The 144,179-nt window shown below is 36.2% G+C and overlaps 2 protein-coding genes across 2 annotated transcripts; one reads left to right on the top strand and one right to left on the bottom strand.

Annotated features, from left to right (window-relative positions):
- The first annotated feature begins 44,603 nt into the window (after nt 1-44,603).
- On the top strand, nt 44,604-117,703 carry LOC121321546 (acid-sensing ion channel 4-A-like). The gene is made up of 10 exons (XM_041260545.1): nt 44,604-45,340; nt 107,691-107,838; nt 109,484-109,611; nt 110,256-110,406; nt 110,803-110,859; nt 111,723-111,882; nt 112,169-112,260; nt 112,643-112,722; nt 113,543-113,647; nt 114,475-117,703. Exons 1-10 carry the CDS (start codon nt 44,765-44,767, stop codon nt 114,583-114,585), a joined length of 1,608 nt encoding a protein of 535 aa, XP_041116479.1. The 5' UTR covers nt 44,604-44,764; the 3' UTR covers nt 114,586-117,703.
- Nucleotides 117,704-126,787: 9,084 nt separating this feature from the next.
- Nucleotides 126,788-142,422, bottom strand: LOC121322307 (chondroitin sulfate synthase 2-like). Its single transcript, XM_041262093.1, has 4 exons — nt 141,992-142,422; nt 136,266-136,830; nt 129,763-129,945; nt 126,788-128,515 (listed from the first exon to the last, which is right to left on the bottom strand). The coding sequence occupies exons 1-4, from the start codon at nt 142,273-142,275 to the stop codon at nt 127,253-127,255; spliced, it is 2,295 nt and encodes a 764-aa protein (XP_041118027.1). The 5' UTR covers nt 142,276-142,422; the 3' UTR covers nt 126,788-127,252.
- Between the last annotated feature and the right edge of the window lie 1,757 nt (nt 142,423-144,179).

The raw sequence follows: 144,179 nt of genomic DNA, 5'->3' as shown, positions 1-144,179 counted from the left end.
CCTCTCTGGCTCTGGGAGCGACAGCAGATCCTCCTCCCTCTCTGGCTCTGGGAGCGACAGCAGATCCTCCTCCCTCTCTGGCTCTGGGAGCGACAGCAGATCCTCCTCCCTCTCTGGCTCTGGGAGCGACAGCAGATCCTCCTCCCTCTCTGGCTCTGGGAGCGACAGCAGATCCTCCTCCCTCTCTGGCTCTGGGAGCGACAGCAGATCCTCCTCCCTCTCTGGCTCTGGGAGCGACAGCAGATCCTCACCCCTCTCTGGCTCTGGGAGCGACGGCAGATCCTCACCCCTCTCTGGCTCTGGGAGCGACGGCAGATCCTCACCCCTCTCTGGCTCTGGGAGCGACGGCAGCTCCTCACCCCTCTCTGGCTCTGGGAGCGACGGCAGCTCCTCACCCCTCTCTGGCTCTGGGAGCGACGGCAGCTCCTCACCCCTCTCTGGCTCTGGGAGCGACGGCAGCTCCTCACCCCTCTCTGGCTCTGGGGACGACGGAGGCTCCTCACCCCTCTCTGGCTCTGGGGGCGACGGCAGATCCTCCTCCCTCTCTGGCTCTGGGAGCGACGGCAGCTCCTCACCCCTCTCTGGCTCTGGGAGCGACGGCAGCTCCTCACCCCTCTCTGGCTCTGGGAGCGACGGCAGCTCCTCCTCCCTCTCTGGCTCTGGGAGCGACGGCAGCTCCTCACCCCTCTCTGGCTCTGGGAGCGACGGCAGCTCCTCACCCCTCTCTGGCTCTGGGAGCGACGGCAGCTCCTCACCCCTCTCTGGCTCTGGGAGCGACGGCTGCTCCTCACCCCTCTCTGGCTCTGGGAGCGACGGCAGCTCCTCCCCCTCTCTGGCTCTCGGGAAGGCGGCTCACCTCTCTTTATTGGAGTGACCGGTGGATCTCCCATGTCTACCGCCAGGTAATTAACCACCATGAGGGCAACCTCTGGGAAGGATATTGGGTGGTGTTGTTCCTCCCACTGTTCCCACCTCTCCCCATCTCGACGCCACAGTGTGTTGATAACTATGGGGAGATCGTGGACGAGGTCTGCCTCAGGGTGCATCAACCAGTCCCAGATCTCCTGGGACGGTGGTGAAGGTGGTGGTGCTGGAGGTAGTGGGGTGGCCCCTGATGCCCGGGGTGAACAAGGCACCTCTTCCTGGGCCTGGTTGTAGGGGCATCCTGCCCAGTTGTGGCCGTCCTCCTCACACCGGCCACACCAGTTTGCCGGTGGCACGTCTGGGCAGGACCGCCAACGATGGTCCTCCTTCCCGCACCAGGAACACCAGGGGAAGAGACTGGCCAGGTCCTCCAGTGGTGGCTGCAGCAGCTTACATTTCTTCAGCTGCTGCTTTTCCTGCCTTTGCCGCTGTCTGCTCTTCTTTCCCATTTTTTTTTTTTTTTCAAAAAAAAAAAAAAAAAAAAAAAAAAATTATCCCAAAAATTCCACAAAACAAAACAAAAATACTGCTCTGAGCCTCTAGGTGGCGCTATCCCACTTCTGACACCAAATGTGGCAGGCTGGCGAGTGGATAGAGGCCCAGAGACAGACTGCAGTTCAAAAAAAATAACTATTTTATTATAAATAAACAAAAATAAAGTGCACAAGGGCAAAATAACAGATACTCAAACACAAATAAAGCAATACAAAAAAACAAAACTTACAAAATTAAGGTTTCCAGCCTAGGCACTGCCTTCACTGGATTTAGAAAATTCAAAAAACCACAAAACAAACACCAACCTGCTTCCTCAGCTCCCTCCTCCCAAATGAGAAGCTGAGGCCTCCTTTTATATCAGGTGGCTGGGCGCTGATTGATCGTTAATCAACCTAATCAACTAATCAACCCCAGCCACCTGAACATAATAAACCCAGGCAGGTAGGGGAAATTAACCCCATCCCTGCCAATTTAAAAAGGGCAGAGCTTTGCTCTGCCACACACACACATACAAGTTAACCAGAAGTTGAATTCCAGTTGTTGTCAAAAAAGAACAATATTGTAAATTTAAATTGCATATGTGTGAACTGATATTAAAATATCTCTTAAACTGATATTGAAAAATGATCTACATTATATTATTTAACATTGCTTGAAGTACTGCAGAATAGCCCTGCTGTGTATTGTAACTACCTTTACAGTATAGTGGGGTAATCTTCATAAGCAATGCAGATTGTAAAGGCATGTTCTGCAGCTACAAGTATAGTAAATCTGCATATCATTATTCATCAGAATGTTATGAACCTTCAATACATTTGAATGTCACTAGTTTAATATAAATTTACATTTTTTTCATATGACATAAAATATACACATTGGACTGTCCAACTTGATGATATGGGAGCATATAATATATCTGTTTAAACAGTGTGTAGCTAGATAGATAGTTTATGAGGAGAATACATTTGTCAGTTACTGAGCTGGGACCCAAATCTAATATCTACTAGCTTGTTGTTCTTTGCTCAAATAAGAGACCACACTGCTTCCTATTCCAAGCTAAAATCCACAAGTTAGAGATTTCTTGCAGGGTTTATCTTTAGATCAGACATCTTTTGAGTTCATTTTGGAAGGTTGCAGCAGCTCACAATGCAGCAGCTTAACATCAAGCGTCCTGTTTCATAACCTGCTTTCACGCTGATGTGCATATTGACACAGCAGCAATATTAATATACACAAGGGTATTTTAATTTAAAACCAAAAAAGCTGTTATGAATGTGTCATAGATTTGTGATTTCACACAGTCAGGGCTTCTGGCTAAGTAGATTTGATTTGTCAAATATTAAAATTAATTTTGGATTGAGCAGCTGGATTGTGTATTCCCCCTCCCTCATGCATCATTCTCTCCACGGGACACAATCCGTTAAATACATGAGAACCCCAATCTAGGCATGAAAGTAAGAATAAATCATCCTGCCAGCTCTGCTTAAAGAGGAACTGATTATTCCTCTGCGTGACTGGAAGCAGTGACATTATTTAAAGGCACGCACTGGGGAATTCAATCCTACTGTGCAATTGATAAATGGAGATTTATTTTATCAAACATTTGCAAATTATTTTATATTAACCAGGCATCTTCAGTCTAGAATGTACCCACACATTACATTCTAAGGTGTTTCTTTATTTTTCTTCTTGGAAAATGTGAACATTTCTATTATTATTATTATTATTATTCATTAATATTAAAAGATGTCTCAGCGGCGTGTTTAGTTAAAAGACATTTTATTTACACTTTTAGGACGATGTATTGATTTTATTCAGACTGTTTTACTTGAACACATGCAAGAGACAACCTCCATTCCAATTCCATTTACACTTGCTTGTGTCCTGAGGTGGACATTGATATTGCACTAAAGCAGGAAAGGTAATAAATGTTCAAATTAAAAATTAAAAACATTTAAAATCTTTTAACCATATAGCAAAACAAAATATCCCTGCCCGTTCTTTTAAAAACAGCAGAGTGTAGATGGCCTATTAAAACTATTTTAGTTCAATGAGCTGCATGAATGTGTATGCGTCTTTAGCACATACTGTTTTTTGTAAATCCACTCCATATTGATCTTACACTTTTTATCATGCACTTGAATAAGCAAGAAAACGCATGGGAAGAAAACATACTGCCTAGCTTGGTAAAAGTCATTGATGTCATTATATGGTCATTCTCAATTGTATTCCTATTGAAATCATTTAGGAGTTACTTTACAGTTAGAGTTAATCAGAATTGAAGCTACCAGTGCAAGGCATGTGTGACTGAAGTTCTGAAAGTTTTGCTGTTTTGCCCATGCATTGCAGCTAAGCAACGTGTAAGAGAGTGTAAATAAGTAATTTGCATGATTTTAACTGAGGCCCATGCCCCGGGTGCCTCATAGCTGGCTATGGCCTTGAAGTAAATTGCTCACATAATAACAGCTGAAGATTCATGTGTCAATGGAAACTATAAAATGTCTCCACACAGTATTATACTGGCACTGATGTTGAGTATTATTGTTATGCGTATTTTGGATATGGTGATATATTACTGATTAAAACAGTGTGCACTTCAAGTCCTTCTCTAAAAAGTTTCACAGCTTGATAGTTACTAATGTCTATCTTCAGTTTTATAAAAAGGTTGTGAAAGGTTCAGATAACATGAACTGGTAATTTTGTCTTTTGAGTTTTCTACAGTGCACTGCATATTTAGTCTGTCATTACAAGCAAATGGGCTCTTTTGTTGACATTGTTGTATGCAGTATGTGTGTGCTAGGATTTACAGCTTTACACTGAACTATAGCAATCCATTATTATGAACCCACAAATAAATAAAGAGTGACATTTTAGAAATGCAGTGAATGGTAATGAATGGAAAGGAATGTTTGAAAAGGACTACTATTGTTGAAAATATTGTCAAGTGGATAAATATAGACTCAAACTTATTGTGCTTTTTTTTTTTTTTAATTTTTTTTTTTTTTTTTACTGTGCTCCAGCGGCTAATTTAATCATCAGCCAGTTGTTGGCTGAAAACAATAGAGAACCGCAAACTGAAGTAACCTTGGAAACCATAGATCTGAAAGTGAGAACAAGTGAGCACTGCTAGGGTTAAACTTGTGGTTATGCAGTGTGAGTCATGACACCGGTAAATAAAATGTACATTTTAATGTTTTGCACAACAAATAACACCTAAATGATTGAACATACAACACACCTGAAAACACTGTTGCTGTCTATAAGCTACTTACTGGATTACCTTATCTATACATGCAGCTGTCAGGTTCTCTGGTGAGAAGGAAGCATCTTCAGAATATAACAAATAATAGAGGAATTTAATTTAAGTTGACCTAGGGGTTGAGAAACTCATCCCCATCTGAAAAAATGTAGTTTTCAAAATTAATTTCAGTTAATTTCAATTTACAGTCATTAGGAACTGTAGCGTTATACAGTATATATCTGTTTTTTTTTTTTTCCCACAGAAAATGACAAATTAAGGTGTGGTGGTGGTGGTGGTGGGGTACTTTTACATTTTGGGTTTAACTGTACAAGTACAAGCTGTTTTTGAAGTTTACATCATGTACTATTTTCCCACTTTGTAATTAGTTTTACAGTTATGTATCTAAAATGTGGTGTCTAGTATTCATTAGCATCACAAACACCTGCTTATCAATGTGTTTATTGTTATCTCCACAATTTGTTCACTCAGCCTAACAAAATTAAACATGCTTTTTTCAAGAGGGTATTAATTTAAAGGTAACAAGTAACACATGAAGTGTCTCTAAAGGTACTGTATATTTACAAAGTACCTAATTAGTAAATACATGGGTACTTACACAAAAATGACAGTGTTATTATGCACAGTTACAATGTACTTCATGTAAGTACGCAATTGTATCAGAAAATGATTTGGATTATATTGTGTACAAATATTCCCACATTTACATTGTAACTATGTATAATAAAATTGCGATTATGCATACGTACACACATGTACTTACTAAGAAACTACTACATGAATACACAGTAAGTAGAGACACATAATGTAAAGTGTTGGGAACATATAATATTATTTTTCAGAGAATATATATATATTCATATTATTTTACCATCGCTGTCCTGTTTTTTTTTTTTTTTTTTTACTTTAGTGAGCTCAACAAAAAATGCTGTTTGTTCCCCTTAGACAAACATTCCAGGGGTTGGTGCCAATCAAACAAGCATATAATTGATCCACATCAGTCATCTTGTCAATCAAAGATTGACAGATGCAAGCCATTAAACTATTTCTCTCAGTAAATTGTATGTTGAATATGTCAGTGATTTGTCATCTGTGTTATTAAATATGTGACACATACTTTATTAGGTTTCTTGCTAGTGCTTTAAACATACTACTGTCTCTGGCTTTGATAATGACTAACACTGTAATCCTACCTTAATCCCCACTTAAAGCAATGTCTTTTTTTCCCTGAGTGATTTAATGGATCAACTAATGTAGCCATATTGTATTTTTTTTCGTAAAATGAAGCCAAATGTGAGAAGCTTTGACGTGTCCTATATCTGCTCTTTGATGTATATTTTGGTGATGCATTGAAATTGTCCACTTACTGTGTAGAAATTGCTCTGTTTTTAAACTCTTTGAAGGATTCTATAGAAGACTGGATGAAATGGTATTTTCAAACAGTGATGTTTTTGAAACTTTTTGTATGGAGTAGGTTTACCATGCAATTGGTGTTTTTCCAGACCACCATAAATGCTTTTGCTGTTTTTCAACAGAAGACAAATTCATTAAACTATAACACAACTTTATTGCATTTTTTTATTTATTTAATTAATTATTTAATTTATTTACTGAGAATTCTGCAATAAAGACACATACCACCACGAGAGGTCTGGTTTAATCTGTGCTGATGTTTTGCTACTATGCCCTATTATTATTTTCATAAGGCTTCAATGTTCACATGTTATAACTTTATCAATTAACCATGAATAATGTCTCAGCAGTTGATTGTGATCTATATGCCACAGATATAGAGGTGTGTGTCCTTTGAGGTTCATTGATTTTGGTTCAGCAAAGTCAGGGTCATTCTTCTATAAATTACATGCTTTAAAAAAAAAAAAACATATCATGAGTAAAATAAAATCATTGTGAGTTCACACAAACTAAACATGATTATTCTAATTATTATTAGTGGTAGTGGTCACAGTAGACATTTACATCGGTATTAACTAAATGAGTTAGCTTACAGTTTCTGTTGATTCACTGGTATGGTTTATTTTGTCACTAAGACCCTAAAGCATATCTTAGGCCTTTCATCTAAAGTAATTGTTTATTGAAAGACACAGCACTGTAACATTGTCTGGTTGGAAAAGTTAATTTTGAATATATATATATATATATATATATATATTATATATATATATATATATATATATATATATATATATATATTAATATATTGAATCAAATATTAATCTGGAAACTTAATCCGGTCATAGTCAGTATCAGAGACATTTGAATTAGGCCAGTATCAGCCCAGGATTAAGCACTGATTGAAATCAGTCTTCCTAAATCGCTTTAATGGGAGAAGTGGTCTAGTCAGCATCCATTTTGAAAAGCTGTATGACAGTAGGTGTCAAAAAATGGCAAGGTTCATTTTGCAGGAACCTTATATACACATATTGCCACTGGAGGCCAGTGGAGATACCATGTCAGTTTATATACTGTACTTTACTCTTTGCAGGGCAATCAAACCACTATCATTAATTTGCAGCTGAATTAGTTACTTATTTAACAGTGTTTATTAGCATTGTTGTTAATGATTATTGCCCATGTCTGTATTATCATTTAAGTGATGTACCTCTCTGCTCATATTAGAAAAATGAAGCAGTGGAGAATCAATTATATTTGGCTCAAGAATCTTGTACTGTTGACATTATTAACCGCACATGTGTTAGTATGGATTACTTTAGCTGAAACATAAATGAAAAGGGAATATAGAATGCACTCAGTAAGCGTGGCTTATGAAATATGTTATTAATGCTACCTTAAATCAATGTCATTCTTTTTAAATTAATAAGGGATTACATAGTAACATTGGATCATTCATGTTCACAGCAAACTGAACCTTTCTCTAACGTCGTATTCAATGTAGTACCACAACACAGTTCTTCTTAACATTTTACTGCTGCATTTTTTCTACCCCAGAAAGACGTGCCCCACTTCTGAGTCATCACCAGCACGTTCTACAGCCTCTTTGGTTCCTTGGAGGTCACCAATCCATATATTGAACAGAATCAATTCTTAACTTCTGAAGCCCCATGAGTCCAAAGTCTAGCTTGGTATAAATACAGTTTGTGTTTCTATCTAAATGACATTAATGATTTGTTTATCAATAATTAGGGCACACTGGGAACACGCTTGAGGCATTATCTGCACTGTATAACGTGGAGAAGAAAGACTGTTCCACTGTTTTCCAAAGTGAAACATTAAAACGTATCGATACACCATAATTAAAGTTTATACCTGCAGGCTTCCTTACTTTAGTTAGCAAATTCATTCTTGTATTATTACGTTTTAGTTTTGTACAAATTAAGACATAGGTGTTTTAAAAGAGGCGACCATTTTAATGCATTTAGGACTGGATTTGTAAATTCCTTATCTTTCTATATTGATAATTAATTATAAATATAATAATAATTGCATTCATTGTATTTTTGATGAAAAGCATTTTATTTGGTTTTAAAATTCACAAACCTACAGGAACAACAAGCAGTTATGGTAAGACATAGCTAACTGCCTGTATATTTACATTATTTACATTCTCCATGTTTTATTTTGAATCATGATTCAAAAGTAGAAGGCAAACAAGTAGAACTGTACTGCAGTTAGATTAGAACTTTACTGCAGTGAGATCATAACTTTACTTACTGCAGTTAGATTAGCACTTTACTGCAGTTAGATTATAATTTGACTGCAATTAGATTAGAACTTTAATGCAGTTAGATCAGAACTTTACTGCAGTTAGATCAGAACTTTACTTACTGCAGTTAGATTAGAATTTTACTGCAGTTAGATTAGAACTTTACTGCAGTTAGATTATAATTTTTCTGTAGTTAGATTAGAACTTTACTGCAGTTAGATTAAAACTTGACTGCAGTTTCTTCAACCTTGGGTCCTTTGTTGGCTTTTGCATTTCTGTATTCACTGTACTTTACGAAAGGGAAAAATGAAAACTGCATAAACTGCGTCTTTAACAAAGCTTCTGTGGATCTGCGTTGTGTCTGCTAAAACTGATAACCTTTCCACTGTGTACTGGAATCAGGTACAGACCGTCTTTCATCTTTTGTCTGCATTAAGCCCAGTCCACTAGTGAATTGAATGGATGTGAGAGAGAAGTGACATGAGATAGTTTAATTTTGTAACTGGGGAAAGGCTATCCAAGCATTCAGAAGTTTCCCTTATTCAGTTGTGACTGTAGTACATTGAACCCAATCTGGTTAAAGGTAACAGAAATATGCTAGCTGGGAGTAAATCATTTTAGTTGGTGATACACTTTTTGTTACCAAATGGCTGAAAAAAAACATTATCTTTTTAAATTATATTATTATTATTATTATTATTATTATTATTATTATTATTATTATTATTATTATTATTATTATTATTATTATTATTATTTACAATAAATATTACATTTCAAATCAGTGATTCCAAAGCGTTATTTAAGCGACACAGGATTTTGAACGTGTCCGTTCTTTAAATGCACAGTGCCCAAAATCCATAATACTGTGTAAGCAAACTAATTTCCCTGGCAACATCTTCTATATTATTTTTTTGTAGTGCTTACGTTCAAAGAAAAAAAAGTTGTATCAGTAATAAAAATGCAGTGGTTCTTATTTAATTTACTAACATTCTGAAATGCTAAAAAAACAAACAAACAAACAAACAAAAAAAACAATTGTTTGTTACAACATTTGACCTTTAATTAGTGAACTTTCAGCACCTGCAATAAAGCTTTTTCTCATGCTGACATTTTCAAATATATTTTTACGAATTGCCTTTTGTAGTGGTTGATTAGTTTGTGAAGGTAGATATTATCAGGGCTCTATATCTATGTAAGCATGCTGTATGCGTGAGAACTCTTATGAGATACAATGGTGCAGTTTTAATAGCCATTTATTTATGTAAAGGACAGAAAATCAGGGCAATGGGTCTTCTGTAGCCTTGCCTATCAGTCACATTAGTGATAGAAAGTAGAGATGGTACTCTCTCCTGTTCCTGTGTTTATGTTACGCCCGACAAGAAATCGATAGGCGAGGATGCAGGGACTGTTTTACAGTCAAGGCACCTCGCTGCTTAAATGTTTGTCTGTTTTAGTCAATGGCACTTCTCAGCAAACTATTACCCACCGGGAATGGAGAACAAACGTGAAATAAATAAACTAGATGCTGGCCTATCCTGGCATTGCTTACACGCGCAGCTGGAATTCGGATGGTGCGGAAATTTCCTTTTCCCAGCATCAAAGTGAACTCTATCTCCACCTGATCCAGGCTATTATACTTCAGGCTCCAAGGAAATATTACTTATCTAAGGCGTGTTTTATCCTTAATCTTTTTGTCCACTCATCACCAGTGGAAGCTGCTGCTGGCATGGAGAATTGTATGCAAACAGTACACAAGAGTAAAACCACATACATGGAGAATATAAGCTTGCTATGCCTTTAGAGGTTATCATGACTGAAATAATACTTTCTATAATATTTATACTGCCCTCCCTACCCACTCCCCAATCACACACAATGTACTATAATGTTAAGAAATAGTCACTCATAACATCTCAGGTTTGTCTCTTTAAACCACCCTTACATAGTCTTTCCAAATCAATACACACTGGTGGTCCAGACTATTGAGAAACAACATTCAAAGAGCACTATTAAGCAAACTTTTTATACTAAAAGAAAGAACCTGATGCAATATTTTGGGATTATGTTAGTATACATATGTACAAAATGTACAGTATACATACCCCTTCTATCAATCTCACCATTCTTGGTTTTCCACGTTGATAAGTCTTTGTTGTACAAAGTAATTGTTATTTTGCTGCCCGAAGAAATCCCTTTGAATTCTGCAGCTGAAAGCACCTGTGATCCTCATTCATTTTAGTAGCAAGAAAGGGGTTCAGAAATTGTGAAGTTAAGAGACTTGTAGTTTTTTCTTTTATTTTCCACATCATTTTTTTTTTTTTTTAAATGACTGTTTTGGGGAAAAAAAGAATTGTAATGTGTCAGGCTTGGTTAAAATTTGATGACTGGCATGAGAGCTTGTGCCACAGCAATGTGGAAATAAGACCCTGGAACAGCTATTGGAGATATAAAGACTCTGAACCACTTGGTATGCTCTACATTTTTCAGTGAAATCATGTGGAATGGGAGAAAAATGTTATGTATGATTTATCCTGCATATTATACTGTACATATAAAATGAGTTGTTACACACACGTTTTAAACTGATCCAAAGACATAAAATACAAGCAAAAGTCTAAGTTTAATTCATTTTAGGTTTGACTTGCTTACAAAGTATAGACTTCAAGTTACTTCACCATTGTAATTGAGCCAGAGAATTTTAGTTTAGTTTTTTTGTTCTTTTGTTTTGAAATAATTAATATTACATGCAAGCAGTTGACATTACAACAGTTGTTCACTTTTTAAATAAAAATAAAAGAGTTATGCTGATCAGTAAATACTGTATAGTGTTTTTTTTTGTTTTGTTTTTTTCTGTGCAGTACATTTGTGTTGGTAAAGTGGCCTAATTTAGTTCTATAAGAAAAGGAAGCTTATTTGGAAGTTATACAGTACATCAGATCTCAGAAACTAAATGCGAGCCTCATATTAAACTGCCTCTCATCTCTATGTACAGGGCGGCTTTAAATTCTCTTGGGCACTTGCTGCTGCATTCACAGCCGAATTGCACTGTGGAAATGTTGCACACATTGACCAGTTCATGCAAAACACCTCAAGCCTCAAACCATTGGTGACTGCTCAGTGGTGAAAAGTTCAAAGTGGTCAAGATAAATATTTCACGTCTTTCATTTGTTCCTGAAGATGTAATTATAACTTTAGGGCATCCTTTTATTGATACTGATTTACCAATACAATGAAGCAGACATCAGAGGTTTGAATGGTAGAGTCTCACTGGCGAGAAGTGAAATTTTTTCGACCAAATGAGTGGATGTACTGGTGTGTTTGCATCAATCACTGTTGTCACTGTGGTACATTTCAAATGATTATTCAAAGTAAATGCAGTCAGGGTGCTTCATAAAAAATAAAAAAAGAAAAACACTAATACTTTGACTTTCAGTAAAATAGAACAACAAAGTCTGTTTTTATCTGTGGTTGATAAGGTCACCAGAAAAAAGGCCTTGTCCCTTGGAATTCTTGGCTTCTGTTAAATAAAAAGGACAAAGCTAAAAACCTGTCTGGTCCACTTTTCTGCTTACAGAATAAATCAAACCTTTCATGTATTAAACAACAGGTGCTGTTATTTGGGAAACTTGCATGCATGGGTTTTTACCTTTCCTTTAGGCCCTGAGAATAATGACTCACCTAAATAATAAGAATAATATTGGTCGACACAGTAAAACAAACAAAGTTAGTCTCTGATGATAGACAATGTAAAGTTTGTTTCCTGAGAACTCAATTTAAAAATAAGTTCAATATTGATTTATTTTTGGAAACCGGGTGGGCCATGTATCAAGCGTTTACGACAGCATTAAGGCCATAGCGCCGAGTTTACACCGGCCTTAAAATTGCCCCGTATGTATCATGACACTTTTGGCAAGTTAAGACTGTGACTGTGCTCTGCCATTGAATGCGCTCCGCCGCTCATTAGCCATGCATTTTAAGATGTGTCAAGCCTTAATTATACGCATGGACAAATTGTAGGTGGGGCTCATTTGTAAATGAAGTCTGCAATATTAAAATTTGACTTATGAAGCAGCAGAACAGCTGCGCCAGCCCTAAAAGGGTCCACAAATAAAACAGATTTTTTAAATTGGTCTTATTTGGGCGCAAACAAAAAGTTAGAAAGTGGAAAAAGCATTATGGCAGCAGTCATAACGTATTTCTTATGATGGAGAGTGCAGGCTCCTAACCTTCCTGAACCACCCTGGAACATAGAGAGAGAGTACCGAGAAGAAGGGAGAGTATTAGAGTCCGCATTACACTTTTTGATCTCCCTGAGGAATAAGTTATAGCTCGATACCATCTATTTAATTATGTACAATTGTTTATATTTGTCATATAATAAACTTGGTTCATTAAGTTATCCTTTTCATTATGTATATTTAGTTTTAATCGTTGTATAATAATAATATAATATAAAGTCAAGACACTTAGACAACACGGGTCATTTTTACTTCTCCAGATGAGTTAGCTGGGCTTTAGTGGGTTAAAACCTGTACATTTTATTTAAAACTCAGGTTAGCCCATTTTCATTTCTGCCTCTCCAAATGACCTTCCTATTGTTCAATTGAGGTAATCTATTTGGAGGGGAGGTACTATTTTTCAGATTAGTTTGTTTATCTGTGCTACTGTTAGCCCATTTTGAGCACCGGGGCAGAGCATTTAAGTATTTAAATGTAGCAGCTTACGCCATGACTCATTAATTTTGGGCCAGTTAATACATTTGGGATAGGGTCAAATTTGTGCCGCGGCACAGCGCTACTTTACACTCTGCCAATTTAGCGCTGCGTCAGTTGATCTTGATACTTGTTCCCCCAGGTGTTTTATTTTGTTATGTTTGGTGATCTGTGCAATTAGGCTGCATGAAGCCTTGGATGCAATGGAACAGTCTAGTGCCTTTAAACTCCTTCACATGTTCTTGGGAGGAGGGTGCTAGTTTTCTCAAGGTTCTTAGCAGGAAATCAATGCACTCAAAATAAAGCGGGATTTTTTGTGAAGCTGGTTGATATGAATAGAAAAAAAGTAAAATATTCATTAGTGGGAGTGCTTTGAAATAAATATAAAGAATGTCTCTAGGTTGATGGAACTGAAGGGGCTACGGAGTTGCATCTATTCTGCTGAAAGCTTTTCAGATTACTGCTTCCTACATTATATTTGTAAACAGTAACACCTGCTTCTTTATATTTGTATTAACTCAGAAGACACTTCTGAGGTCTAATAAACAAATATCAGCTTTTCAAAACAATTATATTTAAATACGAATTGCTACAACCACTTTTGGAGTTTGCCTGAATCTTATTGTAAATATCTATAGTTTTAGCACTTTTGGTGTCGTCATCATACAAATTAATTCTGCAGCAGACATTTAGTATTTCATTCATGAAAATGCTATTTTAATTTAATTTGCCAATTAAGAATGAAAAATTGATACAATTGACCTCTTTTTTTTTTTCTTAACGTACACAAAAATGTTCCCCTGTCAAGAAACCTGAATGTTGTTAATGAAATCATTAATATTCCAGAACAGTTTGGGGAATATCAAACCTGATTTTATTCATATAAACTGACTGAAAAAAAGCATGTTTTACATAAAATGAGTTAAAGCTTTGTGAATACAGCCCTGCACCTCCCCATCATCTCTAAATAGCTGGGACAGTGGAATCTTCTCCTCAATAATAGGCCAGTAGGAATTACTTTTATATAATTACAATCGGAGCAGTAAAAGCACGCGAGTACCCAAGGGAAGTGCTTTTACATACTGGTCCAAAATTGAAACTGAAAATTATGATCAACATTTTGATACGTTGCTGAGATTTTTTGTTATATAGCTTTTTTTTAATTTTCCTTTGTAAGGAAGAAGGGAATTCATTAGGTTAAAGCCTGACTGTTATCAAACTTGAAGCAAAGTCAACCCCTCCGTTCCCACTACCAGTGCGCATCCAGAAATACCACTTTACCAGGTTCGGGTTATTGGGTTTTGAGAACATGATTATCAAGGGTATAAAGAATAGCAATCCACATATGGAGAAGAATGACGATTCAAACTATTTCCAGTTTCTCAGGTCATGACAGTGGGGTACAGTATTGCTAGCAAATTCAATGCAGGCAGCCTCCTACTAAAATCTCAAAGGAGTGTATTTTTTCTCCTTCGGAAGAGTGGGGGGAAAAAAGCAGCTGTTTTCCCTGTCAGACCGTTGTGTTTTAAAGGGTGCAGGAAATGTGTTGAGGTGTTGCCCTCCAATGTTCACAAACATGTATCTATTTCAATCAGGTCATGTTTGGATATGTGTGCACCATCTGAACGGAGCACACCACAAGCTTTTTTTTTTTTTTTAATTAGTTGAATCATTCTTTTAAATGTTAATTGCCTCCTCAATAAATCAATTCTAATGAATGCATTGTAAGCAAAGAATTTATGTGAATCTTTCCAAATGGGACAGCAAAAATGGCACCCCTGCCCCTCAAATCTTGTGCTTATGTATTTTACAACCCAATTACAATACACTCTTTACATAATCTAAAATAAAACATTTCAGTAAAGTAAAGTAAAAAAAAAAAAAAAAAAAAAAAAAATAGTGTTCTAGTCAGTGGCAAGGCAGGAGATTCCATTTTATTGAAATGAAAAAAAGCTTGTCTTTTATATCTTAATGTGTGAAACTGGTATTTTCTGGAATTATTTTCTTTAAAAACTCTCGACACATTCCTTTTAAAGGCTACATCATATTATTTACAAATCATGAATGTATTAAGGTATTTGTCTTTTATTTTATACATAAGAAAAAAAGAAATATATGCTATGTGGTTTATGGTCTATATACGTTCAGTTTATATGGTAACCGAGAAAGTTGGAAAGTTGTCTTTTGAAAAGCCTCATTCATTTGAATTCACCACAAGGGAAACATCCCCATGGTGTCCTGAATGACCTCATGCATAATAAAATGTGTAATCTCATTAGGACAGCAATGGAATGCATAATACAGCTACTGCTCACCACAATGCTGTGTGATGTATGGGTGGAAATAATTGAACTATTTTTGAAAATATACAGGTATTTAAATTTACAATGCTTAAGAATTTACAGTGAATATATTTCAAATGAATGAGCAGCTGCATTCCAAAATTTTAATGCAAAAAGATATTGAATGCTGTCACTTCAGATTTGTGAATCACACACAGTAGAAACCCATTTTTGAAACCTCAGAGCTTAAAACCCTTGAACAATTTTATTATGGTGTATCTCTCTATATTTCCATTCCCTGAAGGCTCACAACTGACCCTTGTCATGGCATTTTACTATGATGGGGTGGCTTCAGCTTGTTGTACATAAGTCTGCTTAAGTATGCTGACATTTAACTTAATGTCGATGGGAACCGTCAAGCACTAAAGTGATATTTGAAGGCTGAAAAATGTTACTTTTTATAGTTATATAAGACACAAATGGAGCACAATCCAAATCTATAATTACAACCTCTGTGAACTTCATAAGGTATATTGCATCTGATGGAATAACAGTAACAAAAAAGAAAGTCTGGTTAAATTCTAAAAGTGAGTTGACAGGATGTCAGCCTTTTTTGTTTTACAGAGCTGGCATTAGCTATTTTATTTCCATTAAAGTAATTATGTGCTGAAAGCTGTCCATTTTCACCAAGAACATTGCAATCTGTGTTGCATTGTATGTCTGTTAGCAACTAATTACATATTGTTCTGATGCATATGTCAGTCACAGAAAAAAAAAAGTCTGAAAAGGGGTATTTAGCTAAAGTAGATCCATATGTGGACCATAGTAAGACCTATGTTGTTGAGAATTTTACTTTTTTGCTAACATCTCCTTATAGATTCATTTATTTTGAGGTTTATTGGCATTTCTAAAAGTCTAGTGGGGAGACGCATAAATCACAACCCACACAAGAAATCCCATCTATAAGAAATCATTTGGCATCAGGAAATGAAAATTGACATTCAACACTACAGCTCGGCTCTTTAAAGGCTAAGAAGCAGCAAGAATAAATTAAACCTACTGCACCTTATATTGTAGTGCCTGATTTGGAAAGTATTTTAACATAATGTAAAATATTTTTAGAGCCCTGCATATTTTGTTTTAAACATATACTTTCATCATCACTATCAGACTTTTTTCTTCTTCTTAGAATCCAGAAAAAAGTGACCTTTATTGTGTTAAGCTATGCCAAGAATCCTGCTGATATAAAGTGTGCACCAGCAGTATAAACCCCCACCACCACAACATCCAAGATTCTACTAAACTCCAGTTGCACCAACTAGCACAGCAGTTTCTAGAGTGAAGCTGGGGGTTTGGAACAAACTCACCTACAGGTGTAATCAATCAAAAGATTTGCCATATGTTACAGCTTTCAATTTGCTTAGGCATCAGATTCTTGCAATTCCACGCTTATAATTGACTGGCAGGGTATATTACATTTTTCTTGATAATGTTCATGTTGGGTATGATTTGGAAGGTGGTTCCACTGTTATGACATTTCAGACCTGTGAATTTTTATCCAGCCTCTAATTTCAAATTTCTGTATTCACCTGCTGTGTAAGAAATGTTCTGTGTAAGTGTCATCACTGCAAAACAATCTGCTAAGTTGAGATCGTGCCATGCAGAAACCTTCCAACCTGCTTTCCTAAAATAAATACTTACTAAAATAAAGACTTACATAACAAATGGGACATGGTTCTTAAACAAGCCAGGTTGATGCAGTATAACCAATCTATAGATAGATTTAAATAGTCTTGCACAAGCATGACAAATAAGAAAATCCAAGTTACAAAAAAAGAAAAGCAGTTTAACCAGATGCCAGACTCGGCAGTGCAAGGATTAAAACTATCTTCTGCTTATCTCTTTAAGTCACACTGCATGCCTATGACACTTAGGGTCCCTTTAAATAAATATTGTCATCGACGACGCCACATGGTGATAAGCACCAAGACTAGAATTAATTGTAGTTAAGTTCCTAAATGCATTTAAAAGAAACACAATACCTTACAATAAAAACACAGGTTCGTTAGTAATGGTCTGGATTTGGACCAGAGGCAACACCAAGGAGAGGCAGACAAAACAAAGTACAAGTAAAACAAGTTTTATTTGTAAAATATTTATTTTAAAAAAGTTTGGTAGGAATTTGACAATGGCAAAAAAAATGACCCAAACACCCGCTGAATGGCTAGGGTGCTAATGTATCAAAATAAAACAGAAAAACATCTACTGAATGACTAGGGTGTAAAGTAAAAAAATTATAATAATAAAAACAATTCCACCTCAGTACTGCCTGCACCAACGACCTCTTCTAGGGGAGGAAGGAATGATGGTAAACGATAAAAGCCTGGTAGCACCGCAGGTACAGGGCAGGAATTCTAACGAACAGAAGAAAAAAAAAACAAAGCAAACAGCAGCAGAAATCGAAAATGACTGAGCCTTGCCCTACTCAGAATAACAGACTAAAACTTCTAAAAAGCACTCTAAATAACTGGATTGTGTTCTCAATATTCTATTGCACCACACACGTGGCTAGCTTCTCACAAGATTCAAACACATCCCTATAGTATTGCAATGTATCCTCTGCACAATTCAAGCAACTATACCTGAATCCAATTAAAGAAAAAGAAAGCCAGCGGGTGAGAGCTAAACAAACCACAGTGTCAATAATCAGCTTTACAGCAACATATCCGTCCCCATGTAAATGTCCAACCCAGTCTCTACAAACGCCCGTGCTCCAGCTGGCCCAAGCTGTGCTGCCTCTCCTCTTGATCTGCCTTTTATAGCGTAAAATCCTTTCTTGTCCGCTTCAGAACCGATAGACTGCCACAAAGATTAATAATCCTTCTATAGAAGACTACATTACCCATGAAAAGGTAAACACAAAAACAAATATTTAATTCTCAAACAAAACATAAATCAAACAAATTAATTAAATAACCCTACAAAGTGACTGTGTACAACTGCAAAACTCAATAAATAATAAAGTGAAAAATATAAGCAGAAATATAAGTTCACATTTACTTTTTGATGTAGCTGGCGCAGCTGTTTGCTCAGTGCATAGGGAAGTAGACTGCAAATATGTATTTTTAGTTACCAATTTCTTGGTTGTATAGTAGTTTTAATTCTCTTTTTAGTTGCAAGGATATTTTAGAAACTTTTTTATACCATAGTATAATGGAAATAGCTTACAAGGGTGTTTATTTTTTGTTTGCTGCAACATCTATAAGACCTTGACTTTCAAATCACAGGTTCCCACCGAACAGAGTGGCAAGGCCAACCTTTTTATTAGTTTCCTTGTGTGTAGTAATGAGTCTGAACAACAGCTGTATTTTATAGAAAAGGATTAGGGTTTCACTTACTCTCTTTTTATTCAACCTGGTACATAAAAAGGTGAAGGGATACCGAGCTGGAGCTTATATGTTGAACAATGCAAAATGAATGTCTACAGATTTCTCTTTCATTCCACCCGATAAGCATCAGACTGAAAGACAGTCCTGTGAGAGTGACACTAAGATATGTGAAGCAAACAAAAGGGTTTCTTACCTCGTTTTTGAGATCAGGAGAGAACAGTACCGCAAACAAAAAGGTGTTTGGAAAGATGGTTAAATGGACTGACGGACAGACAAAACCCCAGCTGAAGTTTCTTAAAATACCAGTGATTATTGATAAAGATACAAGGAAAAGAATACAACACAGAATACAACAAAGAATACAACACAGAATACAACAAAGAATACAACACAGAATACAACAAAGAATACAACACTTGAGCTGAGATTCCCGTTTAATTTTAACATCCGATATGTCAAGGAATGTGCATGTAGTTTTGAATATTGTAATATTGCAGCTTGCTCTTGCATTCAGTTTTCATTTTTTTTGTAGGGAGAATCAGGGTTCTATTTATAAAGATGAGTTATGTACACTCTTTGCTGGTCACATTCAGTGGATCTACTTCTTCAGCACAGCAATAGAGGTCTCACTATCCATGGCCTGACTTCGATCCCTCATTGTGTTTCTCCCAGCCAAAGTAAACATAAAATATATACAGAGCAGAAATATATGTGAACTATGTGCAGTAAATACAGGGTTCAGTCTGTACTCGTTACTGAACTAAGGCACACAGGCAATAGCCATGACAGGGCAGATGTTGCAGATGCACCAGAATCACAGAGACCCAGGGAAACAGTACTGCAGATCCAGTCTGGGCATGTAAAAGAGAAGAAATATCAATCCACAAACTAACTACCAAAACTAACTACGTACAATCCTCTATTGGCACTAAAAAGGATTTCATTTGGAATAACCTGAAATGGGCTGCACAGGATAAGTTGCAGTAGGTGTTGTCCATCTTAAGATGTATTGGTAATTATTTTATTAATAGCATTGCAGTTACTCTGTAATAACATTTGAATTCAAAATGATTACACTTTGATCTATTTCCTTGTAAACTTCAATCAAGGATCCATCATGAACAAGTAGAGTTCTCATGGAAACATTAATATATGTTTGAATATATGTTTCAGTCATATAAATTCAGTATCAATGAGAACATCCATGAGGTAGCAGTTCATAGGTAATTGCTTTTATTAATGAAACTTAAAACAGCTATGATATGTCATACTTCTAACAAGTTGCTCTTTTAAAGTTTACAAGCTCATCTCTGTCAGATTTACTGCACCACCTTGGACTTCACAGGTATTGATACACAAACAGACTACTATAATTCCCCTGTAATTGTGGTTTATAAATGGAGGTTGTAATGAGTTACACATCAAATGGCCTCCAGGTCTTGGAGCTGGCCGGTATGAATTTCACATGTTCCTTTCTAGACAAGAAGTGACACTACCTGATCTTTCAGTAACAGTCTACCCTTTTAGTTCTAACTTCATCTCCTTGTACCTTTTATTAACAATCGAATCACACATTTTACTCCAATTTTATTTATTTATTTTTTTTTCTGACAGGAAAGATACACCAATTATAATTTCAAAACTAATTTGAAAGAACGAAGGACTTAAATGTCACAAATGTGGTAAAGTTGATTTGGAGTAAAAATCTGTGAGATTCTAGCCCATGGCTGTCTATCGCTCGCCTATCGCGGTTTTGATCTTTCTGCTCCCTCCTATCTCCAGATTATCATTTCTCCCTACAACCCCTCTTGCCCCAGCCACTCCCCCACCACCGACAAATTATCTGTACCTCCCATCCGCTCCCCCGCTTCCAGAGCCCACGCCTTCTCCACCCTTGCCCCTCAGTGGTGGAACGACCTACCCATGGATATCAAGTCCGTGACCACCTTCCGATGCCTCTTCAAGACAAACCTGTTCAAACAGCATCAGGTTTATATACATGTGACCATCTCCAAATTAGTTAAAATTCCCCATGCTGCAAAAAAACAATAACAAAACATTGTCCTTTTACAAATTAAACAATATGTTTTAAATAATAATACAACACAAATCCGAAATAATACATAATACACACAGGGGAGGGGTGTACCCGGTCACATCCAGTTACCATTTTAGATGCAGGTTCCCCCTTGGCTTCCCCAGATTTTAACCATGCATTCAATAGTGTTGAATTCTGGAAACGAATATGTCTAAATTGTACGTCATACATCAACAGGAAGGTTTGCTTATATACGTTTTCAAGTATGTAGTGTCCTTATAAATGACTGACTGACTCGATGAACTGGGTATTTCAGTTTTAAAAATATATATATATATATATATATATATATATATATATATATATATATATATATATATATATATATATATATATATATATAGTCAAAGGTTTACATAGCCCAGTGGAAATTTGTAATTTCTCAAACTTTCTCAAAAACAAATAATTATAGGAAAAATCTATGGTAGCAAATGTTTTGCTTTTGTGGGTGAGGAAAAAAAGTTACAAGAAATAGATATTTACAATGATTTATTTCAGCAGTTCTCATACTTTCTCTTGTGCACAGCCTTCTTCAACTCATACCAAAGATTCTCAATTTACTTTAGATCGGGACTGTGACTAGGCCATTCCAGAACCTTGATTTTATTCTTCTTTAACCATTCTGAAGTAGATTTTGATGTGTGCTTTGGTCATTGTCGTATTGGAATGTCCAGTTGCGTTTTAAACCAAGTTTTGTAGCGGAGGGCTTCAGATGATTAGCCAATATCTTTTGGTTTGCTATGGAATCCATTTTACCATGTGTTGGAACTAAATTTCCTGTGCCATTTGAGGAAAAACAGACCATAGAAGAATATTACCACCTCCATGCTTGACAATAGGTATGATATTATTTTCTTTGTATACCGGTGAAAGAGACAGAATGATTCTTGGTGATAAATCTCCCTCCCGACCTGCGAGGGCACTGTGTAAAGGGAACAGAGTGCCCTGGACTGGATGGCCAAACAATCAATTCCCAGGGTTAGGTGGAAGTTGACTGTCTAGAAAGGGGGCGGAGCAACGGTACACCAAATCATCGACCAGGAAGGGAAGCGATGTGGCAGCTGCAGAGTGGAGGAGTGGTTGCAATTATTAATCAAGGAGGCATGATTGACGGTACATAAGGGGAAATAGCAAAGTGATCTGTTCCTTTGTTATGGTTAACACTGAACCGGAAATAGAACCGTGTTTTGATATCGTGAGTGTTTTGTTGTTTTGTCCTGTCTAAAACTGTTTGTTTGTTGTTATTAGATGGCTAACATTATTCAGAGCCATTGCTAAAGGCCAGCATAAAACCTGAATAACACTTCACTTCTGCACAATATACTTGTATTTCACCATGAGCATTTGTTTGTGTATTGTGTGTATTAAACACTGTGTTTATTGTTTCAGAACTGAACCCTGTGGTTTACACTGAGCAACATGAATCACTATGTATTGCCAGTTACCATTATTATTTACTGTTGACAAATGACATTGGATTACAAATAAACCATCATTTCACCAATAACATTGTTGTTGTCACCAATAACATTGTTGTTGAGCACTGCATCACCTCTACACCTATGCACTGCAAACCACTTTGCCACAATGCCTCACCAAACTCAACGTCTATCTGCGTGACCAAATAGCTCGATTTTTGTTTCATCACTCCACAAAACCTTTCACCAGAACTCATAACCATCATTCAAATGCCATTTTGCAAACTTTAAGCGATTATCCTTGTGGTGTTTTCCTAAGAGTGGCTCTTTCCTTGGCCTGAGGCCATTGAGACCTTCACCATGCAGTACTCGACCTATGATTGAAATGGAAACCCCAGTCCCCCTTGCAGCCAATTCTCTTTGAATATCTTTGGCAGTCAATCTATGATTGTTATTAACTTTCCTCACAATTCTTCTACTTGTTCTTGGTGAAAGAGGGATTGTTGTGACAGTACAATGATTCTTCTACTTCTTGATAATAGAAATAACAGTTGAAATTGGGATACTCAAATGCTTGGAAATCTTCTTGCATCCTTCTCCAGCTTCATGACATATAGCTCTTTACTTTTTCCTACAATCCAGCATTTTAAAGACTTCTGTAGAATTAGGTTCTGCATTGTCATATTGAAATTTCCAGCACCTTGTAGACAATACTACTGTAGAATGAAAGGGTTTGAATACTTTTGAATTAGTATTTTTGGAGTTTTGCAAAAAAAAAAAAAAAAAAAAAAAAATGCTGAAATAAATAATTGTAGTCATCTATTTTTTGTAACCTTTTTTCCTCATCCACAAAAGCAAAAGCAAATTTCCATTATATCTATATCTCTCTCTCTCTCTCTCTCTCTCTCTCTCTCTCTCTCTCTCCTCCTATATAGATATTCTCTATAGATATATATATATATATAATAGATATATATTATATATATATATATATATATATATATATAAAACATTATACAATGCTGTTTTAGAAGCAATTGCAAAGGGACATTTTCAGAGGCGTAAAATATTGTTTTTAATTATAACAGTAGCAACAAACTGCTGCACTGTCATTTATTGATGTTTAAATATTCACACTGGTTTTATTCATCTTAGAATTGTGCCTTTGCCTTTGTAGTTGGTTCAACATAGCTATGTCTGTTTTTACAAATGTTTAAGTCATGGTTACAATATTAGTTGCTAAGAAATTCATTTAAAAAAAAAAAATCTTTTGAATGGACAGATCTGTCCATGAATCTCTTAGCAAATGGCAGACTACAAAAACCTATAATTAGACATTTTTAATTTGAAATATACATTTTACACTAGAAAAACAAAAAATGAAGCCAATGCTGGTGAACATCAAGATGAACTGCAGAACAAACTAATTAGGTTTCCTGGTGATATCCCTTGCAAAGCCCTACTGTACATTTGGCAAAACAAATGTCATGCATGTTTCTATTTCAGAAGTCTACTTCAGCAATATGGACGATTCCGTGAGAGTTTGTGCACATATAGTATATTACATTTTTGTGCTGTATATACAGGTTTTTGGGATGCAATTATTGCCCTTTGACTCCACTAGATTCGTCGTTATGTTTGGATAATGCCCACTAGGTTTCCCTTTAATGTACTGGCACCAGTATTTGGGTCAAGACTTGAACAATGTTCTGGACCCCAATGCAAAAAACGGGTATGATTTTCAAAATTTAGATATTATACACATACATTTGTTTTAGAAAGGATTTTTTTGGTTTCTCTCTCTCTCTCTCTCTCTCTCTCTCTCTCTCTCTCTCTCTCTCTCTCTCTCTCTCTCTCTCTCTCTCTCTCTCTCTCTCTCTATATCTATATATATATATATATATATATATATATATATATATATATATAGATTAGGGCTGTCAATTAATCACAGTTAACACATTATTTTTTTGGTAGATTTAATGCCACGTTAATCGTACTCCTGTCTTGTCCATCTTGGCATACTGTAATTCATTTCCTGTGGAACCATTTTAATACACTGAAGTGCTCTTCTGAGTCGACTGCAGTTCCCTTGCTTTCGTGCTGAGAGTTGGCACCGCCTTCAGGCTTCTGCAGCAGCTAACAAACTGGGCCTACCTGCAATGACGGACATGGGATTTCAATACAGCAGCGATCTCAGAGGTAGTCCCAACACCACCCCAGGCAGTCCCCACTTGGGTCCTCGCCACTGTATACAACAGTTATGCACACTGTCACATTCTTCAGTCTGTCCAGCCAGGCATCTGGTTTACAACAGTGTCCCTATTCGTCCAGCGCACAGGAAGTATCTCTGCCATTCGGCCTCTCCTTAGCCCCCTGCACGTTTTCAAAGTGAATGGATGCCATCTTAGCTCCCTTGCGGCTGCAAAGGATCAGGGTGATGAACTACCTGGAAGACTGGTTGATCTGTCCCAGTTGCAGGAAGGAGCAGTGGCCCACACAGTGACAAAGCATCTGTTGAGGCTGGGTCTCACCCTCATTGATGTCAAGAACCAATTAATACCAGTGCAAAGTATGGACTACTTGGGTCTCCGGCTGGATTCCCTTATAATGCGAGCCTACCTGTCGGACGACAGAGCAGCTGCCATTCACAACTGTCTGGCCCTGTTTCAACAAGGGTTTACAGTACAATTGGTGTTGTGTCAAAAACTATTGGGTCTGATGGCCGCAGCTTCATCAGCTATCCAACTGGGGTTACTCTACATGTACCCGATCCAAGCATTGCTCCGTGCCTTTCGGCTACACCCCAAACACGACAGACACCATCGGCTGACCATGTCTCGCCTATGCTGGGAAGCCCTATGCTGGTGGAGGCAAGCCTCTCACCTGAGCAAAGGCATAAGGATGGAGTGATACACAACTGTCAAGTGGTCATGACAGACCCATCCAATCTGGGTTGAGGTGCGGTCTGGGCAGGCAGATGAGTCAACGGGTTCTGGACAGGCCACTAGACATCCCTGCACATAAATATGCTGGAGCTCCGAGCAGTGCAGTAGCCAACAAATGGCCCAAAGCATTTTTGTACACTTTCCTGCCGATACCTGTTCCCCCTGCCCTCCTCGAGAAGGTCAGGAGAAAAAAAGTGACTGTTCTCCTGGTGGTCCCCAGATGGCCCAGGAGAATCTGTTTTTTGAATCTTTTCCAGCTGCTGCAGGGCCAGCCCTGTGATATTCTGCTGTGCAAGGATCTCCTCAGTCAGGTGCAAGGCACCCTCTGGCACCCAGAACTGGACAGACTCCAACTGTGGGTCTGTCCCTTGAACGGGACCGTCTGTCCACCTTAGGGCTCTCAGATGCGGTCATTAGTATACTGCAGAATGCTGCCTCCACAAGAGCGGAGGTATTTTCAAAAGTGGTGTATCATGACCGAATCTATTGTCCCATAGCAATTATTTTAGTTTCTGCTGAAAGTGTACATGGCAGCTATATCTGCATGCCACGTCCCCATAGACTCAGTATCCCCGTGTGCCCATATTCTGGCTACCTGTAAGGGTGCTCGGCGGCTGCATCCCCCTAGAAAGGACATCCTCCCTGAGTGGAGTATGGACGTGGTATTGGAGGCTCTCACTAAGGCCCCGTTTGAGCCTATACATTTTATACAGCTGAAATATCTTTAGGAAGACAGCCTTTTTATTGGCCATCACCTCCGCTAAGCTTGTCAGTGAGCTACAGGCTGTCTGTGCACAGTTCCTGTATGTGTGTTTTGGATAATGGAAATTGCGCACAAACACTGCATTCCTACAAAAGGTGATTATGACTTTCCACTTGAACCAATCAGTGGAACTAGAGGGCTTCCATCCTCCTCCTTTTGATTCGAAGGAGGATAGGAAACTGAATTCCCTGTGCCCAGTGAGGGCATTGACAGGTTATGAATAGGATGAAAGTGTTGCATCAGTCTGGCCAGCTCTTCGTTTTGCTATGGTAAAAGGAACTGGGTCAAGCCCTCTCAAAGCAGCAACTGACCCACTGGACTGTGGACACAGTATTGACTGCGTACAATAACGCCGGCCTACCCTCACCTGGGAGGATGGCCGCGCACTCTACCAGAGGTGTGGCTGTGTCATGGGCTCTCTTTCGAGGTGCCTCACTGACTGACATTTGTACCCCTTGTAGCTGGGCTATGCCACGTACATTTACCAGGTTCTACCGACTCCGTGCAGTAGATCTCTCTAAGCCTTCATTAGGCACAAGGGTCCTTGAGGTTGTACATGCACACCGCCAACACTAGTTGGCGGTAGCAAGGTGTCCCTCATATGCTGTCCACTCACACTCTCTTGCGAGGGCGCCAGTGTACTTTCCCAAAAGTATTGGTTGGTGGTCGTCTTTGAATTGAAAGGGAACGTGGAATAAAAATATCCCCCATTATTAGTGCCTCTGAGATCTGTTGGGTCCAAATGAAGCAGCTGGACACTGGTAAGCTGTAATGCATTCATTCTGGAATACTGAAAAAATGGTTTGCAACAGCTCATTTAAAAAAATAAAAAAACCTTATAAGCCTGAGGCATCATGATAAAATAATCATTATTTAGTTATATAATTACATAATATATAAATTATGGAAACATACACAACACAACATAAAAAAACAATATAAACTGGAAAAAACATGGTATCATACTAGAAGCAGGGAGAACAAAGTCAAAGACATTTATCATAGTTACAGGCAATGTAGCAATATGAAAGATTACAATTGTTTTCTGTAAATAAGCAGATACTGTAATTTGGTTCTCTTTGGATTTTTTTTTTTTTTTATGTATTATGCAACAAATATATTTAGTGCACAATCTTGGCTTTTGTAGATAGCAGCTGCTTTTTCTCAGTGTACTGAAATGTTCTGATTAGCTGGCATTAAAACCAAAACAAAACAGGGACAAGACTAGCAAATAATGTTGTTTTTCTTAAAAGCATGCAGTATGTACAATAGAATGTTTATTTTCCTACTAGTAACAGTAGTTTTACAGTGCCATCGTGTAGATGTCATGCCTGTGGTGATGCAGAATGCCACTCAATAGGGGAACCAGAACCTCTGCCTGTAACTTTAGACCTTTAGCTCAATTCTGTTTGGCTGCCTGATTCTGATTCCTATTCGCAGCACGTTCTTTATTGGCTCAGAGCAATGGTTAATGAATTATGGGTGAAGTTTATGATGTAGGTAAGGCCAGAGAGCATTCATCTTTCATTTTCTGTCAATAATATGGCACAATAAATGATGGAAGAAGGATCAGGCAACAGTAAACACAACAGAACGTCAACAGAAGCAGTGTAGCCAGGCAGAGAACTTACTCAAAAATATCTAACTTGCACTACACAAGTTAAATAAAAATGGCGTATGTAATCAGAGTGAGACTTGTAGTGATTGGTTCACAGGCTGATTATATATGTTGTTCCCGAGTTTGCAGCACAGACTTGGCTAAGAAGGAGGAGGTTCTGTGACAATATTTCCGCAATAAAGTTGCTGTATTATTCTAATATATATATATATATATATATATATATATATATATATATATATATATATATATATATATATATATATAGTGCATTTGAATTTAGAGGCTGTATACAGAAACTCATTATTGCTGAATATTTTTTTTTTAATCAATTTAAAATAATTTTCAGAATCATTTTATTCTATAGTTAGAATAGTTAGATTGCTTAATTACACATTTTATAAGCAATTACATTGCAAGCTGATGTTTGATGTTGCTGTTATGTTTTCTTAAATACAATAATCCTATACTATACTACTACTTCAGTCATTCAAATATGTACTTTGAGAATATTGCTCTTGTTTTGTTGTGCGTTTACATGAGCATAAGAATTCCAATATTTTTCAGAAAACTAAGTTAGGAAAAATAATTCCGAATATCAAGTCATGTAAACACAGTTCTCGGAAAATGTATCGGAATATTCCGAAAGTCAGTTTTCGGAAATCAGCACCTAGAAATTTCCGATTAAATTCCAAAAGCTAACAAAATGTATATCATGTAAAATACACCTTTTTGGAAAACTTGTTGAAATAGCATACTGCGCATGTGCACACTTTGACCCTCTTCTCCTGCACGTGTCTAGTTTGGGATAAAGTAATACATTTGTTAAAGTCTGTATGTATTTGTTAATAGCCCATAGTGAAGCAGCAAGTGTTTTCTTGATTTAAAATGACGTGAGAATTTAAAATAATGCCTGCAAAAGAAACTGGTAATATAGAACAGGATTAGCTGTTGGAAAGGCTGAATGCACATTGTGGGGAATCTGAATAGAGGTATAGGATAATAATCTTTGAATTTAAGACCTGACACTTCGATAAAGCACTTGAGTTATTGGATTGGTCTCCTAGTATCTGTCGCAGAAATGTCTGGTCTTCAAATCATATTTAGGCTACTACAGTACTTTGCATGTGAAAATATCCTGCGTTTTCCGAAAACTTGTTATTCTTATTAGATTTTCTATCGTTAATCATGTAAACACAGAAAAGTAACGTTTTAAGAAAATCAGTTTTCTGATTCAGTTTTCCGAAAATATTATTTTTCGGAAAACGCTTTGTCATGCAAACGTACGTGTATGTTTTATTGTCAATGCATGTTAAATATGTCTGTTTCTTTTCTTAATATTTTTTTACAAGTGTGTTTACAGAGCCAGTAATATTCTACTGATATTCGGAATACTGAATAAACCGAATATATATTCCACCATGTAAACAGTATATTCGGAATATGAAGAGGAAAGGAATATTCTACCTCTGCATATTCGGAATACTGGAGGTGGCATATTCCACTAGTATGCACCGGAATACTAGGAGACTATAAAGCCATGTAAACAGCATATTCCGACTATTGACGCGTAACTCACAGCAGACACACCTAATAACAAATACTGTACACACATAGCAGTAAACATGACGGCACGTGTGAGAAAACGAAGCTGTTTTTGGTCTGATGAGGAGATCGCTTTTATTATGAGTTATAAAAGAATTGGAAGTCATAAAACAGCATAATGGGAAGACACAGAAATGTGCAGAAATGTATGAAGAAGAGGCGGGAAAAAAATGAAACTGGGTTTAGAGAACTGTGAATCAAGTTCGTCATCGATGGAAAGTTTTAAAAAACAGTACTATAATGCAACCCCCCCCCCCCCCCTCCCCAAAAAAAAAAAAACAAAAAAAAAACCATAACGTGAGTGAGGCAAATCCATGTTTTTTTCTTTACTTCAGCCTTATGAATGATAGACAGTACTGGGTAATAGTCCTTCGTCCTCACCGACCTGACATGGAGTTGATATCGAGTTTGGAGAACCTTACTCAGACCAGTTAACTGACAAGAGTGAAGGTAAATAATGATATTACTATATAATATCCATCACATTCATATTAGCTATGTATGTGATGACATGGTTGTATACAGACGGTATTTATTTACTATTGTTATTACTCTACTTTATATTTGTTTATCTGTCTCCTCGTTTGACGTAAGCGTGCGTATCTGCGTGAACACATTGCACTGAATTACGAGACACAACACCAACACAATCTCAAAATACCAGACAAAAAACAGAAATATACATGAACACCACTCTTCACCATAAACAAACCAAACTACTACCGTCAGCACTAAGGTACGCATGCGTCAATGGCATAAAGGGGATATTCCGTTTACCATGTAAACGTGGAATATGAAAGAAATATGACAATCCACATGCATGTACAGAACATTCCGAATATTCTATTATTCTGAATACTTACATATCCATCATACTCTGTATGTTTGCCTATGTCGTATCCTTAAGGAGGTTTCATTAAACATGTGTAGACTGATGGAGCCTTACCAAACAAAGTATAAACTTGCTTTCTGTTTGCATCACTGCCATTCTGTAAACCCTGTAGGGAGACAGGTAGGCAGTGGGTCTTTTTCAGATTTAATTTTTGGAAGGTTTCAATACTTGGGTGAGTACCTTGTTCTACAGTGATACAGAGAACAAATGACAAGAAACTGCACTTGTCGGTTTATCTGAGGTTTAATCAAAAAGCAGCACAGGTAATGGGTCGATTAATCACACTGTAGGGTTACCATTGCTGTTGTTTGTGTGCATCTGTGCGTTAGACAAAAAATAATCCAGCCGTGTATACTTTTCAATATAGCACAAGTTTAAAAATTTAGATCCAACTTTTTTTTTTTTTATGAATGTATATTAGTAGGTAGCATTCATTATTGTTCAACAGTTTTTCAGTTAATTGAACTGGACACTTAATGTTCATGGACCATTTTACAATGCTGCCTAATTGAGTTAATTTATTTTTGTTCTCCCACAGCAGACTTGTTTGTCTCTTCATCATGGTTTGGTAAAAGGCTATGGCTTTGCATTTCTGTTTCCATGACTACACTCTCATCACTGTACAGTGTGTCCTTATGTTCCACTGATGAGACACCTCATCATGCCTTTTAGAGTCTTTATTTTTGTATTGCTAAAAATAAAGGTTGTTGAAGTGTGCTATCAACAATGTTGTGATGCATGTCGTGCGATATCCAGTTATAGGTAACAAGACTAAAAATATGGTTGGGGTCAGCCAGATTTGGGGATATTATTTATCAGAGAAATTATAACTCTTACTACCCTAAGCTCATCTACTGTTTATGATATGCTCTTCAAAATAAAAAAAATAAAAAAAACAGTGTTTTCTTGTAGATTATATACATCGTTTTATATTATTTGGTTGTAAAATAAAAAAATAAAAAAATAGATAATTGAATGTGAAATGCGTACTGAGGCATATCGTTCATTTATCGTGGCTGTGAAAATGTTACGCAGAGCTGGTCATGTCAAGTTCTGTCCCCCTGTCTTTACAGATAAGGAACACGACCCCTACGTCAGCTCAGTATCCTGAGTCAATATTGATAGCCTTCCAAACACTCACATTTTCAATGCTTCAGGTTGACATGGCTGGATTTGTATGTGTGCTCTGGATTCAACATGTACTGTACTATTTGTTAGACCACAGACACTGCTATCGATGCATGTGTTGAGGTGTAAGCAGAAATATGATTGGCTAGGGGTGTATGCATGTGACTGATGCTGCTTTGATTGGGTGCAGTTTTCAAGTACAGTATACACCTCTGATTGGCTGAACAGGCTTTCGGAATTCAACCTGCAATACAGTGGTTTGTGCAATAGAGAGGCATTGACTGCTTTATTATGTTGAACCATGGTCCCAGCTGTAAGTGATAGATTTAGTAAGAATTAGTGACTAGCAAAGGATAACCTTCTCAGAATAAGACATGACAAGTGAACTGACAGAAAAGAATCCTGAGCTTGAATGGGAAATTGGTGTTGTTGGAAAGGCTGAATTGCAAAAAAACAAAGAAAAAAAATAACCAGACTGAAGGCATTAGCGGAACTGCCAGCTTTTTTAGTAAAAACATCATTTAGTGCTACTGACCCGTTAAAATCGCTAAGTGATATTATACTAACCTCCTGTTTTACATCCACAATGAAGATCGTATGCAATTAATGAGAGAAAAAGGCTTTGTACACATGTTAGATTAAATTAAAGTCACTAAAAACAGTTGTTAGCTCTTTTTTGGAAACACAAATTGCACAGTAATTACAAATGGCAACACATGGCAACATATTTCAGCAGTAACAGATCTGTAAGAGAAATATTTAGTAATCTCCAGAATATAATAGAAACTACTATCATGTTACATGTTGTGTCGCGAGTGTTTGGCATTGGTAGGTAAGGAATTTTAGAACAGGGTACAATTGGGGTGCCCAGACTACAAGTGGTCCTAAGACTACTGGTTGGAAACTTTTTGAGAATTGTTTACCTGACCTCCTAGGCTCTCAGAAGATGATCCCTAAAACATTGTGATTAAGGTCTGGAAATTGGCTGCATTCCTGTGACAAGTATAAGTTCCCTACTGGGAATGAGGCTGGAAGCAATAGAGTGCACATGATTGCCTTACTATAGCACTGTGCTTCAGTGCACAACCCACACAGAAAGAGTTCTTCCATGTTCAGTTTTTATTTGAATATGAATAGATCTTTTTTATCACTAGAGACTTTATTATGATTTTAAAGCTAAAGGATACAGAGAACATACACTGCCTGGCCAATTTATGAGGATATGCACCTAATATCGGGATGGGCCACAGACGATCACAGCCTTTACACAATGTGGCTCCACAAGCTGCTGGAATGTGTCTCGAGGGCCATTAATCCATTCAGTCATTAATGATTCACATATCTGGTGCAGAGAGGTAGGTAGAGGATCGCGGTGCCGAAGACGAATGGGCATCACCATCATGGTACAAGTGCAGGAGTGCTGGGTGGACCTGATCTGTAACAATGCTTCAGTGCACTACAGTATTCGTACAGTCTTCCAGAATAATCAAGGGACCCATGGTGGACCAGAAAACATGCCCCACACCAGGGAGATGCCAAATCTCAGGTCCTGTTATGCATATGCTCGCATTCAACATTTGAAGCATGGCAAAACATACAATGGCAAAACAATTGAAGCATTCAATATTAAATCTAGTTATTATAAAAGTGTCAAAGCATTTCAGAACTGATAATATTCACAATGCAATAATATTGATCATGCACAGCTAATATAGTGTTTCATTCCATAGAAATAAAATAAAGTCTTAGGCGTTACTATGGTAATACTTTGCACTGACCTTTCAAGAGGGCCAGTAACAAATTATTATGTGTTTTAAAGCAAAGGCACTACAGCTAAAAAAAATAAATAAAAAAATTGGAAGGCTTTGTTTATCATACCTGTATTTTCACTGTAAGGCAAAAACATAATTAAAATGAATTCACATGTATTCACTTCAAAATGTCAGATGTGGAGGTGTGCCTGGATTTGACATGACCTAATTTAAAATTTGATTTGATTCTGTATTTAATTTTGTTTATGCATAGTTGTTTTTTCACAAGTGGTATTTATTATTTTCTTAAACAGGAAAAGCGAATGTTCATGGCTGCTCACTTGTAATCCATCCTTAGGTTACTGTCCTTTTAAAAAAAAAATGAATACCATGTTTCCATGCACCATTAACCTGGGTAGAAAACCCTGCTGCCCCTGGTACTGGATTTCCATGTTCATTTAACCGTCCCGCATTGGCTGCCAATCCAAGCTGCTGATGGTTTTTTGCTGACCCTGTCACCCTTTTCAAGAGAGAAATCGTGGCGAAACAAAAGGACCTTCCTGGATGACATAACTGGAGTTATAATCTTTTAAAGACAGTAAGTGCCAGAAAAACTGCTGAAAAATTAGCCTCTAGAAAGACGCAGATACAGCATTTTGAAACGGAAAGAACGGCTTGAAGTTTTAGGTTTTTATTTTTGTTCACATTACCATGTTTTGAGCTGATTCAACATCTTAATTAAACTATTAATTACTAAACAAATTTGCTTCTTTTTACCTTGATGTCCTAATTGACTTGATTCACCTCCTTCATTATTCGAACACAAGAGCAAGCAGTGACATTAATCACTTCCCCCACATGCTACTTTAACTTGCGTTTTGTTCTCGCACTTGCCTGGAAGGCAGCTTCCAATGTGTTTGTTTCGTGTTGTGTTGTTCTTTCCCGCTAATTTAACAGAATGTTCTCATATTTTACAGTGTAGCGGTTCTCTAAGACTAGGAACGGCTTAAGAACAGTGTGCAAATTAAATTTAAAAAACAAACCGAAAAATTCAAACCATGCTTATAAGAGTATGAAAAAATGTGCGTGGTAATCGAAAAAGATCTTCTGTCACGTGACTAGTCTGCTTCTACCTGGAGCTTGATCTAGAGTGGAGGAGGTGGGGTCCAGACATGCAAGTGAAATATGAGAAAATATGGAGCGCCATTTGTGCCAAAACTATCCAGCCATTTGTCAATTCGTCTGTCAATTCGTGAATTGGTCAATTTGTGACTTACCAATAAACAGGGTCAATTCGGCCATACATTTTGTTAAATTCATACATACGTATACATCCGTAGATAGATGAAATGGTAGCCGTATTAGTCCAGAGATGATAGACAAAGAGAAGCAGAACCTTTTATTGGATTAACTAAATAATAATTATTCACAAGCTTTCAAGACCTCAAAGATCACTTCTTCAGGTGAAAGTAGGATACAAGAATGGCTTAACTCAATCGTAGGGCTGCTACGATTAAATCTAAAATTGATTTTTCGATCGATTCCATTACTCATTACATACATCGATATAAATACTGTATATATGGTTTAAGTTTATTAACGCAACTGCACCGAACACCCTGTCTTGCTATGTACAGTATTCTATGTACTCTTCTTTTCCTGCTCGTGTTAACTAGCATCTGATTTGCTGATCCCCATCCTACCAGCGAATCACTTTTAAAAATGTATTGTAAGTACGCCCTTCTGTGTGTTCACTGTATAAACAAACAAAAACAAAAAAGCTGCCTTGAATCCAGAGCAGGACGTCTAGGCTTACTAACAAACAGCTTCTAAATAACTTGTGCATGTTGAAGAAAACTGACTGTATATAGTTTGCACTTCTTTGGAGTTTCAAAATGAACTGTTATACAATGAATATTTAACAGTATTCAGTGACGTTAAAATAAATAAACTATCAGTGATGTTCAACGCAATTTTAGAGTAAGGATCGGCTAACAGGTATGCACGTTGTGATAAGAAAATCAATTTATTATGATTACTATTATTATGATGATGTTTTAGGCAGGGATTTCTGCACTGTGTTTCACAGATAGTGATGGGTAGGTGTTACAGTATTAACAATATGCAAGCGTGATGCTGCAGCTGTCACTGAATAAAAAAAAAAAAAAGATGTTTTTCTTTTTTTTTCTTAAGACACTACTCCTCACATTCATTTGCTGTGCACAAGCTTTTACTTAACTGCAATGATATTAAAATAATAACCCAGATGGTATCAGCAGGAAAGGAGACTCAGAGGCAAGGAAGCTGCAGTTTAAGCCCAGCTGCCTGTTTTAATAAACAAAATAACACAAAGTACAAATAAAAAGGCACATGGGCCAAAACAAAGCCATTCAGGCTGGGCAGAGCCTTCAGTGAACTTCATCACGCACACGCACACGCACACGCACACGCACACGCACACGCACACGCACACGCACACGCACACGCACACGCACACGCACACTTGCCAGCTCCCTCCACCAAACAAAGGCTTTTCTCCCCTTTTTATACCATGTGGCTAGAGTCTAATTATCATCAATTATTCAATTAGCTCCAGCCACATTCACACATGTATTTTGGCAGGGATAGGAAATTAACCCCATCCCTGCCAACCACCACCAAACTCCACAAAACAATATTATTTACAGAGAGGACCCTGCTTTGCCACAGTGTCCAATTAATCGATTTCTATTTTGAGGCTTAACTGTTAGCCCTAATCAATTTCATTTAAGGAGAGTAGGAAAGCTATAGACCTATTTATAGACATATATGCAGTAATTTATATAAAGCTATTTATTTTAAAATGCTCAGAGTCCTTGCAGCTAACGCACTTCCCCCAAGATGGCTGACTTCCGCTTCCCCTGCTGTCGAGACCGCAAGTCGAGGGGGACGCATGCTACCCCCTTCACACAGCAGCTTTTCAAAATGTTTTTATTTTAACATTTAAACTATAGATTTTTAAAAGTTTAAACGTGTATTAAATTAAACGGAATCTAGCACCCCTAGTGTGCTTGTAATTCCATTGGCAATTGTATGTGTGCATGAGTGTATATCTATCCTACTTTTGTTGATGATTAAAAGGTTATTCACCCATATGTTTGCATGACATTGTGCTAGAATGTTCTTAGAGAAGCCCAGTCTACACAGTTTTATGAATATCAAATTATTTAAACCACTAAAACAATATTCCATTATTTAAATAACATCTGAGTTAAGAGTTATAGATGATCCAGCAGAAAACATGCATTGTCATTGCTGATTAAAATTGATCTAGCTTTCAGCTTCAGCAATTTGATATCACTATCAGTTGTACAGAACCATCATCCAATTTGAATCTTCTCTCTCTGTTTTTCTGCAAGCTCCTTATGACTGCATAAGTTCATCTGTGATTAATGTAAATGAGTGAGTCTCGGGTCCTTCAGATATTGTGACAAAAGACTACATTATTGATCTTACAGGATTGATCAACCTACAAATGATATAGCTACATTAGATGATTTATTCAAGCTCTAATATATTGTGGCACTTAATTCTCCTGGGACTGTATTCCCTCAACTGATCAGTAAGAATGTATTTAGTAAACCATATTTAAAAATGCACATTCTAGAAATACTATATATATATATATATATATATATATATATATATATATATATATATATATATATATATATATATATATATATATATATATATCAAAATAAATGTATCATTTATATTTGGATAAAATGCACTAAATGTGTTCGAAAAATGACAAACTCTGTTTTAGAGCAGGTGCAGATTAACACTTGACATCACGAAGATGCTGCAAAATTATCTGTCGATCTTGGGCATGTGTTGTGACTCTTGGTCTCCCAGTTCGTGGCCTGTCATTGACAGAGTGTGTCTGGTTATACCGTCTCTCCAGGTTTGAAATGGCGCTGGCTGTGACCACCCAAGTTGGCAAGCCACAATCCAGCCTCCAACATGCCGATTGCACAAACGCAGTGCTCTTTTGACAGATGTGACATATTGGTTTTTTTTATGTGATTTTCTTTAATTGCTTTTATTCAAGCTTGCAATTCAGCAGCTGAAATCCATAACTCCATATCCAGTCTCTAATCAACTGTCTCACTAATTAGGTGATTTAGTGCATGTGCTTCAGTCAGTCACTCAAGCGTGTCATGGTCAAGGATTAATGATCGAATGATTAAAAAGAAACCAAAAACATTTAATAAATGTCCATCATTTATATGCCCTTTTTTTATAATAGTGGTAAACTATATATATATATATATATATATATATATATATATATATATATATATATATATATATATATATCCACCATTTATTCATTAACGTTTGCAAATTTGGGTAATACTTGGAGTTCACATGTTTTTGCATTTTATATTTAATGATATTTTATTAATGACATTTTAATTTATTAATAAAATAATGTATTATTCTTAGTAAATTCCCTTGTGACAATAAATCAATAAACAAGCAAACAACAGCACATTTAGCACATCTATTGCTTAGTTGTTGTTTTTTTTTTATTTATTTAATAGACACCAGTTATTTTGTATTATTTTTCTCCCAATTTTTAGAATACCCAGTTAGGATAAACGTAGCTCCAGGCAGCTTATAGGCAAGCCCGCAGGCGCCCAGCCAGACTACAGGGGTTGCTGGTGTGCAGGGTACACCTTGGTCCAGGGCTGGCAATGGAATAGCCTGGACTTGAACCGCCAAAGTACAGGCTATAGGGTGCAACCTGCACTTCATGCGGAGTGCCTTTGCCGGATTTGTTTATCGTTTTTTTATCTTTGGTTTGCTTAAATGGAAAGTCTTTTTTTGAAAATCATGTTCCCATTTTAGTCTGCTGGTCAATTTGGAATTGCTTAGTCTCCTATGTTTGTGATGTTAATATTGCACTTGAAGTTCTCTGTAGGTGATAACAGCCAGTGGTAGGCCGACGGCAACAGCCACTTCATAAAGCTTTAGTAAAGCTATTTTCATTAAGTAGTGTGCCATCCACTGACCATAAAAGTTTATCCTCTGGCTTTTTATATGTGATTGATACTCACCTCCAGAGACTGAACTACTGTAGAAATAGTTATTTACTGTCAGGTTAGGGGGTGCAGATCCCTGCCCTGGTATTTCAAGAGCACTGTCATTGTGTCTATTATATGTAATAACATTGAGTGAATCGGAAAAGTTTCCTTTTATCTAGAAGATCCTCAAATGGAAAGACATTTATTATTTAGTAGAAATTGCACTTTGTATGAATCGTGCATGAATGGATTTGTTGTAATAGACTGCCTTGACATTTAGCTTTTATTTTGCTTGCTGGGGGTAACTTTTGCCCAAATCTGTTGTTATTTCCAACCTATTCTTTGTGAGCAATGACAGAAAACCTGACAAGCTTGATTTTTGTTCCCTTCTGCTGATTTGATTTTGTGGTGGTCAGGAAAGCCTTTTATTGAGATTTGAGAAGTTCAAAAGTAATTACAGCACCAAATAAAAGTTGTACAGTTCACTGTTCATGATTGTTTTAGCGGTTTGTTAGTGAGGGAACAAAAATATCATATGGTTTATTTTAGTGCTCAGGAGAAATGATTTCTGTAACTCTAATAAGCAGTTTTTTTTGTGCCTTGAAGTGTAAATTACATTAGCTTTGCAAGGTTTTCATTTTTGTATTAGTGGAAAATTGCTTGAATAATGCTCAAACACACACATTTTTCTGGGAGAGAAACATTTTAACACGTGTGTCTACTTTACAAAATGAAGACGTGTATTTTAATAAAATACAAAATAAGAAGAAGAAAAAGAAGAAGAATCCTTGAACAGCTTAACATCTAACAGATTGAGATTGGTGAGTGCTGCTGTTTTATACACTGCCCATAGCAGTATACGAGGGTTGAACAGAACATTGGAAAAGAAAACATATCCTGAAATCACATTTTGAAATGTATTCTGTAATATATCAAATCTGCATCTTTGCATGTAAGATTTAGTCATGTTGTTCAAGGTAGCAGTTCAGAGAGAGTTTAATAGAGTTCACACTCTAGAAGAAAATGACTAATGCGCATCTTGTACAGCGCTTTGTGATGGCGGTCCATATAAAATAAAGATTGATTGATTGATTGACTAAGTGGACAGCATACTTTGCTGCACATTCCCACTCCTTAAAATGAAAAGTTAAGTATTCCTGTAAAACATTTTAAACACTGTACACACTTATCGTATCCAGTCTGTGTGTACCAGCTGTTCATGGGGAACCTACATTTTTTTGACATTGTTAAGACGGGTGTTTGTAATGTTTTCTACAGTCCCTGTACATACGCAAAAATCGGTTGCCGCACATTCTCTGAGCATTTCATGTAAATTCATTAGTGAAAGCACTAAATTCATCAGTCATCAATTGTACTGACTTTCATAGGGTACTTACTCAGCACCATAAGAAATGTAATTGCTAACCATGCCGAACTAAATGTATTAACTAGATCTGTTCAATTGAATACTGACTTACTCTACCTAACACCACTGGTAAAATGATAACCTTGAATCTACACTAAATTATTTTTAAAATGCTTAAATGAAAAAAAAAAAATCTGTATTTAAAAACAAAAACAACAAGCAATCTCCAACGGCATGTCAATTTAAACCAGTTTTATAGGACATCTAGCTCTACACAAATGCACATTGTGTAAAAATGAATTGTCAAATCTGCTAAATATTATAATTCTAGTTGTGTTGTCTTGATATTGGTGATCACAGAACTAGAAGAGATATATTTTACCCTTGTATTGATTATTACTGGCGATTAATCCACGATTTAAACTGTCACCTACTGAAAAATGACCAGCGGGCAGTATTTATTTATTTTAAATATTTATACTGCTAACGACCCGCTGAGATTAATCTAGTTTACAGGCATGGCCTGCTGGGAGCAGCAGCGTTAACATGACAAAGGAATCAATCCTGCTGAGTCAAAGTTGAGCGATAATAATAAAACGCTCATAAGAATTAATATTGCTGAATAGCCTAAACTGAGCAAACATGGCCTGTGGACCTGAAACAAGGATCATCTTAAGCAATCAGATTGTGAGGATCAGGTAGATAAAACAGGTAATGGTGGCTGCATTGCATAAATATTGCTTGATATCAAAAGGGAGCAGTCACACATTTAAATAGGTGCTGTAGAGTGTCTGTTAATGGCAGCACAGAGAGCATTTCTATAAAAAATAAAAAGAAGGCACTTTGGTTTTTACTTTTACAGTTTATGATTGTCTCTGTGTTTGGTTAAAACCACTAAGGATTTCAGTAGTTAATGGACACTTCTCAGAAATGGCATTGTGCTCCGTTTATAATACGCATGCTAAACCTTAGGGATAGTTTTATCTAATCTGATCTCAAATAGAGTAGACACTATTTCATTGCTACTGCTCATTAAGTTTATGAAACACTCACTCTAATGCAGTCCAATTCCAAAAAAAAAAAAACAACACGTAACCACTCCCACATTTAAGTAAGCATTTAATACACAAAAACAATTTGTTGGCTCATAACAGCAATAATATGTTCTGTAACAGACCTAATTGGGTTGTCTTGTTAAGTGCCCTTGTCTTGGGATGCATAAATATCATTACAGTCATCTATCTATCTTATAATGTCTTCTGCAGTGGTGTGGCAAAGTGCCCGCCCGTGTGTATTTTGTGTTGTATATTGTTTGTTTGGTGAGTGGAGAAAGGGATTGGAGATGGAGGTAATTGTAATAATAATAGTTAAAATAGTAGTCAGTTTTGTTTATCTCTTTTGGTTTGGCGATTGTGCCGTGTCCTGTGTTTTTGTTTGTTACAACCTTTTTATTTACTGTTCTGTTAATTCATTAAGTGCTGAGCACTTGCTTGCACCACCTCTCTGTTGTTTATTTCCTGGTTCCTGTTTCTGGTATAGCGTCACCCACTCCAGCTGTCTTTGTGACAAATGGGTATTGTTTAAGTGTTTTATCAGACATTATAGGCATTACGTGCTAGATAATTGACCGCATTGACACTTGTTTGGTTGAAAGGGGGGAACGAAATGAAAAACAAGGTCAATAATATAGCAGGAAACACCAACTATGGTGGGCTTTAATGATGCTACGAACCGGGAAAAACCAAATGTTTATTTAGTTTGTATTTGATTAAGACCCATGATTTTAAAGTGCTGTTTGCCACATAAGAAATTGTCAAAGGATAATAGCTGCCACCAACAGGGTTTTTGAAGCCTTATTTGAAATCCTACAAGAACTTGAGTAAATTAGTTTTTGTTAACAAGGTTTTTAACACACATGCTTCTGCAATACAAGGGTATCCTTTGCCATCTCAGCATTAATTCAATCAGGATTTTGCAGGACACACATATTTTTTGCAGGAAAAGGTCAGATTTGCATAAAAGGATTTTTAATCAAAGAAAGAAAAAAAAAACATCTACAGTATTCACTGCACTTCTTGTGAGTCCTTTAAAGTTTGGGATCATCTCATTTCACCTGAACAGACACTGACTTATAGACCCTGACTGAATATAATATAAACTTAATATAAACTTCCCCTGAAATAAACTTTCAGTGTAGTTAAATATTGTTAAATATGTTATCAGCACAGATTCTAGAGGGTCAAAAAGAGAGCCAGGACCTTTACAAAACTGGATGATCTGGGCAAAGAGACCTTTTCAGCAATTAACACATTCAAAGGTAAACCAGCAACAGCATAAAGAAAATGAAAATAAATGGTAACACTATATATTAAGTGTCTCTAATTAATGTGTATTTACATGTATGTGTACTTTCACATAATTACAATGCTGTTATGCATAATGGTAATGTACTTAATGCATTGAATCTTTTTACAAGATATATGTAAGTACACATTTGTATTAGAAAAGGGTTAGGTTTAGTGTTAGGGTTAGGGATAGGGTTAGGATTAGGGTTATATCATGCAAACAAAATACACATTAAGTACTTTGCAACTATGCATAATAACATTGTAAGTACACGTATATTTACTAACTACTATGTAAATACACAGTGATTAGAGAAACTTAATGTAAAGTGATACCAAATAAATGTTTTATTATTCTTAAAAAGTTGCACTATCAGGAATAACATGGGTTAATTTTATATTTGGCTTCCTAGTTTATTATGTATTTATTTATTACTAAAAAAAAAACAAATCTCTTGAGTAAACTTAAAGTAATTATGCATGTAAACTTTGTTTTGAATAACTTGTTAGAAGGTCTTCACTTTAAAAGGTTCCCAAGACCCATGGGCCATCTCATGACATTTACATAGTACTGATTCAGATTTAGAAAAGTTTGACCAAATATGTATTTTCCACACGGACTTCTACATGCACGATTTGTGTAATGAAAAAAAAGAAAGAAAGGAAATCGTACATTCGTTTGATGGAATTTATCAAAAATGTAGCGGTTTGCACAATAGTAACTGGGTCATTCTGTTCATTTGAAAGGATGATGTCTTGATCAATAGATTATAAACCAATAGAAATATACATTATAAACCAATAGAAATACACACTGTATCTTCTTAGTGATTTGCCATTACCCCTCTTGCAAAATATTCAAATGACATCATATACGTCAGGTATGGATTGCCATTCAAATTGTGTCTCGTTCCAGTTACTCTTTTATATGTCATGTCAGTCTAATGATCTATGGATGCCATTGATTAAGTCATCTTATCAGAATGCAAACTTAATGTGGTTTTGATCCATAATTAAATGATTGATGTTTTAATCTGTTTGAATCAATTTATAGATTCATTTTACACTAGTAAAGATTCATACCTGGAATACGATCCTCACTTAATATCGCTATAATTTTGTTTAATGAGCTTTAAAATGGCAAATAACCTTTACAAAGCGCTTAACCTCTACAGGCACAAAATAGCTACTAATTTTTCTGTTAATGAGAACTGGCATATATTGCAATTTTATCAGTAAAATCTCACTACTGTGTAATATTAAAGAGTTTTGAAGCATTTCATATTAACATGGAAAAAAAAAAAATTCCATCAAGTACAAATTTCCAACTTTCCAATTTTTACAACTTCCTTTCATCACCTTCCAATTTCAAGCAACAGTCATATTGTATAATGTTCTATGTCAGCTTTTTGGACATCCAACATGTGACACTTTTCATTTGAAATTTCGATTTTTGTTTTTATTATCGGCTGACCTGCCCTTATTTTACTCCACTGGTATAACACTTATAGAAAATTATAGCAAATTCAAGACTATATATCACTAGAGTGTAGAAATCCTGGTCTGAAATTCTGAAAACTAACCTCTGGTATAGTATGAGGATACCAGACAGTGTTACGGCAGTTTAATAATCTTGTGTAATTATGAAACAGGATAACCCTGACTGCTAATTGATTTAAAACATAATCCAATGGCTTTAAGTACTGATTTAATAATTATCTGTATATAGCCACAATTTTAAACCAACGATGGAAGAAAGCACTTCAGGAATCTTCTGCTTTAATGGACATGTCATGTTATTTTACTGTGTATGCATTTCTATTCCATGCCCTTGTGTTGTTCTATGAACACAGAAGGAACCTCACTGAGTTTTAACTGTTGCAGCTCTGTTAAATTGTATTGCAGATGTTGATGCCATTGTGTTGTGTGTATGTGCATGTGTGTTTGGAGAGTCGAACTGATGTGGCTTTTAAAAGTGGATGTTGCACTTGGAAATGCTTTTTAATTCATTCTTTTAATGCTTTTTCTTTTTAAAAAGTGTGCCCCTGAAACATGAACAGCATGTCTAATTCCATTTTAAGAATAAACAGCGTATCAGAATGTGAGCTTTGTGTGCTTGCTATTTGCATAATTTTGTTGGCAAACAGGGGAAAAAGCAATTTACAGCAACAGCATCACACAGTAAAAAAAATGTAAATGAAAGAAAGGAAAAAAATAATCAATACTTTATTTAAATATCTCTAACGTCATCTGGTTACAAATCAGAAGACAGACACTAATTTCAATTCGTACTGGAGCCTGGTGATGGTACCATTAATTCCAGATAAGAAAGGAGCGTTGTACTTAACCTTCCTTAATCCGTGACAGATGCTTTAGCCAGATCAATAATCTTTCACTTTTTTTGTTCCAACGAGAAGACTGATCGCAAATAGTTCCCTTGTGCTCATTTCTACCTCCCTTGGACTTCAGCATTGCTCCAATTAGTCACTCACTGGGAAGACTGGAGGGAACATTAGAGACCAGCAACCCCCTGGGACCAACATCAAGGGGCGGCTCTCAGTAGACACCCTTTGTCACAAACTTAGAATGGTTTGAGAGAAAGAAAGCCACTCAAACAAGTGCATCAAGCATTAGTTTCTGCGGAGAGAGGGGATGAGAAGTTGCAGCTTTAGCTACTGAGGGAGAAATAATTACAATGTTGCCTTCTCATGAATTATGAAGCAGCCCCTGGGTTCTTTTAGCACTGGTCTAAATGCTGCATTTCTATCCATGGGTCTGAAGCGAAGAGCAAGGGTGTTTTTTTTGACAGCTGTATTACTGCTGATAAGCAAGACTCAGCTAGCTGATCAAGTAGTGAGACAAGGAGCTAGCACAGGCACTGCAAGCAGCAGCACAGTTCTCTTTTTTTCTTGTAGTTGGGATCTGTTTAGAAAACAAAAGGTAAGGGGAGGTAAAAAAAAAAACAAGGTTGATAGCTGTTATCAAAGTAACCAGACGCAGACCTGGCTGCCCACATGCCGATCGAATTTGTTTGCAAAATTAAATTTGCAGAGGAGGATGAGAAGCAGAAGGGAAAACAGGAAGGGGACAAGGAGAGCCTGATTGAGGAGACCTGTACACCCCCAACCAAGGACCTGGCTGGCTTTGCAAACTCCTGCACCCTTCATGGGATTAATCATATACTTGTTTCAGGGAGGCTAGGCATCAAGCAGACCCTTTGGGCGCTGACCTTTCTGGTGTCTCTAGCATTGTTTTTGTACCAGGCAGCTAAGTGTGCCATGTTTTACTTGGAGCACCCCCATGTAACGGCACTGGATGAGGAAGCTCGCCGGGAGATGGTCTTTCCTGCCGTGACCATCTGTAACATCAACCGCTTTCGCTTTTCTGCACTCACCGACGCTGACATTTACCACCTTACCAACTTGACTGGACTACCCCCAAAGAACAGGGATGGGCACAAAGCCACAGATTTGGTGTACCCTGACCCCAACATGGAAGACATCTTTAACAGGACAGGGCACCAGATGGAGGACATGCTGAAGAGCTGTAATTTTAGCGGGGAGAATTGCTCTGCCAAAGACTTTTCAGTGGTAAGTGCCATTCTTTTTTATTAGCAACATATGCTTTACAAAACATGCTGTTCTGTAGGACAGAACTCAGTTAAGAAAAATGAAGTCATATATGTAATGTGAACTGTACAGTATGTTATTAAGTCCAAGTAGACTGTGAATATCATTGCCTTTTGAGGAGGTTAAGAACTTGAATAAATAGCCAGACAAGCCAAGTTCATTACAGGAGCGATCTAGCTGATACTGCTGTAACAGCTTCACATCTCAGATTCAATCAGTGGTGTCCAGTAAAAGAAATTGAACTGGTGTTTACAAGGTTTCCTCCGAGACGCATAGTGTATTGTATATTGTGGCATGCTGCTATTTATAGAGTCATGGCTACACTGTGGCTTGTGCTGTATTTGTAGGAGAACGAATGACTATAATCATTTGTATTACAGCTACTTTAGGGAAGAGCACAGTGCTTTTACTTTTCAGAAAGAACAGAGTATTCATAATGTTTCTAATGCCTGTTGGGGGGGGGGGGGGTATTTGGTAACAAAGAGCTGATTACAGTTTTGTCTTGCTTTGTCAGTGTAAATGCAGTTTGTGTTTTTGCTGCATCGATGTCTCTTAGTAGCACCTTCTTTATGAGAAACAATGTATAGATTTTGCTAAGTTTCATTTAAATCCGAGTCATGTTAATCCTAAATATTAAAAATAGCTTTTATTGATATTACCTGCTGCCTTAGTCAAATGTTCAAATAAAAAATGTATGCCTAGGTATTTTAATTTAGTCTTTTGAAATCCAAATATATAAATATTAGACTTTTCTTCTTTACAATGCAAGTAATCACATTTTTGTTTTATATAAATATGTATTTCTAATGGTTTTGAGCTGTATGAAAATATATTGAGGATCAGTTACTGTAATTCAAAACTCTCCTGCAACCTCTGATATTATAATAAATGTTTATTTCTGTCCAATTATTTACCCTTTGGAATTTACTTTCAGCTCCCTAGATGGAAATGTAATTTAGGGAATTGGCAGTTACTGGAGGATAGCTAGGAGTATGACGGTAATATCAAAGTTATAGTATATTGTAGTGACAGTGGAAATCTATTGATGTGCGCGTCAGTGAAGTGACCGATAGTGGATTATAATACCTTAGGGCTGAGGTCAATATTGTCCGCTTTGTTGCTTATCTTACCTGAGTTTGTATCTGTTTAAACCCTTTTAATGAAAGAAAAGACGTCTGACAGATTGGCTTAAAATTCACTGCAAAGACTGTTGTTTGATCTAACTTGTATTCCCTAGCAGGAGTGGTGTTTGCAGGATTTTTATATCCACTTTAGTTTCTATTGTATTGAAGTCCAGCACATTATTAGGGAATTGTGGGGTGCGGCACGGCTAGCAGGGAATAGGAAGTGCACTGTTTTACTGTATAATATCTGACAGTTAAATGGGTAATTATGTATGTAATGGCCATTTTTCAATACATTGTGTGAGGCTTAAGTTATAGTGATCTATAAGAATTTCTAAGTCTGTGTTCTGTTGTGAAAAAGCCACTCTGCCCAAATATCTGGAAACTTGTCACAAGTTAACTTTAGACCCTAGCCTATTGCAGTATTCATCAGTAACCATATTCAAACGAATGTTCTCCATATGGAGAAGGCTAATGTGGGGTTGTGTATGTTTTTGCATTTTAATTACTTAAGAGAATATGAAGCTGTGAAAACCTGAGATGCATAAAAGGTTACAGAACACTGTTACATTTATTCCTACAGTACTTAGTTACTGCCTCCACTATACTGTTTTTGTATAAGATATTTATATAAACAGATTTGTTATTATAGAAAAGACATAGACCCAGAACGAAAACATAGGTCAAGTTTTCCCCCAGTTATACTGTCTTTGGAAAATATCTGTAGTTCCTCATCTGTGCGTCATTGTGTCGCAATCTAAAAACACTAAATTGCAGTCTCTCCTTTTTTATTTTAAATGTTTTATTTAGACAAACCCTAAAACAGTTTTGTGGGAAACTAGAGGTGTTCTCCATATACAGTACACATTAAGGGATAGCAGAGTCCAGGTTGGTTAAAAATATGCTCTGTATTTTATTGTGCTTAAAAAGACATTTTAGTAACACAAAAAAAAAAGTTAGGAAAACAAATGTATTGATAAAATGGTCTTCATGTTGTTAAAACCCATATTTCTTTAAGTCATACTGAATACTGTATGTATTGCACATAAACAGCAGTACAAACAGAAATAATAAGTACTTTTAAAAGTCGACGGATGTTCTTGAGTGCTTTACATCTCTCAATATTTGTTGGTTTTTAACTGATTCCTTCTAGTGACATTTTCTTATCCATATCTATCAACAAACATTAGGAACAAAGTTTAGGATCAATGGATCCCCAATCTCAGTACAGATCACAAGGTTAAACTGATCATTTCTCTCTTCTTCTGGGGGAATGGCTGTGCGTGGGGGAGGAGTCAGGAGAGTAATAGGAGTGCTGCAAAAAAGAAAATAATAATAATTAGATGTAATCTTTTAATCATGTTTTTTTTTTCTTTATTTTTAATTTTTTTAAGTATCAGCAGATTTATTTGGTGTAATTTAAATGTCAATGCACTTTATTGATTAAACATTCAGATTGCTGTTTTATTAAAAAAAAAAAAAAAAAAAAAAAAAAAAAACAACCTTTGTTTAATATGTTGAAAATACACATCAAGATGTTCTAATCATGTGAGCAACAAGTTAGTACAGCACTGTCTAAGTTCTCAGTGGAATGACTTAATACATTGCTTTACAGTCCTCTAGGGGGCAGAAGACTGATACATTGTGTTTGTTACAAGTGAGAACATCTTAAAACCTACCTGCAGACTATCTGGAAGCACTCGATGTGTTGCAATTTAATTGACCTTGAAGTTTATCATTAGTACCGTCTTCTGTACTATCATCCATAGCTGCTACTTTTAGTTCATAGCTATTGACCAAAAAAGTTTTACATTACAAGCGTATTCAGAAAAAAGAATTATATTCATGGCTTGTACCAAAACATCTTGCTTTTATATTTCACTTGAAATTGGAAATGGAAAAAAGTATACCCAATTCCCATGACAGGGTCATTCTGCAGGCTTTGTAGTAATGATACATTTGTATGGTTTATGTATGTTATATGTGACATGATTTAAACAGTCAATACTAAGAATCAGGCAACTGGGTTATTTTTTTGTGGTTATGTTACACTTAATATTTACTATTAGACTGTTTATTTTATATTTATTTTTTATTATTATTTATTTATTATTTTGTTAGAGCAGGGTTTACAAAATCCAGGCTTGGAGTGCATTAGTTCAAAAAGTAAAATGTAGTTAATACAAATAAGTATTTTAGGGCTTGGATGGGGGTTTAATTGGGATAAACAATCTGGAACATAATTGGTAGCAAGAACTAGATTGAATGAGCTTAACAAATAGTTTAACAAAGGAAAAATGAAGTACATGCTCAGAGATTTGACAGCCTCATGTCAGTAATCATTTTGATGTTACGTTCAATAAAGATCTCAGAATGTAATGCTTGGAGGTCTAACATGGTCTTCCAGTTTGTTTTTTAAGGATTACATAATTCGCTCTTTTGTAAGCATTGAGTCATAGAGATTCTTAATAAGCAATAATAAAGCATTATGTACACTGAACAAAAATATAAAAGCAACATGCAACAATTTCAAAGATTTTACTGAGTTACAGTTCATATAAGGAAATCAGTCAATTCAAATAAATTCATTAGGTCCTAATCTATGGATTCCACATGACTGGGAATACATATATACATCTGTTGGCCACAGATACCTTAAAAAAAAAGGTAGGGGAGTGGATCAGAAAATCAGTGGGTGACATGTCTGGTGAGTATGCAGGCCATGGAAGAACTGATCCTTGCGACATGGGGCCATGCATTATCATGCTGAAACATGAGGTGATGATGGCGGATGAATGGCACGACAATGTGCCTCAGGATCTCATCACTGTATCTCTGTGCATTCAAATTGCCATCGATAAAATGCAATTGTGTTCGTTGTCCGTAGCTTATACCTGCCCATACCATAACCCCATTGCCACCATGGGGCACTCTGTTCACAACGTTCACATCAGCAAACCGCTCGCCCACACGATGCCATACACGCTGTCTGCCATCTGCCCAGTACAGTTGAAACCAGGATTAATCCGTGAAGAGCACACTTCTCCAGCATGCCACTGAAGTCGGTTACGACGCCGAACTGCAGTCAGGTCAAGAGCCTGGTGAGGAAGACGAGCACGCAGATGGGCTTCCCTGAGACGGTTTCTGAGAGTTTGTGCAGAAATTCTTCGGTTGTGCAAACCCACAGTTTCATCAGATGTCCTGGTGGCTGGTCCTAGGCTGGCATGGTTGCACGTGGTCTGCGGTTGTGAGGCCGGTTGGATATACTGCCAAATTCTCTAAAACGACGTTGGAGGCGGCTTATGGTAGAGAAATGAACATTCAATTCTCTAGCAACAGCTCTGGTGGACATTCCTGCAGTCAGCATGCCAATTGCATGCTCCCTCAAAACTTGTGTTGTGTGACAAAACTGCACATTTTAGAGTGGCCTTTCATTGTCCCCAGCGCAAGGTGCACCTGTGTAATGATCATGCTGTTTAATCAGCTTCTTGATATGCCACACCTGTCAGGTGGATGGATTATCTTGGCAAAGGAGAAATGCTCACTAATAGGGATGTAAACAAATATACAGCAATTTTTTTTTTTTTTTATGTGTTGTCCCTTTGAAGTGCAGTTTTAAAATATCTTCATGGCATTGTTTTAATTGAGTAGTTTACCTGATGTGATTGTTACCAGCCATTTCAACCTTCACCATCTCAGGCCAACTATATGAAAATAAAGTTAAATTACAAATGTGATGCTTTGAACAGACAAGTTCAATTTGGAGTTGAGAACTGTAGGGCTTTGCTCACCCATTCCAATGGCTTTTAATAGGCTAGGTTAGTATATACCCTCTGAGCCACATGAATGGAGTGGACATCTTTGATAATCCTCTGTTAATGGACTGATCCAAGTTCCATGTGCTTATTACCATGTTTTATTTATTTGTCATTTATCAGATTTTCAAAGTCAGTGAGGACGTCTGCTACTGAATATGTTAATGGCTGTAGCAAACTGATCAAAATAGGTAAAAAACAACAACAACAAAAAAAAATTCTGTAAAACCTAATTTAGCACGGCCAACAGAGATTTCACAACTCCCTCTAGTCAGTTCAGTATATAAGGCTCAGGTTCCAAGTCAGGACGAGCTTAATGCATTTGAAAAGATAATTGAATATTTAATAACATGCCATGTCCTTTAGAGTGTATGTCATGTACATATTATCTTCAACTTTAATTGAAAATCATTGCATAAACATGGAATTATAATAGACTTAAATATATCACAATATCTAGTACGGTATATGATACACTGAAAAAGAGAAACCTTACCACAGTGAAGCTATAATATCATTCCATCCTTCTGGCTTCCTTCTTCGGACTTCTGTGTTTGTGAGGATCCCAGAGCAATGTGACCAAACCATTTTCAACTTTAAATGTCACATGTAATTAAGTTTCTAAGAGTTACACACACACACACACACACACACACACACACACACACACACACACACACACACACACACACACACACACACACACACACACACATCATCATGACTGCCAGGAACTGGCACACTAGTGTGTCATCAGTCTAGGAAGGCGTTAGCATTGAGTAAGTGATAAATGTGAATGTTTGGCTTTTACATAAAGTAGAAGCAAAAAGATGTAGTGTTGGGGGTGGGTAAAACTATAGACTGTTGTTTAATTGTCTGATAGAGAAATAATATTGTCAATATCCTGTTTGCATTTTTTTTTTTTTTTTAGAGCTTGGGTAGAAGTTGTTAACGATTAATTATGTAAAGAAACAGAACCTACCAATCAGGTTTGCTTTTTGTTTGAATTTGAAAATCAAAGGCCCCTGGAAACTAATGGGAAATAAAACCTAGCAAGCAATTCATTTCGATTTTTTTTTTTTACAGTTAAGAGATTAAGAAGAAAGAAGCACAGGCTCATGTATGTCAAGTCTCAAGGTTTACCCGTGAAACTCATGCTTTTTCACAATTTTCATGACCATGCAATGGATTCTCACATTTTTTCTTAAGTTTGTTATTGCTTGTGAGGCTGCGAAACCCTTTATACAAGATACTGCAGTAAATCCAATACAGCTGTCCAAGCATATTGTTTCATTTTGTTGGAGGGGTGGGGGTCACCATGAAGAGGTGTACATTACCATTCTACATTCTTGTAGCTGCTACGCAAACTCCCCCCTTAATCCAAAGATAGAATTGCCTTGTTGTCTCAAACTGATGGTTTGTCTGTGCAAGCCTTCAATGTTTCTGACCAAAACATGTCATTACTCGGACAGAGACGAAGGAGAAGCTATCAGACTGTCACTGCCTCGTTCATGCAGAAATTACCACAGCAGTAAAAGAGAAATGGACATCAATTAGAATTTAATTATTTCAAAAAGTGTAATGTTCTTTACAATGCTAGTGTCAGTGGTTATAAAGACAATATAAAGAAAGACGCCAGACTATGTATTTGTTTTATTTGAGCACGTCTCCACAAAAGGAGAAAAAGCAGACAGTATTTTCATGAATAGCTAGAGTTGTGTTTTTATTTATTTTTTTATGTACTCATGCTGTATTCGTGCCTGGAACTTCGAGCCTGGTCTGCATAGGTGGTTCAGTGGCACAGCCATCAGCCACTGGCATGAATCCTGATCCGTCACCAGCATACCCCCCCACCCCCCAACCAAAACAAAATCTAGTGGTCTAGGTTAAGGATTTTCATCAATCCCAAGGTTTTTCAGCACGGGTCTCACTGGTGTGAACACTTTGGGTATGACATGTCTGCAGGCTGCACTATAAAAGCTTCTAAGCTGTGTTTGGTCCTTCTTTGTGGCAGTGCTAGACTGTATGCAAATTACTGGAATGAAAATAAATACAGTATAAGTGCTAATATAACTGACAGAGCAGAATATTGCACATTTTTAATACATTTTCAAAACAGGTTTAACTGTATATAGTTGCACTCAAGTTTTGTATTTAAATATCTCCAAACTGTTTCCATTAGATCAGTGCTGTGATTTTTAATTGGTGTTATCAGTCTTGAGAAGATCATTCCCTCACAACGCATGGCAGATACAAGTCCTGCAGTGACATCAAGATGGTATCAAGCCATGCAAGCACAAGGACTAAACCAGCTGAAAGCAGCAGTTCCCTTATTGTTTTAAACTAACTCAATCACCCCATCAATAAAAAGAGCAGATCCCCTGCTTCGAATGACCTTGACCTATTAACTAGCTGGCATTCTCCATGGACATTGAAACTCAAAAACACAGTAAGGGCAGTTAGACTTGATTGCTTTGTATGTTTTCTCTTAACCTGTTTTGAGGTCTCCCGTAAGAAAATATTATTTAAATTGCACAAAGTATGTATGTTGCATAGAGGCTGGACAAACAAATGAAACAGACACTTTAATGTACATAGGCTGTTTGTTACATGTCTGACTAATCTGCTTTGCAAATGGGAAATGGGATTACTATTACTATATATATATATATATATATATATATATATATATATATATATATATATATATATCATCTCTCAATGCAAGTCAGTTTCAGTCACAATGGCAGAGACATCAGATCTGACATACTTTGACAGGGGGCCTATCATAGGTCTCAGTTAAAAGGTGCTTCTGTATCTAAGACTGCACAAATTACTGCCTGTTACACGGTCTGAATAAGAGTTCCCTGCAGATTTCCACCCCCAGCTTCCTGTAAGAGGTTAGCGTTAATCATTGAGGATGGTTATGTAACCCTACTGGCATGCTTATCACATGGAATCAGTGCAGTCTTGGCTTGCTAAGGGCCTCGCATCCCTACTGGCAATGGTATGTCAGTTCTCAAACACTGTACACACACAATCTTTTTCCTGAAAACAGCTTATGTAAAAGACCAATACGTCTTCTTAGTTCTGCCCGTTAGCACTGAATAGAAGTTACTTTAAAATTCTTATTAGCCAGGACCTTTACATTCTCCCTCTGTGAGGTATTTCTCAGGGGGGGCATGTTCTGCTTCATAAATGCTTCTCTGAAGCAATATTTCTTCCACCGTGCCATGCACAGAGAAATTCAAGTTCTGCTAACCCAAAGGAACCATTTATCAGAGGAAACATTTGTTTTTCTTTGACGAGGACCATACTGTTTACTGCATTTCATAGTGTGGAGAAGGTACAGTCACTTCATGTAGGATGGATAATTACAGCTACATTTCCATTAGATCACCCCCCCCCCTCCTCCTCCCCCTCAAATCAATACACCATGCAGTCAAATGAGTTTCTTGCCTTCAAGCTTGGTTTGCTCACTTTTTTAAAGCATTTTTTTTCTACTGTGGATGGAGTTTGACTTGGGATTGAAGACTCCCACTTGTGTTTATTAATGTGAACAGCTGGCCAAGATCTGAACTTTGGAGATCAGTTACTTTTGTATAAACCTCATTAAGATGCTTGACAAAATCTATACGATAGTGTTTAATACACCGTTGGCACTTCGCCCTTTCCAGTGAATGGGCGACTACAGAGGCAATAAATATCTGTGCTAAAGACGTCTGCCAAATGAATAAATAATAATAACAAATAATTCTATCAGCTGTAATAAAACTGCCTTTTTTTGTCCAAATAGCTATTGCTCATAAAAAGGTATGTACTGCACCAAAGCTATGTCAGACCAGAGAATTCAGATGAAAATCAGTTTTTGTAAATTAAATTATAGCTCTATGGTCATCATTAGACTGTCATTCTACTATTTCTCATATATATATATATATATATATATATATATATATATATATATATATATATATATATATATATATATATATATATAATGTTTTTGTAACTTTTCAATACACTCTTTTTCCTACATATATATAGCGCTCCCTCATAATCACATACATATTGGTTCAGTGTATCAGATTATCATCAGACTCAATCCAATAGGAAGCTAGGAGTCAGATGAAAATTCAAGTCAATTATCATGATCAGCTTTTGAATGAAAATACAAGGCATTTATCTGGTTCACAGTGAAGAGTATGACTGACCAACAGAATCAACCCATGGATTCTGAATGAGAACCCTAAACTAATTATTCTATTCATTGAAGAAGAAGGTGAGATTACTCATCTGTAGGTGTAGTAGCAACATATATCCATTCTTTTCTGCCTGTGCCCAAGGAAAAACACCCTAAAACTAGACATTTTAAACTATTGGATCATGTTGGGGTGAGTAAATAGTTAGACTTCAGTTTACTGCACAGCAGTATACAATATACATGCCTGGTTATTCATCTTATGAACTGCAGAAAGATATATAACCGGATATTTCTGTGACATTCACATGCCTCACTGAAGTGGAAGATGTGCAAATTAACAGTCACAAAAAATATTCAAATACTGTAGTCTTTCAACCATGCTTATAGGTTTATAATTGAAGAATGCATGCAAGTGGAAGTCAATTTCATTTTTCAATGTCTTTAAATATGTTAAATACAAGTTATGCAGTCTTCAAATAAATCAGAGAACCTAGCATTCAACCAGAACATAAAAATGAAGAAGTCCTGTAGTCTTCAAAGTCTTATTAAAGTCAACTAGGGACTGATAAAAAAAAGGCCAACAAAATGCTTGGATATATATATATATATATATATATATATATATATATATATATATATATATATATATATATATATATATATATATATATATATATATATATATATACACAGTGAATTTAAATCAAGGGAAATAATGCTAAAACTTTACAATGCATTAGTAAGACCTCAACTAGAATATTGTGTTCAGTTCTGGTCACCTTGCTACAAAAAGGATAGTGCTGCTCTAGAAAGAGTGCAAATAAGAGTGACCAGAATTATTCCTAGTTCAAAAGGCATGTCATATGCAGACAGGCTAAAATAATTGAATCTATTCAGTTCTTGAACAAAGAAGACTACATGGCGATCTGATTCATGCATTCAAAATTCTAAAAGATATTGTCAATGTCAACCCAGGGGACTTTTTCGACCTGAAAAAAAGAAACAAGGACCAGGGGTCACAAATGGAGATTAGATAAAGGGCCATTCAGAACAGAAAAGAGGAGGCACTGCTTTACACAGAGAATTGTGGGAGTCTGGAACCAACTCCCCAGTAATGTTGTTGAATCTGACACCCTGGGACCCTTCAAGAAACTGTTCAATGAGATTCTGGGATCAATACGCTATTAACAAGCAAATGAGCAAGATGGGCTGAATGGCCTCCTCTCGTTTGTAACCTTTCTTATGTTATGATAAGGGATCATAGGACAGATACACGGAACGGTTGGATACTACTTTGAATGTATAGGTACATGTTCTTTATCAATCATCAGATAAACTCATACATTTTAATATTACTAAAAAACAGTCACCATATATAAATATAAAAAGAAAATGTATATCTTGTAAGTATAATATAATAGATGACAGAAGTAAACACTATCAGCAGAGGTTTACAACCTGTGATTAGAGTCCAGATCCCTGAAAAATTGCCCAAATTAAGCTATTGAATCTGTCTACCCATTTCAACACAGCCCCGCAACAAATAAACTCCTACCCACCGAACACCTCACCCCCTTTTCGACTGATGTGTCTCACAATATGCCTGATTCCTCTGTACTGAATGTGGCTGGACATGTGACATTCAGTACATTATCAATATTGATGCATTCTTTAATGCCATGAGCTTTTAGTTGCCATCAGCTGGTGATCGAGATCAAACTGATTTGGACTTGCTCTGTTAGAATTGCAGGCTGGCACAACTGATCTGTCCAACTTGCACTGTACATTGGCTCTATGTATTTTCAGTTTGAGTTTGATAAAGTGCTGTTATCATAATGAATTTTGTAAAACCAGTTTTTCTACCACCTTAAACTGAAAACTGGTTTTTGCTATTTCACAGTGTTTTTAATTTTAAGTATTTATATAGCATTGTACAGTAACTGTTGTTACTACAGTTTAGAATTTTCTCTATTATGACTGTTTTCACTTTTGTATATAATATATTCTGCATCTACAGTATAAAGTGGTTGCAAAGCATTTATAAGGGTTCAAATCCTCCCTGCCATAAAACATGTGCGAATGTGGGTGGAGCCTTAATTTAATGATCAGTGGTTAGTTAGGTTTCTGCCACATGGTATTTAAGGCGGAGAAAATCCTTTGTTTTGGGGCTGATGTTGGAGAAGAGTGCTGGCGAGTTGTTTGTTCCTGTAGATATTAGAAAATGGATAGTGCTCAGCCTGACAGCAGAATTATTTTTGTTTAACCTTTTATTTTGGCCCTGTGCCTGCTTATTTGTGTCTTTTTCGACTATTAAAAATGCACACCCACACTTAAACTGCAGCTATTCCTGATTCTGAGTCTCATTGCTGATGCTATCCTGCCACATTTCATGTCAGCAGTGGGATTAGCCTTCACTGACCATTTTCTAATAGTTACAGGAATAAACAACTCGCCAGCACTCTTCTCCAACACCACCCCCAAAGCAAAGGATTTTCTCATCCTTAAATACCATTTAATTAATCTTAATTAATCATTAATCGTTCAATTAAGGCTCCAGCCACATTCTCACATGTTTTATGGCAGGGAGGATTTGAATCCTTACCCTGCCACCGTATACTCCCAACATCCACACATTCACACACACTACATGTAGGGCTTTCGCCCTGCTACAGTCCTTGAAAGAAATCAATTATGATAGTGCAATGTACCATTCTGTGCAGATATATCCAATATGGCAGTTCATTGCCTGAAGGGCAAATTCTTCCCCATCCTGCCCAATGCCCCAGATATGACCAATAGGTTTTGGGGTTTTTTTTGTATTTATTTATACATTCAAAGAAAGTCTGGTAATATTGAACTGACATTAGCAGTGTTGTCCAAGGGCATCAGCAGAAGTGCTCAGGGCATCAAGCAACAGATGGGCAATTTTGTTATTCTGTAAAAGACCAATATGTTTCAGCTAATAAAAATCAACACCAACCCCAATGACATCAAATCTTTCAAAAATCACACATTATAACCCATGAAGGCATTAAAGATGAAGGCTTGTAATTTAAATCTTTGTCTATAATTATCCTAAGTTTCCTTTTAGTACTTCTGTTTATTTCATGGTTGAGTGTTCAGTGTTATGGTGGATATCAGACTACATTGTGAATACCAGATTCATAAATGTTTGCAGGCATATTCAACTCTTCTCTTGCAGCTGATGTGCTCAGGAAGCAGAAAAGCAGATGCTATAACTGCATATATTGAGCCTCACACTTATTTTGTGTTTTTGCAACTTGATAGTAAAAGGGCATCTGGGATTTTCCGTATAAGTAGGTCCACAAAACATTTTGCTGTAAGTCTCAATTTACAAAAAATCTCAATTTACAAAAACAAAAAGAAGATATTTGTCCTAGAAAAGCAGAAAGTTATAACTCCAAGTCCTACTTTTGCCATTAGATAATATGTATTGTAAGAGGGAGGAGTGATGTGGATACAAACACAAGATGTGTCTGTACTGTACATGAGTACCACAGAGACACATTTATTGTATTATGTTTGGTTTCTTTTCGTAGATGATTTAATAACAACATCTAAATATTCAAGGTGGTGCTTAAAAATATATCAGAGATACGTACAGCAAAGAATACAACAAAGATAAAGTGATGCATTGGTTCTAAACACCATGTGTTCGCTAACCCTTTTATGTTAGTCATATGACTTTCTAAGAAAAGTATGGAACTTTCTGTTTCTGAACTCTACTTGCATCCTCATTGCTGATCTGTCAGATTCCATTTAGCATTTTCTACATCTTTTGCCATCCCATGGTGACCTTTCTCTCTCTCTCTCTCTCTCTCTCTCTCTCTCTCTCTCTCTCTCTCTCTCTCTCTCTCTCTCTCTCTTGTTCTCTGGTTACTGTCTCTTGCTGTCTTCTGACAGTGCAGTAAAGATTCATTTTGTTTGTCCTAATGTATGTTAATGAGATAGTTGTGTGGATTTGATTGTGGATTGCTTGAAATGCAGCCTTGCTCCCTAAATGCTGTGCCGCTCAATAACCTATTAAAGTTGAGTTGAATCACAGATAACTTGGCACGCATCAGGAAAGCAATCTGAAATCTTCAGTGACATTGATCCACGAAGAGGAGTACCTGATGTGACCGGTAGCACTTTCCTCCCAGGAGCTGATTGTCAGATGTTAATAGCTTACATCTTGCAGCTTTCCCATATGCATATCAAGTCAGTTTGTTATTTGTAGTTCACATCATTAAAATAACAATAAACTAGCCATTAATGAGATATTGTGAGTAATCATATAAGGTAAGTTGTTAATTTACTATATTGTTAGGAGTTGTTTTGACCTAATGCATTATATATTATATCCGTGCTTCACCAAAACATTTGAGTATGTATTAATTGCTACAAGCATTTGTCAGGCTACTGTTTTTTGTTATCATTGTTAGAATCTTTACAACGAATGTACATTTTAAGATTTTTTTTTCACATGAAAGAATTATAAGTAGGCAATATTACTGTATATTCTTGGTTGTCAATCAATATTACCAATGTATTATTGTTACAGTATTGACATTATTATAATATATATGGCTTGGTTTGAAAACTAACAGCGTATGTACTTTTGATGCCAGGGTAACTACATTCACTTGTTTTTATTGAAATCTATTAATGTGTTTGTGATGTCATTTACTATATAGTTAACAATGTAACGCTCTACTATTCCTTTCTATTTAAACCTTCCGGCATCAAGGTATTGACCCTACATGTCTATTTATTTTCCTCTATTCTTCCTCTGTTGGACATTATCTAATTGTATTTCTACATTGTAAACTACAAATTATAGGTCATTCATGTTGTTTGAATTTGTTGTAAACTGTTGAACTATTGGTTCATTTACTTTTTATTTCTTATATTTGAGAGGTGATTTTGTATTGTTTTATATAAATCTGTACCTTTCTCTCTGACATATTTTATTTTGCTACCTTATTCCACAAACAAGTGTGCTAGTTTAACATGACTGGTTTCCTATGACTGTATAGTTATTTTCTGTATTTGCGATTTAACTTTGATTTTACAAATATATTTGCATACTCTGCATGTGCTCTTATTGTACAGGTTTTGATGTCCATTAATGTGTCTATCATCCGTTTATGTCTACTGTGGAACAAAATGTTTATCTTAATTTGCATCCCTTCTAAAAGCCACTACGGGTGTCTTTGGAGATATTTTTTTTCATCTTTTTTTTTTTTTCAAATTTTTAAGTACGTAAATGCTTATGTATACGTACATGCTATTTTTTAAAACTATTTTTTGAAATCTTGGGTAATAATATAGAATATGTAACTATGAATGGCATTCTTTCATCCTTCTTTTCTGTTCTATTATATTCAAGATGATGTATATATATATATATATATATATATATATATATATATATATATATATATATATATATATATATGGACCGTTGCCGAAATCGGGGCAGTTGGGAAAGTGCCCGACTGCAGCAGGCCGAATTAGCTTCGAATTTGATGTCATTTCGGCATCTGCCCTGGCTGGTTAACTGCTCACAGCCACCTTGGCAAAGAATGATTTTTAACAGATACAGGATAAAACAAATAGAGAATGAATTACCTTTGTTTCTTCTAAGAGTAAAAGCACACTGCCTAAAGTCTTCCTTTGCCATCAGTCCGGGTGGCTGTGGGCAGTTGACGAACTGCTCGGGAAGATGCCAAAATGACATAAAATTCAAGGCTAATTCGGCATCTGCCCACGGCAGCTGGGCACTTCGACAACTGCCCGGGTTATGGCAGCTGCCTGATTTCGGCAACGGTCCATAAAGTATCTTCAACATTTTTCAATCCACTGTTGGATGAAGCTGCCCCAAGAGTCTTCCACAAAAACCTATCTGCAGTATTCCGAATCCACGTTGCTCCGACATGTTTCCTAATTTCATCTTGCCATTTTCCTGGAGGTCTTCTTCTTGGTCGCTTTATATCTCTTGGGATCCAGTCTAGTATCTCCTTGGTCCAGCAATGGTACAACTAGAAGATGATCTCTTGTGCTAAATCCACTTATGAATCAGTCAAATTTATTTTGAAATCTGTTGGTGAGTATCTTGGTAAAAATCATGTAGATTATAAGAAGTAAGCTAATAGTTCTGTAGTTTTTTTAGGTCTTCTTGATCTCCTTTCTTATGTAAAGTATCACTAATGCGTTGTTCTAGTCGTTTGGCATTTTTTTTGCTTAATACAATCTAAAAAATATGCAACAGTATATTTGTCAGTTCGTCACCTCCTTCTTTCATTGTCAATCGTTATGCCATCTTCTCTGGGTGCTTTTCCTGTCTTCATATATTTGATAGCATGTTTCACTTCTTCCTGGAACTTCTTCCTCATGTTGCGTTTTTTCTACCTCATCTTCATGACCTGCTACGTTGCTCTTTTCATCTTGATATCGTTTTCTGTAAAAGTCTTCGACTCTCTTCAAAATCAATTTGCGGTTCTTGATGACAGTACCATCCTCTCCTCTTGTTTGATTGCTCCCGACAATTAGTCTTTGTTTTGCTTTTTTCATGCTGTTTGTTTTCAATAGTTTTCTCTACCAACCTACAGTTGAACTACCATATATCCTTAGTAATGCACTTTCTTACTGTCTTGCAGAGGTCAATAATATTCAATCTTTGACTTCAGAGCTGCTGTTTGTTTTATTTCCCTTCTTTTCTTCATTCGGTCTTTTGTCTCTTGTGGGATCTTCTGGTCACATTTTGTACTCTGTGTTCCAGCTATATTTTTTGCTGTTTTTGCAATTACTTGCATAATTTTCTCATAGATTTTGTGTACCTCGATTGCTTTTTGCAGATCTTGAAGAGCACTGAATCTATTCTTCAGTTCCAGTTGAAACACCAGCCTTTGCTTCTGAAGTAATTTCTACGTTGATTGTGTTGGATTTTGTCATCACGAGTTTTGCTCTGTCCAGTGCTGTGTTGCATCTTACAAATCTGTGGTCACTTCCTGTGTTAAAATTGTTTAATACTGAGGAATCTTGTATGGTGTACTTCTTGGTGGTGAGCATGTAGTCAATTTCATTCTTCACTCTGTTGGGCCCTCTTCATGTCCATTTCCTGATGGTGCTAAAAACAGAAGTTTATAGTTGTACTATAACTGCTATCTGGGATTGTTGCAATACCTCCTGCAGCTACTGTTTCCTGCCCAGCAACTTCTGATTCCTTTGTGTTGTCTTCACTAAATTGCCTCTAAACATTATTTTCTGTCATTTCTAAAATCCAATAACCTAAACGTAATTTAAATGCTAATTTCGTTATCTCTATGTGGCAGTATGGAACATCCAAACAAACATTTAACATGTTTATGCAAATTGAATATGTAATATTATGCATTTGCTGCCTTTGAACATTTTTTTTTTGTTGTTGTTTTTAATTAAAATGACTTAATTACTGTTCAAAAGAATAAAAACAATATGGGACTATTAAAACCTGATTCATTTGGACATCAAAACCTAGTGATTTTATTCAATATGTGATGTTATCTATATTTTTTCTAAGGATCCAGCGTTATTTTGAATACATACCTGCAAGGATATTAGATGCATTTTAGAAATGTGATGCTGCTAATGGTTGACCTTGACATTCTTGTAGGATGCTAAATGCTTTCTGTACATATATAGTGCACTGTAGTTTTTGTTTTCCAGATGTTAAATATGATCAACATTAAATTGTAATTATGTAACAATAATAACGAGGCATACCTTCAACAGTAAATTTCTTTGCGGAAAATATATCATGTTAAGAGTGTATAAACTTCCATTAAATAAAATTAGCACTGTTACTGCACAACATCTCCAACAAGGCATTTCATATTGTGATCTACATTGTTTCATTCTATGATATACATTGTTTAGCAGGCCTGGATAAAATACAAAAATGAGAACATATTATATAGCTTTAAATACTTGTAAAAATACAGTAGTTATGGTGATTATAAAACACAAAATAGACCACCATTAACCTATGGGGCTGTTTACTACCTGTGAATATAATAGTGTGCGAAAGACCAGGACATTACCATCTCATTTGCATAATAACAATAGTCAAAAGCTGAAAATATAACAGCCTCTGAGAGTTGCCGTGCAAGAATAAAAGTCTTGAACAAAGTCAAGAGAATGATGTATATTTGCACTGACAGACAGACCTAACCGACAGCTGCAATCTGGCACTCATGCTGTTCATCAGTCTGTATGTGTCTTTAGTATGAACAGAAACATGAACATGAACACGTTCTGTCATTCTATCCCTGAAGAAAAGTGGTTCATGTTAAGTATGACCTTATTATTAAAATTTACATCTACATTTCCTGTAGATTAAATCTATTATTTAACTGAAAACTATTGATTTATGAAAGGAAACCACAGTCAATGAATCCAGAGAAGCCATCTCTTCCATTGGAAGTAAATTCAATTGCAATACAATATACAGTATCTATCTATCTATCTATCTATCTATCTATCTATCTATCTATCTATCTATCTATCTATCTATCTATCTATCTATCTATATAATCAAACACAAGCATATGGTAACACTCAAGAGGCTTTTAGTATTTTTTTCCCTAACATGGATTGCTTAACATTTTTTTTTCTATATAAAGAAGCACGCATTTTTTAAACGTGTATTAAATGTTGACTGCATTCCTTAATGTGATTTTTTTTATCAGAAGAGCACCGTTTCAGAGTTTTTTTTTTTACAAATGCTACAGCCAAGGTCACTTCCAAAGGTCACATACTAATACCTACTAATCAGGGTGCTATTAAAATGAGAAAAAAGTCCCTCAGTTGTTATTTATAATGTATATACTGCACATATTTACCATTTCAATGGTTTTCTTTCCTTAAGTTTCTAATTTTGCATTGATAAAGTTTCATTTGCATCTCCTAAATTAACATGTCAGCGATAAGGCTACATGTTCACCCAGCCAAGGTAATCATTGATTAAGAGTAAGCTCCATCAGAGAATCAGCACATGGAACTGGAGGAAACAGTGCGTTTATTTCAAGGCTATATAGCAACATCTGACTTCTTTATAGTAACTGTCTTATGGTGTGGATTTGTTTCTTAAGTATTAATCGGTTGAAAAACACGTTTACATTACATTTTGAGTATTCCAATAAGCTGTAAGTAGGTATAAGCAATTCTTGCAATTTTAAAAACAAACTACTGTGTTAGCGCAGAGTCCAATGTGCAAATTGTCTTTTCGGAAATATTTCAAGGTATAGTAGCATTTATTTGTTTAATTTGTTTGCTTGTTCAATTAGATACTAGTTATATATGCAGTGTACTCCATGAGGTTTATTTGTTCAAGATAATGTATTTATACAAGTCATACTTCAAACAAAGATGTATGACTATAAATTGTAAATCCTTACTGTAAACACAAATTATTAAAAAACGACATTGGTGACCTACATGTGACATTTATTTTACTGATAATCCTGTTTTTACAGAACACACCACATTGGGATTCAGCTTGTAAAAAAAATGACAATAATGAAGTAAAAAAGAGAAGTCTTAGAATATAAAAACCATTTTACACTAGTTCCATGCAAAAAAAACACAATCTGTAAAATACAAACTTTTTTTTAAAATATCAAACATTGACCTAGAGACTTCAGATCTAATATTCTTTTCACATTGACTGTTTTTTTTTTTTTTTTAATCCCCTAGTCAAGGAACAGTCTGGTGCTGATTTATTCTTCATCCGTTATCCTTATGATCATCTGTCTAAGAGAGCACATGGAGTTCTGATTCTTCCTATATATTTAATCTTTCTGATTACCGAGATTCTGGAGCTGTCATTTTTGCTCAATGTCAGCAAAACCTGACACATACCTAGACAGGAATCCAAAGGATAAATACTTCCTTTTGTAGAAATTAGGAGTTCGGTTCTCTGTCTTGCTTAAAATGCTTTGATCACCCTGTTATATGACTAGAGTTTGACCCTGATGGGATGTGAGTGATGCTTGCAAAGAAGCATAACAACTCACCTGTTTTTTCAACTGAAGTTTAAGGCACAAGAATTATCTGAAAGTATTGGTTCTTCTTGCACCAGGGCTGTCTTATGGGTAATACATTTTCATGCATTCATTTTACCAGGAAAACTGCACTCCATATTGACCTTACATTTCTACCTCTAAAACTAGTTACAAGCTTCATGGACTGAATATTTAGTAGGACTGCTTGTTACTGCAAGTATAAAACAGCAAAACACGTTCAAGAGAAAACTTTTTTTTTTAAATAAATGTATGTTATAAAAAGTCAACAACAGTAGGTTAATTATTATTAATATATTATTAATATATACATTATTATATTACATTACGCTGTTGGAATAATTCAAGCTAGAGTCAGGACAACTCACAGAATCACCAGACCATCTCTGTCTCTGCATGGCCCACCACTGGGCTGGGTTTGTTGGCTTTTGCTTGCACATCTGTAACTTCATATACAGTTTTTACAGTAGGTTCTTTGTCAGTTTCACATCTGTGTGGAGTCTGAATGGCACCTGAAATCTTAGATTAGAAATCTTCATCTGGATATTGTGATGTTGCTTCTTTGTAAAAAACGTTACCCTTGACCAAGATCTCTAACTCAAATAGTTGAAATAAATATGACATAATAGATACCTCTTGTAGGATAATTTCATTATTCCTCATTATTTCACATCTAAAAACATGAAATAATAAGGTTAATAAGGCCTCTCACACAGTAAAACAGTGCACATCCAATTTACTGTCAACAAATACAATTCTAACCATGATTTATTGAATCATGAAATAAAACTGTACCAGCCACACACCACATGGTACTATTCCTGTTCCATGGTTTTATGATCTCTACTGAACTGCGGCCTCTTCTCTTTATTGTAGTTTCTTGACTGCAACTGATACTTTCCCTTGCTTCTGATTAAACTCCTTTGAATGATCTGAATCGATTCACCTTGAACATCCTCAGGAAGCTCCTTTCCCCTTTGGTCTTCTTTGGCCTAATCTTTTTTTTTTTTTCACTTCAAAGATATGGTCGATCTATTGTGTAATCCCAAAGCAGTTGGTTTACCCTCCACACATAATTCTAGTCTGCTGCATAATAAGACATGTGTTGAGGGAACTCATTTCACCTTTAGCCATTTATATGCTTGCCTTCTATGCTACATGAGTGAATGGATGCTGTGGGGGATTTGGGAAATATATGTTGTATAATTGATCAGCAGATAGTGAAGATCTTTAAACCTCAGGGATTCTCAGAACATTTGCTCAATAGCAAGCAGGTACCACCCTGAGAGGGTGGAGGCAGGTTATCTTCAGACTACTTAAAGGCAAAGATGACATACCCCTGGTCAGTAATGAATCACAATCTAAAGTTTTTAAGATTTTGGTCAATGTGAATATACAAAACAGGACTTTTATTTTATTTTATACTTATTTGATAGTTTTTTTTTCCAACAATGCCATGGTCCAAGTGCCTTTTTATGGGAATTAGTTATTCGGGTCACTAAAAATGATTTCAGTCATGGGAAAAGGTACTGTTAAATCACATTTCAAGTATGTGGAATACTTTTTGTTACTAATCTCTATACAAAGTTTCTGTTTCAAAATACAGCCTCAACTTACTATACTAGAGAACAAAATCAATGACTAAAATGACATAGTCAAGAGACACATGTCTGTATTAACAACTGTACAGTATGTACTGTACTTTCTCTTTCCGAACAAACACATAGGGATATTAAAGTATATTAAATTGCAGAAATGAATGATCTTTTTTTGTTTGAATTGTATTAAATTATTATTCAGGACATGCAGAAAAGTGTAGCATTTGTCAGAAAGGAGTAAGTGCTGTTGGATTCAGACTTTGATTACCAATAATTAGTGGAAATCATGAAGATCAGGATACGTCCAGTGAATGTTGTGAATAGTGCAGCTGACAACAAGGGAAAGTCCTTGTGACAGCATGACAGCATTTCACTTCAGCCATCATCACCAGGCAGAAAGATATCTACATCATCAGATGGAAAGAAACGCAAATGGATGGAGGTGCAGATGGATCACAGTACTATAAAGCTATGTCTTAGTTGGTGCTTATCTTGATGAGAGCAGAGTTCAAATCAGCATGAAGTTTTAACATCTACTCTCATGTAATGAAAATCTTGAAAGTGGTTGGAAGATAGTAGAGTCGTCCTTGCGTCATTCTTAATTCAATTTTCAGTACAAAAGAAACACATTAAGGATCTGCATGTGGTTAATGATCAGTTTCATAGCAGTCTGAAATATGTGTTTTTAACACTTTTCCAATTTTCCTTTGTATGGCTACGTGAAGGACAGAGTGCTCCTCCGTGGTAAAAAATCTTTACTTGCTATGCATGAGTGACTGTTCAGGATTTCCATTATCGAACTTTGATTCATATTTAATGTTGACAGGAAGGACATTGTTTTACTGAGCCTATACAAATAAGTCTTTAAAAAATACAGATAATTACAAAAAAAGGAAAAACTGGAATGTGAGCAGACTGTTCATAAACAGAAACACTGCATGGAACTCTAGCGGACATCTTTCATTTGCCATTACAGCTGGTATTGAGTGTAATTTAGAATCTCATTTGATCTAAAAATAGAATCATAATTTCACAACATTAGTACATGATTTACACCAGTGATTTTAGAAATTGTTTCAGCGTTTTTTTTTTTTCCCCTGTAAGCAAGAAAATGGATCCCAGCCATAGCCTAGTCCTTTAGGGCTAAATAAAATAGTTTTAATTAAAGTGCATTATGGACTGTAAATCATATAAACAACAGTCCATTATTCTCACTGAATATCAAATATTTAGTTTAGAAAATTTCAGAATATTACTTTTATAAAACACAGATGGGTGTTTTTAAAAATACATGTTTTTATTAATGAATTAAAAAATATATATTGTGTATAAATATTGTAATACACATATTGCCATTCAAGGTGTATAACTGAACGTCAACTGCAGGCCACATCAAGTGTATGGGGAGTTTATATAATTTGAGACAAAGTCAAGAATGATATACTAGCCAGTAAGACTTATCTCTAAGTACACTCTATGCATGCTCTAGTTCAGTATGATATGACATATGCTTCGGTCTTTTCTTGTTAAGTGCTGCTTCAACTCTGAGTTTGAACAGAATCCATCATTGGGGTTGACTACTGTCTGTTTTTGCTACGCTGTCAGTTGGCTATTTATGATGTTTGTTTATCCAAACTAGAATTTTATCGCAGGATCACAGAATTTGGAATTCAGTGAAAGTGAAGGGCAGAGATATTCCGAGATAATTGCGAGTAAAAGATAATTGCGAGTAAAACACTCCTGATAATTATCAACTGAGCCCAGGAGTGTTCTAGCTGTTATCATAGTTATTGCAGTTAACCACAGATAAGTGTATATTATAAGGATATAAACAGTGATAAGTGTTATTATCACTACCCTAAAGAATACCGTTTATCTATGTGAGTGAATTTAGAGCAGATTGATGAATTAACTCTGGGGCAGGTTTAAAGAAGGGAGGCTGTGGAGAATGATGAGGAGCTGGGTGTAGAGACTGTTTTTTTTTTTTTTTTTTTAAACTGGTTGGCTATGCAATGTAATTCAACATGCATTAAAACGTTTGCTGTTCACATATTTTGATACACATAGCTCAAAATAGAAATGCAAACCAGTGATGGGGTGAGATTTTCACAGATTAAGCTTTTTATTGAAAGTCTTTATATGAAAGGTTTTATAAGGTCTAGCCAAGCTCTTCCAAACCCCTGTGTGTAGTTCAGGCAATGTATACTGAGTACAAGTTTTAAAAAACGACGTCAATATTTTTTTTCAACAAATCATACCCCCTGATGGCCCTCCACTGTGCATCCGTTCCAACCAAAGCTTCAAAATATATTGTAATACAAAGAAAGAACAAGATCTATCCATCAGAAATATTAAACTACAGTACTAACACATTTTAAAAAAATTACACCAAAAATAGGAGATTCTTGGGAAGATCCTGAGATCAGAATAATATGTTGAATGGCTCAGTCGTGTTACACAACTGCTGGAGTTTACCAGTCTTATATATATAATAATATCTATTCCAGATGGATATCCATTGGTGCTTCAATTGTAGTGAACAATTAGAGCTAGATTTACACAGAGGTAGAGAAATCCACTAAATCAAATCATTTGTATTTGACTCACAGCTGATGCTCCAGGGTCCAGAAAAAGCAGATTTGAACTGTTATCTTGATGTCACGTAGTATTACTCAGGAGGACTGGCAGATTCAAGTGGTATTACTTTTTGATAGTCCAGAATGCCTGGGTAGCTGTTAATTGTAACAGCTAACATGAGCTCATGTTTTTGGCTACAGTTCCAGGTTTTTCACTGTCTGAAACACCCAGCTACCTCTATTTAGATTTCTATAGCCATCAGAAAGAAACACATTGAAGAGGAGGTCATGTTTTCTAAACTGCATATTCTTGGAGATTTTTCTATGTACATTTACATTTCTTTAGTACTGGGGACCCATAGTGAATTATCACTTTACTCAGTTAAGTAATGTATAAATCTGTGTTTAAACCTGACTTTAGTTTAGTTTTCTTGTTTAGGTCCTTTGTTTAGTATTTTCTGCAGTAGTTGGTTTGTTGGGGAGGTTTCAGTATTTTACAGCTTTTCATTGGTTCTTTTGCAGTGTTGACTGATAAATATAATTTTCAGATGTATAGATTCTGTAGGGGCCATTTCTAATTTATTTTATTTTTTTCCCCACAAATACAGTATAGTGCCTGTTTCTGCTTTTGTTATTTCTTAAGAGATAGTCCAGTTGTACTTTTGGTACCCAGCAGATAAATTAGGTTCAACATCATGGCACAGATTTGACTGGATTATTTTAGCTTTAAATACATTGGATGCTGCTCTTACAGAATAACATTGGGATCATTATTAAAATTTTTCAATGCTAGGTAACTTTACAGAGACAAAACCAAACTTTTAAACTAACTCCACTGGAAAAATAAATGGAAAAATAAATCAAAATTGGCAACACTGACTCCTGTACAAGTCTTTTTCTTTTAAACTAATATAGTTTTTAGGGGAGTAACTTGATCTTATTTGTTTCTGATATGGTAGCATGCTCGTATCCATGTGTTACTAGCAATGTACATTAGGTGTTTTTTCTACTAATACAGCCCCTTATTACAGAATTTATGCAATGCCGTTGTCGATTCATAGGCAAATTAACAATGTAATGCCCATCTGCTGTAAATTTGGGATTGTTGTTAAATAAGATAATAAGAAGAAACATAAGAAAGTTTACAAACGAGAGGCCATTCTATAATAATAATAATAATAATAATAATAATAATAATAATAATAATACTACATATAAACACTTTGCAGTTACACAGCAATTGTATCTCAATGGCAATACTTATCATTTGACTGATATCGTTAGCCTGTGTCTGAAGTAATTTGCAGTCGATCGCAGTTAAACAAAAAATCTTGATTACAGAGGATCCCCGGTACATGGAGATTATGCATTATGTGTTTTCATTTTGAACAAGCAAATAGTACTGACCTTAACAAAATATAGTACACATGTGCACGGTAATATGTTTTTCAGATTACATATTTGATGAAAATGTATGAATATATAAATATATATATATATATATTATATATATATATATATATATATATATATAGATCTAGATATATATTATAGATATATAATATATATATATATATTAATAGTGTACTTAGCACAAAGACACATTACTATAATGCATTTGTGCGTCATCGTCCACCCCCAGCACCAAATGCACCAAAGTAATTCTGCATTTTTTCATCTGTCCTGGTATTTAGCTTACCTGTATGGTAATCCCTGAAGTACCTGCACCTTGACTGTTTTAAAGGTGAACACTACCAGGAATTCGACAATGTAGCCCCTAGACTCCAGTAACACTTGACTTTTACCACTGGGACCTACTGATGTCTGAAAACCATCTAAGTCAGCTTTCCTGAGTAATCAGATCAACTTGATTTTATTCGCAAAAGCAAGTCAATAGGCCAGGACACAGTATGTTTTGATCATCACATTCTACGCCAACAAGACCACGTACCATATTCATTATTAATTCATTATTTACAATACACATTTGAATTATTTATAACTAATTGACATTAACTTTTTTTTCGGTTATTGGTGACATTTTGTTCTAACTCATTTGAAATATTTTTGTTAGTTTTATTCAATATTAACATTGCAGTAATAGAAACTCTGTTCCAGCCAATATTCATTCCTTTTTATTTTAAATTTTATGAAAATATTATGAAGCTTAATTTTTTTTAATGTATTTCTGTAATTATATATTCTGCTGAGTATGGCAATGCTCAGAAACAATTTACGGTAGGTGAGATTTTATTTGAATTTATTAATAGCTGTACAGGCAGTAAAATATTAGCCCACATGCAGGGATCTTGTAAATTACTTATGTAATTGTATTAGGTAAACAAGTTGCTCAAAAAATGATAAAACTATTAAGACAATATATTATATTTGATAGGGTTAGGGTCAGGATTAGGGTTATGGTTAAGGATTAGGGATTAGGGGTTAAAGATTAGGGTTATGGTTAAGGGTTAGGGATTAGGGGTTAAAGATTAGGGTTATGGTTAAGGGATAGGGATTAGGGGTTAAAGATTAGGGTTATGGTTAAGGGTTAGGGATTAGGGGTTAAAGATTAGGGATAGGGATTAGGGGTTAAAGATTAGGGTTATGGTTAAGGGATAGGGATTAGGGGTTAAAGATTAGGGTTATGGTTAAGGGATAGGGATTAGGGGTTAAAGATTAGGGTTATGGTTAAGGGATAGGGATTAGGGGTTAAAGATTAGGGTTATGGTTAAGGGATAGGGATTAGGGGTTAAAGATTAGGGTTATGGTTAAGGGATAGGGATTAGGGGTTAAAGATTAGGGTTATGGTTAAGGGATAGGGATTAGGGGTTAAAGATTAGGGTTATGGTTAAGGGATAGGGATTAGGGGTTAGATTAGGGTTATGGTTAGGGTTAGGGATTAGGGGTTAAAGATTAGGGTTATGGTTAAGGGTTAGGGATTAGGGGTTAAAGATTAGGGTTATGGTTAAGGGTTAGGGATTAGGGGTTAAAGATTAGGGTTATGGTTAAGGGATAGGGATTAGGGGTTAAAGATTAGGGTTATGGTTAAGGGTTAGGGATTAGGGGTTAAAGATTAGGGTTAGGGTTGCATGGTTGTGAGGCTTGGGTTTGAACCTCCATGGGTGGCATGGAGCAACCCAGTGGCATGCACGATTTACAAAAAAAAAAAAAAAAAAAAAAAACAAAAACAAAAAAAAAAAAAAGAAAAAAAAAAAGAAAAAAAAAAAAAAAAAAAAAAAAAAAAAAAAAACTTAAAGATTACTAAAAAAAAAAAAAAAAACAAAAAAAAAAAAAAAAGAAAAAAAAAAAAAAAACAAAAAAACAAGGGTAAAAGGGTTAGGGATAAGGGTTAGGGTTAGGGTAGGGTTGCATGGTTGTGAGGCTTGGGTTTGAACCTCCATGGGTGGCATGGAGCAACCCAGTGGCATGCACGATTTGAGAGGTAGCAAAATGGAGGCATTGGAGCAAAAACAAGCAGCCAAAATGTTTATGGATACGCTAGGCTAATCACAGTACAATGATTGACAAACAATTGTACATTACATCTCTTTGCATAAAGCCTTATGGTTAAAATGCAAAACAAGGTCCTTTATTATACTGCTGTCTTCATGCATGTTTATATATTGAGATCAGGAATTCATGGCTTTACTTATACTATAGACGTTGACTTGGGCCAAAGTATTTTACTATGGATGTTATTCCTTGAATGAAATTATCTTATGGTTCATTATAGAATCATTTTAGTCTTATATACCGTGTGACACAGTAATAGTCTTTAAACTGTCATAGCTACAATAAGGTTTCCAGCCAGAGAAATATTAAGCATTTAAAAATACAGAATGTGAGACAGATTCAATGACATCACTGTGCCCTAGGATCCTACATTAATTAGCTCTGCTGTACAAAATTGCATTAGCAACAGGGGAACGAATCAGGCTGTCACCTCTATGGAGTCAGTGTCCCAGACTCACAGTGGGATTGACCTAACACAACACATTCAACATATACACATCTGTTATCTGACTTCCCTGACTTTTGTGGTTTGGAAGCAACATGAGAAGTTGTAACATTTAAAAGATGTTAAGAATATTTATATGCCATGGATGGTGTACATGTTAATAATAAAATGATCTTATGTTCCCCTTATTTGAAAAGGAAATGTGCAGACTAATTAATAGCTAATCTTAACATGATGATAATTAACACGGCAGGCAAGACAAATGGAGGAGAAAAAATATATATTTAAGGTTATTAAAGGCATTAAAATATTTTATTGGTTATTATTATACCTTATAAAAAGTCAAGAACATTTTTATATAATACAATATATAATCTCAACTTTATCTACTTCGTACTTATATTCATTTGGTCTGCCCTGCAAACGTGAAGGTACAGTTACATTCTTTCTGTATAAACTGGCATTTTGGACTTGTCTGTCATATTCATTAGTCAAACTTTCCCTCTTTTCCAGAACTACAGTATTTTGATTGAAAATGCAGTTGTGGAACAGTCAGTCCTTTTGCATATAAGATGATAATCTTCTAGTCTTTTAAAGCACAGTATTTCCTTTTTGATGTCAAGTGACAAAAGACAAATGCTTAATGGAAGTTTCTCCCCGACAAAAATAGGTAGCATGTTGCTTTTGCATGATAACTGTTAGAGTTCAGTGATAAGTATGAAAATCTATATATATAAATATAGATTTTTTTTTTTTTTTTTTTTTTTTTTTCTGCATATAGTCTCAGCATGAACCTCTTTTAATATTGCATACACTGTCTGGGGAAGAGGGGGATCTGGTCCTGGAAATCTTGTTCTAGTAAATTAGTTTTCCTTTAAAATTACTGAGTGATGAAAGACAATCCACACAAAGCCTACATAGTTCCTTATCAACATACTGGCTGGGACTACATTTTAATTATAGAGTAACAAAAAAAAAAGAAATAAAAAAATAAATCTGTGATAAATGAAAATGTGTTATGTAAAAACTGCTAGCATCTAAAAAAAAAAAAAAAAAAATCCATCAATTATCTTTGTCATGTTTTTTCTTTCTGATGTTACTTAGTTTTAACCCTAATTCCAGCCCATGTTTCTGTATTGTAAGATTTCAAATACCACTTTAACCCTCTTAGTGTTTTCCACTGTTGTGTGGACAAACAGTAACATGTTGAGGCTGAACAAAATCAAAACACTGCTCTGTGATCAGACTTTAATCAAGTGTAAAAAAAAAAAAAAAAAAAAACTAAAAAAATACAGCTTGCTTATGACCAACATTTTACACACATAGCTAGTTTTACACACATTGAATCACACTATCTCAGACTACCTAATGTTATCTTGTTCAAAATACTAATAGATATCTGTAGAACCAAACAATACGATTCAGGTCCCTTTGTTTCAAGAAGAATTTTTTTTTTTTTTTTACGGCTGTGTGCAAATTATAATCAGACGAGGTTTAAAGAATTGTTGAAAATTTTAATTAAACATTCAGCCCAAGGAATTGTAATAGTAAGAACTGCTTTTACATTTAATTAAATCCTAAATTAACTTTAGAGGTGCATTTCTTCTTTGTTCACTGATAGGATTCCTTCTTATCATTTAAATGCCCAACCAAAACAAATTAATAGTTTGAAGCAAGCTGCTGGAAGAAGAAATACAGGAAAATGACATTTCTATCAAGGTCTGTACATTTAAGATAATAGATAACTTTGATAAAGTGGTATTTAGGATTGATTTTTAATACGATGTAGCTCTAGTGAGGTATTGTACATCTAGTCAGTTGATGTTATCGTAATGGAGCTGGTTTTCAAAGATTCTTTTTTCTCCGTCTCAGCCAGCTTGCTTCTTTCCTGGTTTCCTCAGGCATTCCATGATCCTGTTTTCTTATCATCTGACCTGACCTTAATTAACTCTGCAGCTGATGCCAACTCATAGTTTTGCTTTCCAGAACTGAATTCATGTTACAAAGCATTGATCAGGCTTTATTGAGAAGAGTCACTAGTGAACCGTACAAAAGTGGCATTAAACTTATGCTGTAAAAAACAAACAAACAAACAAAATAAAACCATGATAACAGTGCAGTTGTTTTTGTTTTTTATTATTGGTGAACAATAATAACGATAGGTTACAGATGTGACCCTGGTGAAAGAGAAGATGGCCACCAAAAAAATACTTTTGGGATATGATTGCGTGTCAGGAATTTACTGAGCATTTTATAGCAAAGCTGCCGATAGGCCCTTCCGTGGAGTGACATCCTTGGGCCTGCCTCCCAAGGTAATAAATAGTCACTGCCGGAGATGTCAGTCTCTTTTGCACTGAACTCGCGAATGCATCATGAGGGAATCCAGCCTGAGACCCAAGTAGATTGTACACCGCGTAGACTGCACCGGTATTAATTGGCTTGTCGCATCATTGAGGGTGAGACCCAGCCTCGACTGATGATCCGTCAGAATCGCTGTGTGGACAACTGCGTCTTCCTGGGACTGGGAAAAAATCAGGTCCACTGTTGTAAACCAGTCACCCCGCTGGACAGACTGGAGGATTTGGTGTTGTGTGACCATCTGGAGCCTCCTCTCACTCAAGAACCCATTGCGCTGTCTCGGGTCAACGATGGGGCAAAGGCTGCTGTCCTTTTCTGGCACCAAGAAGTATCTCAAGTAGAACACTTCTCTTTGAGAGGCTTGTTTTTGAAGTAGTGCATCTACCTCTTGTCTGAGAGCCAAGACCTAGAGAGGGTCATTCACAGGCGTAACCATGATCCCTTGAAAGGGAGGAGGTCCCAAGTGGAATTGCATTGCATAGCCTGTGTGTATGGTGGCGAGCACCCAGGAGTCTGAAGTGCAATTGCGCTAGTATTGCAGCTGGTGTTGTGCAAACGGGTGGATCTAAGGCAGCAAGCCCTATGGCCAGGGGAGATAGGCACATCCACTAAGGCAGACTGAGGCCGTGTGTTGCCAGGAGGATGTCACCTCCAGAAAGTCTGGGAACACCGGAAAGGGCTGGGGGGTCAAAGTCTGCATTGGTCTGAATACAGACAGAAAGCTGCTCTTTCATCACCACATCCTGCTGTAAAACATCTGGAGCAAACATTGGCGAAGCTGGAGTCTGTTCTGGGGCAGGCGCTGGAGGTGGAGCTGGGGCAGGCACAGGGCAGATAGCCTGCTGCCTGCTTAAGTGCTTGAGTATTTAGGCCATCTGGACCTTTAACTCGGCACTGTCCCTTGCCAGATCCGCATTCCTCGCTCTTTTTCTACCCCTCGAGAGAGATCTAGAGCAGTTGCGGAATGAATGGGCTGGAGCCTGCGTGCAACATGTACTGTGCGCTGGGCTCGAGGGAAGGCGGAGGGGGGAGACCTGGGATCCAGAGGCCAAAGACGGCTCTCCCAGGCTAGCCACAAGGGTCTCGCCTGTGAACTGTGTCATTCTGTTCTGCAAGATTTTTTACTTGAATCGGGGCGCAAATAGTGCATAACGTCCTATCTGCCGAGGGAGCAGAGGCATGCTCTAAGTGTGTTTGTCCTGTGGGGGCAGATTCCACCTGCAGGACATGCACGGGTGAAAGTTTGACACTGGGGCTGACAAACGCCGAAGCATCGAGGCATTGACACTCTGGAGCGTCGACGGAGCCGAAGCACTGAGGCACCGAAAACCTTGAGGGGATCAAGTGCGCTGGTTCAATATGTGATTTTGGATCAAGGGCGTTGATGCACCAAGGCATCGATGTCTTGGGGCACCAAGGGTGTCGAAGCACCGAGACTTTGGGGTACTGGGGTCGAGTGTGCTGACAAACACAGAAGACACTGCTGTAGGGAGCTGTGGAGCGTCACAGGCATCGAGTGCCGAGAAGACAAGTCCTTGAGGTGCCGAGGGTGTCAAAACACAGAGGACACTGCTGTAGGGAGCTGTGGAGCATCACCGGCATCGAGTTCCAAGGCCACAAGTCCTCAAGGTGCCGAAGGTGTCAAAACACAGAGGCACTGCTGTAGGGAGCTGTGGAGCGTCACAGGCATCGAGTTCAGAGGCGACAAGTCCTCGTGTTGCCGAGGGTGTCAAAACACAGAGGCACTGAGGCTATGGGGTGTCTGGGCACCTAGGGTACCAAGGGCACCGATGCACAAAGCTTATAAGCCTTGAAGGCGTCGAAGCATGAGGTGTATAGTCCTCAAGGCACTGAGGTTGTCAAAGCACCAAGGTACCGAGGCTCTGGGGCAGCCTGGCACCGAAGACGCTGCTGCACAGGGCTCGAACAGGCCATGAGGTGTCGACGCGCCAAGGGGTGTAGCCCTTGAGGCACTGAGGATGGTGAAGCACTGAGGCTATGGAGCACCAAGGCACAAAGCCACTTATTTCGGGAAGCACTTGAACACCGAGGGTGCCGAGCCGTCAAGGCACCGAGTGCCCAAGGGTACCGCAGGCATCGAGGCCTAGACACTGGGGCGCCAAAGCACTGAGCACCAAGAACCGAGGGCAAAGCACCAAAGTACTGGGCTGTGTGTCTGGGCTGCTTGCAGTCACACAAACGGGAACCGCACGTAGCTTGCAACGGTGTGGAGTGTAGCCGGCAGACAGTTGCAGTGCAGTCACACAACCAGTGCAGCGCAAAGCTTGCAGTAGAGTGGAGCACCTCAAATGGCACCTGGATCGTGTGCAGCATTTTTTTTAAATATCTACACATATCTGGCCCTATTGTTAGCTCAACAATAAAGCCAGATGTCGGGCCTAATGGAGGAAGCATGCGTTGTTGTGTTTTTTTTTTTTTAAACTGTTTTTACTGAAAGTAACTACTCGATGTAGGCTGTTGACAATATATATTATTTATTTATTTTTAAACGAAACACAGTTGCGTACCATTAAGTTCAGCCTTCAGCTGCCAAGTTTCTGATTCCGGGGAAGTGGCAAGCCGACTTCCAGCAATAAAATTGAGGGAAATGCAGAAAAATGTGAGAGCGAGAAAGATCGAGAGACAGAGAGAGAGAGCTCTTAAAAGAGTCAATCACACAAATGGAAGAGGTTAGTTTTTATACTCACCCTATCTACCTGTTCATGAAAGGCAAAAGAGACTGAAGTCTCCGTGCAGTGACGATTTATTACCTCGGGAGGCGGGACCGAGAACATCACTCCATGGAGTGGACTATTTGCAGCTTTGGTATAAAATGCTCAGCAAATACCTGTCAACTAGGCATATCCCAAACATTGTTTTAGTGGTCATCTTCGAACTGAAAGTGAACCCAAAAAAGCTAAATCACTCATTAAGAAATTCAATGACCATACAACACTTCTAAGCTGTTCCAAGGTCAATCATACAGCAGTTGTCACACTAACAATCTGTCCTGAAGTCTTGAATAGATACTGGGTGTTTGACACTTTCTATCTGCTATATTTCTGCCAGGAAGTGTTGTGCTGTATAGTTAGGACTTGGCATTAGCTTAAATAACTCATTTGACATATTTTACAATCTATTACTTATTATTTGGCTGGCTCTGAGTCTGGGTCCCAGGAGTAAAAGGCAAGACAGAATGGTAGAATATCATCACAACTCACACTATTTTACTCTGCAACTCTTCAGAAATTCGACAGGTTTGTTGAAAGTTGAATAACATTTGGGAATGTGACATCATTGTTATTGTTATTGCAACTGAATACCAAACAAGCCCACATGACAGAGCACATCAGAGATCAGACAATTCCATAGGACCTCATGCAAATTTCAAACATAACCTACTTTGTATGTGGGAGGCACACAGCAAACGAAAACTTTATAAAGTGCAACAAAATCAAAACAGCCTTCTGTTAGTCAACTAATTAAAGTTGAAGCTGACAAAACCATTTAGATTATTTGTGAACCAGATGAAGATTTCTTAAGCAAAACAGACAGAACTGACGGTTGTAAGTAAATCTAACGGTGCAAGTGCTGCTGATATATTGTGCGAGGGCATAGCAAGAGCACTTATTTTAGCTTCTGCTTTATTCCCACAGCAGGTGGTCTTTCATATTTATATACTGCAGTTATCTTTTTTTTTGCAAGAATATGTCTGGATTTGCTACCATTCAGTCTTTCTGAAAAGCTCAATGGATCGGTTGCTTACTTTACGTCTCGCAAGATGAGCCCACCCCCCAGGAATCATCCCTTTTCAATCAATTTATTAAAAAAAATATATATTAAATGACTTGCTAATAAAGTGGCGCTATACTGTGTAGTTTATAAATCTGCCTGTAAATGTGCTGACTGTCTCTGATGCAAGATCGGAGCTGCAGGCTGCAAAGTGTACAAATCTTAAGGACAGGAACTAGCTTTGAGTGTCCTATACCTTCTCTGGAGATACAGTAGCAGCAACCACAGTGTAGTAAACTAGGAGCTAGTGTGTACATGGTTGAGGTCACAGTTGATTTCCCAGCTAAAGAAGCTTTACATTACAGGCTCATAGGATGTTTTTGTACCCTTATCTTTATGCTATCATTTTGAGTTCCTTTTGTAATGTATTTTTCTATTTTTGATAAGCCTGTATGGCAGTGCATTCAACAGTTGCATCAGAGTTTAAAAACTACTCTTCCATTCTAATTGCCAACAGCAGACATTTGTAAAACTGGTCAGATCAGCCGAAGTGTGTGTATAGTAGTAAAGCCCATCAACTTCTACAGTAGTGGAAACTTAGCAACCTAATGGCTGGCGACTAGAGCTACAAATGCTTTTGAACTCAGACCAAATCTCCTTAAACATGCTTTATGAAAAAAGTCTAAAACTGGACAGCTAAGCCATTTACCAGTCACAAAAACACATTTTTCACACCATTGCACACACTCTCACACACACGCAGTATCTCTTCTTCACTTTGCTTGTCCTTCCTTGGCCTGGCTGCACATGGCTTGTCCTTCATCAGCCTCTCACAGCAGCCCTGACTGCAGGGTTTCCCTTGCCATTATGCAGGGGCTTAATCAGCTAACTGCAGCTGAACAAACATTATTAACTATTTTAGGATAGTCAAGGATATACGTATTTACAAATGAAACAATATCATAACAGAAATAAGTTAACAGAGCTCTTTAGCTAGGACGTATCCCCTGTTCATCTCATTTGCAGCTTCAACTATATACAATCCCTCTGTAAGCCTAATGCAGGTTTATTTCTGTGTGTGTATTCATCAGCACATTTTGGTCTCAGCACAGCATGAGCTCAATCAATAACATTAACAATATTTGGTATTCCATCTGTTTCAAGAAATCAGATGTGTGTGCTTGTGTTTTTCTTAATACAGCTGTTGATTTGTTTTGTTTTGGTTTTGCGCTTGCTTTCAGCAGTGTATATTGATACAAATTTATACAGCAATGGTTCCAGCTGGGTTTTGAAATGATCCTATTGCAAGAAATGTACTGCATGAGTCAAGCTGCCTTTTTTCCAGTTGCTACTCCTCATGGAAAGTCTCTTTCGATAATCACAAAATACATATAAAAAATGCATATCTCCCAATACGAAAAAAACAAAACAAACAAAAAAAATATTGAAAAATGGAAGCAGTACTGTTGTGGCCTAAACCTAGTACAAAATGATTATATATGTGGTTGGTATTTTAGTGTAATCACTGTTTGTTTATTATATAATTTATATTTTTAGATGGGTATGCTCATACAAGAACATGATATGTTCAACACAAACAGGGACCTACTCTTACAATAACAGCAATTGTCCGTGTTAGGAGTTGGGTGCCATATTTGACTTGCCTTAGTTATTGTTAGCCACTATATTCGATCATAAGCCAAGATCATATTTGTCATTTAAGAACCGAGAAAATCTGTTTCATGTAATAGACTGTCATTTGGTAATAAGTTATTTAGTTATTGCGCTCACAATCAATATTGTCATCTGTGATGCATGTTATCAGGGACAGTTATTAACTGCAGTTTACTTACGGTAATTAGAATTTTTTACATTTTGTGGTTAATCAAACACAGGATCAAGATAAAAGGTACTAATATTTACAGAGCATATATATATATATATATATATATATATATATATATATATATATATATATATATATATATATATATATATATATACACACACAGCTCTGGAAAAAATTAAGAGACCACTGCAAAATTATCAGTTTCTCTGGTTTTACTATTTATAGGTATGTGTTTGGGTAAAATGAACATTTTTGTTTTATTCTATAAACTACTGACAACATTTCTCCCAAATTCCAAATAAAAATATTGTCATTTAGAGCATTTATTTGCAGAAAATGACAACTGGTCAAAATAACAAAAAAAGATGCAGTGTTGTCAGACCTCGAATAATGCAAAGAAAATAAGTTCATATTCATTTTTAAACAACACAGTACTAATGTTTTATCTTAGGAAGAGTTCAGAAATCAATATTTGGTGAAATAACCCTGATTTTCAAGTACAGCTTTCCTGCGTCTTGGCATGCTATTCACCAGTCTTTCATATTGATGTTGGGTGACTTTATGCCACTCCTGGCGCAAAAATTCAAGCAGCTCGGCTTTGTTTGATGGCTAGTGACCATCCATCTTCCTCTTGATCACATTCCAGAGGTTTTCAATGGGGTTCAGTTCTGGAGATTGGGGTGGCCATGACAGGGTCTTGATTTGGTGGTCCTCTATCCACACCTTGATTGACCTGGCTGTGTGGCATGGAGCATTGTCCTTTTGGAAAAAACAATCCTCAGAGTTGGGGAACATTGTCAGAGCAGAAGGAAGCAAGTTTTCTTCCAGGACAACCTTGGCTTGATTAATGCCAAATCTGCCCGATTCCAGCCTTGCTGAAGCACGTTTTATGTTAACTCACAGACTCAGTATTCAACCATTTTCTCTTGTTGTGAAGAGTGCAGGGGAGAAAGGCATTCCTTTGAAAAGTTGCAGGACTGACAATGATGTGAACCAATCACATGACAGGTAGAGACTATTGCCCAGTGGTGTAAGGATGTCAGGGGAATAGCTCAATCTATTTTTCCTTCTATGGTAAGGCTTTAACCAATCACAGGTCAGAATTTCCAATCGCTGACACATAATCCAGCTGCTCAGTTCATTTTAGTTTTCAAGGGTCAGGGATAAGTGGCCATTAAAAACCTATGATCACTTACTTACACCTGCTATTAGCAATAGGTTGTGCATTAATGCAATATAAATTACCATCATATGCAATGAGGTTACAAAAAAATCACAGAGGCACTTAAACAGAGGATGGTTGAACAAAAATAATTATAATGCATCAAACGGTTATACATCATATCTATTAATAAAGTAGCAAAACTATTCAGTATATTAAATTATACTATATTTTAGTGAAAAGCCAAGTCTGTTAATGCTGCCTAAAAAATATATATTTTAATAGCATTGCTGGTAATACCTTGAATCTGTTTTTAATTAATTAATTTTTTTAATGTTTGTTTGTGCATTCAAGGAAAGGAAACAAAGCACCAAATTGCATTATTAGGATCTTGGTGGGTCGATTGAATGTTATCTTAACAGACTCATTAAAAAAATGTGGCAGGATGTAGAAATGGATTTTTTGGTAATTGTTTTTGTAGCTGGAGGCAAAAATTGCAGAGTTGTTTTCGTCTGAGCAGACTATTTATTACTTGAAAGATTAAAGTGAAAGGATTGTAATATAAACCTGTTTGCAATTGTCAGAATAACTTTGCTCATGTTCTGGAAAATCATGTAGGTTTTTGAAGGCAAACATATACTTCCACATATATATATATATATATATATATATATATATATATATATATATATATATATATATATATATATATATATATATATATATATATTTATGACGCTGTGATACCAAAATCAAGAAAATCAAGGGTAAAAAAGACAAGGAAAAAAGATTTCTCTGAGGGAAACAAAATTTTAAAAAAATTATAATAGCTATCTGGCATGAGAATTAATGGGTTTTCACATCACTGGGCATTTGCCAAATCTGCATATGAGACAAAAAGATCCATGTGCAATGCAAATATGTCCATTTAAGACATAAAAGGCTGTAGGCCTACCCTCTGTATGAATCAATTTAGTTAAGTTATATTATTGGCAAAAGGAATCTTCAAAGGATCTATAGGTCCATTTTAAGTAACCCAAGTCTCTGATCACATAACAATATGTATTGAAAAGAGATATCCTCTTATGCGTTCACAGTCATTTTAAACTTTCTTTCTAAAATAAAATAACTGAAATTGTATAAATATTTATTTTGTGGGTTCAGCTAATCTGATTTCCTAATGCTGTGCCCATTCACTAAGAGCAAGGTCCTTTTTAAATTAGCTTTTCCTTTTTATGTCATTTAATAGCTTTAAGAATGACAAATTGCATTGCTGGAATTGGAATTAAAAAGAAACGTTCAACCCCATAACACACCAAAACAAACGGTTAGAGTGTGACAAAATAAGGCTTTGTAATCATGCGGTCATTACTTTCAATCCCAGGCTGATTATCTAAACCCCTGCTGGTGGCAATTTGATATTTCTGTACTTGGGTGGTTTTAAAATACCCAACTGATGATTTCAGTCCCTGATACCTTTGTGATATTTCTATGGTCTTATCTGGTTCTGAATCAAAGCTTTGAGGTTTGTACCAGTATGAGGCAGATTGCTTGGCTAAAGGTGATTTGTTTTTGAAAACTCGTGGCTGGATTTGTTTCACAGGTGGTAACAGACATGGTATTTTGATTAGTTGATTGGACTGATATGTGTCACTTGTTGAAACCCTGTTTAAAGTGTCTGTTCTATGTATGGAGAAGGTTGAAATATCACTCTTTAGGAAGGTTGCAGTACATTACACTAATTCACACAAAAAAATGTATTTATAACCTCTTGTCTTGATTATTGTAATTCCTTGTTTGTTGGTATACCTGCCTGTGGCAGTGTGCCCTGCCCCTGTGTGCATTTTAAATTTATATGTTGGGTGTGGTGTATTAATGTTGGTGTATAGGTACTGGTGCACGAGATATAATGTGGGGGTTATGTAGCACAAGTGTTATAAAAGGTATTGTATTTAGACACGAGGATAGCACTATCACTTCATGTGCAGATTAATAGGGGTATTTGTATGGAAGCACAGGAAGTGCACAAAGTAGTTCATGTGCAGATTTACTGAGATTCCAATTGACTGATTGATTAGTAAACCAATCTTGGTACAGCTGCATAAAAGGGTGAATGTTTCATTCACTCGGGGTTGTATGTTCAGGGCAAAAGAACGGGAGAGAGTGAGGAGTAAAAAGAAAGATAGAAACAATTGCTAAATATGCTCAAGGACCAGCACGATACTTGTTTGTTCTGTCCACTGTTTGTCTGTTCATTTGGCCAATGTGCCGTTTGTTTTATGTCAGTGTTTTGTTTTGTTCAAACCTTTTATTTGTTCATTTATTATTTACAATAATAAAATCCCAAGCAGTGCATTCACTACCCCAATCAGCTGTGGATTTCCCTTCCTTTCACTCACCGTATCACCTCGCAGTGTTGTGTTTCTTCCCGGTCTGATGTCGCTGCACAGGCCACTTTGCCACACTGCCACTAAACTTAGAAGGTTTCAGCTTGCCCAGAACGTAGCTACCAGACTGCTTTCTCATACTCTTCTTTGTCAACATGTACTCCAGTGCTTAGGTGCTTACATTGGTTACCAGTGAGTTACCAAATTGATTCTAAAGTTGTTATAATAACTTATAAGGTCCATGGATTAGGGTCAACCTATCTCCAAGAACTACTAATGCAGTATATTCCTATTCATTCCTTGATATCAGAAAATGTTGAACTTGTTCCAAAAAATGGTCTTAACTCTCAACTGGAGCCAGAGCTTTTTGCTGCTGTGCTCCTCCTTTGCTGAACTCTATTCCGGTTGACAGGTAAAAACAATGGATTATTTTAAGTCTAAATTGAAAATTTACTTTTTTTTAATGTGCTTTTATAGAATTGGTTGTAACTGGAGTGTATTGTACACTTGAGCTTTCTTGTTTTATTTTTAACTTTGTACAGTGCTCTGGGATGCCATGGCGTGAAGAGTGCTATATAAAAATACATTTATACCGTATTGTATTATGTACACTACCCTGCATGATTTGGAGCAGACAATTACACAAAGAATAGTATGCTGCCAATTTTATCCAGTGCTTAATATCTTGTCAGCCACAGCTTTAAGCACGCATCAAGCAAACAAACACTAATAAGCATAAACGTTACCTACTTTATAAATTGGTATCCACAAATAAATCATCATCCCAAGTGGAGTAGTGGTACTGCAAAAATTATATCCATTATTAACTACAAATACAGAATTGACTGGGTAGGTCAATCGTTAATCATTCTTTAACCCCCCCCCCTAAAAAAGGGTCCTAGAATGGTCAGTATTTAATATATAAACACTTCATTTTATTGAAGCTGTTACAAACATGTAAATCATCTTGTTTATTTGAACCAAAGAGACATTAGGCTCATCTTTCTAAACAGGCTCCAGTTAGCTTTAATGATACGCTGTCATTTACAGAAAGGCTTGTGCAAATTGGTAGTGAAAGTAATTCATTCTGTAATTTTTAGAATAAAGCTTTATCTTAAATTAAAGTTTGTTTGGAATAAACAAAATGTGTCTTTAATAATAATGAGTAATCTGAAAGAAGAGAAAACCAGTGGGTCATTTACAATGCACATGATGTAAGACCTGTAATGTTGAGACCTAATGAGTTTAATAATTCTGCCAAGTTGGGATGCAATAGCTCTTAAGCCATGCCTTTGGTTATGCAGTTGAATATATTCATGAGGTGACAGTTCCCTTTTATGCAAATCCCTGTGGAGGCTAGTGCTCAAGGCAGAAGTGTCAGAAATTAAACATTATGACCAATTGGAACCTCAAGGCCCCTTGATGACTTAAATTCACCATACAAAGTTGAAAGTAAAATAAATAACCCTGAGGTACCAGATACGGCTCTTCAGAATCATTTTCTCCATCCACTACACTGGACTCTTGTAAGCTTTTAAGTCTTTGGGGCAGTAAAGTGGAGGGCTCACATTGTACATTTCCTTCACTCCTGGATGATTACAGTGAGACAGTCCCTGTGCTGAATAAGCGCTCTTTTGCAGCAGGAAGCAGAGATAAGGCTGTGCCCATACCTCGACAGATGAAACAGCAGGATTAACCTCTCTACCGTGCAAACTTTTTCCTTTTTATCTCTTCCCTTTTTCTCTTAGATTTGCACTGTATATAATTTGTACAAATGTCATGGTGGGGAAATTGCTTTTGAACCCGTATATTTCAGTAAGCTGCAGCAACGGAAATAGAAAACCTGACTAGGGGATTGGTCTAGTTCTGATGAGTCTTTCTAAGGTTGCAAGCCACCTTCGAATCCGATGACAACAAAAGGTCCCAAGTGGAGAAGGTTCATGAGAAAGCAAACAGCAGTTTTAGAAGAAATGAAAGCAAGCTGTGCAGTTATATGTTACAGGAGAAGTGGAGGAGCAGTAAGCATTGGATTAGGGAAAATCGTCTGCCTTGATTCCTTCAGAGGTAATAACTTTGTGGCTTCAGCTGCATATTTGAGTTATTCCTGTTCAAAGGAGTAGGAATGCCAGCAGCATCGGTGTCTTGTGGATGCGATAACGACATCCTCAGCTGTGCCTCCCTGGAGCAATAGCATTGACATTATTTATGTTTATTTATTTTGTGTGCAGAACATTTTAAGGAATGTTCTGTTTCACTCTGATATTGAATACGCTTTAATTAACTTTATTTAAAAGATTTACACTCCAAGATGCAGAAAAAAGGCAGATAATAAATATGTCGTACTGAATTCGGAGTATTTTAGGCAAATTGACCACTGCTAATTGTACTTGGATTTGATACTAATTGCATTTAATATGCACGTGACTTTGTAAATGAATATACATCATAATCTCTAAACTATGATTATGAATTAATATGATCTCATACTGGTTTGATGTAGAATACATTCATAAGTCACTTTAAAATTGTTACAACTTTTCAGGAGTGAGAGGGAAATAATAAAATCTTTATATAGCACCTTTCATAGTGGACCATCATCGCAAAGTGCTTTATAGAGGTAGGCTGTGAACTGTGTATTACATTTAGAGTCACTTGCAATAGGACATAGACTTAACATGTCATCTGCAGGATGGAGCACAAGGAGGTTAAGTGACTTGCTAAGGGTCACACACTGAGTCAGTCAGTGGCAGAGGTGGGATTTGAACCAGTGACCTTCTAGTTACAAGCCCTGGACTTTAACCACTTGACGCACTGCCTCCTCAATATTTAATTATTAAATCTGAAGATGACAAAATGACACAAAAATATGCTGCATGCTTGACAAAACAGATAAGGTCCATAACATTTCAACAGACTGCCAGCTTCAGCTGAACAATCGACTAATAGCATTTTCTATTTTGGGGGTGTACATTATTTTAGTATGATAAATCCTTATAAGTGAACATTATTAGTTTTTTTGAAGTGTGTCAATATGTACTTTAGAAATGCCAGGTTTCTGGAGGGATGTGATGAAAACCTGTTTCCCATTACACTGTCCTTTAGCAGTCCCTAGTTGTAGTCATTATGTAGCCAAGTAACTGACAATTAGGTTGCTGTGTTGCTGGAACAATGCAGTGTTGCAAATATATATTAATACAGATTTGAGGAACTGAATGTGAGGCTTTTATTTGGCTGTCTGACATTGTAATGCTTATTAACAAATTCACACATTTTACCTAATTCAAAGCAACTAACTGCATATGTGGCTAACAATAATCTGCAGTCTGAGTATTTCCAGTGCCTCGGAGGTAATGTCTCCAGAGTGAGCTGCACAAACATGATTGCTTGGCATTATCACCTCTGAGAAATGGGACAGTGCATAGTCATATTAAATGTGTTTTTTTTCCTCCTGCTGATTAGCATAGCTGCCTTTGCTGTAGGTACCTGTGATAAGAAAGCAGGAGACCGGACAACATCTGACATTCCATTGATCCAGAAAATTGCTGCGGAGCCAGCCTTGAAATTAGTTTAAATTGCTGAATCAAAAAATGTTATTCCCCCCGGTGCTGGCAAGGCCAGTATAAGCCATTTTCTCTAATCCCCTTCTGATTTGAGAACTTGTCAGGGATTGTGTATCTCTGTCCACTTGATGGGGATATTTGGATTGTTTGTGACAGGGAGACACACATGCAGGCTTGGAAGATTCGACTCAGATGACACCTGGGCTACTAAGGATTGTGACTTGGTTTTTAATTTAGGGGACTGTGGAATTGTCAGAATGAGCTGCATTGCATGGCACAATTCAAGTCAAATACATACTGGTCTTGCCAAACCTGATGAGCTATTATATAAGTCTTTAGATACATACACACAAACGTAAGCATTAAGGAAACCCACATGGCAACTCATTAAGTAACATATTAACTACTTTATGATGTGACCAATTAATGATACATTCAAAAGTTATTCATCGTTTCTCTTGATCGAAACAGCGCTTCCATTTAACTCAATATTAATTCAGCTGGTGATTTTACCCTGGGAGATTTTTTATATTTGTTTTGTTAAAAATAGCAGATTTAAAGATTTCAAACCCGTGATGTTAATCGTACCATAGTCCGTTGCCACAATACTGTATTCTCATATGGTGGATCACTTTCAATTAGCCTTCATGTAACCCAATAGCAGATCCTAATAAAGTAGCAACATCCAACAGAGAGAAAGCAGTCTGATAAAAGCAAAGGGTCTTTTTGCTTATATTTGTACAGCTTCCCTTCAAATGGTGTATTCATTAAACCTATGGAATATGCAGTGAGCTCACCCAGCACTTCTTGACATAAGTTACAAAACTAGAATCCCTAACATCTCTGGAGTAATCTTAGCAGTGTTATCACAAATTATAAGTGTGCCCTATAGGCCATTCAAAGGAGTTGAAGGTAGTGGTGTGAAATCCTTAATGATAAAATACAACCCTATAGGATATTTAAGGATTAGAAAGTCCATTATGAATCTATTGATCTACATCAGTAGTAGAACAACATGCAATGTACAGCAGATTAAGTAATGATAAAGAGAAAATAATCAGTTGAAGAAATAATATGTTTAAAGTACATATCTGAAGAACCTTATTCCATATAGGGATTTGAGATATTTTAGTTTCTAATTGTAGTTTGGGAGTGCAGCCAGGACATGAGTAGAAGGACATGGGAAGGAGTACTGTGTCCGAGCAGTCACCCTGTAAGTACTGTCCGGTGTTTAGTTTTGTAAACCGTGTGTTTTGTTTTACGGCAGGTAAACAGCTTATCTGTCCTGCGAGTCAGTCAGGGACCTGCTGTAAGCGTAGTAAGTCCTCATAAGAGCTAGGTGTTTGTTTGTGGTTTGAATAAAAGTGCCCTACTGATTTGACACAGAGTACTCCTTCCCATGTCCTTCTACTCAGCAGCTCCGAACAGATTGGCGACACGCCTTTTAAACCCTGCACCTGCTCTAATTTACCCTGTCCCTGCCATAAAACAACCATTTTTAGATTGCAGGCCTAATGTCCTGCTGCATCCGTTACTATATATATTGCTCATCAAAAGAAACGTATCACTTATAGTTTGATAAAATTCATTAGATGTGATCGAAAAAAAGAGCAGATGCAGTGACTTTTTATTGTGCCAATTAACAATTGACATCACAAAGATGCTGCAAAATGACCTGTCGATCTTGGGCAGGTGACTTTTGGTCTCCCAGTTCGTGTCCTGTCATTGACAGTGTGTTTCTGGTTATACTGTCTCACCAGGTTTGAAATTGCTGGCTGTGAGCACTCAAAACAGCGAGCCACAGTAAGCTGCCCTAGTACAGCCTCCAGCATGCCGATTGCACGAAGGTGCTACTCTCTTGACAGACGTGACATATAGTTTTTTTTCTGTGATTTTCTTTATTGCTTTTGTTCAAACTTGCAGTTCAACAGCTGAAATCACTCCATATCCAGTGTCCAATCAATTGTCTCACAAATTACATGATTATGTGCATATGCTTCAGTCATAGTCACCCAAGATTGTCATGGATGAATGATCAAATAATTAAACAGAAACCAAAAATATTTCTTCAATGTCCATCATTTATATACCTCTTTCTTTCGAAAATGTGTTATAATAGTGATAAGTTTCTTTTGATGCTCAGTATAGTGTAGAGATTGCAGAATGGGAGTCTAATGATGAAACAGTGATACCATATATGTGTATACATTACGCTCCAAAAATGGTCTGCAGTAGTCTGTACAACAGTATCGCCACTTTTATGGCAGAATACCTTTCTGTTTTTGTTTTATTATTTTGCAGAAAGTGAGGCAGGATATAAACAGCTATGGACAAAAATTACATTAAAGAAATAACGAAAGGAAAGCATTTAGGAAACTTCTATTTCTTGACCAATTTAAACTGTACAAGAGTAACCCTGCCGTCTTAAAAAATACAAAGCAAAAGAAAAATGTTTCATGTACAGCAGGTTCCACAGAACTAAGTTACTTTCAGTGGAGGCTGTGGGAAGACAAAATCTCCACCAAGTACTCCACCAAGAACAGCTAGACTGAGACTTCTCACACAAACCAGTGATGCACCTTTTAACAATTTCAGTTGCATCACAGTGAAGTCAATTAAACCAGAGATATATGGGAAACAGTAGAGGCCTCTTGTGATCTACCCAACAAGTTGGTGATTGTTAGGTTGGCTGTAACAGTTAAATAATTGAATGTGAGGCTGAGGTCTATGGATGGGTGCCCCTATCTGCAACAAAGTGCCAGCACAAGCCCTTTGCTAATGGTCTTTGACAGTACATTAACAGTTGCATGATTGTGTCTACCACTTCCAACAGTAACACAGATCATTCTGTATGTCTCTGTCAGCTAACTCTCAGTAGCAAATCATGTTGTACAGCCCAGACAAGTTGTTTTATTGCTGTTGAACTCAACTTGTCATCCTGCAAATTACTTATCCTTACTCACCACTCAATTTCAAGGGCCTTGATGGAAGTTTAAGAAGTCAGTAACCTTCTTTTTCACCCCCTAACGGGCAAGCAGATGTTTACTTAAGCAGAATTACACTTTATGCTCATTTAACACTTAAACATCATCTGATAGAGCTGATATAATAAGGGTTTGTCTAGAAGCCCTTGGAGTTTTACAGATTTCTCGACAACCTGCTTGTTACAACCTTGAATTATAAATGGTGCTCATGCTGTGAATATTCGAGGCAAACAGTATGTCTAAGTCCAACAGTCACAATAAATCAATGTAACCTATTTGAACTTAAATAGCACATATCCATCTACAGACAGTAGTGACACCAGCCAAGTTAGGATTAGAAAGAAAAAAAAACAGGAGTAAAGTGTGCTGATATATACAGAGAGAGGGAGAGTACAGTAAACTCTGTGACACCTGAACAGGGCTGAACTTTTAACTGTTTGACAGCCTTCCAAACAGAATATTTATTGAAGAGTTTTACAGCATGTAACATTAAATTATTGATATAACAAGAGAAACCACTTAAGTGCAATAATAAAATGTAGATGTGAATGACATTCCAGAACTTTTATCTGCCTTGTATTTTCATTTTTTACAAACCGTTATGTCAAACGATCATAGCTTACAAATAAGTATATTTCTAATTATATTGTAAAAAAGATGCTTTATTCAGTGTGTTTCATACATTTATAAGGGTTATATACCTATACTATCACTATCAGCTTTTGTTTGCTGGTTTCTGGCAGGCACAATTTTTTTATTCTCTCTTTTGTAAGACACTGGTACACAAGTTCACAAACACACACAGACCTTTACAAAGGCAGCTGTTCACAAAGGCAATCATCAAGTGAACATTGATTAATTTTCCCCTGACAACAGTGGAACCATTTAGAAACCGCAAAACTTTTTTTTTTTATTTTTTTTTTTTACCAGCCTTAATTAAACCATTTCGTACAGTTTACTTTTATATCAAAAATATATTTTTAAATAGCTGGAGACACTTCATACAGATATAAAATTGATTACCATAGATTTTTTTTTTTTTACCCTGTGCACTAGTGCTCAATACTATACTATCCACCGTGCATCAGTTCTCTGCAAGTGTTGCAATTGTTTTTTTAGACGTCAGATATTATTATTATTATTATTATTATTATTATTATTATTATTATTATTATTATTATTATTATTATAATACATAGTTATTAGCTATTATTATACATTCCTCATACTAGCATGTTTATTTTCACCTGTGGAAGTTCATAACAGTTTGGAATCGGCCTCAAACCACTTATTCTTCCGAAGCCAGGTATATCTCTCCTCTGTTCCAGGTATGTGTTCCCCTAGTGATGTCAAGCCAACTTTATGCCTCATCGGTGCATTGTCTTTATTTTCCTGAATTATTGATAGTTTTACGTCTCTCAGTGCCATAAAATTGATCATGGATATTTCATTTCTTGCTCATTGTGAAAGTAAACCGAGTACGACCCCAAAGCCACAAATTAATAAATAAATAAATAAATTATATGAGATATGAACATTAACTGACTTAGATAACTGAGATTGTTCATGTTGCAATGTGTGCTGTATGTTCTTGCTCTTCAATTCTAGTGTTTAGCTCAGTAAGGGAGGCTGCTGTGATGTTAGCAGTCTGGTCACACAGGGTAGTTTTACCACTATCTGCTCTGGAGTTTGCTCAAGGGCCTGGTTGTAGTAGGTGATACTCTATTTGCCCAGACAAATGCAACTCAGGCCTTTCCTACATATATTTTAAACCTATCTGGCATGTAAATCCCAAGCCAATTTATGGATGAACTGTTACAGTTCTGTGAGTTCTGTTTTGAATGTGATCATATATTAAAGTAGATAAGATTAATTAACTGAATTTGAGTTTTAGGTTAGGATTTGGTCTTACTAGTCTTACCATTGTTAACACATTTTAAGACATTAAAGCCCAATTGAGAATAGTAAGCATAAAGCATTGCTTTTCCTGTAACAGCAGACTGGCCTTTTATATTTGAGGTTAACCCTGTTAAGTCAGCATTGCTAGAATACTAGGTACACAGAAGGGACATCACATATTAGCAGTGAGCACAAACTATTTAAATTTTAAATAAGTAAAATGTTAACTATTTCCATCAGGGTACTTCATTTTTAAGAAACAAGCCTGTTTTGTTTAATGGAAAATCAGTTAGATGAGGTAAAACTCTGGTGGCTGTGTAAAAAACAAAGTAAAGCATATGGGAAGCACTGACAGGCATTTTGACAAAAATTGTGCCTATTTGATAAATTGTTGTCAAGAGTTTGAAATATACCTATCCTGCATGATGGTATTGTAAGATTACCAATGGTGTTTGCTCAATGATCAAAAAGAGTATTAAAAAAACTAAACGTACCATTGAGTACTGCTCAAAAAGAGAAATAAAAGTGGAATACAATGAATTGATACAGTGGACATCTGATTATTGACAAAAGGCAAGGCCAAGTGCCTAACAGGTTTTACCCACGGTGGAGGGGGCGATTGCTGTAATGCATATGTGTATGTGTGTTTGTAAAAAAGACATTTCTGCAGGTACTAAAGCACATTACATTGATTGAAATGAACCTACTTACAGTGAGGACTGCCAAACTCGGAATGTGAATGGCTTATACTTTCTGCAAGTGTTATAATGTATGTCTTACCATGAGGACTGTCGAACTCGGAATGTGAATGGCTTAAACTGTCTTTGAGGTTATAATGTATGTTTTTGTCAATAATATGTAGCTATCAATTAATTTCCAAGTTTTTATTCATTAATTACTAACTAGATAACACATTATTTAATGAAATCGCATATTTGGTTAAAGTGAAAACGAACACTAATGCCTGTTTCACACTGTGTTTGTTAATAATTGATCTGGGGGTTTGATTACTTACAAATTGATCCAGCTCTTAAGGAAACATTCTCACCCCAGATAATGCTTTATGCTTCCTTTCATTACATACGTGTATCATCACTGAATAGTACTGAGGAAGACACAGAGCATTGGGTGTTGATATGCCACACAGGCACCGACACTAGGGTACCAGCAATGGTAGACCTAGTGTCACATTTAATAAAGAAAACAAAATAAAACCAAAAATAAGTTTTCCATACAAATGGCGAGCAATAGTCCCACTAAAAGGAACGTCCCGCTCTAGGAACCTACTGCACTACGCAAACCCTCTGTATGCCTTCACAAGCACCGTCTTGGAGTGGAAGGGTTTAGTGTATTAATTCTCTCCATGGAGCGGATTCTCTCTTCCTCCTCGATGTAAACAGCACAAGCTTTCACTCAGCCTCTGTAGCTATGGTGTTTCTGTCGCCTCGAGCCATGGCGCAGATGCCTTTTGAGCTCCGCGCAACCTCCCCAGACAAGCCCCCCAGCCAATCTGGCCCTCCCGATCAGTTCAGCGCTGGGCGAGCCTAACTGCTCAATTGTTTGCCTAGCACATTTGTGCATGAACCAGCGACAGAGCCCTCCCTGTCACAAGCATATTTCATCCTTGTTAAATGCTCTCAGATCATTTCCCTGTGAATGCTGATTAATCTTGAGACTATGGAGTACCAATGGTTGGGTAAAAGTATATTAGTACTTTATATTACATGGACAGTAGCTATATTTACACTGAGGCTCATCCTAAAAAAAAGTTATATTGCATCTTTTTGAGGTTAAAAGTCGTATTGCATGGTTATCTTTGACTTTCTCTGTCAATCAAGATAATCAAGCAAAAACGTTTTTCAATACCCAGCCGACACAAATGCTCGATAAGCTTTTATTAGTCAACAGGAAAATGTAAACAAATCCTAGAAAACCAAATTTGACTTTACTGTGGCAAAATCTTATCTGACTGAAATCGGATAGCACAGAAATTCAGAAGAAATGCCCGTGTCCGAGCTTGACACACGCCTGTCAAATATAATTTTCTTGCGTAATGGAAAAAGACAGCGGTGCGGAGTACCAGCCACGAGTTTTTAAGTTCAATAACCAGACAAAGGTATAAAATTATCAAGACAAATTCAATTTTATTTGAGTGCTCTTTTCAAATCTATTTCTGATGTTGCTAATGTCCATGTCCCAAACAAAATGTTTTAGATGCCCCCAACCTAGTAAATAACATGTTTCAGCTGATCAAAAATGTTCAGTAAAATGTATATGTCACACTTAATATTCTAAATGGTAAAATTCTACTTTGCGATATCCAAATCACCACAAAATGTTTTAACAGCAATAACCGAGACACACACAGTGTGCACTTAACATGTTCAATGGGCTAGATGTAATGGGACAGGATGGTCTCTTACCTGCTAAAGAGAGCGTGAGGAAATTAAGCTATTGAAATATAAAACAGTTATTTTCAGAGCTTGGCAGCATGATCATTAAGCGTGAAATGTGAGCCATTTTGTAAAAGCACAAATACTCCATTAGGGATAAGCCAGATACTAGATTACACCAAAATCTCCCGCATATCCACCCCTATTGCTGCTATGCTGGTTCGGGGCATTGTGATAAATCAGTCACTCTGCAGTCTGTTAGAATAATGTACATCAAAAGAAACCCAAATCGAGATACAGTTTCAAACAGACTCTTTTGTTGAAGCATTTGTTTTCTAGCAGTTTATTTAGCTTTACTCACATTTTGTTCTTGAGTGTTGAAAGTTATAAATTATTAACAGTACATTTCCCATGTGTTGATCAATTGCAGTAGACCCCTGCTGAAAAGCTTAGTGGCACCATAACCCATCAATAGTAAACATTCACACAAAGAAAGAGAAGGATAGCCAAAACTACACTGCCGTTATTTGTTTCTCACAATGTGAGGCAGTGTCCAGTGCTTCCTGTGGGAAATTAAAAACATATTATGTATCTCTTTAACAGTTTCAGTGGGGCTTATAGACTCAAGTAAGAGAACAGCTTTTTAATTTTGCAATAAAGTTGGAGGCTCTACTAGGCACAACAAATTAAAGAACAACAGAATTGGGTCTAATTAAATTTGGAAGGGGTTGTTTTTAGTCTATCTGCACATGTATGTCAGTAAGATGTAACCAAAGATGCATGTAGGATCATTAAAAATAATATCAGAGAGAGAGAGAGAGAGAGAGAGAGAGAGAGAGAGAGAGAGAGAGAGAGAGAGAGAGAGAGAGAGAGAGAGAGAGTACATACCATTGAATGGAATGACATTTTAATGGAATGACATTTGAAGGCGGTTTGCCCTCCTTTTTCTTTTCAGGCAATTTCCACTTTTTATTGAATAATGCTGAATTTCTTGATTTTTAGCTTTTTCAAAATTGTGACTGCTTCTACGGATATTCTACATTTTAAGATGGATCGATCAATTAATAAATTAACATATTGGCTGCTGTACCACATGACCCATTGTGGAAGTCCATGTTCATATGAGAACATGTTCAATATATTATTATATAATACTTTATACATGTAACACCATTTACATATAACCAACATGTCTGCTTGCTACAGTGCTGTCTCTTCTGTTACTGTAGGGTTAATAACAGTAGTAACACTGTCATTGCCTCTCTCTCCCTGGTTCTGAATACTGCACACTGATTATTCACCTTGGAGAACACCTGTCCTTTTTATTTCTGAGAAAGACAAACCCCACAGCCCGTGTAGTGATGTTCCACATACCAGTACTTGATATACAGTATGCTTCACACAAGCTTCAGTTCCCTTCTGGAACTTGAACTTCCGGACATCTACTAAACTTTGGTAAACAAGTTGTTCCATCAACCAACCGCTCTTTTTTTTTTTTTGCCAGTAAAAGGTTTTAATTAATTAGCTGGTTAACCGTACACTGTCCTCATTTTATCTTCCAAAAACTTTGGAACCTCAGAACTTTGAATTCTTATGGAAAATACAGTATTGCAAGTTCCCCTCCCATTTAATGGCTCCAGGAATAGCTTAATTACAGAATAGCTTTGTATTCAGTAGTACTGTAAGTTGACCATGTACTGTAGTGGAGAAACCTGTATGTCTTGCCATACTTTCTGTTGTTGCACATTTTTATTTTGAGAACCGGTCAGCCAATTGTGATGTGGTGTACCTGGGAATGTATGTCACAGTGACCTATTGTTTACTTTACAAACACCTGATTTTTATAAAATTTATAAAACGATATATCTTGAAAAAAATGTTATTCACAGTGGGCCATGGTGACTTTCTTTGCCACAAAACTAAAACATAACCGGGTGCTTAAATGTCATATTCTACCCCTTTTCCGTTTTTGCAAAGGCATTAGCTTTGAGAGTCATGCTCTGGATGTAGTTCTGCACGGTTTTGACACTTGATGAGGTATTGAAACGTATTTCTCGTGAACCATTTGAACGATTAGGATGTACATGGTCATTTACAGAAGGTAATTTGTTCACCTGTCCATTCACTCAGTTTGTTTAAATCTGCCACATACTGGAATAAATGATTAAGGAACGGAAATGCATCCACAAGCATGTCATGTTGCATCTGTGATCATACTGTAGAGGCATGACTGATAGGATGTCAGTGTAATGATTTGGATAAAAATCACACATACATATAAAATGTTTAGCCTGAAAAAGCCTAATTGCCATCCTGGGTTTTTTGACAATAAAGATAATAGCAAACCCATTATATTCCATCCAGCTGACACCCTCATAATCCACACTGCTGCCATGGTATCATAGACATGCTGACTGGGTGCTGACAGCCCCTTTAAAATGTCCTAGAGGTGCCGCTGACCTAGTGCGTAAATGATTAAGAAGTTAAAATATTTCAGTGAGTTTTGGCTTGAAATATTAATATAAACTGATTAGTACAGTATCATGTTGAGAGTTGTAAACTGCAAATTCTTGCATACAATGCTATTGCCTTTGTGATCTTTGAAATTGACAAAAAATAAGTCTTGTGTGTTATTTACACCAGAGTAGTTCAGACATTGTCTGAATCCTAGTTAATCAAATTTTGGCTTTGACAGTTGCTGCATGCAACTTTGTATGCCTCTCACAGGTAATAATGGATAAAAAAATGTCACTAGCCTTGTTTGCATTGTAAATCCATTGTAATTCACTACTGTACAGGGACGTAGTAAGAAATCATTATAGGTGGTATTTTAAGCTCTCACTGCATCTCATCCAGTCAGTCAACATTATCCTTTATTTCAATATAGTGGCTCACTGGTTTCAGAGTTGGCAAAACTTATAATTACAGTATACTTGATTGTATAGGACTCATTCTTTTTGTATAAAACCTACACAAGTCTATAATAAGGTAAAAGCCTTTAGAAGTGCTTGATGTTATAAAATGTAATTTATATAATGTCTCATGTAAATGTATCTTTAGGATCTATTTTAAAGCAATCCTAACTCAATTTTAGATATCCTTTACAATCAAACATTATTTAATAATTTTTCTTGTGAGCTGTATATTCATTAAGGGTTCTGCGCTTCAGATATAAGAATGCAGCATAAAACGTATTCTTCCATAATTAATTTTTCTGCACTGGTGTTTCATTTGCAGTTGTAGCTGCAGGCAACATAGGAACATGACTAATAATAATAATAATAATAATAATAATAATAATAATAATAATAATAATAATAATACAGTTTCAGGAGTTTTCTTGAGGCAGGTAAAAGCAGTGATGTGAAACTACTGGGGAAATTTTTATCACATAGCACTGTGTCTCTTACACAATAGTACCTTACCAAACATAAAGGCAACATTCAGTGAAATAGTGGACTCACCATAGATTTGTAATTAAAAAGTCCCTATTTCAAAACCGTAAACACAAGGGTAAACAACTAAACCTAGCAGTATGAGATTGGAAGGCTTCTAGGTTTGCTGTGGTGGTAATGAAAGAGAAAATGTACATTCTTACTTGCTCTGTGCTATCCCTGACCTTGAGAGGCATGCCATGGAAAAAATAATAATAATAAAAAATAACCTCTGCAGCTATCTCCTGTTAAAGGACAGATCCAAAATTAAAATGAGCCTGATCATTTTTTTTCCCTCAATTTCAACAAATTAGATAGAATACTTGCACTGCTCATCTGAAAGTGTAATTACATTTTCCTTTTCTTGCCTAGTCCATACCTGATTAATGGTATAGTTCCTGCAATAGGCATCTAATGGGAGAGAAGGTGCAGTATGAAAAAAAGGTCTTGGAAGACTATGTAACTTGCTATAATATATGGCAAGTTTAATAAATAGTATAATCTTACTTGTTATATCTACTGCTGTCTTTGTGGACTTGCTCAACATCAAAAGTTAACCTGGAAAAATAAATAATTGGATTTTTAGCTTGTAAATGAGAAATTGTGAAATTTGGCGTTGGCATTGAATGCTAATGTTTTGCTTTTGACTCTCATGTGGATGATCGAGTGGTCTATTCTGGTTACCCAATATCCAACATTCACTGCATGCAACAGACCAGAACATGCCACTGCATTTACAAATGTTTACAGAAGGCCTATGTTTTTCAGATTGTCAAAAAAAAAAAAAAAAAAAAACATGTAATGTATACCATCATGATTTAAAGTGTACCCGTACCGGAGTGAAAATGAATTTTAATATTTTGTTTGCTGCTTAGAAAAATGTAGACTTAAGCCTAGCATCCCAATTTACTGCAGATTTTGAAAGTTCAGATGTAACTTGTAGTCTATTATTTTTACTCTGTTATCTGTAGAAAGAGAATTGAGATAGCTAGATATTAATTATACTTTTTTATTTTCATTTTCCATGTTTTCTATATGTTTTTTTTTTTAAATTTTATTATGGATAACTTACAAAAATAGACACATCTTGGAACATATCCGGTACCAGACATACACTAGACTATCCTTTAACATAATGATTTAATTCAGTCCATACAAGTCTCCTTTATAGCCTTTGTGAATCACTTAGTGTCACCAATTGACACTTTATTCAGTTATGTGTGACCTATTGGGGACAGTGCAGGGACTCAGTAGAGAAGACATTGAATACAATCTGTTGTGCCACTGTAAAATAAATAAATAAATACATAAATAAAAAGAATACTGTGGAAGTGTTTGATTTAAATAATGACAAATAAATATCCAAGAGTAATGATTACTATGAACACTATGGGATGTTGGACACTGTTTCAACCAGTCAGAATATAAGATTGCAGGCCTGTAACTCATTGGTTAAGACTGCTACTGTAAGCAAAAAGTCTCATCACTTTTAATACAGTTCTCATGCCTTCATCTGCCACTACAGTAATCGATATATATATGTTTGAATATACAGAATGCATGCTTGTAGTGCTGTTTTATATTTATGGTCGTCTCTTTGAGATTACATGAATCACTGCAGTATTTCCTGTTATTTGAATACTTCAGATAATCAGTTTCAGCAGGAAAAGTGTCTTCTATTACTTGAGCTCAGTGCACCATCTGGTGACCATAAACAGTTGCAATGCATTTGCTATCAGAGCCTTACAATAATGACATACATAGCACATGCACACTGAAGTATTACTGGAGAAAATCCTTCCAATGGATTCGATGTAGCAATTGCCACGTTTTAATGACCTTGTGCTTTAAAGGGCTTAAAAGCGACTTTAGTCAATTCTCCTTTGAATGCAGGGCTATTCGCTATGCTTGTCTGAAATTCTGAACTGCAGTTCGTGAAAGTACAGTACTTAATGTACTTACCACAGGTTATTTATATGTGTTCATTTATATCCCTGTAATCACATCATTACTTTGCCATTGTTTGGCTTCCGATGTGTCTCTTTCCTCTATTGTAATGCCATACCGTATATATATATATATATATATATATATATATATATATATATATATATATATATATATATATATATATATTTTTTTTTTTTAACCAAACAAGCTAAATTACCCATGCAATTTCATATCCTGTATATGTTAATGTCACTAGCAGGTACGGTACATAGAATTCTTCAAGAATTAGTCATGTAGGAATGCAAACCTGTGTGTGTTGGTGTGGGTGTGCTGTGACGCTACACCTCTATTACCAAACACAAAGTTAACCTGTGTTTCAAAACTGACTTGTCTTTAGGCGTAATTTCTGAAGGGCGTGATCACGACTACACCCCGACTTCAACCAAGCTCCAAATTTGGATGGCACAGTTTTGTTTAGAGATACATTATTTCAGTTTATTAGAAAGCCGACTGTTGCTGTCTCAGCTTTTGTACATTCGGTATAAAGGCTGAGCTTTATGTTTAAATTCATGAGTGGGATATGTAAAAACTCGTAAGTCTGTAAAAAGTTACTGATTCAAGAGGTCAACGTATTTCCACACTCTCTTGTATGCTACGTACGTCTGATATATGCATTTTATCTGTATAAAACAAGCATAATTTTATTTATTTATTTTTGCTTCACATGAAATTTAGAACAACGTTTGATGACGGCAATAAAAGTATCCGCTTTACCTGTTTAGCTTGAATGACTGTATTAAAAAGACATGCAGCGTAATTTTTTGGAAATGTATCCGAACTGAAACGTCAACATTGTTTTGTATAGAAATTCACGTTTTGCTGGGTTCATCCTAAAACGTGATTAGCCGTCATATTTAACATTTTGATTGTTTACTACAATCTCTAAGTCAACGTTGTTTATTAAAGCTGAATAACAAACCCGTTCTCCCTTAGATTCCCTCCCTTACTTTCAATATTGGATATTTATATTGGTATAGTATAGTTCAGTATGTGCAAGCCTAGATCGACAAAAATGTAAATATAATAATAATAATAATAATAATAATAATAATAATAATAATAATAATAATAATAATAATAATAATAATAATAATGTGTATATCGTACCTTGTTATTGAAGTGCAATGATACAGTTGCTCGCATTGATTGCAATACGGTTATCTGTAGTAGACTTACATAGACTATCGTAACTAATACAACCAGTCATTCAACAACGATAAAGCAATTGAAAACGTTTTGTGCACCTTGCCACCAAATACTGAACAGTGATAGGTTTACTGCTGGCCATTGTTTTCACGCTGTTATCACGGATTTCACGATTTATGTGAAGTGTGTTGTATAATAACTGTAGGGAACAAAATTTGAATGTGACAACACTATTCTTTTCTGCTTTAATAAATATTATGTTTAATTGTGAAATATCTATTTTTAGACCACGACGTGACGTGAAATTGCAATCCTCCAGCCCATATGTCGAGGCAAATCTCATCTTAAAACATACAACAGCTGGTGCTTGCAACGAGGTCAGAGACCACTGCGTTCCAATTTATTAACACCCTATATACGTAAAGAAAGGGAGAGAAAAACGTTTCTATTATTTAGCTATCCTATATTGTTGACACAAAGAAAAAAAAACAATCCGAATACCACCTAACCGGTGAGTAAGCAAATTATTAGATTCTTGTATCGTTAGTGTACTACGGAGGGAGGTCTTTTTTTTTTTTTAAGCAGAATTTTAAAAAATGCACATATACGCTGATTGAGAAAATGCTAAGTGATAAGCTCAAGTACACATTTGTAAAATTGTTTAGCAAAAAGTTATTATTATTATTATTATTATTATTATTATTATTATTATTATTATTATTATTATTATTATTATTATTATTAATACAGTTATTTTCCTGGTGTGAGTTCCCATACTATTTGTTAATTTGTTGATATGAGTTTGAAAATAAGTTGTTAGTTACATTACATTATTTTAGTTATAGCTACAAATTAAATTTTGGTATAGGTAGCAGATTTTGACAGGGTAGCTGAATTTAACACTTATACACGTCATATTTTGCTACTCGTAGCAACTTTTGATGAAGTAGCAAAAAATGATACCGGTGGTGTGATTTGTTCTTGCGGCTGTCACTGCCATAGTGATCCCAGTGGGTTTTATAAAATAGTTAAAAGTTAAAAGTTGATCGATAAGATACTATGCTACCACATTCATCTGATTACACCTCGCTTTCCTTCAGCACCAAGTAACGATTAAGTTATACCCTCAACCAAGAATAAGGTGTTTAAGTAAATGGATAAAACACTGATATCGTCTCTGACGCAGCAAAACATGTCGATGGTTAAGTTGCTTGTTAAATTCTGCGACAAAAACTAAAATGCAAACAGACTCAAATAAATTGTAGTTATTAACTATCACAGTATAACACTTGTCTTGCAGAGAAAGAAGATCGTCACGGTAACCAGCCAGTCGTTAGGAAGATGGTTTCTTTTTTCAGGTAGCTGTTATAACTTGCTGACACAGAAGGCAAAGGACATGAAGACATTCTTTTTATGGTTTTCCTTATGATCATTTAAAAAATAGTAATAATTGGCTTCTGGCAAGGTGATAAGGCTTCATTCTTTGTGAAATAGAAAATACATTAATTCGTTGGTAGGTTAAGTGCAACTCTTTTTAAAACACTGTTGTTGTTGTTGTTGTTGTTGTTGTTGTTGTTGTTGACTTTGTACTTACAGTTTATAGTTCTGTGACGCATTTATATTTAAATTAATGTTTAGTCGAGTGTTGCATTTCATATAGTGTTTTTGTTATTTATTTTATTAGGCTACTGTTATAAAAGCGAGATCGAGAGAGAGGGAGAGAGAGAGAGAAAACAAAGAGGACTTTTAAAAAAGAAACAGTAACAAGTATTTAAAAACAAAATCTAAATCAAATTCAGATGCATTGCATAAATATAAAGAAGAATTTGAAAATATCTGTAATTACATTAGGAATTGCTGGCAGATAAATCTCACTTTGTGTCTTTGTGTAAGAAGTGTATTCCTCTTTCATTTTACTTTTTAAAGTAATGTTGTAGTGTACATTTAACATCAGAGTATCTACTGTAGGAGAATGCCTGTGGTTCACCACTGTTATAAAGAATACATCCAGAACTGGAAGAGTTCAGCCAGTACAGAGGATCTCATCTGATTTCTTAAGAAACACCATGAAATCCATTAAATTCATTATATTTATTTACAGCAAAAGTCATGCAAATGAAGAACTCTTTGGATTCTTGTCTTCCATACCTCAGTGGGTTTCCTATGCACTTGGTCCAACAACAGAATCCAGTATCCGTTATCATTTTCTTTCCACACCAAGATCCACGTGATGTTGGCTAATGTAATTCATTTCCTAGCAATTACCCTTTGTAACAATAACATGGGTCGATAATAAACTGGCCAAGTCAGATCTTTACCTAGCTGGCTTTTGGCTAGGCTTATTGGAGAAGAAGTCTATGGACCCACAAATCATGGAGTTTCTGAATGAAGACAAACTGAATTGTTTGACCAAACTGGGCGACTTCTCCCATTTCCTTGCCCCCAGGGGTTCAGAAAATACAATATTGAACTTCTATCACCGCTTAGCGCACCAGATTGAGGAATGCAAGTTCCAAGGAAACCCCTGTGGAGCTCAGTACTTTACTCCTGTAAGTGTAAATGGATTTGCAGATTTCTATTTTTGTATACAGTAATAGTTAATGTTTTTTTCAATCAACGTTTTACATGAAACTTAGTAACAGATCTTCAGAGGTACTCTTGCCCTGATCAGCATGTATACTGGAAAAAAGTTAGATAATTGTATTAGTGTACACTGTTGGTTGTATGTTGATCACGGCTTGGGACAGCTTGAAAAAACAATTATTTATACCAAAAAAATATATATATATATATATATATATATATATATATATATATATATATATCATATATATATATATATATACATCTCTGTAAGGAGCTTAGGACTTCACGGTTAAAATTGTACTGGGAACTTTGTATGAAATGCAATGCCCCTGTTAGTACTGGTGTATTTGTTAATTATATATCTGTGAACCTTTAGAGGGTTATTGATTGTATTCATTTTTTTCTTTTTTGTCAGTTGGATATTTACCTTGACAAATGGAACCAGGAAAATTTGTGTTAACAGTCAAAAACAGTCAGCTCTCTTTGCCTGTGGTAGTCAACTCAAGATTCAATGTAGCCTCAACTAGGCATCTACAGTACAGACCTCATCAAAAGTTTAAACAAAATCTGATGTACAATATTACCCATACTAGTCTAATTTGCAATCAGTCTCTTCTATCTGAACATTAATTGGGCACAGTTTTGTGGAATTTCATTGCATATGCTGACTTTCAGCGTCTACCTTGGTTTCATTTACTCCTATGAAAAAGCTAATGATACAGTTCCATAAATTCTATGTAGGCCTCACATGCTTAGATTTGTATTGTCATGTATTGTCATTTTGTATTGTCATGACTCAAAGTTAAAGCAGTATGTCAATTTGAATGGCTTACTTTCATGGCTTTGTTTCATAATCAAAACATGTTTTGTTTGCAAACTGTGCTGTATGATGTATAGATAATGTATCTGTAACTATTTTTCTTTAGGTGTAATTTCTAAAGGGCGTGATCACGACTACACCCCAACTTCAACCTGTCTCCAAGCTGTAACCATGGCACTGTGAACGCCCACTGATTTCAAGTGGAAATGTTTTTCTATACCTCTTACACTTGTTTGGGCTATATAATTTTGATTAGAGATATATTATTTCAGTTTATTAGAAAGCTGACTGTTGCTGTCTCCGTTTTTGTACATTCACTAAAGGTTGAGCCATATGTTTAAAATCATACAGTTGGATATGTGAAAACGTTTTAAGTTTGTAAATAGTTCATTTAACTAGAAGTCAACAAAAAAAATAAATAAAACATACTTGTCAGCTCTTAATTTAATATGCATGGTTTGTAAAAATTATTTCAATATTATCATGTAGGCTACTTACATTTGATACATACATGTTTATCTGTATATAAAACAAGCAGCATGTGGACAAAAACATTTACAAAGAACTTCACAGAAAAAGTTTGCAGATTACAAACATAGCATTTTACTGTGGGAAATAGAAAAAGGAGACTCGTAGCAAATATTATTTTTCTATTTTGATCGGTAAGTTTTCTACTCTGCATGCAGAAGGTGTCTTATGTTGAAAGTGCATTTTGTTTGCCACAGGCAAAGTAATCATTAAACTCACAGCTAGTAGTATTTTAAAGCACTGCTAGCCTTGTAGTATTGTACAAGTATAAGTATAAGCCTGGAAAAACATTCTTTTCAAGTTTAATTTATGTCTTTTTCTCTGAAGACAGTCTCCCCTCATTTTCATACTGATATGCTTGAGCTCAATTTTTCGATTCACAGTTTTTATTTTTTTCAATAGATTTCGTTATGTTGAAATGCATACCTTGAATGATTCTTTAGTAAAGTAAAGGTGTATAGGATCTGTTGCTGTGTTCCTTAAATAGATGGTGTTCAGAATATATGACAGGGTCACAATTTGAAAATGAATAAGATATGGTAAGGGGCAGCCTATTTACATAAATGTATGTACTTGATATTAGAACATAAGAAGAACATAAGAAAGGTTACAAACGAGAGGAGGCCATTCGGCCCATTTGGCTGTTGGTTGTTTGTAGCTTATTGATTCCACAATCTCATCAAGCAGCTTCTTGAAGGATCCCAGGGTGTCATCTTCAACATTACTAGAGAGTTGGTTCCAGTGTCCCACATTTCTCTGTGCAAAAAAATACCTCCTAGTTTCTGTTCTGAATGCCCCTTTGTCTAATCTCCATTTGTGACCCCTGGTCCTTGTTTCTTTTTGCAGGTCAAAAAATTAGCTTGGGTCAACACTGTCAATACATTTTTGAATTTTGAATGCTTGAATCAGGTCACCGCATAGTCTTCTTTGTTCAAGACTGAATTATTTTAGCTTGTCTGCATATGACATGACTTTTAAACTAGCAATAATTCTGGTCTTCTTTGTACTCTTTCTAGAGCAGCAATATCCTTTTTGTAGCGAGGTGACCAAAACTGAACACAATATTCTAGATGAGGTCTTACTAATGCATTGTACAGTTTTAACATTACTTCCCTTGATTTAAATTCAACACTTTTCACTATATATCCAAGCATTTTGTTGGCCTTTTTTGTATAGCTTCTCCACACTGTCTAGATGAAGACATTTCTTAGTTAACATAAACTCCTAGATCTTTTTCAGTTATTTTTATAATGAACATTTGTATTGCCTGCGTGCTGTGCCGTACACTTTTCTATATTAAATGTCATTTGCCCAGTTCTGAATGCTCTCTATATCATTTTGAATGACCTTTGCTGCAGCAACAGTGTTTGCCACTCCTCCTATTTTTGTGTTTGCAAAATTAGCATGTTTGCTTATGATATTAGAATCATTAATGTAGATTTTTCCAGTTCTAGTGTATAAGTATTAATGTCAATATTTTAATTGGAGTGATAATAATAACACAATGGATTTTACAGCAACTGCCTTCATTCAACAAAATACTTTCTGCCATGATGATTGATTGCATTATCTTTGTATGATTTTGGTACAACGAATCCAATGCTTCACAAAGAAATTTCTTTCTAGGAGGTATTGTTTTGACATTTAATATAGTGTGCTAGACTCATGGTTGGGATCCCATTGGGAAAGCCAGCTTCTCTCAACTTTGGAGATGGAAATGGAGATTGATGCTGATACTATATCATGCTCTTCTTAAACAACCCAGGTCAAGCCCTCTTGACGGCTTTACAAGATAGATCTAAAACCGATGTTACTTTTCATTTCTTTCTGACCACAGTAGCTTTTACAAAGACTAAATCTATAATGGGAAATGGGCTGCTAGTTAAGCACATTTTAACACAATGCACAGTGTTGGATGCAGTTCACATTATTCAATGATTCCAGAGACATTTGTTGAGAAATTGAGCCAAGTATTATTAGAAAGCTTCCATTATACTAGTAATTATGTGGTTTAAGTTATCAAGAATTAAGTTTCAGCGATGTCATCATGAGAAAATGATATATGTAATTATATGAGAAATGTATTAGTCAAACTGCAAATTTCTTAAAATTGTTGTCTTTTAGGTGTACACGAGATATGGGAAATGTTACACTTTCAATGCAAACAAATCATCGTCATCAAAGAAAGCAAAACAAGGTGGTATGGGAAATGGCCTTGAGATAATGCTGGACATTCAACAAGAAGAATACCTGCCCATCTGGAGAGAAACAAGTATGTTTGCTATTTAATGTTAATGTGCCATTAAGACATTTGAAATGCAGCTGTCTCTTTGTGTATATCTGTGTGTGTGTGTGTCTATCTATCTATCTATCTATCTATCTATCTATCTCTATAATATCTAGATAGATAGATATATATGATATAATATATATATATATATATAGCGAGGTGACCATGTGTGTGACCACACTGGTATATGCATGTGTGTGAATTAATGTAAACAAAAAACAAAGTACAACATTATATAAATATATATCTTTACAAAAATAAATAATATATATATATATATATATATATATATATATATATATATATATATATATATATATATATATATATATATATAGTGGTTTGCGGAAGTATTCTCCCCCTACCAATAATGTCACATTTTGTTGAATTACAAATAATATATGCAAAGTTTTTCAAACAAACTTTTTATTCAAAGCTGTAGTGGTTAAACTGAATACTATTATATGAGGAGGAGGTTAAATGTCAGCAAAACTTGCAAAGAAAATGTACAACATGAAATTTACTGGTTGCAAGTATTCAGCCCCTTAAGTACTTGGTAGAACCACCTATTGCAGCAATTACTGCTGTCAGTCTTTTTAGATATGTCTCTACAAGCTTTGTACAGTAGGATGTTGAAAGTTTTGCCCTTCAAGGGAAAATTGCTCCAGTTCTGGTAAGTTTGTTGGGGATCGTTGATGGACTGCAATCTTCAAGTCTTGCCATAAATTGGATTCAAGTCAGGACTTTGACTGGGCCACTCAAGAACATTAAATCTCTTCTTGTTCAACCACTCCAGTGTGGCTTTGGTTTTGTGCTTTGGGTCACTGTCCTGCTGAAATATGAATTTCTTCCTCAGTTCAGAGTCTTGGCTGACTCAACAAGTTTTCCTCAAGGATTCGCCTATACTTTGCACCATCCGTTCTCCTCTCTATCCTGACAAGCTTCCCAGTCCCTGCTGAAGAGAAGCATCCCCATAACATGATGCTGCTTCCACCATGCTTGACAGTTGGGATGGTGTTGACTGGGTGATGTGCAGTGTTGGGCTTGCTCCAGACTTGGAATTTAGAGAAGTTCAATTTTTGTCTCATGTGACATCTAACATGAGGCTTTTGGGGTAATGACTTCTTTCTTGCCACCCGTCCATACAGGGCAGCTTTGTGTAGGGACCAACTTATTGTTGTTGATGTGTGAACACTGCTCCCATCTCACAGAACTTTGCAGATCTCTCAAGACTGTCAATTGTTGGCTTCAGAGTGACACCCTGAAACAGTTTTCTGCTTGCCCGGCTGCTCAGTTTGGGAGGATGACTTGATCTGAGTGGTGTCTGTGTGGTATGATGTATCTTCCACTTCTTAATGATGGACTTCATTGTGCTGAGAGGGATAATCCACAACTTTGAAATTTTCTTGTACCCCTCTGTATCACTTTATCCCTGACTTGTTTTGAAAGCTCACTGGTCTTCATGGTTGCTTTGTTGGATCACTATGTGAGTTGCAGCTTGAAGATGTGTGTGTGTGTGTGTGTGTGTGTGTGTGTGTGTGTGTGTGTGTGTGTGTGTGTGTGTATGTGTGCATGTGTAGCTATCCTTACATTTTAGGCATGGTTTATGTTTTTTTTTATCTTCTAGATGAAACATCATTAGAAGCAGGGATCCGAGTTCAGATTCACAGTCAAGATGAACCTCCTTACATCCATCAACTCGGGTTTGGGGTCTCACCAGGATTTCAGACATTTGTTTCATGTCAGGAACAAAGGGTATGTCGCTTGCTGAATTTTAGCAATGGGGACATCAAGGCAGTAAGTGGTTAGATCGCATTTTGACTAATAGCTGTTCTGTGCCAAAAGGGTAAAATGCACTGTACGCATTCAAGTACTGTAGGCAAAACAGCCATTGATGATATCTGACTATCTAAATTTGGGGTGCAGGTGCATGGCTATGTGTGTGAACTTGCCTCGCGCACTGAATGCATGCCTGCCACAGGGCTCCCCTGGGTCCTAAATCCTGCCAGGTACAGACGGGGTTTGCAGTAACCACACACCAGCCATGACTTTTGCAGACATTAAAGGTTTGAGGACATAAGGGGGGTTTAACAGTTTTGAGCAAAATACATGAGAAAGTCTGTCGGAGGAGATATCCGGGAAAGGGTCCAAAATACGGTAGACTCTCGGTGAGATTTGACAGGTCTGATAAATTGCTTTGTGGTACCCAAGCAAATACATGATTAGTAAATAGTGCCAAATACAGAATGAAGACCTCAGTTCAAGATCAGATTTTCTTTGATTTTACTATGCTGCCATTATGTGCTGAGAAACTACGCTTCCAATGATACAAGTGGAAAAGCAACAGTTTTGTAAAATGTGTCAAATTATTACCCCCACCCCCCTCTTACTCTTTTAAGCTGACATACCTGCCTGAGCCCTGGGGAAAGTGCCGTCCCACTGCAGAGCCAACCATTCCTGGGTTTAACTACAGCATCAGCGCCTGCCGCCTCAAGTGTGAGAAAGAGGAAGTGTACAGAAAATGCAGTTGCAGGATGGTTCATGTGCCAGGTATCTGATCTCTGCCTAGTAGAAGTATGGCAGCTTACAGACATTTTAAGTGGGTAGTCTCCTAATGACACTATTCTGTACTAGACAGAATGTATTGGGTTAAACACTTGAATACCGTGTCACAAAAAAAAAAAAAAAAAAAAAAAAAGAAAACTGCTGTCTTTAATTACTTGAGTGAAACCCCGTTACCAACAACGTAATTAGTCAGTTTTACGAGTCAGACATTTAAAAGTGGTAAATGACTTACAGACCTTGAGCTTCATGAAAAATGAATGTTCAGGACTACTGTTTGTATTGACAACTTGTAGGGCATGCTTCCTACAAAGTATAAAGTGTCAAGAATTGATAGTTTACAATAAGTAAATCTACGTGTTTTCTGTTTTTCTGTTTTTGAAGGTGATGAAAAAATCTGCTCTCCCCATGATTACACAGAGTGTGTTGACAATGCACTAAGTAAGATTTTTGAGTTTCTTTTACTATTGGTAACTAATTAAGAACTAAGTTGTGATTTAAACAGCAGGTCCTATACTTAAAAACCCACTTCAACACCGATCTCTCCCCATGTTATTTTTATTATATTTAGTGTGTATGGGGGGGGGGGGGGGGGGGGGGGGGGGGGGGGGGGGGGGGGGGGGGGGGGGGGATGCTCCTACTGGGCTACATTTTGTGGTGTGCAATACAAATAATTACCAATAGAAAACTATTGGTAATGCTTTATACTGTGTGGCATAAATTAATATTAGATAGATATGCAATTGCATATTAAATTAATGTTGACTGAATAATTAATAGATATACAATTGATATTAAATTTACATTCAATTATTCCTTGTTATTTGCCAATAACATTTAAGTCAGATTAACTGTATCTTCAATTACAAACATGTAAACAATGGGAAATTATTACATATTTTAAAGGGTAACAAAATGTAATATAAATGGACGTCATTTGGTTAACATTTAGCAGGAAACCAGCTATTGCATATCTATTTAATATTAATTTAACATTAATTTAATATGCAATTGCATATCTATTTAATATTAATTTATGCCACACAATAGAAAGGGTTACTGGACTATTTTATTAAAAGGCACAACTTAGAGGCTTGTGTATTATTATCAGCAGTGGCTAAAGCATGTTCATAATTAACTCAGAAAGGAGAAGGACACAATTGTAAGAGATTCACTCTTGGAAAAGTGGATGAATTTGAATAGGCTGCAGAGTTTAAACCTGGATATCTGTTTTACAATGCAAAATTGCACTTTTTATAGCATTACCAGTACCCTTACACTAAGTCTTCTGTATTAACTTGCAGCTGAAATTATAAAGAACACTGAAGAGGCCAGTACTTGCACTTGTGAAACTCCATGTGACTTGACCCGTTACGGGAAAGAGCTTTCAATGGTAAAAATTCCCAGCAAAGGATCTGCTCGCTACTTATCAAAAAGATACAACCACTCTGAGGAGTACATCAGGTAAATACTCTTCCAAACATTACACACAGTGATACCAAACAACGTCCAAATATTTATCTGTGTTTGAATACCATTTGTTTTTAAATTACACTTGACTAAAAATGGAGGGAATTAATGAAAAAAAATATATGAAAAACTGTACTTCCAGGTGGCTATACATAAAATACAGATTGAAGACAGGTCAGAAGACACAAAAGTGTAGTGACTATGCTGATTAGGAAATCACCTGCTAGTTGAATTTTAATGATTTATTTATTAAAGTCTTGCATTGTCTTTTTCTCTACAGAGACAATTTTCTGGTTTTGGATATTTTCTTTGAAGCCCTTAATTATGAAAAAATTGAACAGAAGAAAGCGTATGATATGGCAGGCTTGCTGGGTGGGCATTTTCGTTTCATGAAATCATTTTATTTTATTCTATATGCTGTGTGTGTGTCTACACACATACAGTGCTCACCCTTTATAACGCTATAACGGGGAGCCATAGTTACATGACTGTGCTATTTATGTTCAGCCTGATAACGAGTATAAAAGGGCTACAGTAATGGCATTATGGAGCAAATGGGAGCCACAACCCTACTGTGTTATAACTGATTCTGCACTATAACGAGAAGTGTTATAACTGGTGAACACTGTATCTCTCTCTCTCTCTCTCTCTCGCTCTCTGTATGTATGTGTGTAATATATATATATATATATATATATATATATATATATATATTATATGTACTAAATATGATTAATTTTATCTTATCAATCAGGTGACATTGGAGGTCAAATGGGATTGTTTATTGGAGCGAGCATTCTTACAATTTTGGAAATACTGGATTACATCTTTGAGGTAAGTCCACCAATTCCTTACTGCAAATGGTTTTGAACATGGTACTTCACATTTATTAGCAGTGAGAAAATACATGCAAACTAAAGGCATTGGGCTCAGTTTTGATCACCCCAATATGCGCTGCTAGGTGGGACTTCGCCATGGAAAGTGATGTTTTGCCCTAAGTGTTTACACCTGCCATGATAAAATAAAAGTATTTATAAATCAAACTAATTTTAAGATTATTATTTTGATATCATTTGGTCATGGTTCACAAAACAACTGTAAATAAGACTAAACTTCTGTAGTTTATACAGATGTAAAGTGTACTACTGCTATGAATACTACTACTACTACTACTAATAATAATAATAATAATAATAATAATAATAATAATAATAATAATAATAATAATAATAAAAGATTGCAATAGTTTTTTAAGCTTTATTTCATCTTTATGTAATTTTATTAATTTTAAGTTTATGTAATGCATTATGCAACCAAAAAGGTTTTCTTTTATTTGACTGGATCACTTTCATTTGTATACATGCATGAGTTGCAAGTCTATTTTTTATGTTATTCCTTGGGCTTCCTTAAAAGATAATGTTACAATACCAGAACTGCACACAACATGTTAATGTTTTTGCTATGAATTTCTCAACTACTTGTATAGTAGTTCATCATGAAGGTATAATCCTGCTTGCTAATGCTTCTGAAGACTACTGCCTTAAACCCCTGAACCCACACTGAACTCTCAAACCCACAAGATGGGTTCTTTGCTAATCTAACCCTCTTGTGTTTTCAGCACAATTGTTTATAAATATCTCTTTCTGAATTACAGGTGGCTAGAGATAAACTTCACCGGCTTGTAAAACCACGGAAAGATCCCACCAAGAAGCAGTCTGACAGTGTAGTAACATTGGGGTTGGGTAATATGAAAAGCCCAGTAAGTTTGAGTTATATATGTCATTCCATGTACCTATGTACAGTATTTAGAATTTGTCACTAAGCAACCAATAACGCGCTACAATGTGTGCTGTAAGTTTCTATTCATTGTTTTTAGAAGCACATGTTTTCTGGAAAAACTATAACTGCTGAGTACATTTTTCATTTATTTATCTCTTTGTTTTTTATTCAAGGTAATTTTTTTTTTGTATTGCAGATGTTTTGAATGTATTTTCCTGTAGAGGAAAACAAAAAAAAAAAAAAAAAAAAAAAATACAACTGCTTATTGCTTACTTTCTGTACAAGTTTTAAACACTGGTTAGTAAAGTTGCCATTTGAAATCACGGTTTCTCTGGTCCAATAATTGTGCGCTGACCCTTTATTTTTGATTCCTGCATATCATCTCAACACTAGTTTAACTTCTCTAGGTGGTCAGGGAGGCAGTCATGCAGAATGTTCCTCACAGCAGTCATCCTGAACAAAACTGTGCACTGCATTATAATACACATTGATGTCTGCAGTTACTATAATGCATTTCATTTTTATACCATATTGTTGAACATCAACATAATATATTTTGTATGCAGTTACACTAATTTAATTTTAATAGCGCTGACTCAGCTATGAGATATGTGTTTGTTACTGCGATTACAGGGCTATCATTGTTAAACAATTGCTCTCAAAAACAAGTTTTATAGTTTTTAAATATTATAATATTGGCTTTCTGTATTCATTTTTCAACATAGAAAATGTCATGGCAGTAAAAATAATAATATAGTATAAGCTATACTTCTGTACATGCATCTGAACCTCTTTGTGTTGTCTCAGGATTCCTGTGAAACACAGAGGAACCAACCAGGAGGAGAGTACTCCGGCACTATACTCCCTAACCACCATCACCACTCTCACCGTGGGGTTTTTGAGGATTTTGCCTGCTGAAACAGCAGGAATTATGGCCTCAACAAGCACTGTTTTCATGCTGGAATTGGGCCTTATTACAAGCCTTTGGGCTTTAAGACATCAGCTCTACCTTTTTGCTGTCATGAGTGAAAGCTACAGCCAAAGTCTAGCACCAAGCTTGTGCTGCAAACAGACCTCTTTTACAAAGGCACATATTGGATTACACCAAGTGATCCTGCTGAAGACATCTACCTTTTCTGAAAAATAACATATTAGTTATTTTACCATTTCTATACCGTAAATATTGTTATGGTCAGCATTGAGTAAGACAGTCTGTACTTTAAATTACCCTTGATCTATGAATATTTATTGCAGACAGTGGTTGTTGTAATTTATTGTTTGCTGATTTATGGAATTTTTTTGTACATTATTATATAGTACCTTAATTGATTTTTGTAGAGGTTCATGTAAAGTATATACTGTCCATGTGCATTGTTTAGATGGCGATGGAAAGTAAATACATGCTTTGAGAGTCATAATGCTGACGCTCAAAAAGAAAGCTGTTTGTGGACTACACAAAGCTATGAAGATAAGAATTAAATGTTCTGCATTCTTAATTAATCGAAGCATTGAAATACTTTGTTTTTATTTTAACATAATCAAATATAAAAAGAAAAGGTATTGTATTATCTTATATTTTGTAATGCTATTTGCAAGTAGGAAAAGACACATTTTGAAAATGTACTTCAGTCACTTGGAAGTCTTACATATTACCTGTTGAAAAAAGTTTCAGATCTGATTGATCTGCCCACGAAAAAAAAAAAAAAATCCATGCAGATAATTAATGAAATCTATGAATTGCAGTTAGTTTGAATGGAAGAGGTCATTTACAAGAAAGGCCGAAAGGTAGCAGCAGGGGGATTATTGCTTTTATTGCACCGTAGCGGGATAGTGTCAGAAATAAGGAAAAGCTGCAGTTTAAGCATGTATGAGCACGTTTAATTGACAAACACAAAGCACAGGAACAAACAAACTGTGGCACGAGTTTGGTTTTAAATAAAGATTCAAACAAAACGAGCAAACGTAGGCTTGCCATTTGCCTTCACTACTCAGTTAAACACATACTTACACACACCTAACTGCCTTCTCCTGCGCAAAGCACTTCTTGTATACAGGTGGTCATTCTCCAATTAGCACTGTTACCTAACTGGAGAATGGCCACACCTGTGATTGTTGGCAGTGACAGAATTAACCCCATCCCTACCAACGTTACATTCCCGCACACACTGTTTACACAAGCAGGGCTTTTGCCTTGCCACACAGTCAATTTTCAAATTGTTGTTCAGATCTGTCTGAGTGTGCCTGAGCTATGTGTGTATGAGTTAATGGATGAAAGGGCAATGAATTGAATTAGTGCATTCTGTTTGAACCCACCCTCCATGTGAGCATTAGAGGTAGCATCCAGCATATACATACAAAAACAGAAGCCTATTATTGTTCATTTAGTAGTTTCACACTTTCAGTAAATTAAATTGGCAGCCTGAACAAGTTATCTGTGCATATCAATTCAGATTTACTGCCAGTTACGCTTATTTACACAAATCTTTGTCGGAAACAGGTCAGACAAAGTAGATCATAATCAAGGATAAAAGGAATAGTCATTTTTCCAGATGTGAGTTTTGTTTTTTATCAATTTGGCATGAGTTACATATTTTTATCATCCTTATGTGTTTAGTAGATGGCAGGTTAAATGAGAAAACAGTATATATCTGAAGATCATTATAAACAAACATAGCATGTTTATCGTCATATACACTGCATTTTAACATTTAGAAAGCATATACATGAAAGTGATCTTTTAAAAGGTTCTCTATCATAATGTAAGTCTATTGGCACAGTATATTGGCTATGCATATTTCAGCAATCTCATCAGAATATAATCATATCTTTCATAACATGAAATACTAAGGTGGACGTAATGAAAACTAGCTGAAACATAATGTGCTTTTTTGTTGGGTAACTGACACCTTCCTTTTGGAAAAACCTTTGTTATGTCCTCTACGATTCAGCAATTAACCAGTTGCTGTATACCTTTTTTTTGTGTGTTTGTTTTTTTTTTTCAGAGAAGGTATGCATTTATTGTGCACCATCATTTGTTAAATACTTTATAAGACAAAAATCACTGCCTGGATGTGCAAACTGGGTTTACAATTCCAAACTAGTCATTAATACTTTTAGCAATTTAACCTGTTCTTGGTTATTGTAAGATTATTTGATAAAATACAATTATTGAACCTTGATCATATTTCTAGGACAGTAGTTCAATGATGTAAAATGTGTATGTGTTTTCCTTCGGTTCTTGGTTAAATGTTTGTATTTATTTATGAATCTGTGAATCCTATGGTTGTTCACTAATTTTTGTGCTGCTTTGTTTATAGGTTGTGAGCCCTGCAGTTTAAGATATTGCACAAATTGTATTATCCACCGACTATTCATGTGTTTTTGTCAATCTTTTTATGTACTTGTATATTTTCATTTACATGATGTATTAGAAAGTACAATAACAAGACTAGTTGTAGCTAACAAAATAATGTAATTCTTCTTACTTGTTGTGCACTTATATTCAGTGGCTAGGTCTCAAATGTCCAGTTTTGAAAGAAACACATACTACAACATATTATTTACATTTTAAACTAAAAGATCTTCAAAAGAAAGGAGAGCACTGATAATAATGCTGGTGCAATGAAGAGGCAAGAAGGTTTGTTTAGCACACATTCAACCTAGTACAGTACAAGATATATTCCTTTTAAAATGAAATACAAGCATGTGCTTTTTAAAACTGCACACGAGACCCATATAGTAGCTAATGAAAGTGCATGACAGGTAAGATTTATGGAGTTATTTAATTCACTAGAAACACTTTGAGCAAGAAACTGTAACATATAGCAGATATTTGTGGGGGCACACATGGTATTACTGTGAAGACTGAAATAAAGACTACTTAAACTAAATACGTCTTTTAAACAGAAAACAAAATCGCAAACATCTAATGAGAAGAAAACCGTGGAATGGTAATTGCAGGAAATGAGAAGTTAATTCTGTACAGGAGTCTACTGTTGTGACTGTATATTATATATTAGTTAAACACGTTTTATAAATGTAATTGCAATTAAAAATTAATAAACACAAATAAATAAACAAATTTAAAAAAAAAATCTGAATTTGTATAACTGAACATTTATATGTCCCATATGTGATGTGTTAAACAGTTAGACATGTAGAAAAACAAGCAAATCTGTTTCTTGTACAAATAGTGACAATCCTGTAGAATGGATTTAAAAAAAAAATAGGTAACAGTTCATTGAATGTTTCCAAGTGCTGGTCAAAACTATAAATAAAGTACACACACAACACCCTGCTGTTTGAATGACAGTAATCATCAACTATAAAAGATACTGTAAACCAGCTGTAGTGTGTCTACATTACCTTACTGATCTAACCTATAAAACAGAACATCCCTGGCAGCTGCAGGTGAGTCAATGTATTTTTAAACTAATAGTGTCATCTCATATTATGGCACAACCTTTTCTGCTTAGAGCATGTACAGTACTGTTGACGCAAAGAGGTTGCCGTTAATACATCTAGGTTTTTTTTTTTTTTTTTTTTTTTAGAAATGTAATGACTAGAAGAAGCACCCCTGTCTTCAAGAGAATAGATAGATAGATAGATAGATAGATAGATAGATAGATAGATAGATAGATAGATAGATAGATAGATAGATTGAAAAATGGGTTATATCATAATAATTATAATAATATCAAATTAATGTCATATTACAGAAGGCTGCCAGAGCTGGTTTCTGAAATGAATGGAAAGCTAGAATGTTATGCAGCAAGGATAAATAGACACAAATATAGGAAATGAGGTAATAGAAGAGGAAAGATTGCAGAAACCCAGGGATATTAGTTAGACATAGTGCTACTCCTCAAGGTTCCTTCTTCATTTAGTATTTATAGGAACAATCTTGGTTGCTACTACATTTGACATCAAAGATATTGCTTACATCTCTGGAGCAATGCTTATCCCTTTACCTGATAGAGGAGTTTCTTTGTGGTGAATTAGCAATAGTGCAAAGGTCTCATTCAAAGTGTTTCGAGGGACCTGGGTTTTAAAGCACTGTCAAAGGTAAACCAAACATTTTGTAGCCTCAAATTTGCAAAACAACTTTCTTGCAAAGCCCTTATTATTTGCATGTAGATCGTTTAGTTTTCCAGGCTTCATTTCTTTAAAAACTTCACAGTTGAAACTTAAACAGTGGAAGTATGTGAAAGGAAAATCGTATGGAATTATTTTATGACATACAACCAATCTCGGTTTGAGATCAAAACGATCACAAGCACATCGGGTTTCTTACATGCAATTCATTATCTCTCATGTGTTTCCAACAATATCGTCTGTAGTGCATGATTAGCAGAAAATAACCGGCGATTGGGAAATGACTTACAGATGCCTCACTCACCTTTTGATGGGACATCCCAATGACAAATTTCAGGCCACAAATAACATAGAAAACAGCAGAGTTCTCCTTGCTTCCAGGGACAACATTACAGATTGTTGTTGTTCTTTTTTAATGTGATTAACACATCAGTGTTTTGTTAAATAAACCCTAATAAATAAGTTTAATGATCCATTATGGTGCTCCATTGAGGTGGCCAGAACTGAACACAATATTCTAGATTATGTCTTACTAATGCATTATAAAGTAATAGCATTACTTCCCTTGATTTAAATGTAACACTTTTCACTATATATCTGAGCATTGTGTTGTTTTTTATAGCTTCCCCACATTGTCTAGATGAAGACATTTCTGAGTCAACATAAACTCCTAGGCCTTTTTCATAGATTCCTTCTTTAATTTCAGTATCCACCATTTGATATTTATAATGCACATTTTTTTGCCTGCTTGCAGTACCTTACACTTTTCTCTATTAAATGTCATTTGCCATGTGTCTGCCCAGTTCTGAATGCTGTCTAGATCATTTTGAATAGCCTTTGCTGCTGCAACGGTGTTTGCCACTCTGCCCATTTTTGTGTTGTCTGCAAATTTAACAAGTTCACTTACTATACCAGAATCTAAGTAATTAATGTAGATTAAGAATAGCAGAGGACCTAATACAGTGGTACTCCACTGGTTACCTCGCACCATTTTGAGGTTTCTCCTCTAATCAGTACTTTCTGTTTTCTACATGTTAACTGCTCCCTGATCCATGTGCATGCATTTCCTTGATTCAGTGCTGCGTTCAACTTGAGAATTAATCTTTTATGCAGGAATTTGTCAAAAGCTTTCTGGAAATCTAAATAAACCATGTCATATGCTTTGCAGTTATTCATCGTCAATGTTGTTTCCTCAAAATAATCAGGTTAGTTAGACACGATCTCCCTTCCTAAAACCATGCTGTCTGTCTCCCAGGATACTGTTACCATATAAGTAATTTTCCATTTTGGATTTTATTACAGTTTACGTAAGTTTACATAAAATATTAGTCTGGCTTATTGGTCGACATTTTTGTCTCCAATCAATCTAGTGAAGAGGGAAAACCTTAGCCATAATGCAGTCTGTAAGAGATCAGACAACCATGTTGGGGAGACAGTTCTCCTGACAACGATCTAGAACTTAGCCAAACATTTATTGAAGAAAGTAAAGAACTCGTCTTGATAACCCTTCTAAAGTAGGCCGGGTTAATAAAATTTTTAAGAGGATCAGGAAAATTGTAAAGACGGAGACAAAATCAGATTTCAGAGAAAAAGAGACTTTTTTTATTATATTATATATATATAATATATATTATATATCTCGATTTTGTCCTGCCTGACAGAGATGTAATTACAATATAAGTAATAGTGAGAGACTAGTCTTTTGTCCTGCCTGTCTCTCCCATTAATGTTATATTCATCTCCATCACTCTCTGATAACCAAGTTTCTGTAACACCTATCACATCGTAGTTACTTGTTAGTGCAGTAGCTTCAAGTTCTAACATTTTGTTTCTGAGACCTAGCATTTAGATAAATGCATTTAATGACTGGCTTACCCGAGTTGTTGACCTTGTTTTGATGTAGTCTCCCTTATGTTAGTTTGTAGATTTCTCCCCACTTCTAGTTCAAATGCTTCTGAAACACCTTGAGGATCCTTTCTCCAAGTAGCTTGGTTCCCTTTTTATTTTAATCAGTCTGTCCTGCCTATATAGATAGTTCTTGTTGTAGAATGCGGTTCAATGATCAAGTAAGGCAAAGCCTTCCTGTGTGCACCACAATTTCAGCCATGCATTTAGATTATTTATTTCCAGCTATCCATATGCTCCTTTGCAAAGTGCCAGCAGTATCCCAGAAAATACCAGTTTTGGTCTTGTCTTTTAATTTCCTTCCTAGATCTCAGAATTTGTTTTGCAGGGATTTTGGCCCGTCTCTTCCAGTGCTGTTTGTACCGATGTAGACCACTACTACTGGGTCGTATCCTGTTCGTTCTAGGAGCCTGTCTACGTTCTCAGTGATGTGTGTGACAAAGGCTCCTGGAAGGCAGCACATTGTTGTACTAAGGAGGTCCAGACTGCACACTGAACTTGCTGTGTTTCTCAATATGGAGTCCCCAACAATCATGACCTCCCTTCTTTTTGCTGTCTGGCCATCACTGTTAATAATGTCATGGATGTTGTTCCTTTCATTCTCTTGATGTTAGTTTTGATCATCTAAATTTTGAAGTGGCTCAAATTTGGTTTCTGGTGGTTGTGTTTGACTAGATTTCTTTTTTCCCCTGTCTTTGCCTACCTGAACCCAGCTGTTTTTGACTCTCTCTTCTCTCTCCCTGGTGGCTTTCAGTCTGTTCGGGTGCAGACTTCAGGTATTGTGGCTTTGGCAGCTCCTCAAGCTCCTGTCTCATTTCCTGCATCTCCATTTCTAGCATACTTGTTTAAGCAATGCTTTTTTGTGACACTTTTAATAGGTATTAGGAGAGTTGAACATATTAATGAATAAGATTAAACTCAAAGTAACTAACAAGTGTTCTTAGCAGAGTAATCAGGCCAATGAATTACCGGGATGCATAACTGTAATGCATTTTTCACTGTATTTAATGTACTTTTACAACTTGTAAAGTGCTTTGTGATGGTGGTCCATTATGAAAGGTGCTACACAAAATAAAGATTGATAAGTTCAAGACATCAGACCATGGTTTATTGCTGCTTCTAAACAAAGTCTACATTTATAAAGGCGCATTTACTGTTACGTATTATTTTAGCACACCACTATATCTACAGGGTATTCGTGGTAATTTGCTGCAACCATGTGGTTAATTGGCTACAGAAAACAATTAAGAATCTCAGCAGTGACCTTAGTCAAGCCACTTGTCATAGATGTCCAACCAAGCTGTAAATTTAGAAGGCAACAGGAGCCCAGAGAAAATAAGCTGTTCAATAATACTGAATTCAAACTTTATACAAAGGCCATTCCTCACTGTCATTTTTTTTTCTGGAATAGCAACATTGGAAAACACTAATTATGTGCATAAAACCATACAGTTTAAAAAGTTGAAGACAGGACTATACACTGGAGGAAAATAGTATATGTGGCAAAATTGACTTTATTTTATATTCTTTTGCCAACACCAAATGGCAGACAGAAGGAATGCATCTTCTAATTGCATGCTGGCCTGCTAACTTCCTTTATACAAGTTTAAAATAGTACTTCACCCTTCGTTTTCATGATGCCATTCTGAGTTTGTTTCTCCAGCTTTGAGATGGATTACAAGAAGAATCCTGCTTTAGTATTTCATTTTTGCTTTGTAAACCCAGAAAAAAAAGATGCACAGGATTGTGACATCAATTCAGATGCTGGCTCCAAGTCCCATGGATAAATAAATAGAAGATAAATAGAAAATAAAAAACAAACAGACACTCGCAAATGGTCAACATTCATGGAATACCTCTGCTGACTAAATGTTTCCACCCCCCACCGCCCCCCTTCATGGCCTTCATTATATAACGTGAAATATGTTATTATATAAAACTACCATTACTACAGTTTAAAAAGCTGAGAAAAACAAATGAGCAAACAAACAAAAACAACTTTTAAAAAGACAACTCAATATTAAATATCGTTTAATGATTTATAGTTACAAAATTCACAGTCATTCTATCAAGTATTTGGTAAAGTAATAGTAACAGTTTACAGACTTGTACTCAATGATCTTGATAAAAAATGCTATACATTTTTAGTATCAAAACACATATCAGTTTAGGGCCTGTATCTGATATACTGGAGATTTCAACACCTTCACCTCACATGGGAAACACAATTACAGGAAGTGGGCTGCTTTTAGAAAAAAGATTCCCCAAGTCCTTCAGGACAAATCTGAGAATATCCATCTCAATAGTTTGCTGTTGCATAATATAAAATCCCCTCTAGTTGTATTCACCAATCCTGCATGGTAACAATACATATTTAAAAAAAAATAAAACAAATACATAGAAACTATTAAAAATCTAAACTTATTCAACACCAAGTCACTATTTGCAAGCTCCTGATCTCCACAGAAAGCAAGGGAAGAAAACCATACAATGGGAAAATGGCAAGAACATTATTAAAAGCCCACAAAATGCCATTGTCCTGCTTTCTGCATTTTAAAAATCTAGTCTTCAGATGACAATGTATTCACAAATCCCACACCCATTTTTCTCAAAACTAATTTCTTTGGTATTTGATTCTTTAAACAATAAAATCTGAACATGACAGAATATTGTCTGAGGATTTTCTGTATAAGGATCATTTGTACTAACCATTGTTTCTACAAACTCTTATACTGCACTCCTATTATTGCGTTTCAAACATATTTTTTCCATTTAATTACATTTTTTGTACAGATGTCTCTATAACCCACCATTACAATAGGTTTTTTTTAGCACTACTCAGTGCTATGAAGATCCCATTTTACAAAGTTTGCATTAAATACAAAACACATATTTCATTTCTGTATCTCTGAAGCCATTTTAACAATCACCTTGTGGAACTGGCTTGGTATAGAAGAGAGTAACAATTATACAAAGTTCTTAACACAGTTTAGTATTGCTATGTAACAATCAAACTTTTAAATACAACAACATGTTATTGTTTGCTTACTCATTGGGTTTTTTTTCGCCATAATTATACAGCGACTACACCCCAGCTGCATGTACTTATCAAAACACTGACTTAAAATGAAAAATATATCTTCCTTATTTGGCCCAAAGTAGATTCAGGGACTACTGGCAATGTCACATGTATTTCAGTGTATGAAATACCAGTTTTAAAACTTGGCTTTTTAAGATGCCATTTCTGGTTGCAGGTACTGCCTTTGCAACAGCTTACACATCTAGGATAGTAAATATTGTAGTTCTAGAAAATAAAATCTCAGTGCTTAACAAGTACATATTTTTAAAAACATATTGCTAGATGTAAACAAATATATTGTTTTCCTTCACCAAAGAAAACTTGTAAGGTCACAATCAAGTCTTAACCTTCAATATTTTTTATACAAGGATTGCCAAAATAAAATAACACACAATTTTATGCATACATTGCCAAAGCTGTTAATCAAAGGAAATAGTGCCTTCTATAGAAAGGGTCTCTGTGTGATTGACTGAATAAACATAGAAACAAAACAAGAGCAAAATCTTTCGTTGATAAACAAATACAGAATAATGAAAGCTGCTTTACCATAGAAAGTGCATGTGATGATTAAACAAATTTGGCAAAAATGTTGTGTGAAATAAATCATTTGTACATATGAATGTCATGCAAGTTAATTCACTTTTAGATTTATAAATTGCTCACAAAGAGTTATCAAGAAGATGTACGTACGGTGGACACCAGTTGTATTGACTGTCATTTCCACTCCTGCGTGTCATTTTAAAGCATACAGTCTTTCAAAAAAACTGCTAATGCTACTGTTTTACATTAACATTTTTATATATTGTACCTCTGAAATAAAAATACTGATGATTGTCAGTACGATGATTTTTTTACAATTGGAACTAGCATGTTTCTCCTTCCAAACTATTGCACGGGTGTCTTGGGAGCAACTTGCTCCCCTCTTTTCAAAGTGTCCCAGGATCAGTGCCCAAACGAACAGCTCAGAACATGGAACAATACCATACAACAAAACAGCAGCAGCAGTCACCATTAACGCAGACACTATGGGGAAGATGTACTAAAGTGTTGCGTCTGTCGCAATCGTTGCAAACCAGTGTAGTGTAGCATGAAATGTATTAAACAAACGCAACGCTGTCAGTATAATTAACTAATGCTTCTTATTTGTGCTTTAGCCTTAAATGAATAAGTGATTACGGGTGTTCCTGCAGAAATTCGCAAAAACAGTGTGGAGAGTGCAAATGAGGGATCAAAAATATTGTAATGAGATGTACTAAAGCCGCAGTCAATTGCGAACTTTCGAAAGCATGTTTTAAACAACACCCAACCTAATTTTCACTAAAGTCAGGGTATACTTACAGGCCTTAAAAACAAATTTCTATGACATTTCTGGTTTTTCCAGCATGTTGGGAGCAATAGACTGCACACATGTGCCATCTGTATAGGACCATGATCTATTGTGTGTTAATTGTCTGGGCTACTAAGTAGACCAAGTTAAAATAATAATAATAATAATAATAATAATAATAATAATAATAATAATAATAATAATAATAATTAAAATAAAATTTTAAAAAAAAACTAAAATCATTTAGTTTTAATTTAACACAATCTTTTATTCACACTGTACACCAATGCGTACGGTGCAGCAGCAGCATGATTTATTTTGTGTAACCAGTAGGGTAAAGTACAAAAAAAGTGTGCAAGGAATTCATTTGATTTTACTACTGTACTGTATAGGCTTACTGTACAGATTTATATTTTTACATAATGTAATGTGTAGCGTACCCGAAACACATTAGTGTTATTTCAGTGCAATGAATTATATTTAAAATACATTGCGAGCGGTAAACATGTGTGCGATTTTATTGTATTGTTCTTAAACCCGACACCTAATGTCGGACAAACATATCTGGTTTAGCGAGGGGCTTCTGTGAAAAAGCTTTTTGGGGGTGAAGGTGGAGGCCTCACTATAGAATCTGATGGGATTAAACTGCTTTTCATTTTTTACATATAACAGTATTAAAATAGGTAAAATTAAGACTGAACAGAATGTATTGCACAGATAACATTTACATTTAACAAAAACTATGTTACTTTGATTCTTGCATGTGTAGATGTTTTCCTTTGGACACACTCTGCTGCAGAAAACCAGAACAAATGCTTCTATTTTACTTGAAAACACTGTTGCACAACTCTCGCTAAGATGATGCAATAACATTTAAAATTAGTATATTGCGGCTCTCTTCATCAACATATTTTTTTTTTCCTAATACATATGACAAAATGTGCACTTTGCGAACTGTCATAATGAAATTGCAAGTTGTGGTATGTTTGCGCTGTGATTGGCCCATCTTAGTACATCTACCCCTATGTCTTTAAAAATCTGAAGTCACCAAGTTCATCCAGAACGTGCGCCGGTACACAAAATTTAGAAGTTGAAACAGCAATCATTTTCCTTGAGTAAAACTACAAAACAAACAAAGTTGGAATGTTTATCTTTGATAAAAAAAAAAATACATAAAACAAATTTTAAAAAAAGGAATGACCCCATGTTTCTGGATTTAATCACTTCATCATCAATCTATGCATAATTTAAGACAAGGGTTCAGCATGGGCACATTTTGTAACTTATTAAAAAAAAAAATAGTATCAGGATTGAGGCATTTCCTACAACTAACAAAATTTCTATTTTTAATGTGGTACCTTTAATATGAAATAAGAGTGTTAGGCTAATACGTATTGTATCTGCTTACTTTAAAAATTACTTATCTTGGCAATTCCATCAATTTTAACCTGCTGGTTTGCTTTACAGTAGTTCCAGCTTTGGAATGTTGGACTGCATTTATATTTCAAGAGGCAAGGAGGAGATTTAGCATACTTAAATGTTTCTCTTGAATATTATTTTTTTATGGTATGTCAGTGCCAGTGAGGGTTCTTCAAAGTCTAATAAAAAAGTAGTTACAAACCACAAAGCATATAAAAAAAAAAAAAGTTCAGTTTAAAGAGTTAGCATAGACTTTAAAACATTTCACTCTCGTTATCCAGCTTTGGATGACAAAAGCAAGTCAATGGAATGTCTTCATGTAAAAAATTAAAACAACTTAAAGCATCTTGTAAGCTACCATTTTAAAGTTAGCTTATTTGAGTTACAAAGCTGCCCACCCCTTTTTTTTGCAGTTGTACCTTCAGAGAACCACAGCTGAAAAAAAAACATGCATGGGTAGAAAATAGAAAATGTCCCATAAAAGATTGGAAACCCTGTCCATTAAATATTCATTCCAAAAGAAAAAATGCTGGGTAGGAAATTTAAAAAAAGGTCTCACAAGTACTGTTAACTGGTGAACAAAGATGTACCAGCCTGTCAATTCAGTGTTTTGTAAAGAACACAAATAATGTTCAATGCAAATGAAAAGTATGTCTTTCTCTGGATTGTTCTGCATTGTAAACTTTACTCAAGAAAAAAAAAAAAATATGAATGTTTCTTAAAAAGCACACACCCTGGACTTCGCTTTTTTAAATATTTGGTCAAGTACTGTTCCCCTGCTCTTGTTCAAATAATAACATGGCAAGCTGAGATCGCGAACCAAGGCCCTCAAGATTGCTTTGTATACATCGATGGTAGATCTCCTCACCAAGTCGAGGATTACAGACCTTGTGTCTGTATTTCTGGTGTAATGCAGGTTCAACTGCTCGGAAAACGTGAAGGTTGGAATACTTGATGAACATGTCATAGACATCAAGAGCTTCCAAGATCTCCTCATTCTCCTGTACATCAGCAAACATCTTTGTTCTTGCTGCCATATAATCAGAATTATAGAAACAAGCCTCATCAAAGACATCTCGGTCAAAGTGGCCAGCATCTTTGATCAGGTCTATGGTGGGAGGAGGCTGTTGGTTGTGATAAGCAATATCTGGGTTGTAGTCTTGGAAATGGACTGGAAAAAAGACCTGCCAGTTGTTAATAGTGTTCATGCGGCAACGGTTGAGAAATTCAGAATTGACATTGGTGTTGACATTTGTCACAAAGAACAAAGTGTCTACTGGGTGCTTCTTAGAGATAATGTCCATGATCTTAATTTGAGAAGGGGCTTCAGTTTTAACACTGATCCACGGTATCTTTGTTACAGGGTATTTGCGCTCATATGCTGTAATCTTGGCTTTAACATTAGCAAAAATGTCATTTTGGTTGACCTGCTGAGCCTGAAAAGGGTCATATATGAACAAGAAAGACAAAATAGCATTTTCGCTCATCTCAAAAAAATTAGTGGCATATACTTCAAGAAACTGGTTCACGTAATCACGATCATGAACACTCACTGCCAGAATGATGTGAACTCGGGTAGCTTCTGTCACATAAGGCATAGGAATAATCTCAATGTCGCTCAAGGGCCGCACAAGGTGGACACGCTTAGTAATGGAACAGCTTCGTCCCTTCTGGTTCACAGCCTCAAGCTGAAGGTCTAAGGTGTACTCCATGCCACGTGTTGGGTCAAAACGCCTGTAGCCATTAATAAGCTGCTGTTTCTTCAGATGAAGCACTGGCTTATATTTTTTGTTCAGTTCCCCCATTGCTATCTCAATAACATTTGTGACATCTGCTTTGTCAATCCCCTGAAGCTCACATTTTGGGGAACCATCTTTGCAGGTATAAACCTGGTCTTCTGTGAAATAATCCCATCGAAGAACTTCAAACCGAGTTTTTGGCTCAAATGGTGGATTGATTCCAATAGGCCAATGGGCACTTCGATTTCCATCAAACGCAACCTCACTGGTGTTTTTGATTTCGGCCTATGGTCAAAAGAGAAGCATATAAAACAGGTTGAACAATGTATGCAGTCAGTTGAAAGAGCTGGATGTAACTTTCTGAAAGAAAAGGATTGTACCTGGTTTATTCAAACCCCACTCAGAATCTCAGACAATCCTTGTCTCTCTTATACACACAGAAAAGAGTATTAATGATCTGTGTAAATAGTGATCCATTCAATTTTATTGATCTGAACAAGGTACACTGGAGACTGAGTGTGGTGTTCTGTCATCTAGATAATACATCTTGATTTCATAAATGTGAAATCATGTAGTAAACAAACTATACAGATTTCTGTCATAACACACTTTTTTTTTTTTTTAATAGTTGCCGCAGGTGTCAAAAATCAAAAAGTGGTTAAGGTTAATCAGTAGCTGCATCAGTACTACTTCAAGTTTATATTTCCCTCTCACTAGAAAAGAAAATAAAACCAACCTTAACCTTTTTCAGCACTTCAGGTTATACTGTTGGTAATTGTTATACATTGGCTTGTCTGCAGTAGATAATGGTTATTTCTATTCAGGTCATAAAGTAATGATGGCCTTTTAGGATATGTGATCAGAAAAAGACATGATGCTCTGAAAGTTATAAATCTAGTTGGTGGCAAAAAAGTAAATTCAGTCACTGCGACAGGGAGAACCCTGTTGCTGGTTCTTGCGTGGATGTGTGCAGTTGGGACGTGTAACAGGAGATGCGTTGCTAGGCAACCAATTCAGCAGGTAGGCTTTTCCGGCGCTGAGCTAATCAGGAAGTCCGAATTGGATGGACAGGGATGCTGCGCACAGCTTGAGGGCGACTGCGCCACAATGCTACACAGAGGGGCACATCGAGGAGAAGAGCGTCCGCTCCTCATGATAACTACTACAGACAGCCCGGAATGTCATAAAGACCCAGAGTCGCTGGGAGGCCAAGACTTCAGGAGCAAAACCAGTATGTTAGTTTAGGGGATGTTGATCGCAACCAGTATAGAGGGTTTCGTACTGTAGTAGGTTCCTGGAGTGAGACTAGCATTCTCCTTGTGTGGCAAACTTTTATTTTTACTTTTGTTTTGTTTTCTTTATTAAATCTGGGACACTATGGCTACCATTGCTGGTACCCTAGTGGCAGCGCCTGTGTGTAATAAATCTGTGCGGCGTGCTAACACCCAATGTTCTGTGAACGACTTTATTATTGAGTGATGACCCACACACATAACACTTCCCCCTGTTAAAGTGACATATAGAAAACTTACCTGTAACTTCTCAATTTCTTTGTAAGTCCTCTGCAGTTCAATTTCAGTGAAGTGTTTGTGCAGTCTGTACATCTGTGCTGGATCTAGTACAGGGTGAACAGTGAATGCATTCTTGAACTGTATCTCTTCCTCCGTATTTGGGTATGAATTTTTGCCCATCTCAAACCGTTGGTAGTGAATTCCCTAAAAAAATGGGGAAAGGCTTTAGCATTCAGCGTTTACATAACCCTGAAAACATACAATGTCACCACCTCAAATGGTCTCAGAGATATGAGAGCTTTGTAAAATACCAAAGACAATTACACAATAATACGTATAGACAAGATACTTTCTCTACTGTCATTTACTCATGACAGGTACTTTTTACCATGGGGTCACAGATGTTGAAAGGCCAGCTGATTACCTAATTCAAGAAACCTTAAAAATGCAGAGAAACACACATGTAAAACACATTATAAGCAATCTACAGAAGCAAACTACGAAGAAGAATGTCTAGTAGTCCTGTAGAGGTTGACAGGAAAGTGATTTTTTAATGTCTAGGACTGTGGCTTTAGGAGATGAATAGACTGTATAAGGAAACAGAGAAATGTTCAACATATTAATAATGGTACAGCTTTAACTTAAAAGAAAGTGCTACAAAATTGAGAGAAAACCTTATTCACAATTAATGGTTTTATGCCAGGATGATTCATATGGAAGTGGTGATGTGGAGACATTCAATACAGCTGTCAAATACACTACATCAATATGTTGCCTCCAATGAGCTGTGTTACATTGGTCTGAAAAAAAGATTTCTCAATGTTATCCAAACTTAATTGTGTGTAAAGACAATCAATGTACCTTAAAAGAAAATATAGGTAGGTGACCCTGGCTATATTTCTACAGTCTCTCTTTCACTAATTGAATGTGAAGTGGTTAAGCATCTGCAGCAGGGTGCAGTTCAGTGGGATGCTGGGTGTTCCCTTGAACTTCCCTTTCAACAGTGGAGTGCTGTCACTGATGCCAAGCCAAACAAATCATTAAAAAAAAAAAAAAATAACAGAGCACCTCTATGTTGTGTCCTGACTGACTTGATTTCTCCAAAAGATTTTAAACCAGCTGAACATTTATGGTACCATGCATGATGTCTAATAAAGGACATGTGTGTGTGTCTAAGAACTGGGACTCTCTTACACAAAGTTTAAGGGAAAGTGAATCAGACAAAAAAAATGCTTCGTAAAAAGTCAAATGTATGGCAATATGCTATCCTAGGGTTCTGCGCATGGATTAGGGTTAGTACAACTGGTTAAGACTGTATAAAAGAATCACACTTTTTGGTTACAGAGGGACACATTCTGCCCATCTAACTCATCTGGTTCCTAGTAGCCGATTGCCTTTTTTGACTGCTTCCCCACATTGTGTGGTTGCTGACAGTGATGAGTCTATTACAACACTGAGGTCTTGGCCTGTTCTAGTTATACCACTCTACTCCCTATTTGGTATTTGGATCTTACATTTTTGTGACAAACATGTAACAGTTTACAGTACATTTCATGACACTGAATTTAATTAGCCCGGGTTGAGGCTCCACTTTAAAATTAGAAAAAATAAATTAAAAAAGCATTGCAATTTAGGCAAGTTGTTTGATTACTTCTCGTTAGGTGAGGTGTTTTCGGTCACTGACCACTCATTATTGTTTCCTGTTTCCTGCTAAAGCAGCTCAGTTAATTTAGTTCTGACCCAGAGCTATACAGGGTTAAGAATTTCAATGTGTCTGGCAGTTAGTGTTTGTCATTAAGAGCAGGAATAACTGGTCTACTGTATAATGAGCCAATGGAAACTGGTATTTCTGGATTGCCTAAATGCCACCAATGCAGTAGGACAGGTATAACAACAAAATGAATATTTGACTCCAGGAAAGACTTGGTTCAAATCCATATACTAGATTTGGATGGAATACAGCCACATAAAAATACAGTTTCATAGAAGAGTTACATTACACTAATTCACCCCCATGAGTCAATACTTGATAGAACCACCTTTGGCAGCAATTACAGCTGTGAGTCTTTTGGGGTAAGTCTCTACCAGGTTTGCACATCTGGTTCGTGCAATATTTGCCCATTCTTCTTGGCAAAATTGTTCAAGCTCTGTCAAGTTGGATGGGGATTGTTGGCAGACAGCAATCTTCAAGTCTTGCCACAGATTCAAGTCTGGGCTTTGACTGGGCCACTCTAGGACATTCACTGTTGTTCTTAAGCCACTCCAGTGTCACTTTGGCTGTGTGCTTGGGGTCATTGCCCTGCTGAAAGGTGAATCTCTGTCCCAGTCTTAGGTCTTTTCACAGACTGAAACAGGTTTTCCTCAATGATTTGCCTGTATTTTGCAAGTTTCCCAGTCCCTGTCGATGAAAAGCATCCCCATAGCATGATGCTGCCACCGCCATGCTTCACAGTAGGGATGATGTTACCTGGGTGATGTGCTGTGTTGGGTTGCGCCAGACATAACGCTTTGCATTTAGGCCAAATAGTTCAATTTTTGTTTCATCGGACCACAGAATATTTTGCCATATCTTTACAGAGTCTCCCACAAGCCTTTTTGAAAATTCCATGTGGGATTTTACATGGGCTTTATTCAGAAATCTCTTCCTTCTTGCCACTCTTCCACACAGGCCAGATTTTTGGAGTACCTCAGCTATTGTTGACACATGGACAGTTTCTTCCATCTCAGCCATGTAACTCTGTTGGTCTTTTAGAGTTGTCATTGGCCTCTTGGTGGCTTCTCTAACCAATGCCCTTCTTACCTAGCTGCTCAGTTTGTGAGGACAGCCTGCTCTAAGCAGATTCTGGGTGGTGCCGTATACCTTCCACTTCTTAATGATCGACTTGACTGTGCTCCAAGGGATATTCAATGCCTTTGAAATCTTTTTATACCCTTCCACTGATTTGTGCCTTTCCACAACTTTATCACAGAGTTTTTTTTTAATGCTCCTTGGACTTCATGGCAGTATCCCAACTGTGGGACCTTAAAAGAGACAGGTGTATTTAATCTGAAATCATATGAACCACTTATTGCACACAGACAGGCTCCATTTAACTTATTGTTCGAGTTCTGAAGGCAATTGGTTGCACCTGAGCTTATTTAGAAGTGTCATAGCAAAGGGGGTGAATACTTATCTAATGAAGACTTTTCAGGTTGTTATTTTTAATTGATTTGTTGAGTACGTTGTGTAAATCAAAGGAAAAAAATACCATTTAAATGTATCAAGATTTGAGGTTGTAACACAACAAACTGTGAAAAAAGTGGGGTGAATACTTCCTATAGGCACTGTATGTAGACAAATTGTAACCTTATAGTTAAATGTACTTGACATACAAATAATAAATGCAGCTTGGCAGTGGCACTGCTCTTTACAAACTCAAATTACACTACAGACCATAGAACAACGGTTTTAATGGGTGGAGCCTGATTTAGCTTAGTAACGCTACTGCACTGCCCTATCTTTCTGACTGCAGCATAGACAAACTGAATGTATTGGTGAAGTATATGTAGACATAGCCAACTAATACAGATTTGTGGAATATCCCTTATGTGTTATGTTCCGTAATTGAATAGTAAGTTATGAATAAAAACAGGTTTGTGGAATTAAAAACTTCTATAACAAATTATAAAAGGGAAGCAGGAGAAGTTTGTCATTTAACATATTACCTTCAGAGCTGAAAAAGGGAGAGTAGAAAAAAAAAAAATAGCTTACTACTGTGAGGCCCCAGGTTGCTTCTTAAATACACTAACTTTTTATTAAGACTGTAGAGATCTGTGCCAATTTAAAACATAAAGCTCAGATGTACTAGATGCTAGGTGCCTAAACTGAAGCAATATACAATATACAATATACAGTATGGACCTTTTTTTTTTTTTGACCAATTTTTGAAGCCAAAAATAATTTATGTACTTATTTAATACTGGTAAGATTTCAATGCTATATTTAAAATATGAAAAGTCGCAAAGGTGTATGGAACACTCCAGTTGATGGAGTGGAGCAATATATGCAAACCTAAACACTGGAAATTTGTTTAAGTGGACTAGATACACGTTTTGATGGCGTGCTATTAAACATCTCTCTTTCTCTTTCAAATTTCTGTTTTACACTCTCCAGGACCTTCAGTATATTCTGATTCTTCTAACCACGTGTTGCCGTTTTGGACTTATGCCATGCCAGGTTAAAAGTCAAATACATAACTTATGAGTAAAATACACAGGTGAGGTTACCTGTCTTCAGTTTGGTGAAGGTAAAAGTCTGTTGGTGAATGAGGCTGGCATAATCACCAGCCCTATATCTCAATTATTAATATGCATTGCTGTACACGAGCGAAAACACACCACGTTATTGAAATTAAAGCTTTATAACTACATTACTTAAAACTGCTAGAGAGAAACTGTGTGTAAAACAAATACATTTGGAATAATAATAATAATAATAATAATAATAATAATAATACCCTTATGCATCAGTATTAGGGTCTTTTCATTGTTTTATTTATTTATTTTTTATCAAACTCTTAATGTGTAACAGTACTGAAGTATTAGCTGGCGTCATCCATCTGTGCCGAGCCTCAGCTATCACTTTCACCTCAAGCTGCTGACACACGATCTCCTTGCTTGAGGCTTGAGCCTTGCTTGTAATTTCAGTGTTTTATTGATTGCCAAACAGGCTCAGGAGAGCAGAGCGGAGTAAACATTCAGCCCTGTTTGTGTGTGTGTGTGTTCAGTACCACAGAGGCAAGCCTGTATCCTAACCCCTACCAACTTTTTACTAAATCTGACGATGCAAGATGGAAAGGGACACAAGCTTCCCAATGCTGCATTTTATTTGCTACGTTCTTCGAGAAAGTCCTCCTTACCCCCACAGCTAAGTGATGAGGAAATCGTAAAATAAGGCACTGTTTTAATGTTTAGGTAATGGCTCTTGAGTAAGCTGGTTTCCTGTTGAAACTGGAGCCCATGGGCAATAAAATAGAAGCTTGTTGTAGAGAAATTAAAAGTGTAACTCACAAAATGTAGTATTCAGTCTATTTTTTAATGGTTATGGGCAATTTATAGGGGCTACAACTTTTAAAGTACCAGTACTGCATTGACATATTTTCCAAATACAGAGTTATGCCAGAGGAAAAAAGTAAAACATTAAGTACCGTAAACGGAAAAGGTTTCCATGCTTAGCTTCAGAAATAAATTGCTTATATTGAAATTGTTGTATCCTAAAACAAGGTAATTACTTTGTCAGTTTGAAGTATCCCAGAATGCAATTGTTGATGTAGTAATATAATTGTTATTTAGATTATTGAAAGGTACTGCAGTTTTAAGGAGAAAATGCATACAAAACAGGGATTAACCTGCAACACCATTGTATTTCTCCCAAACTGAATGTACCCCTGCAGGGTATTCAAATGATCTAAAAACAGTCACACATTTAGATCTACCACTGATAGACCCCTGCAACTCTAATCTCCATCCTCTACACTTAATTAAGAACTGGGTCATCTGGGTGCCTGTCCTCCACAGATAGTGCAGGCTATTTAAAGGTTCTTCCACAATCATTGGGAATATTTGTATCGTCTACATTACACTAGTTTTAGAGTGCTTTGGTGCTGTAATGGACATGGAATACAGCTGTCAAGACATCACTTGAGTTAGCTTGACAATAGTAATTGTTACATTATCAAAATACTCAATTTTCCTTAGGCAATCTCCAACAGTTCCATCTGCAGCATTTGAAGGAATCCTGTTCAATGTCAACTTTCAGATTTAAAAGGCTCCAAAAATATTTGAAGGGAACAAAGCAATTGTAGTTGTATATAACTTAATTGTGTTTAATTACTGTATCTTTTAGTTAAAATGATACAGCATGGGACACGATAGATTAGTGACAAAGAGGTTAACCACTGCTTCGCTTCCTGATCCCTAGCAGGGCTACAAGTTATCAGAAAAATAAAACAAACACTATGACACACCATTGACACATGATCTAAAAAATGTACCAAGATGTAGCTACAGTGTGGTATTTAAAATATTTGCATATCCTGAATTAACATTATCAAGTGAAGAACCAAAAGATTCTCGGCACAACAAAGGGAAGGACAGTAATAATGTTAATAAAGCCAAAAAGGAAGCATGAAAATGGATTTTAAGCTGCTACTTAGAATTCTTTTAAGGTCTTTATCTAATAAAAGTATTTCAGAATTATCAGTGTGCTTCTGTCATAAGCATGGCATTCCCTGTTTTGATTGTCAGATAACGACAACCTTCAGTTTTGAATAACTCATTTCAGGCCCTATTACAGTAGATAAAAAAGAAAGAACCCCCAAAGCACCATGTATTAAACTTTGAAGCAATTCTGATTTCTTCGCAGAAATACTTTGCAAAAATCTGCCTTCCACCCACAAAAAACAAAAGTAAAAAAATAAATAAAATAAACCAATATATTTTTAAAAAGTCGTCACAAAAATAAATAAATAAATAAATAATCTTACCTCATGTTGATCTACGCAGCTTACGTTGCCGTAATCGATGATGCATCGTCCCAGCCACTCGTCAGCTCTACTGCTCAGGATATCATTACGGCAGCTCTCCAAATTAGGCTGCAGTTTGAGGAGCAAAGTCCGTGACAGCAGATAGCCAAACCCACCATAACAGTATCTTCCCTCCATCTCACCGCCAATGAACTCCTCTGGGCTGCCCATGTACAGATCTGTATGAATGCTTAGGTGCCCGACAAGCGATTTGATGCGGTCTGCTTGAGTGTAGGTGTCATCTTGAACAAAGTAGAACCAGTCATATTCGTTGATGTAATGTTCAAGGACGTATCGAATGGTTTGGAACATGTTCCAGATGAGTCGCTCATCGCCGTGGGTCACCACAAACATCCCGTGGGGGATTTTTCTGTTTCGCATCCCAGTGAAATAGACAACATTGTCCAAGTGGTGTCTGATGGTTCGGTTTACTGCAACAGCCATGGTGTTTATGGTGTTTTTGGACGTAAGTACCCCAGCAAAAAGTCGTTCCCGGATGCCAAGCTCTGTGCTGATGTATTTTGCCCTGGAATTTAAAAGGATGATAAATGAATTAATGCAACAAAAATATAATAAATATAATTGAATACCTAATCATCGAAGCCAACAATCGTTCAATTGTCTTAAAGTTATTGATATTCTAGGTTTTCAGACCAATTACTGCAATGCCCTAGCGCCATTTCACTTCAAGACCTTCCCATTGTATATTTAGATTAGTGGACCTCCTCTTGCATACCCTCTCACTTTGCTAATTTTGGTTTAATCCCCATACCTTTATTTCTAGGTGTTCTTTTTCTAAAACGCTAGGATGGTTCAGCTGTAATAGGCTCTAAGAGTCAACGATTACAGACCTACTCATGCGCATAAAAACGGACAGAGTGGGATCAAGATTCAAAGTGCAGCAAACATATGCACACAAAGGATTAAAAATTAATATATTCACCCAATTGACCAGTTAAAAGACACATGGCACACATGAATAGCATTCTGGCTCTATGTTCAAATCTAATTTGGACTATTTAACTACATTTATGAAAATAACCTATCATGAGGGTAGTCTTGCTTTTATTGTTCATAAAAAAAGCATTCAAATACAGAAGTGGCTGAAGCAGGCTTATTTTATTTTGCAGTTAATGTGACAAATCAAGTGTGATTCATAACAATATTATACTACTGAGTGAGCTAATAAACTATTACAATCCAAAAGGATTTAATAATATTCTTAATATACCTAGTACTGTTATTTTAGTGATAACAAGTTAGGGACTAATATTTGCAGGTAATAAATCAAAAGCCTAACATGCCTGACAAGTGCTCTGGCTCTTATGACACCCATAAGAGAAACATGCAGCAAGGGCCTAATGCAAACAGTCCAACTTCTCTTTCCTTTCATATCAGGTACTTGTCTGAAAATGTAGTTTTTCAAAAATGATTATCCCCTTGGGTATACACATTGATCAGGCTCAGTTTGAGCCAGGAAAGATCATCTGTTCTGACCAATTTACCCATCCAAAGTAAAAAAACAAAACAAAAACAAAACACATATCAATATTTATCAGAACACGGCCTTAAATAATAATAATAAAAAATACACCATAATATTTGCTGTGAACTGAAGTTAGTTATGACAAAGCGAAAACATAGACACAACATTCAATAATTAAAATACAAGGACATCAGACACAAAGTAACTCAAATCTGACCCTAGAAACAAGTCTGCATCTTTGCAGTATTTTCAATGGAACCCTATTTGTAGCAAAGATTTGCTATTTCCCATCACTGGATCCGTTTTGGGGTCTTGGGTCCTCAGGTGAAGTCTGCCAATTGTGGTGAATTGTGTGGTGGTTTTGTGATGCAAACCAATTCTGTACATTATCTGAGGCCAAAAGTGAGCTATTCAAACACAAGCCTCTAGAGTGATCTTTCAACACCTGCTGGAAGCATCCCAAAGTAGGCAGGATCAAGTCACTTAGCTACATGTTACAAATACACGATATTGCTAAGATTTCAAATAACAATGATACCATGAGCTACGAAGCTGAAGCCACTTACAGCGAGTGATAATAGTGAATGCTGTTTGCAAACAAACCCTCTTGGTGAACGCTAGCCGAGAAAAAAGGAACGGCAACTACAAGGTCACGTTATCGCAGGTCTGAAATTAAAATATATTCTGCACACAATGAGTTTATGTCCTTTATGGATATTGGGTTTTTCATTATAAATCCTATCAGCAGGTTTTTTGATACTGGAACCTACACTTAAAATGTATTTATAAGAACACATCATGCATTCAAGGTCCTGGCATAAATGTAAATATAAAACTACTGTATATTAAATCACAGGGACTCATGAGAATGGTTCTAACAAAAATAATAACAACCCTCACTAGATTTGCAGATTTCTTTATTAGGTCTAAAGTCAACTCTGTTGTATTTAATTACGTCCATGCTGGCAGTGACACATTATAAACTTCAACAAAAACATACATTTGACTAGGATCCAAAAAAAAAAAAAAAAACTTCAGACAGCTGACAGCAATTTCTTTCAATTCTGTATTAAAACGTGGGGTGTTACATGCAGCTGCTGCTTAACAGCAGCCTTGAAAACAGTGTTGCCAAGTCTCACGAGAAAAACAAAAAACAGGCCCAACCCTTCAGAGGGCGGGGAGTGGGGGCAGGCGCCGATGGACCCCAGCCACCTAAGGGGCCCCCAGTAAAACTCACTGTAACTGGTGGATCAAAATATAGCAAATGTTGCAATCAATAGATATTCTTTAATACTGTATAATAATGGATGAATACAATATCCAGGTGTTTGTAAATATATCAGAATTGTGTCGCTGAGAGATCTCTCCGCTATCAAATCAAATACAGTACTACGTCTGTTTTGGGCAAACTAAAGGCCCGCCCACTCCGGGCCGCTAATATGTAAATAAATGATGTGTGACTGGTCAGATGCTAAACAATACAGTTACTCGCTACGTTTATTTAGTTTTGAAAAGATATTTGACCTGAGTGCACGGAGTGATGGATGTAACTATTTAGTGTGAATATAACTGTTGTTATTTATTAAATATCTTAAGCAGTAGCACTACTATATCCCAGTGTTTAAATAACACTGTGTTTTTCTCTAGTTTACACACTAACCACATCCTAATGTAAAACCTGAAATGTATTTAGGTACCTATAGTTCATTTTTTCAATTAACTACACATTTCGTTTATTTTATTTATTTTTTTTTTAATCGTTTAACTGGTCACGTATTATATTGTGTGATATATGTAAATTATTTTATCACTTTTTCCTTTTGAACAACTTTCGTGCAGCCGGTCGAGTGTTTTCCGGTAAAATAGTCCTTTAGAAGGTTGCAGGGGTTGCTTCATTTAATAACAGGTTGTTTGGAGGTTTTTGTGGTTCTACACACACACACACACACACACACATATATATATATATCGATTTTGTAAGCGCAATTATTGTTATTTGTATTTTGGTCAGGAGGCCGGTGTAGAGTGTTTTTTTTTAATTTTTTTATTTAGGGCGTTGGGCTAAAGAATGCGGGTTTGTAATCGTTCCTGTTTTTCCAAGAGCAGACATAGGAATATTAGTTTCTTTTTTAGTATGTAACAAAATCAAGCAATATCATTTAAGCCTATAGTGTGGTATTATTTGCTTTATATTAATGCAGTAGGTAAACGTTCTATAGGCCTATTCATGCATTTTAGTGCTGTTTTAGTGGGGGGGGGGGGGGGGGGGTGCCCTAGAGCCCCAGGGCCCCAGGAAATCTTAATCCGCCTCTGAGTGGGGGTGTTTATACAAATTCCATTTTTTATAGTACTAGTTTTTTTTTTTTTTTTTTTTTTTTAACTGGTCTTATATAACGTGCATATACATTGACACCAGTCAATCACGCAACCCGCGACTCTGTTCTTGTTATTAGGAAACTTGGCAACCGTGCTTGAAAAACACTCCTCTCCGTTAAAGCTATCAGTGTTCCAATGAAGGTCACCACCCAGAGACAGAATGTATTCCATCTTTGTTTAGTCTGTTAATAAAACCAGTGATGAACAAAACCTTAACCACAACCTCCCTTGTGTGAGGGACAAGTTTAGCGTAACAAAACGTCAAATCTAAAATATCCAGTACAACACAAATACACATATCATTTTAATTCACAAACCCACAGTCACACACAGTAACAAACGTATTTAAATTAATGCAACAATATTATTAAATTGCCTTTGTCAGCACTAGGAGCCCAGTAAAGTTTGACCAACAGCTCTAGGAGGAATATTTAACAACTACAAAAAACTTTAAACTATATATGCAACGGTTTCGCAATGTATGTATTGTTTAAAAGGCTACTTAAGTCGGGTAGCTGGCATTAGGTTTGTAAAACTATAGCTTTACTTAAGCAGTTTTAATACAATTTTAAAATTACAACACAGCATCACACTCTTAGTAAACTGCAACCTCTTAATTCTGACTCGAGCCTCCGCAGACAACACTGTTTCCCACTGAAAAGCCCACAAAACAAAATTATTTATCTTTATCCTATGGCCATATAGGAAACAAAAACGTATTAAACAAGCGTCATCACCATTCTTCTGGGTAAGGTAGTTTAGAAACCAATTTTAACCCTTCCGCTCTGGTGAACATTCTACCTGTTTGAGTTCTGACTGACTGACTTGTATCAGGAAAAAAATATCCACCTGAAGTAGACTTTATTATACCTTTCTAAACAGCCGAGAATCTGAACAGAGAATAATGTTTTCGCTCTATGATGAAATATACCCTACGATTACCCAGTTTGAACGTTAAAAAAAAAAAAAAAAAAAATGTACTCAAATTTATTTCTCAACAGAAATGTCTCCATAAGTATAATTTTGTGATCTCCTACCTAAAAGTGTGACGTAGTTTGAATCTTTTTAGTTTAATAATTTTTGTTTGTCATACACAAAAATTTAGATGGGCTCAGTTCTTTCTTTGATTTCCTGAAGCAAAACAAAAATTATTAATCACGAATTGATTGTTCATTCTTTAATAAAAAGCAAAATCCTAAAGTTATATTTCTGTCTGTCTCTCTGTCTGTCTGTCTGTGTGTGTATTGTGGGATGGGGGGTGGGGGAGTAGATTTGCCTGGCATATTTACTGACAGACTGTCCTCTCCAATTCTATAACTCCCTGTACAATACATTTATTTATTTATTAGTATTTGAATTATTATACACACTGTTATAACTTTCGCTTGTACTTAGAAATATTTTAAATACTGTCTAAGACACAATATCTTGTAATTTTGCAAGTTCAAACTGATGTGCGTCTAACTAGTACTAAATGTGACTTTTGCTCTTGTTCCCAGGCATCTTAACATCGTCTCAAGAAACCCTGACTGCAAATCAAGTTTAGTGTGATCAATTAACTGATTCCAGTTATACAGTCTTATTACAAGTGCATATTGTGTTATGCAGACTAGCCTTACTGGTGTAGACTATTAACTTATATATTATTTACCAGTACATGCTACCACGTAAACAAAAAAAAGTTGAAATTCGTGAAGATAACAGTTGGACGCAGGATGTTTCTGAGTACTGGTAACTATTTCTGTAGCAGACAGTACGTACAGGTAACAAGCAATACAATTTGATACTCGTGTTACACTAGTGAAAACGCCAAGCACTGTCTTACCTGTAGAATTTTTTTGGTGGGGGTTGTTGTTGAACGGGTTTATATGGCACAATTTTGGGTTCAAAATCCTCCGCATTTTCTTCGTTTTGCACGCTGCCTGCAGGAAGAGAGTAGGGGTTTCCATTCAGCTGAAACGCAACTTCATCGCCTCGATTCCAGTCAGGGTTACTACAGGGCTCCTCGACCCAGGTCACACTCAATAGACTCAAAGTAAACCCCAGTGAGATACCAATAACAACCGGGCCAATCGGCCTGATCAAGGAAATTAACATTGAAAGTCGCATTGTTTAGTTCTGCTAATCTAAACAGCAAGACTGGATCCTCTCATGTATCTTGAATTGAAGAAAACTAAAATTTGTTCAGAATTCTGCTTACAGCGGTACAAACTTCTAACACACAGACGACGTAAAACACACGCAAAGACGTCTGTATCTCTCCAGATTTATTGTAACATTCTTACGTGTCACCCCCGAGCTCCTCCTTCAGATTTGACGTCAGAAAATCCTTCTAGGGACAAGACACAACCCTTTCATTGGCAAACTCCAAACGACTTTCAGATTTTGTTTCCAAGGAACTTGTGGCAGAACTGGATATTTTGATATATCTAGCTACAGATAACTCATAATTGATTACTTAAAACGACGAATAGGCACATAATTCTATACGGAAGTCCCATTTTCTTGTAGTCGAAGACAGAATTAAGTACGTGTTTTCCACCAGTAAAAGTCGCTCATCATTTTTTTTTCCACAAGCTGCTTCAGTTTACAAAAGCTAACGTATTTTGAAAACTCGGTGTTGACGGGTATGGTTTTATATATTGAAAACATAAGCAGCCGACATGGTATTATTGAAATTATTTTTTACAAACCATGAACAGTAAATTAAGAGGCGGTGATGTTTTCGACGACTTCCAGTTGAATGAATCAGTAACTATTTACAAACTGTAACCTTTTCAAATTGTTCACATATCCCTCTGTATCATAATTTTAAGCATACGGATCAGCCTTTACTGAATGTAGAAAAGATGGGACAGCAACAATGTCGGCTTTCTAATAAACTGGAATAACGTATCTCGCAACGAAATTGTGTAGCCCATACAAGGTATTGGAAAAATTGTGGTGCACGAAGATTGTTATATTGCCACATATTGTGAAATTGTCACATTTTTCACTGAGATAAAATAGGGATTCATTTGCCAATTGTAGTAAAAAGATATAACTATTGTAAGAATGCCGCTCTCTTTTCTGGAGGATTGGTCATGGAAGTTCTAAATAGGTTTTAACCAAACCAATACTACTACCTTGATGATTTTTAGTAATTCGGAGTATGCAATTTGTAATGGTAGCAAATCCTCCTACAAGTGAAACAGATCCTTTGGCTTTTCACTTTTTTTTCAGAAAGGTGTCTCTTGGCAACAGTAATTTGAGACTGCAAAATAATTTAATCCACACCAATGCTCTGATAAGAATGTGCAATGCCAGAAAGATGCTCACATTTTAAGAAGTCTCCTGTATCATGATCCAGTGCTGACATTGCTTTCAGAAGAGGCATGTTATCAGAAAGCACCTATAAAATTCTCAAAGAAACCTAAATACTATTTCAGAGTATTTTATTTTGTCCTTCAATTGAAAAGAAAGCGATGTGCTGCTAGAACTCTCCACATTATTCTTCACAATTGTGGACTCTATGAGAAACTGCTTCCGTCGTGATGACACTTTCTGAACTCGTCTAGACTGCCCCTGACCTTTAGTCGCATTCATGTCTAAAGCTGTCTCAATATCATAAGACTGTGCAAAAGACTTGGCTACATCAAAAAGGCTAGATAAAGAAGTATCAGATTGCATGCTTTGTAATTCATTCCTGGTTGACTCGATGAGCAAGCATGCTTTTGAAATCAAAAAAATCACTAGACTGAAGCTGATCGGATAGACTGTCAGTGGCATGGAAAACCTGCTCTACAATATGGAGAAGAAGAACAAATCTAAAGGACTCAAGTTTGTCTCGCAATCCTTCAGCTGCTGCATCCCTGTCAGAACACCTAAAACTGCAAGCAAACCTACATAGCATACCTCCATTTCCCTTAATCGTGCCTGTACTGCATTAAAGTAACCACTCAGAACACTTGCTCCATTGTAGCATTGAGCAATGCAGTTTGACCAGTTCAAACCAGTTTGCTGAATTTCTTTGT

The sequence above is a fragment of the Polyodon spathula genome, chromosome 10, assembly GCF_017654505.1.
Source record: "Polyodon spathula isolate WHYD16114869_AA chromosome 10, ASM1765450v1, whole genome shotgun sequence".
Lineage (NCBI taxonomy): Eukaryota > Metazoa > Chordata > Actinopteri > Acipenseriformes > Polyodontidae > Polyodon > Polyodon spathula.
Note: the sequence above shows the minus strand (reverse complement) of the source record. Positions and strands in the feature narration are given on the sequence as shown.

Excerpts from the sequence above, each read along its gene's own strand:
- LOC121321546 (XM_041260545.1), top strand. The coding sequence starts at position 44,765 with ATGCCGATCGAATTTGTTTGCAAAATTAAATTTGCAGAGGAGGATGAG. Across the intron at positions 110,860-111,722 it reads GTGTGTTGACAATGCACTAA|CTGAAATTATAAAGAACACT; the intron begins GTAAGATTTTTG and ends ATTAACTTGCAG. Across the intron at positions 113,648-114,474 it reads TGGGTAATATGAAAAGCCCA|GATTCCTGTGAAACACAGAG; the intron begins GTAAGTTTGAGT and ends GTGTTGTCTCAG.
- LOC121322307 (XM_041262093.1), bottom strand. The coding sequence starts at position 142,275 with ATGCGACTTTCAATGTTAATTTCCTTGATCAGGCCGATTGGCCCGGTT. Across the intron at positions 136,831-141,991 it reads CCACCAAAAAAATTCTACAG|GGCAAAATACATCAGCACAG; the intron begins GTAAGACAGTGC and ends TTTAAATTCCAG. Across the intron at positions 129,946-136,265 it reads GCTGCGTAGATCAACATGAG|GGAATTCACTACCAACGGTT; the intron begins GTAAGATTATTT and ends CCATTTTTTTAG.